Here is a 144,179-nt window from a genome sequence, read left to right as displayed (position 1 = left end):
ATTGGTTGATGCTTTGGGACACGATAACTGCAGTTCTAATTAAGTGAGAGTGAGGACACTTTGTGTATAGTTTTATCACATCAATACCTTGATAATGAACACTCACGATAACTTTAGTTCTAATTTAGTGAGAGTGAGGACACTTGGTGTATAGTTTTATCACATTAATACCCTGACTAAGTTCGATAATGAGCACTCTCTGCTCAAGTTAAGCAATTTGATTGGCCGAGACTTTGGAACACAGTAACTCTCCTTCTAATTGAGATAGAATGTTCAAAGTTGGTGTAGGCGTTCATTAGGTGAATGCCTTGATCTAGTTCGATGATAAACATTGCCTTCTTACGGTAAGCAGAGATAAGCAATCTGGTTGGTTGATGCTTTGGGGCACGATAACTTTGGTTATAACTAAGTGAGAGTGATGAAACCCCGAGTATAGATTCATTATATCATTACCTTGACTAAGTTCGATGATGAGAATTATTAGGCTTATGAGATATAAGCAATTTGATTGGTTAAGACTTTGGAATATAACAACCCTGCTTTTAATTGAGGTAGAATGGTTAAACTTGATGTAGGTGTTCATTAGGTGAATGTCTTGACTGAGTTCAATGATTAACATTTTAAGCTAAAGTTAAGCAGAGCTAAGCAATTTCATTGCTCGATGCTTTAGGACAAGATAACTTTGATTCTATTTGCTAGAAAGTGATGAAACTTAGTGTATAGTTGATAATCAGTTTGATTGCTTGATACTTTTGAAAAAAATAAACTAAAATGTGTCATCTATTTATTTTGGGATTTCGGTGGGGGACACCAGCCTCACTGTTGCCTTGTTTTGATGTGTTGCTGACATGTACTGTCTAAGATTTGCTAGATTTGTCAATCGGAAATCTATTGTTTGCATCATTATATCAATATTGACGTATGGGATCCAACCTATTACATGCCCCGCACCACACAAGCCATGTCAATATTTAGATTTATTGATGCCATGAATGGGGGCTCTTGAGACATTTCTCTCTCTCTTCTCGCTTAGGGGTATAACGTCATTATTTGACGGTATCTTTAAAATAAACTACACAAACGCAATTGTATTATGTGTATAATAAATCATAAATGTCTGTGTGCTTTTGTTTTTCAGTTGATTGTGAAAATACACCATTTGTCTATGGCGCGGTTTCAAATATTACAAGTGCTAACTATAATGATTTCTCATATTATAAATGCGTGGACGGGTTTACGCATATTGGCGGTAGCGACTACAGCACTTGTAGGCTTTTTTGGTGGACCGAAATTGCTTTTAAATGTTACGGTAAAACAAATCACTATAAGATATTATCTTTTTAATCCAGTAGATCCGTCGTCCACCTGTATGTGTGTCTACCTCCGAATTAAGACTTCAACTAAACCGAAGACGTTCAAGGATTCAAATCCAACTTCTATGTATTCTATAAATGTCACAAGGGAGATAATTCTACTCCTTTGGGCTAACACAGATAATTATTACATCTGATTTCATGAATGTGTTTCGTCTATTTATAGCAGTTATCTCTTTTTGTGCACACTCTCTAATTGGCAATATTTGTTGAATCACAGAAGAGCGTTTTAATTCATATTTTCTGCCAGGTGTTTTGGATTAAGAGGTAAACAAACGTGAAATAGGGGAATCACTTACGAAAATCACAACACAGCCTATATTTATATATTTGACATCGCGTAGAATATATATCGAGATGATCAACCCCTTTAAATATTTTTAGCGGATGATTGTAACATTTTGGATACTGTCATGTCATGAGCTTAACATTGAAGTCAAAGAAGGGAGAATTACCATATGAACTAAAGAATGCACCCGTACATATGTTAATTCCCTTTAAATATTTTTATCAGATGATTGTAACATTTTGGACCCTGTCATGTCATGGGCTTAACATTAAAGTCAGAGAAGAGAGAATTACCATTTGGACTAAAGCATGCACCAATACGCATGTTAGTGGATTCAAAATCAGTGTTTCATATTCATTTAGATGTAAATAAAAGTTATTACTTTTTAAATTTTATTTAGATTGATATAACGCTATAGTAAATATTGTTTCTCATTTAGATGGATATAAGGCTAATGTTACAAGTGATTTCGCAATCCTGACAGATAATGGTATTGATACATGCCAGCTAATGCCTGTGTCCTTTATTTCTATACAAATTAATGAGCCGTTGGAACTGCAATCAGTTACTATATTAGGTATGTATATGTTGGAAGTAACAAGATTTATAAGATTTATAATCCAGAAGAAGCATTTAGCAATTAACTTATATTATAATATCATATGTCTTTTGCTTGAAAACGACATGTAAAATCTTGATGAAACGCTGCGGTGTAATGGCATATTCAGTGTATCCATACCAAATATTCTATTATACATTGTTTGATAATGCCAGTGGGGTGTATCGCATGTAAATCTCGTGAGGCAAGATTACACGTTCCAGTTTTCTCATCTGGGAGGGTCACTGTGTGGTGGGATTATAACTGCACTTATTATAAGCTTTTGATCGATAGGCCATGGAAATTAGCGAAATTCGAATCCCGATTTATTATCAATTTAGCCTTTAATTGTTGTTTTTTTATTATTTATTTTCTCTATTCGAAACTTAATTGACTTGTTCCTTGAATGCCAGAATAAAGACCATACACGATCAAAAGTGCTGTTTTATCACAAAAAACAAACATTTTAATCCAATTATTATTCAAATCAGTCATTGCTAACTTACATAAATTATCGTCATTTTAAAGATACGTTAGTTAAGAGTTTAATAAAGAGTTGGCCATTCGTCTTGTTATAATAATTCAATTATAGATGATAAAAAAGAGAAAATATTCAAGATTTCATCGCACCGTCTACGAGAATTGCCTATATATCATTTAATTGACAGACGATAACTCCACCCACATATTCTCGATTATCAAGTAATATTATCAATAGTTTCGGTGCCCTCGTATGGCAGGCCTTTCATCGGCAGTATCCGGTAGTGACGTCAATGACTAACGGTAAACGTTAGCTTGGTCGGCCAATTTTAAATGAACGACTGTTTAAATCCAAGCTGTATCCTAGCCACCCGAGGGTCTACAGAGTTGATTTTGGGCTTGTCATGTTAATAAAAGTCTAATTAATAATTTCTATAACATCTGAAGCCCAAATAAAGACATGCAATAGGCAGATTTAGCTCTTGTTCGTACATGCCAGCCTTTTATGCATTAGAGATTTGCTTAATGGTATAATGACGGTACTAGTCCTTACAATAAAAGAGTGCAGTACGGTGTCTTTATTGTATATTATAAACAACGTTTCTTGCAGGTCCAACAGACTGGACGGATATAGAGGTCTTTATAGGAAGATCGTCTCTCAGTATGCACCAATCAAACAAATCGTGTCAGTATGATCTTAGTCATAACAAGAATATCAATAAAAATCGTAACAAACCCTGGACATTTTATTGTCCTCAACAACCGGTAGCTGATTCCATGGTGGTTCTTATTCAACCAGATCTAACCAACACGGTCAATATATGTGATGTTATTGTCTGGGGAAGACCGGTATCCTCTGAGTATGAAGGTATATGCAATATTTACTAAATATTTTGGTAATTTGACAGAATCCATTTCATATGGATTATCATTCTCTTAACCTTAGAATGGCTCCTAAGTTGTAAGTGCTTATCTTACATGTTCGTGCCATGTCAAACATATATGTAAAAACGCGCCCATGAGAGAGCCGTCTAGGATTCGATAAAAGGGATACGTACGGTGGAGGGGTTGGATCTGGGGTTACAAGTTTCGAAACAAATCAGCGCTATATGATCAAACAAAACAGTCTAACTTATGCTTGATAATTATTATTCCGCAAATAAATGCTTCAGTTTTCTGGTTTCTAAAATATCGGAGGTTTTTCTTTCTTGAGTACAGTCGGTTTGCTGCCGATCACCTTTGGCAGCATTAATGTGGTGCGGAACTGGACATTGATCCCATGCGGAAAGACCCTAGTTATTTTCCTAATCCACACATTAGCCCGTTTATTTGTCCAATACACGTTGTTTTGTCTGCTAGCGAATGGTTGTAGTATAACCGTTATAGTCATTGAAATGTTTTGCAATTGGTTTGATTGTAGGGGGGTTGGATGGCCGAATGGTTAGCACGTGCGCGCTGTATCATAAGGCCTGTCATTAAGTCAGCTGGCGTGGTTTCTAATCTCCGGTTGTACGTGACAAGGAGTAGGGTTGCCTGTCCAACCCCGTGAGTTTTCTCCAGTTCCTCCGGTTTCCCCCCACTGCTAAAGACCCCTACGCGCAGGCGAATTATTGAAATAAAAAATTAAACCATATGTTAGTCGTGAAATGACCTAATTTGTGTCGAGTGGACGTTAAACCCCATTGCTCTCTCGCTCTCTCTCGCTCTCTCTCACTCTCTGGTTTGATTGTTGTAAGGTATTCTGTGTTTGCCCAACATGTTTGTTGCATGTTTACACGAAATTATATACGGCGTATATTGGAAGTAGCGCACTTACAAATTCTTGCCCGGTTACTATATTTGACAACGAATATGTTTGTAGAAGGTATTTTAATGTCCAACAACGTGAGCAGCTATACAGCAATGTTTCCACTAATAATAGGGACTGAGCTGGGGTCATTTCTTTCGCTTTAATTACCGGGAGAGGTCTCAAATAGCCACGCTGTCTATGCTACCAAAGACCATGGTTGTATGCTTTCTCAAAATCACTTGTTTAAGTGCATATTCTTCGAAATAGTGGAACGCTATAATATTTCAGTTAAAGTATGTTTGGGACAAAAATAGGAATTGACGGGTATCTGTTTCGTTACAAATATTAATTTACTTAGATTACGACTTTATTTTATGTTTTCAAAATTATTTCTCTTAAAAACATTTGTATCCTTAAATTCTATACTTTTTTTCATTTACAGTCGTTGGTAATTTTATTGAAGGGGTATAGTTTAATATTTCGAAATACTCCCAAAATTGTTCCAGAAAATATGGCCATAAAATTATTATGATTAATATGTCATCCAGGTTTTCGTGGACATGTAGAAGTTCGCGCTACCATTCTGTTAGAAACAGATTTGAATAGCTGGGATCAAATGTTTTCCTCGTGTCTCTCCCGATGTTTTGAGAAATATCAATTAGTTAAAATTTTAAAAAGTTGCTTCGTTTCAGAAAATTTTCCAAAAGTTGAGTAATCTGGATCTGGACAACACGGGATTTCATCCGAAAAAATTTCGGATCTGGACAACACGTGATTTCATCCGAAAAAAATTTCCTTGCTTCATTATCTTTTCTAGTATACATACTCTGTAAATCAATTGATATTTAGCGATTTTGTTCACTACGAAATCATTAGTATCGGTTTAGACGCGGAGTGTTTTCACGAAAAGGGGGCGCAAACATTCTTCCTTTCCTCTGTTCTCTCTTCAGTATGGCATTTTGTGTTCGAATTCACGTTTCCGTCCAGGTATTAGTAAATATCCATGACCTTGAAAGAATAGGAGGTAAAAGAATATAAAGTAGGGAAATCACCTACTACATGACGTAGCAGCCCATAGCTTCCTTTCAACAGCCCTAGGAAAAAATCGAGACGGTCAATCAACTCTCTTTTAATATGTGTATCATAATATTGTGACATATTATGGTGGGTTATTGAGATGATCGGAATGCTTTAAAATGTATTATTATATTGACCAAGACATGTCATGGATATAACATTGAATTCAATATGGGAAATAATTACTAGTCCACTTATAGGTATTTAAATGCCCATGTTCCAGTATTTGAATGTCTATCACCATGGGCCTTTCTGTCTGAAGTGGAGAGCGGGAGTACAGATTACAATACTAACTAAAGTCATTGTCAAACACTAACCAGCCAGACTCGATTTGGGCGAGTCTGCTGAATAGAAATCTCTACATCTTTTCCCTTCTAGAACCAAGCTGCTGTCTAACGAATTCTCACAAATATGATAGTTTTGTAGCTTTTGAATTTGGATCTTTAATTATCTAATTGGTGAATTATGATGTAAATAATTACAGAGATTGGTCAAATAAGCCAAATGATGCAATCGTAAATTTCCGTCACATGTTTTTCGACACAATCTATCCTTAGAACCCCTTTCCTGTTATTATCACGCTATTTCACAAACAATTAATTTGCGTTTTAAATAAACTCATAGCATAGTTACTATACTGACAATAAAGAATAATTTGTAAAGATAAAAAATGTTGCTTAAGCCATCTTATTTCTCTATTCCTTGTCTATAAATTTAAAAACAATGTCGCAACGACAATAGTGCTACAATTGTCTATAACTGTATCTGAATGTCTGTATTTCAGTATTTGAATGTCTACAGACATCTAATGGCCATGATTACAAGGGTACTGTTAATACAACTCTTAATGGTAAAATTTGTCAACCCTGGGTACATGCTTTGAACGGTCTTCACCATATCAACGAATTCCCTGATTTCAATATGGCGGATACGAATAATTATTGCAGGAATCCAAATGGTTTAGGAATTGTCCCGTGGTGTTATACATCGCTTGATTACGATCAGTGGGAATATTGTCCATTATTATCATGTGGTAAGTTGTTATAAATTATCTGGTGTTATAAATCTACTTCCGAGCTAAAAATGGTTGAATGAATAAATGAAATGTGATTTAGCGTCCTGCTTTTCTTCACCAATCTTGCTAATGAAGACGGGCATATGCCATACTGTCAGGGATTCCTTTTCCGTCATATCCCAACGACTAGACGCTTCTCCTTGACAGGCCCCTGTACATATTTCAAGAGACTTTACCCGGAACTAAAAAATGGAAAGGGAATTACGGAATACCTACATATTTATGTGTGTGAACGCCTAAACTCAATACCGAGTCGGGAGTAGTAGCTTATCCGTCAACAAATCCAAAGCCCGTTTTCCATGTGCGCGTGTTCTCCGGTTACACGGATCCGTCCCATTACATTTGAATTAGACCAACCGGAAACACTGCTAATACGCGTACATGGATTGTCGATAGACGCGGTAATAGATATACTGGCTTCCCTTTGTACTTTTTGATCTATCCCGATATTAACTACCATTTTGATATTTCCCGATGTCGATTGTTTGCGAGAAGTTCAATTGTACTATTCGTTTGGCATAGTTAATTGTACAATGGATTTTATTCAACCGAAGGTAATTTCAATAACCATAATAACCAATAACCATAATAACCAATAACCATAATACCCATAGGGTATCGCTGCCAATATTAAATGCTCATGCTAAAATGTCTTTTCGACTGATCATATGTAAAAAGTACAATGGACAAAGTCCCAATACCGGTAATGATAAGGTCAAGATACCTCTAAGACCAATTTTAAATGTACATGTACATGTGAAACGTCAAAAATAATGTGTAAAATGACAAATGTTTTATTGAAAAAATGCTGGTTTTTTGACTGTCAACATTTTACATTTCTCTTAATACTCTTATTACAATTTACATTGCGCTCTGCGAGATTTCATTTGCTATTCACTATTTATGTATTTATGTCCTAACGCAGAGCATTTTCTTTGATATCACGTGCCTTATTAACATAAACAGAAACTACGCCGAGATCAACCTGGCACCCTAAAAGCCAGTACACTATAAGAACTTTACTTAACCTTGACAAACATCAAATTTGGATGGTACTAAACTATACTCTTCAAAAAAAGTAGGGGATATTGAAATGCAAATACCTATGCAGGTTGTGATATTACTTTTGACGGTGTATATCTTTGTGAGTGAAATGGGGCCGCCCATATGAACTGTTTATGTTCATGTGTAGGCAATTGGCCTGTTATTAACATACTCTGGTTACTTCTGATAAAAACAGCAGTGCATTTCTGCAGTTTTGTTTTGTTTCTGCATATCCCCCACTTTTTTTGAAGAGTATATATTACCATGATTACAATGAGGCGCGTGTGTGTGTGGGGGGTGGGGGGTGCAATATTAAAATACGGGTCTTTATACGAAATTCCAGATATGTTACAGTGGCAGCGATACCCTTCCATAATAGTCCAGTAGTTTGTTTCGAAGACTCACACATTAGTTATATTTTATGTTTGTAAAGGAATGTAATATTACAGATATGATGTGCAAGACAGAAAGAGATGGAAGTAACTATAATGGTCTAAAGAGTTTAACGAAAGATGGCAGTACCTGTATTGACTGGAACTCAGCTAATCAACCATTCCCACCAATCATGACCGAAAATAATTATATGAACTTTTGTAGAAATCCGGGTAGATCTCAGAGTGAACCGTGGTGTTTTATTAATAACAACCCAACAGATAATTATAAACACTGCTCCATTCCTACTTGTCGTAAGTAAACATTTTCTTGATGTACGCACAGAACACTTTTTAATTATCCTGTGATCTAATTCCAGCATTGCCCACTAATACTCGGAATGTTCACAGTTGTTATTGGTGATACAAAGAAAAGTGTGAAGTTTCGAATTTGAAAAAGGTTATATTCATAAACATAAACAGTGTCAAAGGTGTACAGATAAATGTGAAAGATACTGTCTTTAAAAAAATTAAAATTATATGGATCATTTTAGTTCTATAAAAAGTGTTCTATCTAATATATTGAAGTGGTAAAACAAATGGGTGACAACGAGAACTGGGCTAAGTAGGTATTTTGCAAGATCCAACTTTCTTAGACAAACTCACTGACAGTTCCTGCCACCATCAATTTCTGGAAGTAGGTTACTGGCGTCAATTCATCTCGTGCACAGATTAGTCAAATTAAATAAACAAAATTGATGAAAACAAGTGCTCAAATGAAACACTTACCCCAAAATGGCAATTGCCCCGCCCTAATAGCCGAGGTATCTAAACGTTTGATATAAATTAAACGGCACCATCATGTTTATTTTAGACATTATGGGGGCTTCTTAGAAGGCATACTCACAGCCTCATTGGCTTAGAGGCCAGGAATTAGACATCACATAGCGGTCCTAGAGGGACGTTTAGCCGCCTCGGCTTCGAGGCCGGGATACCGACATCATTCGGGGTTCTTAGAAGAAGGCATACCCACAACCTTCTCGGCTTAGAGTCTGGAATGGAGACAGCATGCAGTGTTCCTGGATGGACATACCTTTAGTCGCCTCAGCTTAGAGACCGAGGGAGATCACCATGTAGACTTGGAAAGAAGACTGTAAAGCAACAAAACATAAGCTAAGAGATAGGGAACTTATATTTACCTTATATATAATGTCATAGCTGTGTAGTTTCCTGTATAACCTTTGTATTATGGATGTTAGGAAGATATATAAACATAGTTATACTAACAAAGTGTTCCAAAGTTAATTGATCGCTGAAGTTTTATACACAACGTGAAAGTCATACACAGGATAGCTTCACAGTCCGTTTCCTGGAGATCCGTGGCCAGGATAGTGTCACAGTGGTGCAAAGGTAACATGAAAAGTGGGAGAGTCTTGCTAGCGTACAGAAACTTGACATTTCGAATTTGAAAAAGGGATATATTCATAAATAAAAAAATGAAAAACATCTTATATATAAACTAGTATCAAAGATACACAGATAAATGTAAACAAATACCGTCTTTATACAAATAACAATTCTTTTATCTTTGGCCTAAAAGCATATTTATTTAAACTAATTTATCGATGAAAAGTTTGATTCAAATTCTCAAAACATGTTAATGGCAAGGAACTTACCGCATGGCGTAAAATATATTGATTGTCAATTGACTTGATTGTCGCGACACTTAGACAAAATGTGGGGTGGTCCATTTTAAGCTTGTATTTGTCGTCAATCTCTGTCCATTTTCGAAATATATCGAAGTCGACATGATTTCTCTGTCCAGTTATTTTCCTATTTTCCGTCCTTGATAGGCTGGAAAATAATTATGGTGTACGTTTAAGTCTACCACTTTTCCTACAACCGCTAGCCATTCTAACAACGCTATCAATCGCTCAGTGCGGGCGCTACATGTACGTCCTTAGAGCAGACGAGCCGATAGCCTACCAGTTTGTGGTAAGCGTAACTTTTTGTCCTTTGCACTGTACTTGTTTGTTTTCCAGGGAATCTAGTATCTTTTCTACTGGGTGTCTCTACCTTATATACCCAAATTACCATATTTTTATTGGAAAAAAATACCCGATAAATCCTTTCATGGAAATACATCTTTAATTGTCGATGAAGTGTTAATTTGATTGTGTTCTTTATTAACAGCTACCAATCTTAGTCTCGATGATTTACATCTGAATATAAATGGTATTTCAAACCCCGATTATCAGTTTGAAGACTGTTGGCAATTCATTAATGAAACTACTACGATGGAACTGCCTGAACTGAACATTGGACGAGATATTTATGACCTTTGTACTAACAACATGACCATTGTTAATCTGTGGTGCTATAATCTAGATGGTGGCAACCAATGGCTAACCGTTACTGTTGTATGTGGTAAATATGGCTTATCATTTGTGCGTTCATTTTGCACGTAATTTTATTGGGGTTTTATATGATGCAGCGCTATGACGCTGAAATATTTTGGCTCGTTCCTTACAGCATAAATTTCCTGTACTTTGGCTGCAACGAAATATGGCCTGGACAAAACAACGTGAATTTTCTGTACGGTGTCAAGGTTATGTGAAGATTTGAATACGAACTACGATTTCTTGAAGGACAATGATCTCCACATTGGGATGGAAGTGTGCAGAATGCTGCTGAATTGACAAAATAATTCGTCTTACGTCATTGTTTGAACTTCTTCACGAATAGCATGTTACCTTAGACCTAACTGACGATATTTTCACCAATAATCCTTGCTGTGAAATCGTAAACATTTAGGGCTGGCACGATCGAAAATTCTTTGAAGTCAAATGCATGTTTCTTAGCCAATTTTAAAATTCATTAAATCCAGGTTTTAAATTGACCTAGTACGAAATCGACAATATCTTCATTAAAAGCTTACTGTTGCATATTTCTCTTTTTAGATGATTCTCTTGGATTTACCACTGATGAGACTACACCTACCTTAATATCGGTAACAAATGGAGGAGAAAATGAGTCGTCGGCTACGGTAACAACCTCTGGATCTATTACATCCACTACTACCGAGTCTATTATATCAACCGAAACACCTGGTCCTTCATCCCCAAGCGCGTCAACAACATCTGAAGTATATACAACAGACGTTCAATCAAATAAGAAATCGGATATATACACAACTCAAAACATAAACGGGTGGACTACCATTGGTTACACAAAGATCAGGTCATCTAACTCGTCATCCACGGAGGGACATCATCATTGTAACTGTCGATGTATCAACAACAATCTTCTTAATACAACATCTACTGACATAAAGGAACTTGCGGACAAAATAAACGCAGCTCTTCTTGTGGATATTAAAACTCTATCAGCGGATAAACAAAAGTACACGAGTCGAATTGACGACAGACCTTCAGCTACATATGTAGGAACTGGTGCTGTTGGTTTGTTTATGACACCATTGCTGTTAATAATTATGTTAGATTTGCTGAACTTAATTACGTTTTTAAAATCAAAATATCATAGAGATCAATTTTAATCGTGACTATTCTGACTCTTTTCCTTTGATGATACTATTGTATCAAGCCGACTGATAATAACGTAATTTATCAAAAGGCGGGCCTGGTCACCAAGACTACTATGTTACAAATAGATAATCCATACCATACGTAAACACTTGCATTCAACGTTTGTAAATACACCTTTTGTGATATTTAATTATGACATAATTATGACATAATAAAAGAAAAACGTAAAAATGACATACCGTTAAAGACATATTAACATACCATGAAGCCCTGTGTTTAAGACATAATAACAAACATGTAAGATATAACTCTAAACGGTGAAAATCTATGTTAAATGAAAGGCAATGTTCTCCAGTCAACATGATACGTATATGACTTGCACGGTCCAACTAATTACAGACAAGGACTGACAAGATCGCCCGAAGTATTGCAAAACGTTACCATCAAGGAAGGATAAGTTGTAGATGTGCATAATCTATACATGATATCCAAAATGGAAATTATTTCACAAAACATTGACCAAATTAAGATATTGTAAACAGTAACCGACAAGTACAGATATACTCTTCAAAAAAAGTAGGGGGTATTGAAATGCAAATACCTATGCAGGTTGTGATATGATAAATAGTCATGGACACTTGACATGCTTTGAGATTATGTTCACAGATGAAGAACTTATCGCCCCTACAGAACCACTGAGCTACACATGCGACACGCAATAGCGCCACATATGTGTTAGGGGTTCATTGTCAAATTTAACACTTCAAGGAAGAGTGGATGAAAACTGCCGCGTGCTCTTTTATCTATCCATGTTTGCTTTCCTATCGGTTCTTGCATAAGCTTTACTGTTTAGCGTATCTTTGATTTAGTGTGTTAAGTTGAATTTGATCGGGAGATGTGTTCGTCGACGTCAACGTCAACCGACAACACTGCAAGAATTGGCGGTGGCACTGCAAGAGGAATGGGTCAGATTGCCCCAAATCGTGATTGGACGGTTGATTAGGAGCGTGCCACGACGAATTGTTGAATGTTTGATGATTGGTGGAGCAATTACTCATTATTAAGACAAAAATCAAAAACGTCCATTTTCACTTTTGACGGTGTATATCTTTGCAAGTGAAATGGGGCCGTCAGATAAGCCGCCCATATGAACTGTTTATATTCAAGTGTAGGCAATTGGCCTGTTATTAAAATACACTGCTTACCTCTAATAAAAACAGCACTGTATTTCCGCAGCTTTGTATTGTTTCTGAATATCCTCTACTTCGTTTGAAGAGTATATAGATTTGCATATTCAACACATCATATCCAAAATTTAAATGAGTTCATAAGAAAATGATTTCTTTCGGACGAAGCGCTGTTCCATCTGCAGCGACGTTGTTTAATACAGAGAACTATAAATACGCTTGACTTCGCAGTTACCTCAGTGTTGTAGTAAATTATAAGAATTTCAAAACCCATGCCTGTCCGAGTGTTTCTGTTAGATTTATGCTTGGAATATGATTGGTCGATACAAACCGAACTAGCAGTGATATAATAACACTTTTGATATGAAGCTGGTTATATTACAAAGTTCTTTAAAACGAAACGAAATAGTAATCTTAAATTACTTAGATAATAATTCAGACCTTTTCAATGAATGTAAGTTAACATTATAAACACGTAACAGACAATTAGGGACAGGTGTGTGACGAATTGGGGGGAGGAACGAGATCCGAACTAGGTCCGAACTAGGGTATGAATAGAAACTGGGGTATATTCTCGTATACAGTACTATAACTACCGTAACAGTGAATGTTGTTTGATATGGGGCAGAGCTCAAATGTAGTTCGTTACTGTAATAAAAAATGGTAAAATGCTTCACCCCCAGTTTATATATTTATATCAGATAGTAAAAATTGACCCTTAATTTAAACAATATTTTATTATTTAATGAGTCAACGATATATTTAGCTACTATTTTTGGATACAATCGCAAGCATTGCTGCTTGTGTAAAACAGCTTCTATAGACGAGACGATATTTTCAAGAAGGCAAGATCCATTGAAAAAAAAACACGCAAATCACACACGAATAGGTAATTAAAGTTGTAATTCATATGGCAATGTCGATGCCATGGTCATATGTATTTTCTCTTTACTGTAGTTCTGCAAGATTGTCGGTAGATATTTCTGTATATCATATTTATACTATTTTGACATCAATAGTGATTTATACATTGACGTTTCTCACAATAACTACTATTCCATAACAGCCAATTATAATTACTATACGCATTACTATGAGGGTAGGTTTAATACACCCCATTCCTCTTTACACGATGAAAGGTAGATCCTGTTATCTCGAGTTCCGCAATACTAATTTACTGTTAATGCAATAAAATAAACATGTACACAGTATACAACGGAAACTAGTTTCATTAGTCGATGATTACCCAATATTTATTGTGATTTTTGTTCTAAATGTTGTAGGCCTACACAGTACCTTCATAATTCCCCATAAATTATTCTTTAATGTATTTATACACAAAAACCAATTCTATATAGTGGGCATGACACACTTTCGTGGCTATATGGTGGAATACTATATACAAATAACGTAGGGATCGGGAGAGTACACGAGTTCGCACATAGAAATAAGTACGTCTGTATAGGCTACTAACTCGTGTTTAACGACATCAAAAATATGGTGAAGATACATAATGTGGCAGGTTTAGTAGTGGTCTGTTGACGAGACGGTAAACTTTATACCATACATCCCTTTCAAGCTTTGAAATGATACGCAAGCATACGCGATCTTTAATATTCCATTAATTTTTAGGATTTATTTATACATGTATATTATCTACTTGTTATATTAACCAGATGTCACACAAATTCAGAAGAATTATTAAAATCCAGCAATTCGAACATATATTATGAGCATATAAAGTCCACATTATTATCTGACCCCAGTGATTCCCTCATTAGCTTTAATGTTAATTCTCGTATCTTTTACCCATTCTACCATTTTCAACGTGACTACACACTGTGTCCTCTTTTACTCTGCAAGATATCATTTGTGTGTGAGGGGTGCTCCCACTTGTTCAAAGCCTTTGGTGTCGACCTCGGAGGCTCAAGATTTCAAACCTCAGATGGATAATTCAAGTTTATATTGCTATTTGTGTGCTAGAGCAAACCATGTCAGTCTATTTCTTGATAATGCTATATATGTATATAATATTGTCTTGGCGAATGGGCGATATAAAGTGGCATCAGGTGTTCTAGGAATAAGTATGATTTAATTGTTTTCTGAATATAACACAATATCAGCAACTAAATGGCAAATATAGATCAATCCTAAATTGGTATTAGGATTTAAAAAGACAGACATCAACAAGGTAAATCCTAATAACAGAGGGATTTTACCGTCCGCTTCCATTGACGGAGTATCGCGGAGTCGACAAATGAGACAAACCGTGAGTAAACGGCAGAATCCAGCATACGAGAGGATAAAAAATGGTAGAAAGAGAGTAAATCGCAGCCCAGATTTAATAAAGTAAAGATGCAGTGTACTAGCACCTAATATAAGATGATCTGGAGCCTGTTTCACGAAATTTTAACTAAGATAAAATCCAAATTTTAGTAATTTGATTGGATAATATTAGATTGATTTTAGTGCTTAGCCAATCAAAACTGAAGTATCTACTAAAATTGGATTTTATCTTTAGTTAAAATTTCGAGAAACAGGGCCCAGGACGGCGTAGAGTGTGGCAGACATTAGCTAACTGATCGACGTCGCCTTCCGCGCTCCAAATTGGTTTGTATCCTATTGCAATATTTATTTTAGCCAAGCCCATGGTATTAATTGCAGACTGAAATGCTAACGATTGAAGTTATTGTTCTACAAAATAAATGGTTATGATGAGCTGAATAATAAAGTCTATTACATACAGACTACATGTTTTATATACATTTTTATGAAAGAAATGAAATGGGGTTTAACGTCCTACTGTTCTGCTCCTAAACTGGGCTAATGAAGACGGGTTTTTATGAAAGACAACTGGTTATGCGTTGGTACATATTGCCTACGATATGATATAGACCATGGCCATACAGCGGCATCTGAGGAGTCTTATTTTATGCATTGTTAACATTTACGCATGGCTATTGTATATAAAAGTCACATTTTCTATTTTATGGCAGACAAAATCCGTTAAGTCTTATAGTACAGGTACATAAAGCCCCACATAGTGACCTAGATCAAACCAAACAACATCTAAGAATTTTATGTATCATATATATTCTCACTGGAGAATGGTTATTTATATATGTTGGCCTTGTATGTATATTCACGTCATTGTGATTTTCTAGATAGGTGAGGTTCGATCAATGTATTCAGCTATTTAATGTATCAACTCGGGATCTATTTTCCCGAACTCGGTCAGTAACAATGTCTAAGCATAAGCTTAGTATTATTCAATGAAGGTCGACAAAATGTACTTTTACTATTTATTCAACTATAACATTATTGTACTTAAGAAAACGCGTTATCAAAACTATACGTTGGCCATTTTACATTATTATTGTGGAAATGCTATCATCAAGTTTTCATGTTCAGAGCTGTTGAATTTTGAAAAGTTCGAATTTCAACCTTACTTTACAGACTTTATAAAAACATATTTATAATCTAGGTACATTCTGAATAGGAGTTGAGGAACAGACTAGGTTTGTATCACTCTGAACATGTACATATTACAAAAGAACTTAAAATAGGACAAATGCGGAATAATTGACACTAGTACTGACTCCCGAGGGGTATCACCATGCTTAAACTGTCTAGTTCATTTAAAACTAAAACTTTATCAACCACGAAGATAGTCCTTAAAGCTGAACTCCGATAACAAAACTACAGAAATAATCAAATAAAATAAATTAACACCCTAAATAATCGCCATACTTGTTTTCAAGTTGTAGAACAATCATGACGATTGTACGGCATACAAAAACAGAGGCAGGCCACGCCCACATCCAGTTCATGCCTTGTCAACCACACTGTCCACATCCGGGAAAACCCATGAGGATTGACTGGAGACCCTAGTCCTTGTCACGTAGAACCGGGGAATCGAAACCACGCCAGTTGACTCAATGACAGACCTTATGATACAGCGCGCACGCGCTAACCATTCGGCCATCCTACCCGCCTTATAAACTATGACTGTTACAGTTAACACGATACAGGTGTGTAATGACCGGTTTTATATAAATAGTGATTACGTTGGAAATTTGCCATTTTTAATCCAAGACCATGGACGATGCGTCAAATCTAATAACGCATGGTTTTAACCATATTTCACACGGATGTATCCATTTATAGTCATTACGACGCGGTCAAGATTTATTAAGATCGTGTGATACACGAATACATAAGCTGCTAGTGGTGTTTGTACCCAGTTTCCTAATAATCACAAATAATTATTAATATACCATTTGAAAATTCGATTCAGTTCAAACTATTCATTTTGTAGAATTCCAAATTCTAGAATTAAAAACATCAACCTGATTTTAAAATTGTCAATTCTTTACTAATGTAATCCAATTGATAATATAATTGTAAAATTGATAATTTAATTGTAGATCAGCTGATCATGTAATTGTAGACAAATTGACAATTTAATTGTAAATCGAACATTGGTAATATAATTGTAGACAAATTGACAATTTAATTGTAAATCGATAATTGATAATTTGATTATAAATCGATCATTGATAATATAATTGTAAATCAAATGATAATTTGATTGTAAATCAATTGATAATTTGATTGTAAATCAAGTGATAATTTGATTTTATATCAAATGATTATTTGATAGTAAATCAGTTGATAATTTGATTGTTGGTGATATAATTTAGTAATTAAAGTGTTGTAAACTAATATAATTGTAAACTGATTATGGTATAGGTAATTCATAAATAATTGTATGTACAGGTGTTTGGTTTTTACAATTAAGTGACATACATAGCCTCATAGGCATGAATTTTGGTTCTTTTTGAAGCTGATCATGATGTCTTCTGCTGCTTAGATTTCCTCCACCCACCAATCCTTGAATTGCACAAGACACTGTAAGAAAACTTTGTGACTGTTTCTATTGTATTTTATTGAATAAATCACTGAGTTAACTGAATAGTAAGTATAAAGGTCGAGAACAGGATAGACAGGCGCGTCTACATAAATACAAGAGACTTTCACGCCAGTCAATTCTGAGTAGATGCTACGAGCAAACGTATTGCAAGTAAGTAATTGCTACATACATGTATTTCATTTTATATAGATTTAGTAAAGAATATTCTGCGCTTTCTACTACCATGTAATAAGGGAGCCGCGGTGGCACGCTAACCAGGGGGTCTTGGGTTTGCTCCCGGTGTTGGCCGAGAAAGGCTATCGTGATTTTCTGGCGTGGTTCACACTTGTCAGTGGTGTCGGACAGAGGGACTGACAAGGGACAAGTATAGTCGTTCGTATGTGACGAACAGTCGAGGTCCCGTGTGCACATTGACGAGGCGTTTAAGAACCCTTGACAGTTGGACTTCGAAATGGCGTATGCTTTGATTCATTAGCACAGTCGGTGCAGAGAAGTGGGATCTAACCCCCATTTTATTTCATATCATTTCTTTTTTTAAACAGTCAGATGTGTTTTGTGCGCGGCAGAGTATGCCTACCCATCTTAATAATATAACATTGTACGCTTAAGGGAATTCTTCAAATTCCCCATCAGTAACTTGGGGCGAAAAGGGATGGGGAGAAAACTAGGGGTTTTTTTAACCTTTGTTAAGGGATAATGTGCGTTTTGTTGTGTGTTTTTCCCGTATACATGTAATGTACACTCGATATCACGATATCAAGGGCATCTCTTAGAATCTTAAGATAGACGAAAATGGATTTAAAGTAGCTAAGTCTCTAACTCAAAATCATCCAAAATCTTCGACATTGAAAACACGAATTATTTGTCAATCTAAATCAAAATTGATGTTGTGATCTTACCGGAAAAGATGGGCTTCTGTATTCAATATTTAAGACAAAATAAACATTTTACCATTGGTACACGATTCGAAGAACGAGGCTAGATATATTCCACAAGGCATGTCAAACGGTGACGTCATATTCTTATCTGGAGAGGATGCGCAATAAATACCATCCGTGTAGACTGGAATAACCAGACGCATGAGATTGTCATTCGGATGAGACTTCGAGCGTATTTCGCTGAACAAAACAGATAAGAAATTACAGTAAAAACAGAAACGATTGAATGTAAATAAGTAATTGCTACATACATGTATTTCATTTTATATAGATTTAGTAAAGAATATTCTGCGCTTTCTACTACCATGTAATAAGGGAGCCGCGGTGGCACGCTAACCAGGGGGTCTTGGGTTTGCTCCCGGTGTTGGCCGAGAAAGGCTATCGTGATTTTCTGGCGTGGTTCACACTTGTCAGTGGTGTCGGACAGAGGGACTGACAAGGGACAAGTATAGTCGTTCGTATGTGACGAACAGTCGAGGTCCCGTGTGCACATTGACGAGGCGTTTAAGAACCCTTGACAGTTGGACTTCGAAATGGCGTATGCTTTGATTCATTAGCACAGTCGGTGCAGAGAAGTGGGATCTAACCCCCATTTTATTTCATATCATTTCTTTTTTTAAACAGTCAGATGTGTTTTGTGCTCGGCAGAGTATGCCTACCCATCTTAATAATATAACATTGTACGCTTAAGGGAATTCTTCAAATTCCCCATCAGTAACTTGGGGCGAAAAGGGATGGGGAGAAAACTAGGGTTTTTTTACCTTTGTTAAGGGATAATGTGCGTTTTGTTGTGTGTTTTTCCCGTATACATGTAATGTACACTCGATATCACGATATCAAGGGCATCTCTTAGAATCTTAAGATAGACGAAAATGGATTTAAAGTAGCTAAGTCTCTAACTCAAAATCATCCAAAATCTTCGACATTGAAAACACGAATTATTTGTCAATCTAAATCAAAATTGATGTTGTGATCTTACCGGAAAAGATGGGCTTCTGTATTCAATATTTAAGACAAAATAAACATTTTACCATTGGTACACGATTCGAAGAACGAGGCTAGATATATTCCACAAGGCATGTCAAACGGTGACGTCATATTCTTATCTGGAGAGGATGCGCAATAAATACCATCCGTGTAGACTGGAATAACCAGACGCATGAGATTGTCATTCGGATGAGACTTCTGGCGTATTTCGCTGAACAAAACAGATTAGAAATTACAGTAAAAACAGAAACGATTGAATGTAAATCAGTTGATATACGTTCATATTAGATCATTATATGCGTTGCGACATATTTGTGCGAATTTCTAGGTCCAGAATGTTAGCGATTTAGCCCCTTTAAAAGCACATATTAAATTAGTTTGAATGTACATAAAGTGGTTTATATTTAAAAAAAAAAAATTGTAATTTCGTATCAATTATTTTCAGTGAAATACGTGAACAGTCCAAATTGAACGAAAATCGTTTACGACTGCTTAATCCATCCTACACGTTCATTTTATTATTATTTTGTCATTTGTGAATCAGCCATTCGTCACCAAATACTTCCGCGTTGTCTTGTAGGATACGTTTTATTTTTTTTCATTACAAATGGTTTAGGATGTCATAAAATACACGACTCGTGTTTTTAACTTGCAATATTATGGATAATATTAAGTTAGGGTTCTAGTTCCTTTAAAATAAAACAGCAGTCGACGGTTTAAGTGGGAATTGAAGCAAAACTGTATCAACACGTGGACTTCCGCTTTAAATCTTTTCGTCCCATCACCGTTCAACTCGCAATATTATATCGACATGGTTGAACTCTTTGGTCTAGGCCATTTTGTGACTAATATTGGAAACGAAGATGAAATGAGGATCGTAAGAGAAGAGGGATTTTCATATTTCTCAACAACAATTTTAAAGATATAATTGATTATTTGTTTCAGAAATGAGAAATGGATTCAACTACAAAGTGGGATTTATGTTATTTTTACTGGCATGTCCGCTTTATGGCTTAAAAAGTAATGAAATCATTAAAAATGCCGTAAGTGTATCTCTGTTATTTCAATTCGTGTACATAATTATGGAGTGACGGGTGGGATATCTTCTCTTGATCAATGCATGATCTGTCTGGTGATCTAACGCATGGGTTTTCTCTGGATCTACCGGTTTCCTTCCACTGCTAAAGACCTCGGAGTGCAAGAAAATTGTACCAAATGTTAGTCCTCAAAATGAACTTGTTTGTGCCGCGCTGACTTTAAACCATAGTCTCCCCTCTTCATAAATTGTTAAATAAAGTACGACTTTGCTGCTTATGTGGGCATTTGGCTCTACAGAATGGCGCACCATGCAAACCAAAGCCAATTACAGGTTTTTATCTCATATAGATGTATCAACTTCAAAAAGAAATGGTGGGCAATTGTGAACTGAAAGCTACTGATGTAGATTGGTGTCAGTTACCTAACGGACTAAACTCAACTCATCTTGAGGGCGATATGGTCTCATTTCCTTCAAGTACCAAATGTGCTCTGAGAAATAATAAAACCTCAGCCACGTGTCAGATTTGTCATAGAAACAGATGGTATGATACAACATGCGGAAAAGGTAAGCTGCTTTAGTTTTACGTTTATAAAGGCGGTACAGGTGATCAATTTCAATCCCAGGGATATAAAGATTAGCATTGTTTAGTCTTACCGTTGTAACAGTGGTAAGGGTTAGTTATTTTAGTCTCATGGTTATACCCAAGAGAACGGTTAGCAGTTTTAGTTCCACGGATATAACAGCGGTTTATGTAAAATATTTTAGTTCCACGGATATAACAGTGGTATATGTAAAATATTTTACTTCCACGGTAATAACAGCAGTAAATGTAAGTTATTTTACTTCCACGGGAATGACAAAAGTAAAAGTAAGTTATTTAGTTCCACTAAACAACGGTAAAGATTTTAAGCAATTTTATTTCGACAGTTGTAACACCGGTAAAGTTAGTTTAGTTCCACAGTTATAACATCGGTAAAGGTGAGCTATTTTAGTAACACGGTTATTACTGTGATATTTAGCTATTTCAGTTCGTATTTCTTTTCTGTTTATATTCCTTACTTTATATGTCACCTGATTCAATTTTATTAACGCATTACAAGTGGTATCAATGAAAACACAACTGTTCTATGTAGAGAAAAGGTGTACAAAGTCAGGCCGGCAGTACGAAACAATGAGATTGCAAAGTCAGCATCACATATCGGAGATTCAGATGACGCTGTTCTGATTGCCGTATCAATCTCCATGTATATTTTATTCCAGATTTCAACAGTCATCGAGAAAAGAGGAATGATGATCAGACGTATATAGGTGGGGCAGGACTGATTGGCGCTGGTATTGGTTTCGCTATAGGTGGACCCGCTGGTGGAGCCGTTGGTGTGGTAATTGGTACAGCTGTGGGTTTTATTTGCAAATTATTTTGCAAAAAAAAGGCACCTAAACGTAAGTAAGAAATCGCTATTAGAAAACTGTACTAACATGCGCGTTTCGCAGTCCACAGTATACTACAAACATGATAAAGCTCTCCTAATATTTGGGTCGATGTTACAGAGGCTAATTCCACGCCTGGTATCGTCAACAATAAAACACTACAATAACATAAAACACAATACAATAACGAAAATAATTCAATTTCCGTAATAAGATAAAATAAAAACGTGCTATTTCATGTGTAATTGGAATAGTGATTTGGAAAAACATATATTTATTGGCCGTATTATTGCCGACAATAACCAGGTTTAAAATACTTGGTACAAAGGCATGTAAACATTTTCTTCTTTTGAATTCAACTAACATCAGGGACCAAGTAAAGATCGAAATTTATCGTCGGATGGACAATATGTTGGTCTCGGAGATCTTGAATAAAGAAAGATATCGTTCATATACGTCTTTAAATTTGTAAAATATAACGTGAACGTAAGATTGTTTGTTGTCAGTGAGAGTAATTTTCATCGTGTATGCATGGCGTGAACGTGTGTATTACACGTGTGGAATCATGGACCGCATATACATGGACAGACAACGAGTTCCTTTGGTTGGATTCTCTGTCGCTCGCGCGAGACACGACGAGATCTCAATGTCAACGGTAAACCAAGCGACGCGATTTTTGACATTGCGGGATGAGCTCCTCCTTATAATTTACGGTATTCTAAAAGTTAAACGGCAATTTTTCAACCCGATAAGTATTTCTATCCGGTAGTGACGAATTTTTCTAGTTTAGAACTATGAAATTTCCAAATTCAGCAGTTGAAAATTATGAGTGTTTTAGTAGGCTTGTTTTTAGCAAAAACTCGACAAGTGTTTTTTTTGGATTCACATGGGCGCGTCCAAATTCCGAAGTAAACAAAGACGATGTTTTAATCCATTTACACCCCAATCATCAGTAGTCTATCTATGTATGGGTTGAAAAAAAAAGTAGCAAGATTAATAAAAAATATTATGAATTGATTTCTGTTTCTTTGCTTTTAAACTTAATACTGATAAATGCGCGAGGGGGGGGGGGGTAATTTTATTTTAGTCACGATTGTCAGTTTTACTTTTTGCCGCGGCACAAACTTCTAAAGGCTTCGTGGGCTTTGCCTGTCCATCGATACACGGTCCATAATTGGACCTTTAATGATATCACATAACATTTCAGCATATATTCCACCCGCAATACGTTGTCCAGTGCTGCCTTCATATGAATTCTTTGCTAATAAGAAGAAGTTAACAGCTGTTGTACGATGGCCCGAACCTACCGGCAACGATGGTTATGGCAATGCGCTAAGGTAATTTCAATATTATTCTATACTGGGGACATATATAACACAAATTTAATGTTACACAACTTGGACGATAAAGCATTTTATATTTTTATACGCCACATTTTCATCATGGTCGTATCATACTGTCGGTCCAGTCTGTCCATTATGAAATTTAATATATGGCCTAGGTGTATAGCGCAAAGATCTCGGCTTCTTTCGATATTGGCACATATCAGACTGTAACATATCGGTCTCAATTTGAAATATTGTTTATACCTCACGGATCTTGGTTAGTGTCGATAGTAGCAACTTCCTACATTGTTGCCCTTGAGTGTAGGTCAAATCGCGTTTTTATCTTGTGAAGACTCTAGAGATCGTAATTTGTATTTGAATTTACAAATCGTTGAGTTCGAATTCTGTGAAAATCGGACGGAATCTTCCGTCAAAATGATCGCTCCCCGTTATGCAAATAGTGGAAAAGCATATAATACAGGCGATACGTTTCAAGTCAGTAGCTTGAAGCGTATATATGGTATTAGTGTCAGTGGCCTGTGGCACGAAGTAACAGTATATTGTCGCATACATAATATATTATGTCAACGCTTGGGCGATATAATATATTATGTCAACGCTTGGAACTAGGATGGAGGTGACTAGGCATGAACTTGCAACGATAGATTTAATTGGCGCTTTGATAACCAATGAATGCTTTGGAGACATATTTTGGCGGTATTTTCCATCATGGAATCGGTAAGTTTCGATTGTTTTTTTCTTTTCTGTTTTTTCTCTCTTTTCTGTGTCCTAACCCTAACCCTAACCCTAACCCTAATCCGAAAGAAAAGTGCCCTTTTTTGAAATTCTGACATCACAGGTGCCCTTTTTCTGATAAGGATGCCCTCTTTTATTTACAGGGACACTTTCTATTGTTAAGGGGGTGGACCGGTCCCCATGGTCCAACCCCTGGATCCGCTCTGATGACGCGTACATTCCACTGAGTCTACAGGTCTAATATGCTAACACGCTTGGAGCGTCAACACAATATATTATGTCGCCCAAGCGTTGACATAATATATTATGTATGCGACAATATACTGTTACTTCGTGCCACAAGCCACTGACACTAATACCATATATACGCTTCAAGCTACTGACTTGAAACGTGCAGGGTGCATAATACGTATACCAAAATCGCGGACTCTCTATATTTAAATGAACCTTGATACATGTGTTAAGGATCAAAATATCTTGGTGTTCCGGAATTATATGTCCCCTGCCTCTAACGCAAAATGTGAAATATGTATAGAGTTTGTAGACCCCTCAGATGCCACAAAATTTGTCCGATCTAGAAGAAACACGTTAAGTATCAAGAGATGTTAGATGAGTTTGTTTACGGTGTGCATAAAACCTTCTTATCCGGAGATCCCCCCCCCCCCCCAGATCAGCTATATTTCCCACCAGTTATCCGTTCATCTATTGCAATGTGTGGTCGTATCTTGCATGACAACTGCTCAATTTGATATTCCGATGATCTTATATAATCCGTGTAAACTCAAAAAGCTCAATAAATTGTAAGACGATTGGGCGCAATTTCGGAAAATCTATAGGCTTTGGCCTGATTGATTTCCTTAATTCATGGTCGTGGGGGGGGAGGTGATCCCAAGCTTGTTCGTGGCAAGGAGAGTATAGTCGCCGGTCCATCCTCGGACTATCGAATCAACAGACATTACGACTATTGAACCTTCGGGCCAATGAACCATCGGACATGAAAAACTTTGGACATTACATTTAGAGGAATTGGGTGTTTTGGATGAGCATTTATTTCTATATTCAGTCCACTACAGATTTCTGGTAAGAAATCTGGTAGCATATTTGAAAGAGGATATCATACCATAGTATACAAAGTAACTGATGCAGCTGGTGGTTCGGCCTCCTGTTTCTGGACCGTTAAAGTAACGGGTAAGGTTGTATATATATATATATGGTAAATTATTGTTATTCATAATTCAAAATACCTGAAGATTAGTTCCTTTGGGTTTCAGATAATTCTTTTCGAAAGAAGAAATTCGTTATCATGAACTGCCATGTAACCTTGAAATTTGGGTGAAGATTCAGATTTGCATATTTCCAGAAACCCTTGATGATGAGATCGACTGAAAGTCTGCAAGATATACAAATGTCCATTCGTTCCTTCTTGCCTTTGCGTTAGCAATTTGCGAAGGTAAAGCCAAGAAGCCCAGACAAATGGTGCTAATCTTGCTCAGTCGGAGCTTCACTTTGCTATGAGGTTCGGCAAGAATGCAGGACAAACGTCGGTACTAGGCGAAGTCGCGACGGGGCTTCACCTTCGGACTTAGTTAACGCTAAGCCAAGAAGGAGCGAAAGGGTATTTATCGGCTTTCATGTTCCATAATACCTTTCCGTCTACATTTGTAGTTAATCTGAAATATCACACTTTCAGTTAAAGTTGGTTTCAGTTTGCCCTAAATGACAAAATGTACCGCATCCCAATGGAATACATCTTTGGCATAACTATATTAAAATATCCCATTTATGTGGGAAAAATTTAAAAAAAAAAATGATTATTTTATGTACATTTTATTTATTTGGGAGCGTTCACTAGGCGATGCACACAGCAGATTTTTGCACGTATGCACAAAACGTGAAAGTGCTATAAATTTTTCGTATTTGTCATATTATATAAAACAGTGACGCTCAAAGATCAGTACTGTATTTCTGGAAATATCCCTATTATTTACATTTTTATTTTTAGTTCGAACGTGTGTTGATCCCAGATACCTACCGCCTGCGAATAGTAGGGTATCGTGTACTGCCCCTGAAATTATTTGGGGCTCACAGTGCAGTATTAGGTGCGACAGGGGTTATGACCTAACTGCTGGATTTAGTGTGGTGACATGCGATAGTAATGGTAAATATCTCAGACCTCTTGGATATTGTAAAGGTGAGTCGGCAATAAGACTGTATTCAAGCATCCCGAGCCACACATACAAAAGTAATAACAAAATACATGCTCTGGTACTCTGGTTTCCTCCTACTAAGTCCCCTATGCGCAAGTGAATTATTCCAATAAAATTGAAGCAAATGCTAATTCCTAAATGACTTATTTTTGTGTTAAGTGGCGTTATCCCCCCACCCCCTCTCTCTATCTATATATATATATCATAATGGCCCCCACCCCTAACCCGGAAAACTAAATACAAGACTGACGATTGCACTACTCTATTTGGACATTGAAATATCTAATGATTGTTTATTGTACCTTTGTATTTGTTTCAGCAAAAACTTGCCCAAGGCTTACAACCATTAAAAATGGAAAACCATACGCGTGTACCCAACAAAGAAATTATAGAAGTGTGTGCACAACGTCATGTATAGATGGGTATAAGATACAACAATTGTATACAAGATGCACGGCAGCGGGTACTTGGCAACTTCCTCTTCCTTATTGTGAAGGTAATTTATCAATTGATGTTCAAATTTGTTAATGATTATTTTGGGTATCTTTAATTAAAAATCTACTTACGATTTTTTTATATTGTCATACTTTCGGAACTATATTTAAGAGAAAAATTGGTCTCAAGTGTTAGCCCAGCATCTTAATTGTCAAAATCTAGATACATTTTAGATCACAATCGCAATCATAAATTGATAGATTGACTCCGATTGTATGCGAATTGGGCACTTTTGTTAAACAGCATTTAATGTATATTTCACCAGAGAGTATTGATGATGTTCATGTCTGCATTGGCGATGTTTGATCATGTTACGCTTCCGGGTACTATTTCCGATTACTGCTGATCAATTTGATCTGCATTGTTAATACTCCCTTGAAGTTATGCTATTAGTCACCATTCTCTATTGGGGGGTTGGATGGCTGAATGGTTAGCGTGCGCGCGCTGTATCATAAAGTCTGTCATTGAGTCGACTGGCGTGGTTTCGAATCCCCGGTTGTACGTGGCAAGGAGTAGGGTCGCCTGTCCAACCTCGTGGGTTTTCTCCGGGGCCTCCGGTTTCCTCCCACTGCTAAAGACCCCTACGCGCAAGCGAATTATGTAAATAAAATTTAAAAAAAACATATGTTATTCCCGAAATGACCTAGTTTGTGTCGAGTGGACGTTAAACCTCATTTCTCTCTCTCTCTCTCTCTCTCTCTATCTCTCTCTCTCTCTCACCATTCTCTATTATATTTTCAGATATAGAAGATCCAGAGTTTACGGACTGTCCCTTGAGATCCAAGGTCATCTATAATAACCCTGGACAGTTAACCGCAACCCTTTCATATGAGGAACCGAAAGCAACAGATAATTCAGGCCAGGTAACTGTAAGAAAGCAAGCTGGACCGGCAATGGGTGAAGATGTTCATCGTGGTATTTATACTATACAATATAAGGCAGAAGACGCTGCTGGAAATACAGCTTATTGTTCATTATACATAAGAGCAGAAGGTCAGTATCACGGAGCAATTAACTATTCTGATAAAGAGGGTGTTCTCGCTTGTGGAATCGCCATATGTTTCATTTGATTTAAATGTTCAACTCTTCATAAGCATCTTCAAATTGGATTATATTTATCAACTTGGTGATAAAGCTGTCAATTCATTTTTGAGCTAACTTGGGTTATTATCGTTCAATTTAAGATGCTGCACATTTTACTTCGGTTTTCAAACAATTTTTGTAGGTTCCCTTTCTGCTTATCTGTTTGCTTGATTGTTTGATTGTTTGCTAATCCTTCATCTTCAGCTAGTCAACTAATAGATAATTCGTCCGCAATCACTAATATATGAAATATTTGTGTTTTAAGTACTAGAATGTGGGTCTCCTGGCTACAATGATAACAACTTGAAAATAACATGTGACAGCAGCCCGGGTCGCTATCCACATGGAACTAGATGTACCAATAGCTGTCCATCAGATGGACATAACTTACAGGGTGCCGAAAACATAATCTGCATTAAGGATAACTCTGTTCCACCTAGGACATCTTGGCAGCTTCAAGTTGGCCCTAAAGAACCATCCTGTCTTTGTAAGTAGTTTATTTTGTGATAGATTCTTATTTATTTAATGAGGTCGGTCGTGTTTAGCGTCTTGCCATCGCAATACCATGCGAAGGAATAGGCAAGACGCCGCCCGCCAAATTCCATCCGCAAATGAAGCATTACGTGCCCTACCTAAAATAATATATTCTTGGATATAAACAACCCGAAACAATTCCTTTTCAATCTTCACAATGTGATTTCCCGAATATTTCCACTGATATATCAACGTATATTTATTTCATATAATACATTGTGATTTAATATAAATGATAATGCAATACTTTTCTTTTTTCATTTAACTTTAGTTGTGAAATGTAATAATATTAAAGCACCTCTAGAAGGTGCCTTGGTGTGCGATACCCTCAGCAATGGCAGATTTTGTAGTATCCTATGTAATGAGAACTTTGACATCCCACGTACTGAAAGTTTTTCAAAAGTATACACTTGTGGTGAAAACGGAAAATGGGTACCACCATACACGAATCCAGAATGTTCAGGTGTGTATCCTATTTGTAAATATAAACATAATGTAACTAATGTTAAATTATCATGATTATTTTGGAATTTAAGTAGTATTATAATTTATAAGGTTTATATATTAAAAACATTATATACATTTCAGTTCCACGTTATACTATTTTAAGCAGTCTAGTGTAAGTTTGTAGCACCATGGTCTTTCTGTCAGACGTGGAGAGCGGGGTATTCCAAAGCCGGTCGCCACATCCTACGTATGACCCATGCATCTTTTCTTACTACATATCTTAGTAGCCTTGTGATCGTCTAGTATTTTAACTTGTCATCTTTGCTTCCCCTTCACGTTGTGTATTTACTTCTTCTTGTCTATCTCAGTTAGTTAAGATGTTTGTCTTACCAAAAATAACAACGGAACAGTTCGTTTTTACATTTTATATATCATAGCCGGATACATAGATACAAGCATAGTAAAGATTACAATACTAAAGTCATTCTCCAACACTAGCCAGCCAGACTCGCTGGGCGAGTCTGCTGATAGAAATTGTTACATCTTTCCCCTTCCAGAATCTGTCTGCTGTCTGACGATTGCTCACAAATATGATAGTTTTGTAGCTTTGGGTTTTGGACCTTCAATTATCTTATTGGTCAATTATGATGTAAATAAGTATATAGATTGGTTAAACAAGCCAAATGATACAATCGTAATTTTCCTATCACCTGTAACACATGATATTCTTATTCCCACAGACCCAGCTAATGTTTACCAAATTATAACTCTTTTTATGTAACAATATGCCACTCATTCGCTAACTTGATTTAAGTACATATATGTGAATCTAATAATTTTCCAAAGATATTAATTAATACAATATAATGCCATCATTTTTCTCTATTCCTTGTCTATAAATTTGAAAACAATGTCGCAACGACAATATTTCTACAAGTTGTATTTTTTTATATCATGATTATATTTAGATTGTACATACATACTAGTATTGCAAATTATGGAAGCTGATACATTTATGTATTCAAACTAAAAGTATTGGAGTTGCTTGAAACGAAGATATTATTAATTTTGCTTTCATTACCATCAGCTATCCGACATCCAACACAATTCAGAGTTCCAGTAGAATTAACGTTTAGTGGCGTATGTTCATCAAGCGTCGACATCCGCCCAAAGTTTATCAACGTATTGTTAGCTGATCCGACGTTCTCTAATAGATGTGTCACTGCTGGGTGTTCTATAGGTAACGTGGAAATTTGGTGCAATGGAAGAAAGATAGAGGTAGGTTTCGTTTTTATTATTTTTATTAGTTTTAAATTTCAAAACATGATCATCCAATCCAGCTGAATCAGTGTCCGTATTGGATTCGGTCTCAGGATATTTGATCGCGGATACAAGAATCAGGTTTTTTGAAAGCACGCACTAAATGATAATCGATTTCAAGATAGGTTGGTATTTGATGCGTACTTATTTCTTAAATATACCGGTTATGCACTATATGAGCCCAAACCGTACGTCGCGTGTTCCACCATAGTTGGAATGGTGGAGGTTATATCTTACATTAATTGAACTGAAATGGGGTTCAACGTCCTATATTTCTGCATTTAGCTCGGACAGTGGCACTACGGCCTATTCGTATTTCGAATTCCCACTATCAACGGTTCTTTAACGTGCACGCCGATAATTACACGGAACTTGGGTTTTTATCCCATCCGAACACCTACACGTTACCCCTATAATAGTTTAAAAATTGATAATGAAAGGAAATATATTGAAAATGTCAGTCAAATGACTTCCTTCTGAGCGAAGGTTTGAACTTCTGAAAAATAGCGTAGTCCCGATTGTCATTGCTACCGCTGTAACAATTATCAATCTTTAAGATAAATTATTAAATGACGATCGTGTTTCAATCTTTTTAACATCACAACCATCCGATTGATTAAAGCCTTGATCATGGGCTGACCATGTGAATAAATGCCTAATTGATAATATATATGATATTTGAAGTCAAAAGAAATATTTGTTAAGACCAATTTAGCTCTTGCATAATGCGCCTTTAATAAATTTATATAATGTAAACAAATAATAATTTGAACCTATATTCGTTTGAAAGATTACACAGTTTCTGGAAGTTGAAAACGCCAGAAATATATTAATCATTGAATAGTATCGAGTTTTGGATTAATGACTTAATAGAATAGCAAAATAATCGGATAACACAAACAAATTAGAACGTATATGCCAGAAATTCCCTTTCAAATAATTATTTTAAAAGTTAATGTCAATGAAATAATTACAGAATGAGAGAGTTAAGCGAGATACTGGAGAACTTATAGTGAAATTTGAAATCACCATACCATTTACATTAAACGGAGAATCGAGGACAAATACTACTCTTTCTCACGCCGCTATACTTGAGGGCTTATCGGATTTGCTAGAAGTTTATATAGAAGCTGGTGGTCTTAACAACATCGTATCCGGTTTGACGTATGTAGCTGACTCCTTGCAAATTGGATTGGATGATTTTGTGTGTCCAGATGGACAGAAGGCGGATTATGCAACTGCTGCATGTCGTAAGTAATAGTCTTAGCTCTTCAGTAGTGAAGAACACTGAGAAAGACATTTATCACATTAACACAATCTACAGTAGATGTCGCTTGTGTGATAACTTTCATTATCTACATAAAATAAAATCTATACTGAAGAATTATATTTATTTATTTGTGCGTGTAAGGAAGTGTTGCGTGATAAATAAAATCTTCTACTCGTCTTTTTATGTAAAATTCCCTATATCGATTTGAGCGTCCAAAAGGGTGGTGTATAGTTGAATCCCATACGTCGCTTGCGTGTACCAGCTTCTAGAACCCGGGGTTAGTGTAGAATACCACCGAGGTTATGCATGCGACTGATGCCATCTATAATCTTGCTCAGATCTTCTGATGAGATTTTTTTTTATTCCGATTGAACCCAACACAGAGATAATCGACCCTTGATGTTTACCTTGTTTGTTCTTTCTTAGAAGTTAAATAATAAATTGAATGTATTTTAGTGTGGATTAGGCCGTGTACAATTTTCCGAAAAATGCAAATGACATTCAATGGTATTTTTCGAAAACAGTTTCATTTTGTTTGTATTTAAGGCGGGTGTCCTCGAGGAATGATGTATAATGCAAAGACTGATGACTGTTCTAACTGCCCAATAGGATCTTATCAAGATGAAACGGCTTCTTTGTCGTGTAAATTATGCACAGATGGCACATCAACTGTAGAGGAAGGAACTCGAAATTCTAGTTTATGCTTAGGTAAGAGAGTGTACATATATTCAAAAAGAAACTTCTTGACAAAATTAACATATAATTTAAACTTATATGGAAGAACGTGATGTGTGGCATATGAGCACGACTAATATAGAATTTATCATCAATGGAAGACCTGGTGTCTGGTTCAACCTCTTGGGAATATGACCACGACAAATAAAACTCCCTTTCTTTGAATAAACGGATAGTAATCATAGTTCTTCTTTTAATTTAAATGGCCTACATTTCACAATTAAATTAAAGTTTAAGGTCCGCCACGTCTGCTCGTTATGTGTTGAAAGTAAAGTAGCAATAATGTTCTTAATTCCTAATTTCAGATTATATAGAAAATAAAACATACTATATTGTAGCATGTGACTTAATTTGAGACAAATACAGACCTAAATGCCCTTTCTTATAATTCTAATGGATTTCATGTAGATCTGGTGGGTTTGCGATGAAGGTCACGTATTTGGACAAACTTAAAGAAAACTGTATTATGTAAGATTAAGAAAGAATGGTCGTTTTTGCTATAATAATTTAAAAATACTTAATCAGAAATGAATATATTCAAACTGTCAGTCAAATTACTTTATTCTGAGCGAAGTTTTGAGTGCTTGAAGTTTTGTCAAAATAATTGTATTAAATATTTGCAAAGGTGTTCTAATCGTGAGTTGATTATGGACTAGACATAATAAATGTGAAGCCAGAAAAAAGCCTGATATCGGGTAATTTTAGCTCTTTAACTTTTTAGGCAAATGCTCTATTGGTACGAGCTCGCCAACTGGTCTGGAACCATGTGGATCCTGTCCACAAGGCACATATCAGGATAGAGTTGGAAATACTAAATGTAACAAATGCCCCAACGAGATGACCAGTGGAACTGGATCAACAGCCATGACAGATTGTAAAGGTGAGATCATTTTAATGCTTCAATACGTGTAGCACTAGAATATGTAATCGGCTTTTATTAATTTTTAGGGTTTCACATTGTTAAGTTCATAACTCATCAGATACGCAAATGACATGAATATTATTTTGAAAACAAACAATTTCACGGAATACAAAATGTTTATCTATAATACATCTGGGATGACATCGAAATATAATACACCTGGGATGAGAACGAAATTCGGAGTGATAGTACCACTCCTATCTAAGCCACAAGGCTATGGTGCTGTTTGTTAAATAAAGCCGTGACTCATGGTGTGTTTATAGGCAATGCTAGTTATATTTACTAATCATATATCAGATTTAAAAGACCCTGATTACCCCGTAGGAATTACTATTGACATTACATAGTAGCTACAAGAAATGACATTATTCACACCAGAACTGAGGCCGGAATGTAAATATGTTATAGTATTTCTAAGGTGTTTTTTCTTTGCAGCCTTTGATGTTGTCTTGACTGGACCAGTACAATTGCAAAGTAATACATCCTCGAATGCAGAGGATTTTCAGATCACTGTTTGGTTCAAGTTTATAACACGATCGATCGCATCTGCATTTAAAATAAATTTGAAACGTAATGGCAACAATATCCTCACGCTTGGTTTTGGACAAGAGGCGTACGTCTCTGTGTCGAGGTTTGTGAACAATTATTTTATTTCCTTTCAACCCTGTTATATTCCTTTTCAAAATTGCAATTCCTACCACCTTGTTTTTTCATACAAGATATTCCACTTTTCATGAATGGTATTTTGTTATGATTCGCTTACAGATACAATATGTACGAATCAGATAACGAACTGACCGTCCTTGCTATGATAGTTTAAAACTAATTATGAAAAATGAATATATTGAAAATGTCAGTCCAATTTCTTTATTTATAGCAAAGTTATTATTGGTAGATGTTTTGTCAAGAAATAACTTAAATAGTCTCGATTGTCAAATATCATTGTTACCATAATTAACGACGTCTCAATTTTTCAATTTAACGTTTAAAGAGGGCAGATATTGTCCAGTCCACTGACTATCTCAACCATCCGATCATCATCACTGAAGTCGGTACGCTAAAAAAACAAAGTTTCGATTATCCATTTTGACATTAAATCATCCATCACAAAATGTATTCAAATCCAGTAAATATCACAGGCAAGCAATGGCATCTAGAGTTGATTATGGCCCGGATAAGTTAATTAATGTCTAATTAATAATTTAGATAACATCCCAGGCCTAAATAAAGACCTGCAATAGGCCGATTTGGCTCTGGGATAATGTATGTTTAACACATATCCGATAATTCTACCGAAACAAATCTGTGAACATCATGTAACTAATCGAACAATACCATTATATCAACACTTTGTGATTAAAATCAAAGAGGATTCGTGTCCTTAACCCTTGTCGGTGCACGTGGGGTCTCCGTGGACCCCATGCACATGTTTTATAGTGTTGTGTAATAACTACTGGGCACTGCTTTCTGAAATTTAGTGACTTTGTCTCCTATACATTTTTACACGTAGTGAAGAACTCGGTATTCATCTGCTTCCCACATGCCGAGTTCTGTTACATGCAAATCAGGCCCAACACTTGAAGATAACAAGGGGTCCAATCGGACCCCTAACTTAAACAACTCAACGTAGGGATTTTGCTAATGTGTTTGCTGCCTGATACCATATTGCGTATGCCAGAGTATTCTCTCTTTTAGCAGGTGCATGTTACAAATACCAAAAATTAAATGATGAATTCAAGATATTTAATGGTTTTGTATCAAGCGTGGATTGCCATTTTAACCTCTTTATCACATAGTACACAAAGTAGCAATTTTGTGAGAATTATTAAATCTTTTCCAAATATCACTAAAATGTTTTTGTAAAATAATTTAGTTGTTTTTCAGTTGTCAAATATGAAGGCAAATAAAAACTAAACCGCTGCCTTTTAATTCAAATATATCTGTACGTAAAAACTTTGAATTATAACTGGGGTCCATATGGACCCCTGATACCTGCAATGTGATTCTCATAACGTGAACCCACAAGGGTTAACCGTGACTTGATGGTGGGTGTATTTTAGTGATCAATTCCTAATGTGTTAGTTTTATTATTGTTATTTAAAGCGCCTTTGAATTAGGCGGGATGAATATAAGCGAACAGTGGAACCATTGTATTTTAACCTGGAACCAGTCCACACGAAACATTGGCGTTTACATTGGTGGTAAACTTGTAAAGAGCAAAACTGTATCTTCTGTGACTTCCAGTCTTTTAGTAACAAATACTACCATGGAGATAGATGTGACAGCCGGGCATGGTGGGTATTTTAAACTATAATAATTTGACATCCTTGGTACCGGTATATTATCTTTCAGATGGATTGGCATAGTTTTACTTAAAGGGACAAGGGTTCAAATAAATTTCGGTGCATATCCATGCCATCGGTTTTGAGCCAAACCTTTTATTGTTGATATTAGACCCTACTTAGAGTGGTCGAAGCTCAACAAATTTTACAGCACATAGACAATAATTCGGGCTTATTTTAGCATTATATGATAAGACTTACCATAAAAACTTCATTCATCAATAATCGAAGTTTGGCCACGTTTGATTTTTGAAGATATAACCATTTTGACATGTTTTAAAAATTGGTTGAAAATATATTCGGAGCACATTATCAAGGCGGTTAACTCTTTGTGAAAAAAAGAGTTATAAATCTTGGTCACACAAAAAGTTAGACCTACGTCCCTGGAACGAAAATTTCTTCATCACAGTCGGGAAACTTCGTGTATTTTCTTGCCGCAAAGTAATGGAATACACTCTATGAAACGATTGAATTCTCAGCTTCTGTGCGCATGCGCAAACGCTTCGTTTTTTTACGATATGCCGACGCCTTCAAAAATCTTAATATTAACTACTTATAATGCTACAGTGGCAATTAAAATACACGTTTAGCTGGATATCAATATCTCGACGAACATGAATTGTTTAAAGATCAGCCTAATATTAAAATGAATAGTGGTTTCATTTCTGTATATCCACAGACATCATTTTATACAGAGAGAGAGAGGGGGGGGGGGCGTTAGGGAGTCTATAAATCTAATAATTTAACACTTCAGTGTTAGTCTCATAGATAAATAAATATATATGATATTTGTTATGAAAAATGAGCAGTTAATAGTTTATTTATCAAACCCAAAGCTCGACATTCTATAAGGAATAGAGGAAATTTAATATCTAATGAAATACTTTGGGCCAATCGATTTTCTGCTTCAAAATCATCAAGAAAGGTTTTAATATGGTTAGCCATATATTTTACAATTGCGGCATTGTGGAAAATGATATTAAAACGGTTGCCACAAAATGGCGTTAGCGCTAATTTTGAAATCCCTAATGAATTTAAAGGGAAGGGAAAGGGAAATAACAACCCGACTTTTCGTCTCCACCCTGAGTAAAGGTCTTACAAATGATTTGAACCAATCGAAAACACTCTGATTAGATTAGCGAAAATGATGTAGCGGTTTTAAACGTTTGGGCCAAGAACGTTTTAAAATACAGTTCTTAATTTTTTTTCAATTCCAGAGCGCTTTTATCCGCCACAAAATAATTAAATAAGATACTCTTGAAATAATTTACACCAAGTTACCAAAATGTGTCTGGAAAATAAAGACTACGAATAAAAATTTTGTTTCGGTTATTTTCCGGTCTCAAATATTTATTTCCTAAACTCACGAGAGCGGCGCGTAAACAAAGGTTGTAACCACTAAATAAAAGTAAATCTCAAAGTGAGGTAACAGGTTTATCTTGTCGTGCTCATGAGTTTGAAAGTTAGAAAAGAAACGAAGCTATTACAGCTAGCTCTGTACCAAAATCGCCAAAATCAAAAAATAAATCAACGAGTGCAATCAAAATTTTTGTTCACGTTCGCTGTAAAATAACCACGAAAGTCGAAGCGCGTAATGGGTGTATTTTTCACTCGGCTTTATGTACCAATATGTGTTTGTTTAAAAGCTATTTGTGACGTATATTTGCTGCGATCTCCGACTCCACGTGCGTGATAATAACTTATGCTCACTCCAGAGAATCTCCTCGATGATGCAGTCAGATAAACGTGTCAGGTTTTTTTTACGGACAAATTATTGAGCCGTTAACCACTCTACCGTAGTCGTGTACTATAGTCTAACACAGACCACTATTAAACTCTCCATTCAGTCTAATGTTAATTCTGCTCTCTTATTCCAAAATATTTCGTCAGATTCAACGCTTTCCTTCACAGTCTGGGTAACAACTAACCATGTCTTTGCTTTACGGTTTATTTGAGGTGGACAAGTGAGAATTTGAGATACACACAAGTGAAATAGCATACTGTAAGCATGTAACTATCCGCCGTAAAACAACCTCCCCGTTCTGTTATTCCTAAACATCTAATCTATGAATATTTAGCAAAACCTGCCAGCAAATATCAGTTGGATTCCATACTAAAAAGTCAAAATAAAAATGGTGAAGATCAAAATGCACTCTTCGTAACGAGAGGAAGACACGGGATGCCCACATTTGTTCGTTCTACTTAAACATCTTTTGTTAATGAGTCCTCTGGCGTTTATATAGATAGTATGGACGTTCCACGATACATATAAAGTTATCTTAGGAAAAACTAGTTTAACATCAACCTATTCCAAATTAATTCCAGAAATCATTATAAGAAGAATACAGCTCAGCTCTTCTGGACTAGTGGATGGTGAATCGATCCGTGATCTGTCCAAGTCATGTGATTTAACGATCCCTACACAACCGCTTATATCAATGTCTGACCTGAAATCCGACAACCAGAATTTTAGTAACCTGAGAATTGTTGTGCCTAGTTCTTGTGATGGTAAGTAATCAAACATCTGCGTAGATAAAGGTCGTTTAATTCACACATCGATGTATTTTAGCTACTGAGAAATGTTAGAAAAAGCATCACTTTGTTTAGCTTTTGGGGAATTCTAGTTGATCCAAATTTTAATGTATTGTAACCATATGTATTGAGAAATCTTACTTAATCTAAGCTTTGGGGTATATTAGTTGTTATTAGTGAATGAGGGATGCTATTTGATCTAAACTTTGATGCAATATATCTGATGAGGAATATGTATTTTAACTATTGACGAATTTTAGTAATTATCATATCTTACATATTGTTATGTATTGTAGCTGTTAATGAATGTTTATCATCACCTTGTGGACAACATGTATGTATCAATGACATTGATGGATTTAAGTGTCATTGTACTAAGGGATATACAGGTGAAATGTGCTCTATTGCACCTGATTATTGTATATCTAATGGTTGTATGAATGGGGCTACATGTATCAATGACTTACAGTATGGCATATTCACCTGTAACTGTTCTCAGAATTTCACAGGAAGACTTTGTGATGTCGCCATTGGTAAGTGTAAAATTTACTCCAAATATCACACAGATAACACAAATTAAGTAGTTTATGACCAACATCAAATGCCATTTTTGTCTATAGCATATTAAGAACACGTACTTTAAAATTCTTAGAATTAAATTCTGTTTTTAGAATACATACATATAGACATATACAGGTACAAACAATGAGATTGTGTTTAGAAATGTGTGTCCATTCAGCTATGTCAGTTGATATCCTCCGAAAATGAATCGCAGGGTTTCAGTAGATAGCCATAAACGTTTCCTAGCGCTATAATATATCTGGCGCTATAACATGTAATCCCATTTATTGTCTATCCTTGCCATATATTCATTTACTTTACCTTCTGTATTTATTTGGGAAACGTGCATGATTTTTAAACACTTGTCTTAACAAAATGTATATAATAAGTAGTTATTGGACCGATATTATCGCAACCTTTTGTTCACTTGATAATCACTATAGTTTAGTATTATTATGATTTTAATATTTCTCAGGTCGACTAAATGATCACTTAATAGGGTATTATTTTATAAAGTTGGAATTCCACTATATAATCAATATAGGGTATTATAATTTTGATAGTTTCCATTTCGGAAATCCACTTAATATTTACGATATTTTATAGACTCTTTGTCTTTGATTAGTGTTGTGATTTATTAATCTTCCTTCCACAGTTCATGGAAATTGGGGGGAGTGGGGAGACTGGAGTCAGTGTAGTACTACATGTGGAGGAGGACAACAGTCCAGGACAAGGATTTGTGATAACCCAATTCCTTCAGGTGGGGGTGATTTCTGTAAGGGAATTGTTTCCAACACCAGAACATGTAATAACAACGAATGTCCAAGTAAGTATGCTGTATGTATGTTTATAACAATATACACCGGTGAATATCATCTCACAACAGCTCGCCATATTATAACCTTAAGGTCTCGTGTTCCATAGCGGATTTGGCTGAGGAAGTTCATCCAGATTTTCCCTCGTGGTTCCCCTTGTGATTGGTACAAGGAACATCGTCTAGTCATTCGGACGGGTCGAAAAACCGAGGTCCCTTGACCCGTGTACACATTGGCGTGCATGTAAAATACACATTCCCGTCTTTAATAATCCAGTCGGTGCCGAAAAGTAGGACGTCAAACCCCCCATTTCATTTCTGTTAGCGGTACTATATTTTCAGATAAGATTAAGTTTGGGGGTGGAATTGATAGATCATCTAACTACTCGTACAGGAAGTAATTGGTAAGAGCAAAATATGTGTATCACAATATATTGTATGATTATACATTTATGTTTTAGAATGTTTGTCTAGTGATTTGATAAGAGCATATGGTACCAATATTGACTGTAACGGGGATGTAACTAAGTTGGTTTGTAAAGGAACCTGTGACCCCGGAACTGCTTTCATTGGCGATCAGCCAACTTATAATTGCACATATGGTGTTTGGACTCCAGGAACACAAGCAGAACCTTGTATAGGTAAGTATTAACATATAGGTGAAGGTTCTGATACTCTGCATAAGCTATGTTCCCACATTCTAGAAGACCGGATACTAAATGTGGCTGGACTCATACATGATATATATGCGGTCATTATCGTATGGCGGGGGCCATAACATAGTTATCAGCTCATTTTCACCTACAATCAGGTATACACGTTTTTAAAGTTTGAGACAATCTAGTTACACCACTGATGTGTTTGAAAAGAATCTAAAAGATTCGATTCACAAACATACAAATCCGGAATTGATTTCCCGGTAGATTGAGTCCAAGGTATTCGCAGATTCATCTACAATGATTCGGATTTAATCATTTTTAGGAAACAAGAGGAATGAATTATAAACCTAGACTCAATTTAGATTAGGATTCGGAATGATCGAACACGTCTTTAAACTTAAAATACCTGGTCCCGGTTGACATATAAATTAAATAACATTTCTCTTTAAATACCACAATTAGCCCATAACTGTCGAGTCAGTTTATCACAGTCGAATTAACTTTAATTTGTAGATGTGCTTTCGCCCGATGACTTGCAGGTCAATGCAACATTAGAATTTCCTTTTGTACCTTGTGATAAGAGGGGTGATTTCAAGAATATGGTATCAAATAAGATTAGCCAAGACACATGTTCCGGGAATGGTCTCTGTAACTCAGAAATCAAGGTTTCCGAATGTGATAGAACGAATAGACGACGACGTGAAGCGACTACGACAGTGGAAGTAATATTGACGAAAACCTTACCAGGTGGTGACCTGAATCTTCCAGCGTATCAGATCAACGGCACAGGTAAGTTTAAACGAGTGGAATTTTTTTATATGTAAAAACTGAAAAAATATGATTTTTTAGTTTTTATACGTATTATGTCGTAACCTTGTCCGCCGGTCAATCAACAATTGGCTTTTGAACGCGAACAGTTTTCGTCTATCCATTTTTATTACGGAGTTATGCCTCTTTTCCGAAAACCTTTTGAACTATATAGTAACTGTTATGCCCCCCACCGACGTTTGCCGAAATGCTTGTGAACGCGATATACTACAGATTTTAACTGATTTTTTCTTCAAATTCGGAATGGTTTGAAAATTTGGGTCATGAGAGGGCGAACCCTTCATTAGTCTGCCACTTTTCATTACACAAGTATCTCCTCATTTGTCAAAAACATTGTGAACGCGATAAAGGTTATAGTTTTTAATGGATCTTTTTGATGTTTGTCATAAACATTTAGGTCATCGATCCCTATCGATATTCATAATTCACAGCCTCCTGTTCTTGCGTTATCCACAGCCCACCCCCGCCCCTTTTCCGAAACCAGTTTTCAAGTCATGCGAAGATTAACCCTAGAGGTTAGATTTCTTCAAGGAACCGAGATCCTTATCAAATTTGTTCAGCATCCACGTTTTCCTTTCGGGTAAGCTGCAGTTGAGACAAAGCTGCTGTGTGACCATATTTTGCATGGCTCTTGTAAAAACCTGGTACTACTTTTAATTTATACGAAACTGCATATTTTGTAATATTTCTGAACGTATCTGAATTTATTTCAGTAAGTCCTCAGCTACAAGCTATAGTTGAAGCAGTACAAGTGTTGGAAATATCAGGCCAGACTTTACAAAATGAGACGGATAATTATAATTTCGAGGTAAATGGTGAAAACTACAAAGCGTCAAGTGTGAACATCGTAGGAAGTACAATTTGTCAAGATGGTGCCATCGGTGCCAGTGGTATATGTGGTAAGTAGACAAAACACCATACCTTTGTTTTGACATCAAAACAATATTCGGTTTACAATCTTTTTTTTTTATAGAACAACAGTTCCAAAGGAATTTCTTTTCATTCAGATCCAGAGCACAATATGGACCTTATGCAAATAGACCCAATAGGCATTTTGCAAGAAGAAACCCTGTGGTAAACACAGACATATCGTTGAATCAATGTCTCTAATGCATGCATAATTTCAAAGCAAAGCACGGGCTCGGTGTTCAGCGTTAAGACGCATGGACTTTACACACGAAACACCCCAAGGAGAAACATTGGCTTTACACACAACAACTCCAAGTTAAGGCATGGGCGTTGTGCATGAAGAACCCCAATGCGGAGCATGGCATTTATGCGTGAAGATCTTCAGGATGCAGTATAAGCCATCAGCAGAAGGAGCCTTGTGCTCGAAGAACTCCATTACAAGATGAACCATTCGGTGTATCCAAAGCTGTATATCAAGAAACTAAGAGTTAAACGCTATTGTACAAATAAAATGTCTCTACATATAATTTTGTAGGATATCAATCTGATTAAAATACATATCTATATTTCGTTTTGTTTTTTTATACTTTGGATGGCCTAATGAAGATCTGACTAGTTGTACTGGAAAGTCGTGTCAGGGGTCGTACCAGCGGTTTTTGATCCTATGATGTCAGGCATTGATTAATCAATCAGCGTTGACGTTCCTAGTGGTTTATCCACAGTTCCATGCATGGCACACCTTAACAGACCGTTTCATTGACTAATGCCAGTAATATAATAACTTTTCCAGATCCTAGTCTAGTGAAGACAATTAAAACAAAATTTTGAACTATAAAAAACGAAACGAAATAGGACCTGTGTTTTAATCAGATTGGTATGCTATTGACAATAAATATCTATCATTCTTACAGTACTTTGTCCTGAAGGAACGTATCAAAATGTTGAGATATGTACATTATGTGAACGTGGTTATTACCAGGATGAACGAGGGCAAACCAACTGTAAATCATGTCCTAATGGTTGGTCTACACAATATACTGGATCCATGAACCTTACAAAATGTTCTAGTAAGTTAAAATACATATTAGTCTTCCGTCCCTTCGCCCTTTATGCTTTGATTGATGACAAACAGGCAATACTTCCTCTGGACATAATAATCGTTGGAAGAAAAATATCAATCGTGATTTGCCACATTCATTAAGCAAAATATATTAAAATGTATACAATATGGATCGATATCACTTCCTAGTTTAGGAATCCACATAGCTAACACAAACCTGTGTTAGTGCTTACGGCTATATAATATAAGTAATGTTTAATTTTATTCTGGTAAAATATGGTAGCGGATTCTAAGAGTGTCGTCTTTGTCTTAGACGTTCGGAAATTAAAATGTAAGTTTATACCAAATGACAACAATACCGCAGTATTAACATCAACATCTCTAAATGAAACTTATGTATGTTTCTAATTTATTTATTATTTAATAGTCCCATCTGTGATGACACCTGTTGAGCCAGAAGAAAAGAATACAAATTTAGTTGCAATTATTGCTAGTGTAATCGGATGTATTGTGTTATTGGCTATACTTATACTAGTATTTATCTACATCAAAAAGAGGTAATTAGTTAAAGCGATAATTTCATATTTTTAAGTTATATTTTTAAAATGTATTAAAATAAGTCCTTAAAATAGATGAGGGGGATAGAAAAACAAGGGAGGTAATTGTGTTATTATTTCCGGGGTGAATGATTTTTAAGTGTGTGTGTGAGAGAGAGAGAGAGAGAGAGAGAGAGAGAGAGAGGGAGAGAGATAGAGAGAGAGATAGAGAGAGAAATGGGGTTTAACGTCCACTCGACACAAACTAGGTCATTTCGGGACTAACACATGGTACAATTTTATTTCAATAATTCGCTTGCGCGTAGGGGTCTTTAGCAGTGGGAGGAAACCGGAGGACCCGGAGAAAACCCACGAGGTTGGAAGGCGATCCTACTCCTTGTCACGTACAACCGGGGAATCGAAACCCCGCCAGTTGACTTAATGACAGATCGTATGATAAAGCGCGCGTCCTAACCATTCGGCCATCCACCCCCCCCCCCCCCCACCACCACTTAAGTGTGAGAATGATACTTATGATCGTATAATAGTGAGTTGATAACCTATTGAGCAAAAGACATAGAAATAATTATGTTTTGACTTTCTTAGAAAATATGAAATTCTCGCTTTAAAGAATTTAGAAACGCAGGATCACAAATCCTTTTTATTTGTAAATTTATTAAAACTAGATCTGGTAGTGTCTAACAGAATGTCTCTGGGTGTAACTCACGCACCCCTTTGCCTTTTTCAAAGTAATATTATTATTTCTTTTATAGGCGGGCTCAAAATGACAAAGCCATTGATTCTCGTCCGACCTCTTCTAATGATAAGGTAGATTTTGAAATGGAATCAAGTTCAACATTACCAAGTAAAGATCACTTCAAGCAGTAACCACCAACAAGTCATGTTATTGGTTTAAATTAAAAATGAATAAACCGATTATTTCATATAAAATTACTCATTCTAAATCATGGTGGATTCTGGAGTCTCCAAATATTTTGAAAAATGTATAGCCAGACAATTAATTGAACATACTGACGCACACACAACCTTCACGATAGTCTTCGGAGTGTATATCGTAAGTGTCACGGTGTTGGGATGGTCTTTATCAAAGTGCAAGATGATATTTTAAGGTCAATATACAATAGAAAATGAGTTCTTTTGGTTCTTTTAGATTTTTCTACAGCCTTTGACACCATAGATTCTGCTGTCCTGTCTGACTTCAGACAGACTTTGGTGTCAAAGACTCTACACTCCAGCTATCTCACTGATAGAAAACAGAGGGTTGTTATCGGCAATTTGACGTCAGGCTACAATGATAATTTATATGAAGTACCACAAGAGTCGGTCATTGGGCCCATTTTTTAATTTACAGTAATCCTTTGAATATCAATGAGCATGCTTTGAGCAAATATAATACTGAGCAGTGTATCAATGAGTGTCTACGTTTACATGGTTATAAAATTGAATTTAGTTTGCTTGGATCTGATCATAACCTAAATACCATAACCGAATCCACTTCGATTAGTATTGATGGCAATACAATTACTGCTATTAACCCTGTTTGCAATATCGACGCTTATTGTGATAGTAAAATGACCATGTCTAATCTCATGAACAATATTTGTAAAGCCTGCTACTTTCATATCCGTTATATTTCTTTCCTCTAATCTAACTAAAACTCTTGTTCATGCTGTTATACTTTAAGCCTACGATGATTAAATCCCACATTCCCTTTCAGTCATTGACTTGTATGTTGTAGAGTCTGATCGATTTCTTACCAAGCCCATCCTGCTGCAAACCTACTATAAACAATAACACGTGAACCACTCGAGAAGCGCCTTTTTTACGATCCTCAAGTTTTTGGTTTGGGTATAGGTTCAACGCGGCGAGAATATTCATTCACTTTAATACACACACTCCACTTGACACCCCCCTTCACTGTTCGGATAAGCTAGTATTTATCTCGACGACCAGTGTCTGAAATACTGCTAGACTGCATTTCCGGGTGTTTATTTCTCACAATATCATGGCGAAAATATTCATTCACCCACTCCGTTCGTTTGACACTTTCCTCTCTGATCGGATAAAATAGTGATTTGTCGTCAGGCGGTATCAGGTTAGGTCTTATTGATTATGGGTGATTTTAATCTACATTTTGATGACCCAGAAAAGCCTGAGATCAAACGATTTACAAGACTCACGACCTGCTCCAACATGTGCATTCCACAACTCATAAAAACGATCACATCCTAGATAGTGTATTAACAAAAAGTGACATAAAATTGATAAGTAATTTAACAGTTCTCGACCGGCAAATGTCCGATCATTTCTTCATTAACTTTTCTATTGATGCTCTACCTCCGCCACCACTAAAACAAGAAATAAAATGCCGTAAATTAAAACAGATAGATCACAGTTCGTTTGATTTAGATCTTAAAAATTCCCGTCTCATTAGCGATTCACCTGACGACCTTGATCTTCTTTGTGAACTCTATAATGATACACTATCCGAACTTTTAGATAAACATGCCCAGAGCACTACTAAGACTGTCTCTTGTAAACAGAATTCTCCCTGGTGTAACGGGGATGTACACCAAGCCAAAAATAAGAGACGCATTGCTGAACGACAGTGGAGGCACTCTAAATTAAAAATACATCGACAATTTTTTAACCATGCTAAATCCCATACCACATCACTTATTCGTAAAGCTAAATCAGAATATTGTATTTCAAAAATAGCAGAAAACTCAAATTCACCCAAATTTTTGTTTGATTTTGTTTTTTCTCTTATGGGAAAAGAACGAACAAACACCCTGCCAACATGTGCGTTGGGCCCTGTGCCCACCAAAATTCTGCTATTACATTTAGAAACACTAGTACCTGTTATTAAACGGATTATAAATCTAAGCTTGGAATCTGGCACATTTCCTAGAATCTGGAAGGAAGCAGTTGTGAAGCCCCTTATCAAAAAGGCCAATTTTGATGCCAACCAATTCTGCAATTATCGACCCGTTTCAAATCTTTCCTTTTTGTCAAAAGTGTTGGAAAAGGCAGTAAAAGCCCGTCTGTCATCACACATCTCATTACTGGATAGATTCCAGTCCGCTTATAGGCCTGGTCATAGCACCGAAACTGCACTTTTATGTGTCTGTAACGAACTTCAGATATCTGCCAACAATGGTGAGGTCAGTCTACTCATCCTACTCGATTTATCGGCTGCGTTCGATACAATCGATCATTGCCAACTAATACAGTCTATATCACATGACTTTGGCATTATAGGTATTGCACCATCATGGTTTACATCTTATCTGACTGATCGTGTGCAATATGTTCATGTTAATTGTGTTTCCTCTGATAAATCAGTTCTACAAGGATCGGTTCTTGGCCCCGTGCTGTTCACTCTGTACACCAGAGAATTAGGTAAAATCTCTCTGATAACGATCTCCCTCACCACTTTTACGCTGATGATAAGCAGCTCCTTCATCAATTTGAACCCAGTAACTCCGCCATAGCCGTAACTTATATTGAAAACTGTGCAGACATTGTCAAAAAATGGATGACTACTCATCTGCTAAAATTCAACGCCTCAAAAACGGAAGCCATGCTAGTTGGAACTAATAGTAAAATTGCGAATGTTCATCATTCATCCATCCGTATTGGAGAATCACAGATCGATTTCTCAAACAAAGTGAAAAATCTCGGGGTCCACCTGGATTCAAATTTATCAATGGAACAACATATCACCAACATTAATCGCATTTGTCACTTTCACCTCCGTAACATAGGATCCATAAGAAATCTGATCTCAAGAGATGCTGCTCACCAACAGTCTGTTGGGTAATTTGCCCAAAGAACAAATCAATAGACTGCAACGGACCATGAATACGGCAGCCAGAATTGTGACGAAAACGAGAAAGTGTGCACATATAAAGCCAGTACTTAGGGAACTTCTCTGGCTCCCAGTGGAGGCCCGTGTGAAATTTAAAATCTCTCACTCACATATCAGTTTTTTCACCAAACCGCACCAAGTTTTCTATCGGAACTTGTTTCAAAATATCGTCCTAGTCGAACACTACGATCGGCTAACCAAAACTTAGTTTGTGTCCCAAAAGTCAAATTAAGATTATTTGGACAGCAATCTCTCCAGTATAACTCAGCAACATTTTGGAATAAACTACCATCAGAAGTTAAAGATGCACAAACTTTATTGCAATTCAAGAGTTTATTAAAAACACACCTGTTTAAAAAATACTATGAGACATAAAACTGTTATGGCACATAAACCAACATGTCATCAGAATTTTTTTTGTAGCGCTATGAGCATATACTTAATGGATGGAGTTTAGCGCGTTACAAGTGCACTATTATTATTATTATTATTATTATTATTATTATGTCTATTTATCTCGACGATCAGTGCCTGAAACACTGCCAGACTCCTACGCAAGTCAATTATTGAAATAAAACTGAACCAAATATTAGCCCGGAAATGACCTAGTTTGTGTCGAGCGGATGTTAAACTTTAACATTAGCGGACATGTTGGTGTAGATGCCACATGCCACATAACAAAACATCTGGCACACAATTCCCAATATTAGACCAACTTTCATGCAGTAGTTCAAACATAATTTATCTAATTTCATGTAGACAAAGTGACAAACAATTAGTAGGGGAGACCCAACATGACCCAACGGTCACCGGTCAGACATAGTCACCAACAAAGACAAACTGGTCTCAATTCACTTCAACCAACCAAATCATGACATTTCTGATCTCATTGTCACACCAGTACGCCAAAGACTAAAAGCGACTTTGAAACAACAGAAGAAATTAAAACGTTTATGCTAACAAGAGAAAAATTCTGGAATGACAAATTGAAAACAACAGCCCCCACCCCCACCCCCTAGGTTTGAATATTCATACGGCTAGCGCAATAGCACTTTTGTAGTTCCATTTAGTGCAACAGCAGCAAGTACCCTCAAAATCATCAGAAAACACTATATTGATTTCCAAGAAAATCACCCGAAAGTCTTCCCACAGAAAATTATAATTGCATATTCTAAAAAAAAAATCTGAACGACATCCTAGTGGACAGTAAATTAGACTAAATAACACCAGTTCCCACCATAACCCAGAGCAAATAATATATCAAACCCTAGCCTTAGCCCTTAGTAAATAAAATCAACTGGTTATAAGAATCCCGGGATAGTGAAAAAAACTAATTTTTAGAAAAGCCAATCCTAGGTATAATGTAGCTCTCATCACGAACCAAATTTTGAGCATCCTAGGTCACTGCTTATGTGGAAACTTAACCTCTCCCCCAAATTCTTAAACATAACCTATTATCTCGCCAACAATCATGTGACCTAACCTTATTTATATCTCAGCGACCTTGACGAAAATTTGGTTGACCTTAACAAAAAGATCTAGCCGTACCAGCCTGAATCGGCAGAACTTAGAGCGATATTTGTAAAATTTCTAATCCCGAATAGCTAAACTAAACAAACACCCAACTAAAAATTTCCCTAAGATAATTGTTTTTCCTTCATTCGTCCATTTGCAATTTAACCGCTGGTTAAATCACATATCGTGTTAATAGTGTTATGGTAATTGTCAAAATTGTACATACTGTATTTATTCATTTATCTATATAACCGAACATCAAATTGAATACATATTTCCTTATCGTCTCTAAACATTCCATTCCTTTTATTTCGTTAATTTGTGTATCTTTTAATTGACTGTAATGATGTGTTTAAGATAAATGAAGAATGTATTAGTCAATGGTATATAAAATTTAAACTATAATTGAAATTGCTAAATCATAAATAATAAATTACTAGTTAAACTGCTTAATGATCTTGTTAGACCTAACTGTAATGCAAACAAAAACTGAAGAATAACGAACAGGAAAATAAAGGACGATTTAATTAATTTTAATGCGATTGTGTACATACTGTCTGTACACAAGGATAGCATTATATTAAAACTGTCAATGGTCTAATGCCATTTAGATAATTACGTGGGTCTAATTCATAATTGGCTATATGAAATGAAATGAAATGGGGTTTATGTCCTACTGTTCTGCTCCGAACTGGGCTAATGAAGAGGAGAAATGAAATGAAAGGAGGTCCGGTTTAACGTCCTGCTTTTCTGCACCGAATATGAGGAACTTTTTGCACGAACAGCGGCGCTATACGGCCTCCGCCTCTTATATCGAATTCCAACTTGCAAGGGTTCCCGTACGTGCATGCCAATGTATACACGGGACCTCGGGTTTCCATACCACCTGAACGAGTAGACAGCGGTCTTTGTCAGACCATCGGGCCTGCTACACTGACCAGGGGAAATCACGCCGGAAAATGCCGAGTGACTTTCTCGGCCTACATCATGACCAAACCCGAGATCGCCAGACTAGCAAGCCAGCGTCATACTCACTGAGAAACCGTGTCTGCCATGTCGCTTTACAGTATGTGGCCCTTGGACTAAACGTGGTTATCTCGAGAGTTCAATGACACCTTTCTGAAAGTAAACAATGTCGGGCTCTGTGCTGTAAAGAGGAATCCTCACTTATAACGTCACACACTGATCAGCAGTGAATATTCGCTAGGTCGCTACAATCACTGATAGGGGTAACATCGGCGCGTCTTGATGAGCCCCCAATATTAACTATTTTCTAGAACATTATTTTGAATATTAGAACATTAAATAAAGGTGTTTGAAGTATATGTAGATAAAACATATTTCCTATTTATTGTAAATGGATATGTGTAAAATGAGTAAAAGACACCATTCTACCCGGGTCAGTAACGTCATTGAGTCAATGATTGACGCTTCGTGATGTGACGTCACACAGACTTATTTCTACTATTTTTCTATACACATGGAAATACAAACAATCGTGAGCGGAAATGTTGCGGCATGGAAAGTGGGGCTAACAGATAACATATGATCTTGCATGATGAGTCATACATGATCAAATGTTTTCTCATGAAATATGCTTTATCTTTAGCAGTTATAATGTACAGATGATCAAAGTGGGCATTAGTAAAATGTTCCTTGAATTGACATGTTTAAATAATTAATTTTCACGTTTATGTATATTCTCGTCGGCTCGTCGCCCCTGTCCGTCCGGACGCCCGTCTTTCCACAATTTGGTTGTTGACACTCTACAGGTCACAATTTTCCTTGGGTTTTGAAGAAACTTAAAATATACGTCTATCTCCCAAATACCTCGGTTCCTGTCGATATTGGCATATATAGATCGTAACTTTCTGAATTATGGCCCTTGATTGTACGAAAACCACGTTTTTAGCTTGTGGACTCTCTAGGTGTCAAAATTTTCATCTGATTTTGATGAAACTCGAAATGCATGTTTATAATGATTTTAAAATGTTCTTTGTGTCTTAATTACTGAATATGCGGGGTCTATATCTTCACGGTAAGATCAGGACATCAATATTGATTAGAAGTACCAATAATTCGTGTCGAAGACTGTGGATAATATTACGGCCTTAAAGATACGCGTTAGGACCTAGCTGATGATTATATACATAGGCCCTACTATTGCTTAATTTATGATTTAGATCAATTTTAAATTTAAACGGAACGCTTTATTTAAAAGGACTATATTTCAGACCTTCGGACGATACATAGCAAAGTGTCGTCTTACAAAAAAGTATTCTCTATTCAAATGGATTAATCAAATCGAACGTTATAGACATTTCCATTTCGTACTTTGTTATAGCCGGTGCCTGGACCCAATTGATTTCAATCCACGGACATAGTGAACAAATGGCATCTATCCTACGACGTGTACTGCTTTAATCGTCTAGATTAGAAGCTAAAGTACACTTTTGTTTGTTTTGTTTAAATATTAATTGAAGAGAAATGTATATTGGCCTTCTGACGCACTAAGTTTTATGTTGTATGATCTAATGTCTTTCTCGTGCGCGTTGGATCGTAAGGTCTGTCATTGAGTCAAATGGTGTGGTTTCCATTCCCTGCTTGTACGTGACAAAAAATAGGATCGCCTGTCCAACCTTGCTGGTTTTCCCCGGATTTCCGGTTTCCTGCCACTGCTTAAGTACCCTTTGTCTGCAATTCATCAATTGTTCGTGTATTACTGTGGGAACTTTGAAAACTGATCGATACACGGGACTTGGCTTTCAAAATATTATAGATTAGTTTATTTACTTTGTCAGAGATATATAGAATCCGATTACTGGTTGCTGTTATGGATAAATAGAAAACAGTGAGTTTGTAACAAGAATATTTTTTTCAGACGTTGCTTGTAAGAATTGTACATCACTGTAGATTGTGATAATATGAATTGTGAGAAGTTGTAAATTAATTTGGATTTTGAGAATAGTGTATTAATGTCCAAACTGAATGGAGCTGGGCATACTGATAGTTCTTGGTAAGATAATTTTAAATAAAATAAACAAAATGGTCAATTATTGCATCAGATGTTAAAGATTAACAAATGATGGCTGATACAAATACCATTGTACAATGGAATTAGACTCCCAGTTGTGTTTTTTTGTGTTTTGGTTTGTTTTTCTTTGGCATTGTGTTGTTTTTTTGTGGGTTTTTTGTTGGGTTTTTTGAGGGGGGGGGGGGCAGTGTTTTTATTAACTGATATTTCCAGAATTTAAGGTCATTTAAAATTATGGGAGCCTTTAATATTTGTTGAGATTTTGAGTATGTTGGGTTTTATTAAACACATGCCTTTTCACCGATATTATTTAAAATTTTATCTGTAGTTACAACTCTGTATAGATATTTTGTTGGCAAGTTGAAGTAAAAAAAGTGCTGAACTGTGTTAAATAATTAAATCAAATGGCATTTTGTGGCACATTACCACCAACCGCAATATAAAAAAATAGACATGGCACCAGATAGTTTCACAATTGCACATTTCATTTGAAATTCCTTGTTGATTTCTATGACTTGCACAGTATTAGCTATTACGGAAGGAGAATACATAGAAAGAAAATAGCAATTTTGCAGATTTAACTCTACATAATGTATCTTTAACTCAAGTCCACAATTATTTTATCGTGCGCTGTAGTTAATACTGTGATTGATTCAGGTGGGTGCGTGTGTTGTGTTTCCATCCAACGCGTGTACGCCACAAGGAGTGTGATTGTCGGTCTGGAGAAAACCCACAGGATTGAGCAGATACCACACACCTTGTCTTAGAATAACTCGGCATCGAGAACAAACCACTGGCCTCAATGATAGATCTTTTAACACACGCGTCGGACCAATGCCTCCCCCACTCCACCTGAAATCCAAACACAAACTGTTGGTGGCGAAATGACCTCGTCCATACTCCGTTGGCGTTAATCTCAACACATCTCCCACTGTCCCTTGTGATTTTTAGGATGTATTGCTGCTAATGTAGTTGGTGATTGTCCTGAACCAGCCCCCGTAGTCAACGCCTACAGAACTCTACATGGTAATAATACGAAAGACAGTGTGGCTGAATACCGATGCTATCATTCATTTGACCACCTCAGTGGAAATCTAAAGAGAATTTGTCAAAGTGATGGAGCGTATGATGGTGAACCCCCTACATGTATTCGTGAGTTCATATTATACTAATCAACTACACATAATTATTCAAACAATGATAGCGAGGGATAGTCGATATAAATGTCGTAAAGCGATAAATTACAGTTTGCGCAGTGTAACACCCTATTCATTAATCAATCGTGCATATTGTATTTCCCAATGTTAAACCTCCATCACACCAAACAAATTCAAACAAGTTCTCAAAAACGTCCTACCCCGTACTAGAAAATCGTAAAACGGGCTGTAGTTGGGGTTGAATGTGTAAATAATGTCTTTAATACGATCCTAGTTTGTTCATAAACAATCCTCAATACTTCCATTTCGTCTGTACCCCGTCCATCAGTCAGTTCATACCAAGTTCAGATCGGATAAATTTGCCATTTTCAAGCAGTCCAAGCCTGTCCATAGTCTGTTTAAACCCGTTATCTCTGTAGTTTGAATATAGTCTCTATACAATATTTATTTAAATATGATGTCACCATCTCACGGAATATATTTTAAGCTTGGTATTTTAATGTTGATAATAGTTGTGTGAATTATATCTTTTGGTTTCCAGTTCCCCAAGAGTATTCCTTTTTTTTTAAGTAAACGCGTCTTCGATTTTCATGAAACGTGACATTTCACTTATCGACTAATTCTTTTGCAAATCCATTATATTCTTTGAATAATATTACAGAGCTGATATTTCCAAGAAAATAGAAAGTGGCCTTAGTGTAAACGTAAAGAATTCACCAGAGCCACCATTAAAGCGTTCGTTTACATACACGCCAACACTGTCCCTTGTCAGAGCCAGACCCTCCGGCCTACACCACTGACAAAGGGGGGGTGGAACGCCGGAATTGAACCGTGACTCACAGATTAGAGCGCCAGCGTCCGACTCAGTGAGCCACTATGTTTTTATGCATGTATCCTTTTCGTAAGTTGTAGCCTAAGGCTTGAGCACTTACGTTAACATTCTAGTAAAGTTTATATCAGTTTACCATGTTAATTTGTTACACTATATACCATTTAAAACAAACAGAAACGCAATGCGAATCAATGCTTCTTAAGTCCCTCGATTTATATTCTAACCTAATATATTATACTGCAATGAATTTTGAGTGTCTACAAATAATCAAGAACGAGAAACGCGAAGTTAATCGGTACTTCCCCCCATTTACACCCTAGGTTAATAAATCATATTGCAGTGAATTGTGGAGTACCTAGAAACATAACTGGGACAACGAAGGTATATAGCAGAACCAATTGGAAGTCTACAGTAATATATAAATGCTTGGAGAATTATACTCAAGAAGATCATCTAAGTTACTATGAAGGGTCTTGTACAGCGCACCGAGAAACGTGGAGTAAAAAGTCATATCGCTGTGGTGGTAAGCAATCATACCTCGTACATTTTCTGCTATAAGGATTGTGTTTTTGCACCCTTGTTCATGCTCTGCGATATAAGTCAGTCTCAGCTGTAACAAGATGTAGAGCTGATTCAAAAGATTTGTAATGCCCTATGTATCTAGTTTAGGATCAATCAGCCCGGGCTAGAGTTATTTTGTCACAAGATGGAATACAACATAAAGCACTGAAACATGCACTTCCTTTCTCGGCAAAGTGTGTTAACCAATGAAGTATCCTAACTTATTGGCTGAATCCTTTACTTGGGTTAATTGCATGTATGATTTTAGTTTCAAGTTTCTCTACGTCATTTTTACTTGCAACATTGTCGCATTTAAACAGCTAACATTTTACCATAACCCCTGAGGTTGGTTCATTTAAAGAGTTGCCAAGCCGAGATCAGAATTTCATTGTGTTTTGTCTTCTTTCTAGTGCCATACATTGAATTACAAAATTTTAACATTTGTTATCTATACAAGTTAAAGTCACCAGAACGAAACATTATCCTTTCATTGTTCTTTAGCCCAGAAGCCTGATTTCTGACCGACAGAAAAATAAAACATAGAGATTCTACTCCCTCCTTTATGGTCAGTTTTGACTAGAGCCGAACTAGCCATTGTCAAAATACATTTAATAAAAAATGGGCCGATCTAGTCAGTGAATAATGATGCCTGGTTCAGTTTTTAAGACCCCGCTGCTGGTTCAGAGGTCAAATATGAAATGAGTTTTATTTACAGCTCCTGGTAATTTACTAGACTACGGTGGTACGCCATACCAGTCAAGTGGTAATGTGAGTACGATAGAGAATCTCATAGATGGAGATGATGCTACATGTACCACTACTGATGCTGCACTAACTTCATCATGGACAGTCATCATAAATAGCGAGATATTATATGATTTTCATCGCATTAAAATACGCCTCGGTAACTCCACGGGTAAGTCACCATGACCTTTCAATACAATAAAAAAAAAACAGACTAAAGAGTAGAAATTTTGTATGTCTCAAATACAAAAGTTTGCAAAATTACGCTTCTGTGTAGTAAGAGACTTTATCGGGTGTTAAAGAATGGACCAGGATTTAAGCTGTTAGAATTAAATTAATATTCATATGCTTTATTTAGTATAATATGTACTAAAAAATCATATAGACTTATCACCAAAGTAGATGTGCAACATAGTTTTGAAGTTTGAATTAACTATTTTATGATATTTATTTTAATCTATTAAATCAATATATTTTATATATTTTTATTTCAAATCTAGCAACTCCGATTAGGGTATCCATAACTGGAATTAGAACTTTGTCTTGGACTAATTCTAAACCTTGTGATACTCTAACGACGGGTATTAACACTAACGACTGGCTAGAGTTTTCTTGCTATGGATGGTCAAATGGTCATGGTATTATCATTAGTGCTACATTTGACACTCCTACTCCTCTGGTTTTATGTGAAGTACAAGTTTATGGACGAGTTCGACACAGTGAGTTTTTGTTCACTGAGATAAATAAAAAGCCTATAAAACTTTAAGAATAACCACACAATCATAAATTGATGAATCGTGCCTGTTGCAAATGTGGGGTTTTCTAGATTCAAATGTTATATGCAACCGGGTCTATATTTTAAGACACTAGACGTTTTGAAAGAGGCAAGTTTTTATTATAAATTTTAGATTATACATAATATCATTGTGATATTTTAAATATTTAAATGCATAGTTATAACTATGTTTTAAGTCTCAACCCTGTGGTATTTGTTTTATATGTATATTATGCATTGAGTGATTGTGATATAATTTAGTCTGTCTTATTTTTCACCATATATAGCTGGGTTGAAGCTGGCTTGCCATAAAACTCCATTTCATTCTGTCATTCAAATAATATATGAATTATTCCTTGGACATACCCAATAAACTCTCTGGGTCATCGGGTGGCATGGATATTGAATGGATTATAATCCTCGTACCATTTAATGCTAAAACGATATAATGGATAATCGGGACTTTATTTATTATCGTAGCAATAGTAGTTGACAATCAAAACTATCTCCTCAAAACATTAAACACTCATAACTTCGCACAGAATTATTGGACGGAAATGTTCAAAATTTTTGATCTGTTTCTAACAAGAACAGCCAGCTCGTGGACTACATCGTATATAAAAAGCACAGGATCAAAAACTCATAATGAACTATATAGTAGATCACTGATCGATCTCTCCAAGGTATTCACATGTACAATCCATGGCTCGATGTCTTTTCGCGTTTTTAACCCTGGGTGAAAATTCTAATCCATCGCCGAAACACCAATGGGGTTGATTAGGGGTCACACTGTCGGTCGAAAAGTCGCAATTTGCGATAAAAATATGAAAGTGGCGATTCTAATTTGATTTTGGCGATATTTTAGGCGATAATGTTTTGCGGTACTAGCGGAAAAAAATCGAAAGCCGGTGTGAGCCCTGGGGTTGATAAAAGATATATTTACACCAACACGCTTCTATAATGGGGATTTTTTGTTTAAGCTACTATCTTTACTTTAGTATAAACTAATCATGAATTTTCCAGTGTGCACCCAGCCCCCCCCCACCTTGTCAGTGATGCAGGACGCGGGGGAGGAGGTGGGCGAGGAACGCTTCTATAATGGAGATTTTTTGTTTAAGTTGCTATCATAGCAAGTCTCATTACCCGGTTGGGGCAGACGGGTGGGCGCTAAACACCATTTTATTTACTCATTAAAATGTATAATACAGCATATCTACCGAGTGCCTTTTTTCAGTTGATTGTGAAAATACACCATTTGTCTATGGCGCGGTTTCAAATATTACAAGTGCTAACTATAATGATTTATCATATTATAAATGTGTGGAGGGGTTTACGCATATTGGTGGTAGCGACTACAGCACGTGTTGGAGTTTTTGGTGGGAGCAGGATATCAATTTGAAATGTTTCGGTAAGACAGCTTTTTCAGACATTATCTTTATAACCCATCGATCCATCCGCCCACATTCTTTGTGTGTCTACCTCGGCCTTATGAACCCATTGAAAACGTCAAATGAATTTCAATCAAACTTGGCACAAAGAATAAAGAACATGATATATTGCACCATTGGGCCTTTGTTTGTAATTTAATCTACCTTAATTGATAGAAAGTAAGATGACATGAATACAATTTAACGAAGTGGGATAATTCTAGTCTTTGGGACTTAGCTCAGAGGAATCAGATCACCAAATGATATTTTCAGAGGAATATGCATGGTTTAAGAGTGGAGTGTATAGCACAGTTTAGAGGTTGGCTAAGGTGATATGTAAGGCGAATGTTTACCCGTTTATACTATGCCACTTTAAGTTTGTCTATGTCATAGATTTAACATTGAAGTCAATTAGAAGAGAACTGCCATACGGATGCATGCTATTGATTCAAGGATGCATCACCACTATGTTAGTGGATCGAAAATGAATGTTTTATATTGAGATAGATAGAAGATTATTACTTTTTATTTAGATTGATATAACGTTATTGTTTCTTTTTTAGATGGATATAAGGCCAACGTTTCGTGTGATTTCGCAATCCTGGTAGATAATGATATTGACACATGCCAGCTAACGTCTTGGATTTCTATCCAAGTTAACGAGCCGTTGGAACTGCATTCACTTACTGTATTAGGTATGTATATGTTTGAAGTAACAAGATTTATTAACGATTTAATACCTCTGGAAGCATCGCACGTACAGCGCACGTATAGCCCACGTGAAAGATTACCAGTTCCGGAACAACTAATGTCTATATTTTCGCCAAAATGGCCTACTGACCTTTACATTAGCAGATAGATAATTTGTTGAGTTATTAAGCAATTTGAGTGTACTCTTTTCTTCTTTTATTTCTTCTGGACCTTTACGTCCGCTTCCATCGAGAGTGACGTCGCAGACAGATGTCTAATTTCTATTTTTGTAGCCATTGATACGATTTGTTAATAAAACACTGGTACGAAATGTGTAGCACCTTTTTTATACCTATTTCGCGAGCGGGCAGTTATGTTGTGTCAACTAGGCTACACAAGCACCCTTTAGACCGACGAAGATACAAGATTGAAACCTTAAGATCTCGAATCTATTTATATCCAAAAGTAGCAATACAACGCAAAGTGATTACCTACATATTCCATGTGTTATATGTTTGATGTGCCTTGTACGTGGACTTTGTCTTCTAGGTTTCTACATGGTTATGCTAATTATGGTGTCAATGTTTGAATTACAAGGTATCCCCAATAACAGTTTAAAGAATGTTTACCTAATTTTGAAGATCAATGGTTTAGGCGTTCGAATTTTGTAATATATGTGAACAAACTGTGTTGCCCTGCTCTAATTGTAACCAAAAACATTTTTACTGGTTATTGTGTTTGTTATAAATAAAGTTTCTTGCAGGTCCAACAGACTGGACAGATATAGAGGTCTCGATAGGAAGATCGTCTCAAAGTGTGCACCAATCAAACAAATCGTGTCAGTATGATCTTAGTCATAACAAGAATATCAATAAAAATCGTAACAAACCCTGGACATTTTATTGTCCTCAACAACCGGTAGCTGATTCCATGGTGGTTCTTATTCAGTCAGATTCAACCAACACGGTCAATATATGTGATGTGATTGTCTGGGGAAGACCAACATCTCAAAATTATGAAGGTATACGTAAAACGTTTGGTTAAATACCATAATCCATCTTATATTACTGGAATGGCACCTACGTCTAAGTGTTTTGAATGTAAACAGATTGTAAAGTCTCTTCAACCTGTTGACAGTTATTTGGGATCGGAAAAGCTTCTGCCAGGTCATAATCCTCCTTCTTAACACCCCGGAAGTAGTATGATTTCTACGGGACGATAAACTGAATGCCTATCGATTACTATCGTTTGGGTTAATATGGAGTATCATTGTGTTAACCTGCGATTATGAGTAACAATGTTTGTAGTGTTGTTTGGTAACCACATCATTGTAGTGTCATACAGTACCGTTAACAGCATCAAAAAAGTAAACTTTAGAGTCACTATGGTCTTCCATTACGTGTTATATTCTCATTGTCGATTACACAGATTTTCATAATGTAATAAATCCATCAAGGTATCTCAAATTGTCCAAAACTGATTTGGTTAAATGAAATTGTATTTCGGGTCGTCAATAAATCCATATTTTAATCTCTATATTCCAATATTTGGACTAATAATTGTCTTCTTTGTTTGTATATAGTTCGTATATTCGTGACAATTCTTTTTCTCTTTCCTGGTCAATTTTGTATGGCAGTTCCTCGCATTTTTTGGAGTGAATATTTATGATTTGGAAGGATTAGGAGGCTAAACGGTGATGACGTCATAGATTGTATATAGATTCGGTATAGTCCAAGAAACGTCATGTGATTAACATCGAATTCATCGGTGTAGAAAATTACTAATCTTAGTAAATATTTATGTCTATATTACAGTATTTGAGTGTCAGTATTTCAGTATATGAATGTCTATATTTCAGTATTTGAAATACTGTATTTCAGTATTTGAAATACTCTATTTCAGTATTTGAATGTCCATATTTCAGTAGCTAAATGTCTATATTACAGTATTTATATGTCTATATTACAGTATTTGGATGTCTATATGCCAGTATTTGAATGTCTGTATTTCAGTATTTGAATGTCTACAGACATCTAATGGCCATGATTACAAGGGTAATATTAATACAACTCTTAGTGGTAAAATTTGTCAACCCTGGGTACATGCTTTAAACGGTCTTCACCATATCAACGAATTCCCTGATTTCAATATGGCGGATACGAATAATTATTGCAGGAATCCAAATGGCCTAAGAACTGTCCCGTGGTGTTATACATCGCCTGATTACAATCAGTGGGAATATTGTCCATTATTATCATGTGGTAAGAAGTTATGAGTTATCAATCCTAACTGCTGTATTTAAACCAAGTACCATACACGCCGAGCTAAGGCGGCCATGGTTGATACGAAGGGTGCAAGGCACTAATGATAATATTCTTGGACGTGCCTTTAATTTAAATAATTCTATATAATAAAGTAATTAAGGGGATATGGAATGTTTATACTACATTTCCCCCCTTTCAAATTCAAAATACTTATGTTTTGTCTAAAACGCTTAAGATAGATGACTTGACGAGGCATGGGATATTTGTGACAAAGCGCTCCATAACTTCTATTAAATTTAGACTATATGCTATACATATAAAATACTGACATTTATTTAGATGCACTGAACCCATTGAACCCCACATGCTATTTATAGGATACAATATTGGCTTCTAGCCTCTTCATACACACGTATTTGTTGTGTTATGATTACAGAACTAACAAATCGCACATATTATTCCTAGTCCCGAAATGACCTAGATTGTGTCGAGTACACGATGCTTTTTTTTGTGTTTGAAAAAGACTTCAATAGCTCGGTATTGCAACCTGTGGCATAATAAATTCGGCTTTTTTCTGATGATATATTCTTACAGATACGATGTGTAAGACACAAAGTGACGGCAACAACTATAATGGTATAAAAAGTTTAACGATAGATGGCAGTACATGTATCGACTGGAAATCAGCTAATCAACCATTTCCACCCATAATGACCAAACATAATTATATGAACTATTGTAGAAATCCAGGTAGAACTCAGACTGAGCCGTGGTGTTTTATTAATAACAACCCAAGAGATAATTTTAAACGCTGCTCCATTCCTGATTGTCGTAAGTAAAACTGTTCTTGTTGTGTGCACAGAACACTCTAATAGAATATTCTCAATTCAGTGGTGTTTGGTAGGCATTTCGAATTTGACGAAGACTAGGCGAAGATGCAGTTGTCCGGGCAGAAGGCGTATCGCACATGAAATAACAAAAGAAATATGCTATATGTTAGTATAAAATGACCGCAGTTTTTTTGTATCAATTAGTAGTAGAATCGAATACAAATCCAAATTGCCCCACAAATACAAAAATAACATCCCGTAAAAATGAAACTATAGGCCACGTTTTGGTTTGTTTTCCGAACAAGTATCTTAAAATAAATCTATAACAAAAGTCAGAATATGTATGGATATAAATCCATTTTGTTTTGGCAATATACATTCAAATGCTTAGTTTGTTTCCTCAAAAAGAGAAGTCAACATGGAAACCGTCAACTACCCTCTAAGTGAGCAGGAATTGCACTATTTTTTTAATAATTGGCATTAGATACTAATTTTGCTCAATTCGTTCGATCCATTGAGAACATGCGAGTATTCATTCAGTTAAATATCATAATAATACAAGTATATGGAACGGTTACCGAGTAATGCATTGTTTAAGTTCAGCCAGGTTTGTTGGGTTTTTTTTTTGGGGGGGGGGAAGATTCTTTCACTTTGTTTTATTTCTTTTAATCGACGATGTACCTTAATATGAACTTTTACCTAACAGCTACCACTATCAGTATTGATAATTTACATCTGAATGTAAATGGTATTTCAAACCCTGGTTATCAGTTTGAAGACTGTTGGCAATTCGTTGATGAAGATACTACGATGGAACGCCCGGCACTGAATATTGGACGAGATATTTACGACCTTTGTACTAACAACATAACAATTGGTAATCTGTGGTGCTATAATCTAGATGGTGGCAACCAATGGCTAATCGTTAATGTTGTATGTGGTAAGTATTTGTTTTAATTATGACTGATAACTGTTGCATTCATTTTAACACTTAATTTCACAGGGGTTACCCTTTCTAACGATGTGTCATTACAATGTGGCACGTTCTTAATTAGTTAGTCCGGTAGTTCCAGTCCAAAGTTTAGCGACGACATCGAAATATAGTCTGGACAAAATAACGTGTCCTTGTCATAGATTATGCGGATAATGTTTGTTCGTCCTGTGAAAAACATACCCCCCACTTGGTGAACTAAGACATCATTATCATTTCGTGTAAAGTCACTGTGTACTGTCTTTCCGAACTGTCAGTTACCATGTACACAATTGACCAATTGTCTTTGTTGTGAAATCGTAAATAAAGACTTTTCTGAAGCCAATTGTATTTTTCTTAGCACCTATTAAACCAATTTATTGTTCATTTCAAATTTCAAATTCATTAAAATTGGGTATAACTAGATTAAAATGACATTACAAAAATAAAAATGTCATGTCTATTAGAGGCTCATTATGGCGACGTGTTTTTTTTTTTTTAGATAATTCTCTTGGATTAACCACTGATGTGACCAAACCCCCCGGAACTATTACATCAATTGGTGGAGATCATTCTACGGCCGCCGTAACAACCTCCGGATCTATTACATCAACTGATAAAGATCAGTCTACGGCCGCAGTAACAACCCCCGGGACTATTATATCAACTGGTGAAGGACAGCCTTCGGTCTTTCTAACAACCTCCGGATTCATTAGGTCAACTGTTGAAGGTCTGTTTACGGCCACCGAAACTACATCAATTGAAACACATGATTCTTCATCAAAGTCATCCCAAGTTAAGTCGGGAAAATACACAACTCAAAACATAAATGGGGGGTCTACTACTGATTACACAATGACCCGGTCATCTGATCTGTCATCCATACCGGAACATCATCTTTGTAGCTGTCGATGCATCGACAAAAGACTCCTTAATACGACATCTAATGCGATCAAAGAACTCGTAAACAAAATAAACGCAGCTCTTCTTTTGGATATTAAAACTCTATCAGCGGATAAACAAAAGTACATAAGTCGAATTGACAACAGACCTTCAGCTACATATGTAGGAAGTGGCGCAGTTGTTTTGTTTATGACGCCAGTTCTGTTGTTAATTATGTTAGATTTCATGAACTTTATAACGTTTCTAAAATCAAAATATCATGGAGATCAGTTCCAGTCATGAACATTCTGGACTCATTAAATATGTTAATTAAAGATAACAGACCAGGTAACCAAGACGTTTGCTAGTCTATATAAAGGGGGGTTTGGGGGTCAAGACTACTGTTTTAAAAACTACGTATATCAATTGTTAAATGTCACCAAAAGATGTTAATTAGCGGTTATAATTGTATGCAAAAAGACATAATAACATACCTTAAAGGGCATAATAACACACCGTTACATCTATATATATATTTGTGACTGTCGTTTGTCTGTCTGTCTGTCTGTTCGGGGTTGGCGGCTACACTAGGTCTGCCCCGAGTCTGAAATTTGTGGTATAGGGATAGCTCGGACCGGGGAGTAACATAGGCCAGGTGGCGTTAGTCTACCACTTCCGGTTTCGGAGTTATGACCCCCGAGCGAAGTCTGTTCGGGGTTGGCGGCTACACTAGCTCTGCCCCGAGTCTGAAATTTGGGGTATAGGGGTAGCTCCGACCGGGGAGTAACTTAGGCCAGGTGGCGTTAGTCTACCACTTCCGGTTTCGGAGTTATGACCCCCGAGCGAAGCCGGTCAGTTCGGGGTTTGCGGCTTCATTAGGTCTGCCCCGAGTCTGAAAGTTGGGGTATAGGGGTAGCTCGGACCGAGGAGTAACATAGGCCAGGTGGCGTTAGTCTACCACTTCCGGTTTCGGAGTTATGACCCCCGAGCGAAGCCGGGTATCCTGCTAGTACTTAATATAACGTACTGTGAAGCTCTTGGGTTAACGAAAGGGCAATACATCAATTATTTTGAGGCTCATCTTTGTGCGGTTAATTAGTGGTTATAATTGTACGCGAAAAGACTGGTAATTTTTGTTTCGAGAACATATTTCAAAATCACTTCTCAACTGGATATTTTTCAAAGTGAAAGAAAAATAAAATCTCAATTGAAAACGAAGCATTTAACTCTTCGCTGTTGTAGCGTACCCAAAGGCTTGTCATTAATTTAATGCGCAAACCCTGCCGCTAAGATAAGAACACGGGATATCCTATCCTGTTTAGTAGACGATGAGACAGTTTGAAGTTGAATCGTTTTTCGTGGACCACCTCGTCATTGGCGAAGTTGAATAATGAGAAACGAATAACGAGGTAGCTTGTCCCTCGTTATTCGCCAATAACGAGGCAAGCCACCCCGTTATTCGTTATTAGTTATTCGCCACTTGAATAACAATCTGATTTATTTACCGTCTATACGTCATTTAATCAGTTTATTAATGCTAGGGGATACTTTGCAATCCATTTGTCTATTTTTATCTAGTGATCGTTTTAAATTAAATCCTGAAATTTCTTCGTTAAAGATACCTGAACAACTTCATAATTAATATGTGAATCCCGAATAACGAGGTGAAAAACGAACAGCTCATGATTCGCTGCATGAATAACAATGTAGACTGTTTTTCTACTGAGGGATACTTGGCATCCATAATTCTAGTCATGACTAGCTGCTTATTTGTATTCCGAATAACAAGTTGAAAAACGAATAAGGAGGTAGCTTATTCGTTATTCACCGCTTGAATAACAATCTGGTTTATTTACCGACTATAAGTCATTTATTCAGTTTTCTACTGCTAGGGTATACTTTTCAATCCATTATTCTATTGTTATCTAGTGATCGTTTTGTTATTCCTGAAATATCCTCATTAAAGATACATGAACATTTTCATATATGAATCTCGAATAACGAGGTGAAAAGCGAATAACAAAAAGCTCGTTATTCGCTGTATGAATGACAATGTGGGCTGTTTTTCGTCTAGAAGTCGTTTTGCTGAGTTTTATACGACTGGGGGATACTTGGCATCTATCATTCTAGTCATGGCTAGTAGCATATTTGAATCCCGAATAACAAGTTGAATAACGAAAAACGAATAACGAGGTAGCCTGTCCCTCGTTATTCGCAAATAACTAGGCAGGCCACCTAGTTATTCGTACCTAGTTATTCGTTATTCACCGCTTGAATAAAAATCTGGTTTATTTACCGACTATACGTCATTTAATCAGTTTTCTACAGCTAGGGGATACTTTGCATCCATCATTCTAGTCATGGCTAGCTGCATATTTGAATCCCGAATAAAAAGTTGAATAAGGGATAACGAGGTGGCGCATCCATCGTTATTCTTTATTGGTGAATAACGAACAACGATTCTAATTCACGAACATTTAATTGTTGATGCAAATGAAACGAAATCTTAAGTCTTATATAAATATTTTTCTTATGATGCAATTTTAAAACATTTAATTTAGTCGTCTTATGGAAAGCATGCAAAAAAAAAAGACACAAATCAATATTTTGAAATTTTACTATATTGTATTTTATGTGATACTTGAGTTGAACACACGCTATACATAATATTACTCATGTTATAGTGTATCTATGTATGTATTTTATTATATGATTTAAGTTAAAGTAGTAATTGACCGATGTCCGAATTGATATCTCCTACATTGATTAACAGGCGTTAACTCCACCTACATATCTCGATTATCAAGTAAAGTTTTCAATGGCATACGGAAACGCTTTACAGCGGCCTCGCTAAATACACTCTATCATTTAGCCTCGATCTAACAGACGTATTTTCATCAGGTTACCCCTTATCTGATTTAATCAATTAGTGAAATCCTATTTAAATCCGAGCTACAGAGTTGATTTTGGTCTTGTTTAAATAAAGATCTCATTTATCATTTCTATAACATCTGAAACCTAAATTAAGACTTGCAATAATCAGATTTAGCTCTTGCATAATGCATGTTTAACAAATGCCCTAGAGTTCTTGTACGGGCACGCCAATATGTACACGGACATCGGCTGTTCCCATTCAAACGACTATACGCTGTCCCTTGCCAGGCCCTACGTCCTACGCCACTGACAAGGAGGAACCACCCCGGAAAACCCCGGTGAACCGGCAGGTTAGCCAGCTAACGCATTACTCACTGAGCCATCATGGTTCCCTGGGTAATTAAAGTTACGAATTATTCTTGGCTTAAAGATACATTATGGGAGATTTTTATAGAGAGTTGGCCATTCTTGCTATAACAGTTCAAAAGTAGATGATGAAAGAAGAATATATTGAAAAATTCAGTCAAATTACTTTATTCTGAACATAGTTATCATCGTTGTAATATTTGCCTAGAAATGGTAGCGAATTGTGTGTTCACCTTCGCTGATCGTTTGATTAACAGGCGTTAACTCCACCTACATATCTCGATTATCAAGTAAAGTTTTCAATGGCATACAGAAACGCTTTACAGCGGCCTCGCTAAATACACTCTATCATTTAGCCTCGATCTAACAGACGTATTTTCATCAGGTTAACCCTTATCTGATTTAATCAATTAGTGAAATCCTATTTAAATCCGAGCTACAGAGTTGATTTTGGTCTTGTTATTTAAATAAAGATCTAATTTATCATTTTTATAACATCTGAAGCCTAAATTAAGACTTGCAATAATCAGATTTAGCTCTTGCATAATGCATGTTTAACAAAAGGAAAAAATGAAATGGGGTTTATCATCCCACCTTTCTGCGCCGACTGGGCTAATGAAGAAAGGCATACGCAGTGTGCGGACTTTTTGCTCAGATAGCGGAGCAACGGCGTGAGGGTAATTGTACCTGCACGCCAATGGGTACACAGGATCTCGGTTTCTCGTCCCATCCGATCGACTATACCTTGTCAGGCTCTCCCCGTTCTACACATCGGAAAATCCTGATCAAGTTTTTTGGCCAACACCGGGATACAACATATAACCCTGCTGGTCACCGCGGTTAAAAAAAGTTATATCCATTTATTGTAATCTTTAATCAATTGTGTTCGGTAAAATACGTGAGCAGTTCAAATTGAAAAATAGTTTACACCTGCTTAGTTTCGTCTATACGTTAATTAAATATTATTTTGTCGTTTGTGATTCAGACATTACTTATTACTTCTGCGATTTGTCTCGTATGATATAGTTTCCTTCATTGATTACAAATTGCGCCCGAAAACATGAAATACACTACACGACTCGTGTACTGATTATAAAGTGTTCATTGCGACAAAACTATTGTATATTAGGATCGCATATTTTCACTTAAATATAACATGAATATTGATTGAAATATACCAAGTATTATTGAAAAATATTGAGTCATAGCTCCTTCAAATAGTTTCAAATAGTTAACAAAGATTCTCACTTCTACAAAATTATCAATAGCACAACCCAATAACAACATGAATTTGCAGTTTTAGATGAGCTATAGTTATGACAGACACCAGCTTGATATACAAAAACAAAACAACCAAGGCAGGCAAGCCCCCCCCCCCCCCACACACACACACACACACCACCCTGCACAGCACACGAGACCAAAGTAAGTAAAAAGAAATAATCGTATACTAGTCTTAAAATAACATAGGGCTAAACTACATTTGATTTCGTTCATATGCACTATGAAAAACCAAAATGTAACAACAACTTAAATGTTTTTTTTTTATATATATTTATTTATTTGTGTGTTACAAAAAAAGCAGCAGCTAAAGAAGTAAACAAAGATATTGTTACATAATTTACCGCGTTCAAAGGGGTTTCGGTAAAGGGACATAACTCTCGTACGAATGGTCGAGGGACGTGAAAATCAATAGGATCCGCTATCTCATTACCACAATGCCTCACACCAAATTTGAAAAAAATCCAATAATAGCCTCTATCGCGTCCACAAGCAATTGTTGGCGGACATACGGACAGTGTGATAACGTAATACGATGAACTTTGCCAGAGTTACTTAGAGGCTTGGCAGGCTAAAACCCAGAGCCTCAAGATCTAGGGGTGTGTGTGTGGGGGGGGGGGGGGCTCCGTCCAAGGTATATCATATATTTGACGGAGCCATAAGCCTTTCTTACACGCACTGTAGTCTTAAAGATACTTTCCCAGGAAAAGTATTTATCGGGTGGTTATTTCCAATAAAAGTATGTAAAATTTGGTATATATGGAAAGTATAGACACCCAATCTTACAAGAAAAATACTGGATTACCCGAAAAAAGCCCATGGGGCAAGCACTGGGCAAAATTTTCAACGTATCACTAACTGGCAACCCGACTATTATCTGCTAGTTTATTGGGTGCCAGCTTAAGTCAGGGAGCGGTTGTTATTTCTTGATCAAATGGTTAGGCGGTTTTGGGAACATTGAGGGGTGTCAACATACAAAAGACTCTGCAAAAAACGGCGGAAAAAGAAGTTGACAGAAAGAATTAAGAATTTACTTAGGCCTCAATATTTATGGTAAATGTACAGTAAGTAATGATAAAACATTCTGAAAAAAGTTGACAGACATTAGAGGCTTTTTGGCAAGTGGAATTGTTCTCATCCGTATCGTGTTACATTGCGTTAATTTAGTTTTAGAGTTTTGGCAGATTTTCGCGCCGTCTACGTATGGGTAGCAGAGCTGAGCGTAGTTCTATTACAGCATGATGGCAGTTATCTACCAAGATCAACATTAGTACTAGTCAAGTACCTAGCCTACAAATTCCTGAAAGGAGTGAAGTCGTTCGACAGTCGCTGAGTTATTTTTAAAAAATTTAAAAGTTAGTGTCGAATCTTATTAAGAATATACCCCTTTTACAGATTTGCAAGGTCCTACCTCCCTAAATTTAGCACGTAGATCAACAAGCGTGCAGACAGGAAAAATATGAAAATTCCGCGAAAAGCTCATCAAAAGTAATGATAAATTCCAGTCTTTGCCATGGTTTAAATCACATCAAATATACACATTCGTGTTCTAGGATACACATAGATTCATAAAAACACCAAGGCACAACATTTCAGCGTCTAAAAGTAGCAAAATATACGATAAAAAGACGACGATGTTATACGGACCTTTTCCGTATGAAAGCTGTTCGATACGTGCTGCCGTATCCGTGTGTCGTATCACGTATGAGAAATACACACGCATTGATGACGTCACGCGCAAAATCGTTACGGATACGCGATACGGACCAGGAATTTACGCTTGCCAAAAGTCTCTATTGCGTCTAAAAACAACTTACTTATAGCTATAGGTATCCCCGTCGAATACAAAGTTTTGAGAGGGAATTGAAGCAAATTCTGGATAGATTGGTTACTTTGAATATGTTTTTATTCCAAATATATCATCAAATCACACAGTTTGTACGCGGGGATGTATCTTTAAAAATCCGTCATCATCCTCGGCTTTGCTCGAGTGCTTTAAACACTTTCATCTCCCTCTAGTCGTGGGGATTGGGGGTCGAAAGGTGTCCCTTTAAAGGAAAAGCCTGGGGTATCTCTTCATCTAAATCCAGCGCTGCTGATGAGTAAACACGTGTCCATTCAGGACGTTAATAGGTGACTTTCATTACAGAAAATAAACATAATAACAATACAAAACAAAAAAAAACAAGAAACACTACAGAATTAATCTTAATTGGGGAGTGCGAATAGAACGCTTTTTTTCTTCGGTCCAAATCTTTTGTTGGACCGTGTTTTTGAAACCATGTTTGATACAAATAATCTGAATCGTCTGATGGGATATATGTTAGGTTGAAATCCAAATGCCGATGCTGCACCATACATATGAAAAATACTTGAATGTAAAAAAAGAAGTCCGGTTTCAGAAAGGCCATGTCTCGCAAACCCTATCCCCCAAATTCTAGATTTCTTCGCAATGCAACTTAAAGTTAGAATACAACTAAAGCATGGTTTCCTATTCGTACTCCTCTTAAAAATATTCTTGCAGAACAAAACGATAGGGCTATAAAAACAAAACAATACATATGAATAATACACAAGTGCAATAAAGCATTGTCTGGTGTTGGAGTAAGCATACCCTGCTTTGATCGTAACACCGGCAAGTAATAGAGAGACAGGGAGGGTTAGTTAAAGACTCGCTTGACACTAACATAGGGTATATTCCTATTTGAAATTAAACTAGTTCAATATCGATTACAATATAAATATTGATTTTCAATTAAAATGTAAATTTGAACTTAAAATGTAAAGTCTCGATGCGTCAATTAGCGCTATAAATACTGTTGTGGAAGTGTTATCTTTTATAGGAATATCAGTTCAAAACCATTAAATTCGTTCAGTATTTACAAAATTATGATAAATTGAAAATTCGTTTGTCTATTCTTCTCGAGCGTAACAAGACGTCGAGGTGTGATATTGGTAGAGGGGATCTAAGCCGGGCATTATCAAGCGTTGGTATTTTGATTTTTTTTTTTTTTTTAAATTATATGTTAAATAATCCAGTACATTTTTAGCGTGTATCAAGCAGTGAAAATTTTTATATTTTGGCGAAAATAAAAATGACGCATCGGGACTTTAATCTGTCAAATTCGTCTAATAATATCTAACATCGATTTTAATAAACAACGTCAATCTTTCACTTAAAATGACGTTTTCAACTGACAATATCGATATTAACAACGCGAAGAGGGTGCAATTGCTAAAAACACGTCTCTCCAGTATGGTTTCTCATATGAACATTTAATACACGGCGCGATGCAAATGGTTTTGTACAAATATCGCATTTAAATGGTTTTTCTCCGGAATGAGTTCTAGAATGAACAACTAGGGTACTGCGTGATGTAAATGACTTTTTACAAACATCACACGTATACGGTTTCTCTCCAGTATGAGTTCTCTTGTGTAATTTTAGACTCTGGTATGAACACAACGCTTTATAACATATGTCACATTTATGTGGCTTTTCTCCAGTATGAATTCGGATATGTTCATGTAGGGTATGTTTAGCAGTCAACCTTTTGAAACATATGTCGCACTGATATCGCTTAATACCTATGTGGCGCTTAATATGCAGCTTTAAACCTCTTTTACCACTAAACACCTTATTACATTGGTCGCATTTCAAAGAATTCCTTCCATGATTATTTCTTTGATGCTGTTTAAATTCGGAATAAGATTTTAACAATGTGTTACACGTTTTACACTGGTAAGATTTCGTTTGATGCGTTTTGTTATGAACGTAAAGAGTTCGGCTTGATTTTAAGGATTTGTTACAAACAGTGCAGTTAAATCTGTTTACCTCGGTATGAATTCTAATGTGCTGTTGTAGATTATTTATAGTAGTGAACTCTTTGTGACATTTTTCACATTTATATGGCTTCTCTCCCGTATGAATTCGAATATGATTTTGGAGGATGGTCTTAATACTAAACCTCTTATAACAAATGTCACATTTATATGGTTTTTCTACAGTATGAGTTTTCATGTGATTCTGTAAGCTGTAATTTGTTGTCAACATTTTATGACATATTTCACATTTATATGGCTTTTCTCCAGTATGAATTCTTATATGACTCTGAAGGATGGTCTTGGTACTAAAATATCTGCAACATATTTCACATTTAAATGGCTTCTCCCCACTATGAATTCTGGTATGGTTTTGGCGAATGCTCTTAGAAGTAAAACTTTTGTGACATATGTCACATTTATATGGTTTTTGTCCAGTATGGCTACGGATGTGACTCTGTAAGCTGTGTTTAGTAGTTACCTTCTTATGACAAATGTCACATTTGTATGCTTTCTCTCCAGTGTGAGTTTTGATATGATTTTTGAGCATGGTGACTCTACTAAACATTTTATGGCATGTTTCACATTTAAATGGCCTGTCCCCAGAGTGAATTCTGGTATGATTATGAAGTATAGCGTTTGTACTAAACACTTTTTGACATATGGTACATTCAAACGGTTTTTCTCCAGTATGAATCCTAATGTGATCCTGTAAACTGCAATTAGTTGCCAACGCTTTATGACAAATGTCACATTTATATGGTTTCACTCCGGTATGAGTTCTGATATGATTTTGTAAACTGTAATTGGTTGTCAACATTTTATGACATATGTCACATTTATATGGTTTCTCCCCCGTATGGATTCGAATATGATTCTGTAAACTGTGATTGGTCGTCAACATTTTTTGACAAATGTCACATTTATATCGTTTCTCTTTAGTATGCTGGTATTTTATATGAGCACGGAGGCTGGTATTACTTCTAAACTGTTTGTGGCATATGTCACATTTAAAGGGTTTTTCACTAGAATGTATTCTCGTGTGCCTTTTAAGGGCATGCTTATTAATAAAAGATTTCTGACACATATGGCAAATAAAGGGCCTCTCTCCAGTATGAATTTTCAAGTGAGTATGCAGACTATTTCCTGATGCCAACGCTTTGCTGCATATGTCACATTTAAAGGGTTCTCCTTCAATATGACTAAATTTGTGCTTGCACAAAGCACTATTAGAAATAAATGATTCACTACAAATATCACATTTACAAGGTTTCTCTCCAGTATGAATTCTTAAATGTATTTTTAAACTGCTTTTAGTTTGTAATGTTTTTCGACATACGTGACACTGAAAAGTCTGATCTCCAGTATGAATTCTTTTATGCTGTACTAAACTATACTTAGTACTCAACACCTTGTTGCATATTTCACATTTGCGGTGTTCTTCGTTTGTATGAATTTGGGCGTGTTTTTGAAGATTGCCATTAGATACAAACGTTTTAAGGCATTTAAAACATTTATAGGGTATCTCTCTTGTATGTTTTGTGTGGGTTGGTGACTTTTCGTCTGTGTGAATATTCATATGCCCCCTCAAACTGTGCTTAGAACTCAATGTTTTACAGCAGAATTTACACTGGAACTCGGCTATATCGGTATGAGTTTTTGTATGTTGGTATAGAAGATAACTGCTTGATCTAAATGATTGACCACAAACATCACATCGATAAGGTTTTTGCCCAGTATGAATTCTGATACGATTCTGAATAGTTTTAAATATTTTACCACGAATGTCACATTTCAGAGATTTCGCTTCCGTTTGCTTTTCTCCGTGAATCCGTAGTTGGTGTCTGTCCAGGCCATATTTGGAGCTTAATCCCTTTCCACATACGTCACAGATAAAACGCATAGCTTGTATATGCGCATTAATATGCCTATGTAAGTTACGGGAACTTCTAAACGATTTACTCCAGTATGGGTTCGCATATGTTCCTGTAATGCGCGCTTGCTGCTTAATCGTTTATTACAAAAAGAAACATTTATGAGCATTATCTGAAGAAATAATAAAGTGTATGTAATTCACGTTTGGTTTGGTTTGATCACAATTATCTTGTTTGATATGAAAATTATGAACCTCCAATTGGTCATCTTTCCGTTTTTCAGCCATGATTTCTGTCAAAATAAAAATAGATACAAATACATTAATACAATATTTTGTAGCGCCAATTCAGTTGTTTAAAGTAGCAGTCGTGTTATTATTCCTGTCAGTGGTGCTGGGCGGAAGTCTGGCAAGGAACAGTGGCTAGCCGTTCGGATGGTACCGAAACCTAGGTCCAAGGTACACATTGTCGAGCACATAAGATTGGGGGTCCGGAGTTCAAGATAAAAATGGGTCGTAGTGAAGCTGTACGGGCAAATTTCCCTCACAGTATACTGCATGATGCATGCACGTCTTTACTAGCCCTGTCGGTTCAAAAATGCAGGACGTTCAAGCACCTTTTATTCATTTCGTTATCAATCCTGTCCAGTCTTTGCTAGTGTAAAATAATAAAGATTATTATCCAAGAAATATGTCTATTGAAGGTCTTTTTCGGGCTCATATTAAATAAATTATTATTTAGACATTTCTTAACATGACAAGCCCTTAATCATCGCGCTGGGCCATCGGGTGGCCGAGATATTTAAATATACCATTAGCGTCATATAATCGTCACTCATATTATACCAATTATGTTGAAGAGCGCCAGTATCACATGACATTCAAACTGCGACCTCTTCGAAGTTACCGTCCTTGGAATCGGCGGAAATTCTTATTGGTGTGTGGCAATCTGTTTCACAGAAGTAATGCCATAGCATTCCTTTAACCCTGTAGAAGACGACTGAACTTTAAGTTCACGTGCAGAATAAGTTTAAGTGTGACGTCACATCATACGGTGTCGATAACACGTGCAGTGTTTACATCGGATGTAGTAACAAAAACTGGTCCGGGTGGAATTTGTGCCTTTTACACTAAATAGGAAATAGTTTTTATCCAGATATACTTCCAACACCTTTATATCGCTTTCAAAAGGTTTCCAGAACGAAAAATCGTAGAAAGCTGAGATGATTGAGTTCATCCTCCCATGACCTCAATGCTTACAACAATATTTGAAAAAAAAAATCGTAATAAAATGTAGCCTTTATCCCTTTCACAAGGTCGTTGGAACAGGGTGGCTTAACTACTGTGAAACGAAAGGTCGCATAACGTCAAAATTCTAACTTCTAATGCATATTCTAATATGCCTACTTCCATACATGTAATTCTTACATATGTTTAAATTGGCTATTTACACATTAAATGCAAAAATACTCATTTGTATGACTTATTTCTTTATTATTTAAGTTGTTATTTGTGTTTTGTTCTCTGTTTATTATTATTATTTTAAAATTAACTGGCATATGTTTGATATAAATGCAGGTTTAAGAGGGCCATAGAAAACGCATTACTTTTTTTTCCCCAAATATTTTATTACTAGGTGGTTTTGTATGTATAATATTATGCAATACTATGAACTATTGTTTCACACAATGCTCCCAAACACAAAAAATATCGGCCCGTGTGCAAAAAAAAATTGCACGAGATGCACATGAAAAACCCAATATTCACGTGCAGCATTGTGTGTGAGCCCTTTAAAAGCATGTTTTCAACTTAATGTGCAGTACATGAACTGTGAAACGTCAATCTGTCGTAATTTGTTGTTGGGCGTGTGAAGGAATCGAGCTAGAGATGCCGAGACTTACTGAAAATGAACGGAACGAAGCCATGGGAATGACCAGGGCTGGCATGTCTACACGTGCTATTGCCAGACACTTCAATTGTCATCAGTCCACTACTGTAAGGTTGGTGGAACGTGTTCGAGTTACTGGATCAACACGTGACCGTCAACTTCCTGGTCCACAACGCGTTACAACCCAGGCTCAAGACCGCTACATCCGGGTCGCTCATCTGCGTGACAGATTCCGCCAAGCAACTCGAACAGGTGCAGCAGTCGTCGGAAGACAAGGACCAGTAAGTGCCAACACCGTAAGACGTCGTCTAAGAGAAGTAGGACTCCGTGCACGACGACCTTATGTTGGAGCTATCCTCAGAGATCATCACCGTCAGCGGCGTTTGATATGGACTCAAGGACACCAGACATGGAGAAGAGTAGACTGGCACAGTATGCTCTTCAGTGATGAGAGTCGCTTTCATCTTTATCACGCTGATGGCCGCCAACGTGTGTGGAGACGCCTTGGGGGACGTCTTGCAGACTGCTGTGTCTTCGAAACGGATCGATGGGGGAGGGGAAGTGTAATGGTGTGGGGAGGCTTCACATTTCATCACCGGACCGTCCTACACATTTGCAGGGGTCGCGTTAATGCTGTAGCCTACCGTGATGATGGCCCGTGGAGGCCACACGCGCTACTGACATCTGTGTCGTACTTTTGGTTTTGACCCCTCTGACTTTGTACCCTTGATTACAGATTAAACATCCATAAGTATACAAATGTGTTGTTATTGATGTGTTCCCATTTGAATATTGTTCACAATAAGAAGCAAAATAAATAAGATATGTTTACAGGATCATTTTGTTATACGAAAAACTAAGTGATGCGTTTTCAATGGCGCTCAGTCGCAATGATATTAGCTCGAGATCATTAAATGACTTAAAATACAGACTCTCCGCACGTGCTTTTACAGTGAAATACGTCACGCGAGTCCAATATTTCGCTAGTATAAATAATGTACGATTGGCAAGTTGCCCGCACGATTATTTGAAATAATAGTACGTCAACATCAAAGGGTGGCGTCACATCTGTATTTGAATGCTAGCGACGAAATTTCGTATCACTTAATGCAACTTAAATAATATATGGTTGAAAAAAAAAGGCTACAATGAAGTTCGTCAGGTAGGTATAATGAAATGAAATGGGGATTAACGTCCAACTGTTCTGCTCCGAATGGGCTAATGAAGACCGGCATACGCCCTACATGTGCTATAAGGGAACTTTTGGCTGGGCAGCAGCGCTATGGCATACTCTTATACCGAATTCCAAATGCCAAGGGATCTTTTATGTGCACGCCAATGTGTACAGAACGACTAGACTTACTGTCCTTGCCAGGTCCTCAGACCTGTACCACTGACAAGGGAAAACCACGTCGGAAAAATCCCGACGATCTTTCTTGGCCAATACAGGGATCGAACACGCAACCTCCAGGCTAGCGAACGAGCGTCCTACCCACTTAGCCGTTGTTGCTCCAAGGTAGATATAATGAAGGCATCTGAAACAAAAAATTCATCGCGATCCATATGAACAGAAATGAAATGAAATGGGGTTTAACGTCCTACTGTTCTGCTCCTATGCTGGGCTAATGAAGACGGGCATACGCCATACAGTGTGCTATGAGGGAAATTTTGCCCGGGCAGCGGCACTATCGCCTACTCTTATATCGAATTCCAACTGCCAAGAGATATTTTACGTGCATTCCAATGTATACACGGGACCTCGGTTTTCCATTTCATCCGAAGGAATAGACAGCTGTCCTTGTCAGGCCCTCCGACCTGCATCACTGACAAGGGGGAACCACGCCGGAAAATCTGGATGAACTTTCTCGGCCAATGCAGGGATCGAACACCCGACATCCAGGCTAGCGAGCCAGCGTCTTACCCACTTAGCCACCACATGAACAGATAAACCCCGTCTCCTATAAAAGTCGTTTTATCCTGCACCACTGACAAGGGAAAACCACGTCGGAAAAATCCCGATGAACTTTCTCGGCCAATGCAGGGATCGAACACGCGTCCTACCCACTTAGCCACTGTTGCACCACGGTAGGTATAATGAAGGCATCAGAAACAAAAAATCCATCGCGATCCACATGAACAGATTAACCTGGTCTCCTTTAAAGGTCTTTTTATCCCCACAATGTTTCTAAATTTCTTTGAACCATTTCATTATAAAGTGACATTCTTGTTAGAGCAGAAATAGAATACAAATCAACAGTATATAAATATTAATTGGCTGAGCTATAACAAAAATAAAATCCTCCAAATCCTGCACTTGTCATCAAATAAATCAACAAATGTTGTAAAGGCTATTTAACATAGTATTTGCAAACTATATCACGTTCGATGTTTTCAATTTTAGCTTTCCGTCCAACTATTCAACCAGACGAAATAATTAAGAAATACAACAAATAGAGATTCATACTAGTAACAGTATATAAATATTAATTGGCTGAGCTATAACAAAAATAAAATCCTCCAAATCCTGCACTTGTCATCAAATAAATCAACAAATGTTGTAAAGGCTATTTAACATAGTATTTGCAAACTATATCACGTTCGATGTTTTCAATTTTAGCTTTCCGTCCAACTATTCAACCAGACGAAATAATTAAGAAATACAACAAATAGAGATTCATACTAGTAACAAATAGGTTAGTTGTTGAAAAGTTGTCTAGCATCACGTTTCATAACGACTATTTAAAAAATATGAAGTAACACGATAAATAAGTCCAGGCTGTTATGTACATTTTTCCACTTGAGAGTCAGAGAGAGAGAGAGAGAGAGAGAGATTAACGTCAACTCGACACAAACCAGGTCATTTTGGGACTTACATATGGTTCAATTTTATTTCAATAATTCGCTCGCGCGTAGGGGCCTTTAGCAGTGGGAGGACCCGGAGAAAACCCACGAGGTTGGACAGGCGACCCTACTCCTTGTCACGTACAACTGGGGAATCGAAACCACGACAGTTAACTCAATGACAGACGTTATGATACAGCGCGCAAGTGCTAATCATTCGGCCATCCAACCCCACTCCACTTGAGAGTATACCGAGTCAAGCAATGTACTGAGTGAAACACTATATCGGAATTATACTTACGGTACCGTAAATACTGCAAAAGATACAGACCAATTTAGATAATGTTAATACTAATTTACTTCCAAAGATTGTAACAGAAGAGGGGGTTTAGCTGTTAGCGAACTCAAAACACAAACTGAAGACTGTCCACACACTGATAATAAATATATCACGTGCAATAGATGGCGCAGAAACGCACGTGCTTTGGTAGTATAAATGAAGGGAGTCCAGGTTTCTTTGTGGATTTGGAGAGAACGAGTTCGCAGACTAAGTGCAGCTTGGGTCTAATAATTGCTGGTTTGACAGCTTGGACTATGGTTTCAAAGGGAAACAGCCAGTCTAGTGGCACCAGCCTCTATGTTTTAGCTAAGATATGTATAGGACACAGGCAATCATTAATTACTATGCTAGTTACCCCTTTCTCGGGTTTTTTTCTTTTTGTTTGTGTATAATCGAAGAAAAGAGCTTGAATATACATTTTCTGTCAGGTTTTGCTGTGAATATTCATGATAATGAGGCCGAAGGATAAGAGAACTAAGAAAGTGTCCATGAGAAAACCACTTACTTACTTTGTTCCCGTATATGAAATATTTGCCTGGTTGATCCATCCGGGGTCATAGAAATGCCGAGATTTGTTTTCCTATCTTGAAAATATCAAAAAAATATGTATTTACCACAAACTTCAGTACTTAATATCTCATTTTCTACATATCTAACAAAATATTCATAATTATAGGACCCTCTCTTCGATCAGAATGACTGAACAAGCTCCCACCTTGTACTTACAAATAACTAATACAACACACCACATTTGTAGCCCCATAACACTTCTTTTGCGGGAATGACCGATGGTATATGAAGGGTGTTATACCCACTCTCCATTGCAAAAATAAAATTGACTAGCAGTCAAACGGATTAGCCACTGTACACGCTGCAAAAGGGTTAATGCGGTCCAATTTTTTTTTTAAAGATACCTGAAATAAACCACCACTATCCAGCAGATTTAATTGGGTTTTAGTTTAGTATTGTTTAATGGGGAGGGCTTAGACCGTTAACCATTTCGTGACCGATGGGTCAATTTTTGACTGAACATCATAAAATAGCATTAATGGGGAAGTGAAATGGAGTTTAACGTCCTACTACTCTGCTCCGACCTGGGCTAATGAAGACGGGCATACACTATACAGTGTCCTGTGAGGAAAATTTTTTTCCCGGACAGCGGCACTACGGCCTACTCTTACATTGAATTCCAACTAGGGATTTTTTACGTGCACGCCAATTTATGCATCGGAACCTCGGTTTTTCGTCCTATCCGAACGAATAACAGTTATAACTCTTATTGTTTAGAATAGTATCACTTGAACGGTAGTTATAATGGCTATATTATGATACTTGGGTATGCAGTTTTAATCAAGCATTTTCGGGTGACAATGTACAATATAATACAATATGCTTAGGTTTGGAAATATATGACATTACTACGGAGGTGGATATTGTATTCACTTTACTTAATGATATATCAAGAAGGTTTGTGTGAGTCTTAACCATAAATATATTCATGTCTTTACTTTGAATCCGGTGTTCTAGACATATTTTCTTTATGTCGCTCGTCAAAAAGTTTTGTAATATGGATATATCCACTATTTGCTAAAGTTTCGTAAAATACAGAATATGCATTTGGTCCGGAACGGTAAAGTATGTCTAAGAAAATCTTCATCTGCTCTCTTCGAATTCCTCCCTTTGAGACTCGCTCTGTATCATCCCGGCTAAAGATGTTTTTACTAAACATAGATGGTACGATGTTTTCGGGATCTATCTCGTTGATCATGTAATCATGAAATGGTTGTAATATTGCCATGTGCTCATCTGGAATACTTTCATTACTCCGCTTTTCCATGACTGAAATAGAAGAAGTACATTTTTTGTAGAACCTTAAGCCACTAATTAGGTGCCCTATGACCTGAGATAACGGTCCAAACTGCCTGTTCATTTAGTTATAGACAAGGTATGTATAGTATGTATAAATATACCCTTATTCCTGAAGTAACGATCTGAGAAGTCTCTCTAATCAAACGAAATACTGCGAGCGGTATGAAATATACTTATATTAAATATATTTTCATGGCACTCGGACAGTAAATATTCAAAACTTTCTCAAAGGGTGCTCATTACATACCACTAATTATTTACGATTATCCACACGGTCCCTTCCAAAAATACCTGATCGACCCTATTGTTTTAGCCAAAATCGCCGACCCTCAATTTCCAAGGTCTTATCAATGCGTTTTTTGCGTGGCTTTCTGCATACAATTTCCATTGCTGAAATCCCGGTAATTTCAACAGCCCAAAGTAGAATTTTCATCTGGAACCTTAAGCAGAATGTGTAAATATTATACACTTAACCTAAAGTATCCATAAAATTGGCATAAAAACGTTCTGAGTACACATGGGCCATTCAGGTGACCTAATTCTACCAGCGGTACGGCGGTAACTATTGTGTTGTGGTACGTTTGGAAACATTATCAATTAGTCCTGAAGTGACTGTACATAACATTTCGAACGGTTGCGTGTTGAAAATGTAGTCTATTAAAACATTAGTTTATTAGCTCAGGTAGTTCTACCCCTTCTTACTCCCCACAGCAACCCCACGACACGAAAACAAGTAATTATAGGTCAAGTAATTATTGACACGGGTAATATGCGTCGCTGGTCAGATATGGAAAGTGAAATTGGCCAAAAAGCCCCCCACGTCCAACTTCTGACGCATACTCTCTTCTCTACTACACATTTTATTAGCCTTATGGTCGTCTAGTATTGTCTCTGGTTATATCTATACATGTAATTCTTTCTTAGGGCTTCTTTTACCTTATGAATTTAAAGCTTACTATCTCGTTAAGACGTTTGTCTACCATGAAGAACAATGAGTGTTTGTTTCTACATTTTTATGTCAAGCACTGGATACATAGGTTAAACGTTTCTTTCGCTCTACCCCCTAACTCACAGATCGAGTTTACTGACGAAACACGCTACATCGTACAAATCAATGGGGTCTACTCAGATTGTGTCTCTTGAATCTAGCGATCGCCCAGAGCTCTGATGATTTTCTACCCTTGGGTTCGGCTTTCAATTATCGAATTGGGCAAGTATGATGTAATTGATTATAAGGACTGGTTACTTAACCACGTGGTGCAATAGTGCATAAGTGATCTGGTGATATTTTGTTTTCACACAGAACCAGCTATGTTTACCAAATTGTAAATCTTTTTATGTGTCAACCCATCACTTATTCATTTGAGTGCGTGAGATGTATCTTGTCTACGAATGTAACCAATAACCAGCCAAGAGCATACTATTAATATGACAAAATTGTTCTGGTCAACGCACAGAACAAAGTATGCATCTTTAGTGTTCTCAATAGCATTAATATTATTTTAGATTGAATATATGGACAACTGTAGATCGTATAGTAGAATTGTGTACATAATACGTAATCATGTAACTCTGTCGTAAGAAAAAGTAGGGTTTTGAGTATAACATACTTTCCAAGCCTCGTTTCTAGATAATAAATATATTGCTTATAAACACCATATGAAAACAATACTTGGTTACAGTTTTGGACATTCTCCCCATTTAAAAATAACCTAATTTTATTTCCTATTGTTCAACATTTTCCCGATTAGTCTCAGCCACTCTCTGTCTATACCAGTATGCTCATGATGCTGAATGCAGCGCAAAATTATTCAGAGTAGAACCGTATTTAATATACTGCGATCCTTACGCGTCTAAGTTTTCCGATTTTTCTTTCCTAAAAATCATTTCTTTTTGGGGAGTTTAGATTACTCGGCTCACCAAGAACATTATTCTTGGCGATCAGAATATACAATTTTACTCGGCTAACTCTTGTTATTGACAATTACTACAGATGATATTTTACAAGCAAAACACACATTCTTATTACAAATTGTTGAGATGAATTTCGTCTCATATTTATTTGCAAAATTGAATTTTATTTATCCAATATAACAAAACGGCAGTGGGCGTATTACATAGCGAGCAGCATAGATCTATGAATTTTAATTTAACATAAAATTATCTGTGATTACTGAATGGTATTGACCGGTATTCCTATTAAGAGATTCATCTTTAATAACAATCTTGTAGGGGTGCCTATGCTGCTAAATCACGCAATTGCGCATTTGATTATCTCCAATCTAACTTTGTAGCGAAGTTGTATATCGATAGGTTTCGTCCCTGGCGGACCAACAAAGAACGATGACAGTCGGCAAGTTTCATGCTCAATGCTCCCAATTCTTCACAGTGGAGAGCCCACAACTTTGTTACAAATTTTGCGGCCATAACCTGCTGGGAAGTTACGGTCCGATAGGGTACCACGCATCCCAGATCGTTTGATCCTATTGTAATAAAAACGTTAACGTTAACGAGCTATGTAGGTGATTTTCGTATAATCGAGGTTAATAATCCAGAAAATTACTGTACGATAGGTCCCAAAATAAAACCCACGCGAGGGCTTTGTGATATTATCAAAATAGGAAACAAAACGTAACCTTTACAGTGCCCATTGTAAACATACCTATATTTCGTTTACCGTTTATTGGAAAGTCAATCCATAATATAAGATAAACCAATGTCAAGGTTATGTGTTCTTAGTCATGGTTCGTTACTACCAGCGCATGTTGTTAGCGCTACTCAATCCTATGTCGTAAAGTTATGGCGTAAATAAACCATAGCACACTCTAAAGATCTAGTTTTCATAGAACCTAACCGGACAATAAATATACATGGTGTCAGAAGTGATCACTTATTTACTGGTGTAAGTAGATTTGTGTGAAGACAAAATAATTCTATGAGAGACTATAGGCATACGGTACGGTTACGAAAACTAAAATGGCGGCAAGTTTGGCTCAGGCTGCATTTTTAGACAAAGGTCCATCAATCAGTTTGTTGAAGGGTGAGGGATTGTATTCCAGATATAAGATTTGGAGACAACAATGCTCCACTTTTGTTTACTGGTCCCATGAATAAACTTGAAGAGGATATCAAGTGTAAATATTTGTTGTTTTGGTCCGGTGAGTTCGGGTTAGAACTTTTTAACAGTTGGAATCTTTCAGAAGCAGATCAAAAACATCTTAAACTACTGGTTCGAAGAGTTTGTTAAACCCCAGTCTAATGAGTTGATGGCTTCTGGGAACTTCATGTAATTAAACAAGGTGACTTATCTTTAGAAGAATTTATAGCCAAGTTACGTTTGTTGTTAAAAGAAGCAAATTACCCACCTGAGTATTATGATCGTTTTCTACGAGATTATCTTGTTTTCGGAGTTAGAGAGTGTTTTAAAATTGGTAATAATATTAACTTTGAGAGAGTTAAAAGTATGGCCAAGGCTGCAGAATCTGCAAACCAACAAATGTCAATAATTGAGAACAAATTGAACGAAAAAGAAACGTCAGTTTTACCAATAAATAAGTTTAAAAAGAAGTCTATGTTTAGTTCTAAACATAAATCAAATAAACAATTTTCTTATCAACAACAGAGACAAACACAAACTAAATATCATAATATGAAACAAACAGAAAATTGTGGTAGATGTGGTAATAAAGTCCATTCTAAACAAGGACACTTTGCTGATTATTGTTGGAGTACTAAAAAATAAGCAGATTAATCAGATCAATTATACAGAAGTTAATGGTGGTGGTAATGAAGTATCTAATCAAGATTACAGTTCAGTTTTTCTAGGCCCAATCGAAGTGTTACCAGTTAACGAAGAGCCACAAAATAGTGTTAATATTCTATCATGTAAGGAAAAGGTACTTCTTGAAGTTAAGTTAAATATTTATCAAAAGTTGACTCTGGTGCCGAAACTAATATACTACCTTATAGTATATTTAGTAAATTGTTCATAGAAGACTTCAAATTACAGTGTTCTAAGCATAAACTCTTAGCTTTCGGTGGAACAGAAATTAACAGTAAAGGCGTTTGTGAAGTCTTAGTTGAATCTCCAAATTGAAGTCTCAAGTGAGCATGTTTTGAAGTTGTTGATATCAAGAGTCTAGTCATTATTGGTAATGTCTTAGCCCAGGATTTAGATCTTATAAAGCTTAATTGGGAAGTTACAGCATCAAATTTGCCCTCCAAAACTTCAAGTTCTGAAAAATGTACAGTTAAATTATTTGATGTAAATGGTATCAAGCATCCACTTCCTGTTACAAAAGAGTATCTTTTGAAAGAATACCAAGATGTTTTACTGGTATTGGTAGTTTTCCTGGAGAGCCCTATCATTTAAATATTGATAATAATATACCTCCTGTACAACATGCCCCGAGACAAGTTCCTGTACATATGCAACAAATGTATCAAGAAGAATTGAATTGTTTAGAGGAACTTGGTATTGTTTGTAAAGTTAATGATGAATACACTGAATGGATTAACTCAACAGTGATTACCCCTAAACCAAATAGTCATAACATAAGAATGTGTTTAGACCCTCGTGATTTAAATGTTGCTTTGTTACGTAATCCATATTATGTTAGAAAGTTAGACGATGTTATACCTCGACTTTCTGGTGCTAAATATTTTAGCATCTTAGATGCAAGTAATGGTTTCTGTCAAGTTAAATTAGACGAGTCAAGTAGTAGACGTTGTACATTTAATACCCCATGGGGAAAATACCGTTGGACTAGACTACCTTTCGGTTTAAGTGTGAGTGGTGACATTTTTCAAGAGAAAATGGATTTTGTTTTTGGTAAATTACCAGGTTTAACTGGTATCGCGGATGATACTTTTGTTTACGGTTCAAATGAACTAAATCACGACAGAAATATTATTAATGTTTTAGATACAGCTCTTGAAAACAATATCAAGTTCAATCCAAGTAAATTTCAATTTAAAGTTCAAGAAGCGTTATTTTTTGGACACAAATGGACTCCAAGTGGTCTTAAAGTGGACGAAAAGAAAGTTAATTCCAGTTTAGATATGAAACCACCAAATAACCTAACTGAGTTGCAGTCGTTTCTAGGTTTAATCAACTATTTACACAGGTTTTCTCCTGTATTAGCCCAAGTTTCAGAACCGTTAAGAAACTTACTTTAAAATAATGTTCCCTTTCGGTGGCAACAAGAACATCCAAATCGTTTGATGAACTAAAACAAATCATAACGAGTGTTTCTGTTTTAACGTTTTACAACCCTGATAAATCTAATGTTATTCAAGCGGATGCTAGCCTAAAGGGATTAGGTTGCGTTTTATTACAAGATGGTCAACCTGTTTGCTATGGAAGCCGATCTTTAACAGACGCAGAATCGCGCTACAGTAACATAGAGAGAGAACTTCTTGCTGTTTAATGGTCATTAAAAAAAGTTCCATTATTATGTTTATGGTAAAAAGGTTCAAATCGACACAGATCATAAGCCTCTAGAAAGTATATGGAAAAAATCCATTTCAAGTGCTTCTCCTAGACTACAACGAATGCTGTTACAAATGGCTAGGTACGAGGTTACAGTTTGTTACATTAAGGGAGGGCAAAGACAATGTCATTGCAGATGCTTTATCTCGCGTTAGCGCGATGTCGGAACCTAATGATAGTGATGATGTTCAAACTATTAACATTGATAGTTACCAAAGATGTACCAGCAAGTCCTGCTAAACTCGAAGAAATTAGACAGCGTATAAGTGAAGACCCTGTCCTATGTTTACTCAAAGAAACTATATTTAAAGGGTGGCCAAAATTCTTATCGGTATGTCCTTCTGAACTTAAACAATTCTGGACATACCGTGAGGACTTGTCTGTTGAGAATGGTGTAATTTTTAAAGGTCGTCGTATATTAGTTCCTCATAAGTTGCGTAATCAAATGTTAGATATTATACATCAAGGGCATTTAGGTTCTGAAGAATGTTTATTTTGGCCCGGTATTTCAAATGATATAAAAGATCTTACAAGTAATTGTTCTACTTGTTTACAGTTTAGTAAACAACAACCTAAGGAATCTTTACTGCCTCATAGTGTTCCTAGTTACCCCCGGCAAAAGCTAGTCACCGATTTATTTGAGTATATTATAATAGAATTCACTATTTGTTAGTTGCAGATTATTTTAGTAAGTTTCCTATTGTTCGTAAATTAGATCGTACTACTTCATTATTTGTAATTAATCATCTTAAGTCTATATTTGGTGAATATGGCATTCCCCAAACCATTATGTCTGACAATGGACCCCAATATAATAGTTCTGAATTTAGTAAATTTTGTCTTGAGTGGGGGATAGAGCACATAACAAGTTCTCCTTTATATGCACAGAGCAATGGTTTTATAGAAAGAATGGTGCATACTGTAAAGAATCTTCTTAAGAAATCCATAATATAAGATAAACCAATGTCAAGGTTATGTGTTCTTAGTCATGGTTCGTTACTACAAGCGCACGTTGTTAGCGCTACTCAATCCTATGTTGAAGGTTATGCCGTAAATGAACCATAGCACACTCTAAAGATCTAGTTTTTATAGAAGCCAACCAGACAATATATATTCACCCATAACCAAATGAGAACGGGCGTCCGGACATAGACGGGCATGAGTGACGTCATGTTATGTCCTCGTGAAATTATGGGCGTAATAAACTACAAGTTTTATGACTCAGCTAATTACATTATGCAGCGGCAATATTTGCCGTAACTGTTCCATTTCTTTAGGTTTCTAATAATGGCTGCACACAATAAGTATCAAGTAATTTATTTCGAACGGGATATATTTATGTTGCCCAACTGATAGTTTACTCATAACGAGTCGTTCAAACTATAGCAGTCCACATTACATGTTTCAACAGGAAGTATAACAACCATGTAACCGATTTATTTATATACATTGATATTTAGTTTTTAAATTAGAAATATTATATATTTATCCTTTACCTGTAACCAGCGATAATATTAAAGAGATGTTGAAATTAGACGAACGGATCTTCTTAGTGCTGTTTGTTCCATTCGTGATTTACTTTTATAGTATTCAAATTATAACTACCCGGGTATGAGTATTCAATACGGAAATTATTACGTATAGATCGGCACACATCAGCTTACTATTGCTAACTCGGTAACATGAGCTAACTATTGCTAACTCGGTAACATAGTTGGGTAAGTTCGTCTACAATATTTTTATAGAGCAAAGCAGTGCGCAGCGCGGGGGGGGGGGGGCGAAGATGGGGGAATACCCGAGAAGCTCTGATATTATATCATACATGTATTTCTGCTGCTTACATGCATAAGATTACTGTAGAGTGGGGCCAAAACGACGAAAATGCTTGGTACGCTTGTACACTGTCAAATTGGGTACAAGAACTATGGTGTTAAGAAGTGTAAACTCTACACCACAGTTAGTGTTTTAAAATGTAAGGCTTTCGCAAGGGTAACCATTCTAAAGAACTACATCCAACGTCTGTAACCAATATTCATGACTACTAAACCCCTTCAAGGGTGTAATTGTGGGGTGTTTTGGATTAGCTACACCAATACGAATATTATACTGCAATTGCACCAAAGGGTGTAACTATTATTTAGGAATAAATCCTAAAACAGTGTTAATTTTACACCGTTTGTTGCATTGGAAAAGTCTAATCAATATTCATGACCGTAGTATACACGAGAATGGGTGCAATTGTAGTCGTTAATCGGTGGTTTGGATGAGCTACACACACGCGTTTTATTGCATTTACAGGTGTAATTATTATTAGGGAAACATTCCTCCTAATAAATGTATGTTGCGTTGAAAGGTGTTTTTGTACTCTAATTTGGATGTTTTTTGTTTTTTGGGGTTTTTTTGGTTAGTTTTTTTTTATTTTATTTTTTGGGTTTTTTTTTTTTTGTTGTAAAATATGGCGTTAACACTTGTGTGTATACAGGGGGTATTTCGGGACCTCACGACCACATCCTTAATGTTTGTGAGGAACTGGTTCATAATTGTCTAGCGAAAAATTTGTACATTGTCAGCTCTTTAATGTCGAGTATAATGCTGCAAAGAGAACGGAAGTGAGGCAGTCGCAACATTCATCATTTGACAAGAAACTACGAGTATTACATTATCGGACACAAGGAGTCTTGTGGAGCCCAACCCCTTTCCTTTCAATATTTTGCTGATTACAAGATTAGTGTCTAATCTGTTCTGCGCTCGGTGCTAGCTTTGTATTTGTAATCTTTCTTACTGATGATATTGTGTTTGTCATTCTAGTAATCTAGATCTGAAAACAAATCTTGGTACTCTACCAACCTCATCAAAAGACGTTTTTACTCACTTGGAAATGACAATTAAGTTATTTGTAGATTTGTATGGTTTCAAAATTACCTTATAATTCATATCGTCACTATTAATACCTCAAATATTTTTTTTTTACTCTTGATTGATTATTATTCCGTCTTTATATGAAGCTGTATAGTTTGATCGTATTTGAATAAAAATAATTTATGTCTGGGATCATGGATTACCTCTTGTTGTCGACAATGTTTGTAGTGCTAGGTGTCCGCACAGGGGTTAATTGTATTATATAACTTATTTTAGAGTGGTTACTCATAACAAATAACCAATGTAAGTCTTACAAAATATTATCATGAATTTATAATCTCATTTCCTTTTTCATAACACCTGAAGTTAAATTATTTTAGCGTGTTTACACTTAAGGACACTATATCTTTATTAATTATTCTTAATTCAGATGATGTGTATAAATGAATTATTCAACTAAGTTGTACCGATATGTATTATTAATTTAAAGAATTATATTCATTGTAAATTAATACATATTGTAGAATTGCCCAATAGCAGTTAAATTTCGATCAGTTTGGTGGATATTTGTCAATTTAATGTCGTTGCAAAATAATGCGAAGTAGCCGACAGCCCATGTATTATTATGTAATCGTGGCCAGATTAAACGCCCTATACGTATTATCATAGAGGCCTATAGCTAACTTCAAGTCCGAACTATGAAGTCGTTTGTTTAAAATAAATAACAGTAGGACGTTAAACCCCATTTCATTTAAAATAAATATACAACCAAACACTTTTCTACAACCTGTAACAACAAAAAAAAATATTAAAAAATGCACCCGTTTCGGTGTAATAATAAATATGGAAGTGTAATTTATAAAACATCCTTGAGGTGCAATGACTCAAGGGTGTCAAACTCCTTTCGATTCAGGGGCCACGTAAACTAAACTTTTACATCAAGTGGGCCGGAGATATACATAATATCAAGATAAAGAACATTTTATTGGTTTATTTTACTAAAATCGTTACATATTATACACAGCATTCTCTTGTATTACATACTGGGGGTCACGGTGGCTAAGTGGGTAAGACGCTGACTTGCTAGCTTGGAGGTCGGATGTCCGATCCCTCCATTGGCCGAGAAAATTCAAACAGATATTCCGGCGTGGGTACCCCTTGTCAGTGATGCAGGACGGATCGAGGGCCTGACAAGGACACAGTCTAGTCGTTCGGCTGGGACGAAAACCCGAGGTCCCGTATACACATTGGCGTGCACGTAATTATAGATCCCTTGACAGTTGGAGTAGTCCGTAGTGCCGCTGTCCGGGCAAAATTTCCCTCATTGCACACTGTATGGTGTATGCCCGTCTTCATTAGCACACTTCGGAGCAGAACAGTAGAACGTTAAACATCATTTCATTTCATTTCATTTTATATTACATACAACTTAGATATCTATGACATACAGTACAGACGTCAGAGTTTTACCGAGACCCGAAAACAATAATAAATGATTTCCACGTCTAGTTTCGAAGAATTATCGACGTGTCTGCAGTTTGCCGAAATTTGTTCCACAGGCTGCACATTTAAACCCTTGGCGGGCCGCATGTTTGAAACCCCTGTCTAGACCCACGCTGCACAAATCGGGCGAAAAACAAATGAAATTGGGTTATCTGCACCTACTGGACTAATCATATCATGCTATAATGATATTTTTTATCTCTATGGTTACGTTTTCAAGGGGGGGGGGATTTTATCCATATAATGATCGTTTCCTTGCACGCTATACACAGGTGGACCTTGGCATTTCGTACTACTCAAACAACTATAAAGCACACTTTCCTTGCAATATTCTGTAAATAATCTGCTCTTGTGGTTGAGGCCCCGTGTACACGTTGGCATTTGGAATTCGAAATAAGGGCTCGGCCAAAAAATTCACAATAAAAAAGCAAGCCTGGAATGAAAAAAGAACAAGGTGTAATCATGTACCTACAGTGAGGTTTGAAAGAACCCATGACAGTTTGAATCAACAAGGTGAATGTGGGTAGAGCTGTTCATGTAGTGGCATTTTTTTTCGTTATTAGTCTCAAATTATGGCCAATAGTGGTAGGCCTACTGTCAATGACTGATCGAGCTGCCTTCTACATTCCTTTCTTCAATTTGGGAAAACACTATTTATAGACAAAAATTTCCTTCCCAGAAATTAAATTCGAGCTAACTTTTAAATACACTCTAATGTTGATTTTCAGAATATTATCTTCTACACATAGCAGTAAAAGAGACGCAGTATTAGTCTATTAGTCAGGTACATTCCATGTGAAGTGGATTGGGATTCGTTACTTTTGTTCATTCGCACATCTTTAGGATTCTCGCATGGTGGACCGAATGTATTAATACACGCAATACCGCTTCCGGTTAACATGCGCAGTCGAATTAATAGAGGCTTCCTTTTCTGTGTTGACGAATAACTATCAGTTAGTGGATTATTATTGAATAATTAATTTAATCTTTCTTACTACTGAAGTTTAGTTCGATTATAAGATCCATGGCTCGATAATGAGTATTAAAGAGGTAAAAGGGTTCTACGGATTAATCATTTATATTTATACGTCAGTCTTTTGCTACATTTTGAATTAAATCTTGGCTTGTTTGATTTTTGTCAAGAAAAGATACTGTGTGACTATGATGAGTATGATAGTATTGATAGTGATAGCACAACCCCAGCTTGCGTTTCAAGAACAGCAGTCCTTCATGGTTATAAAATTGTGCGGGAGCCATAAAAAGCTCCTGATACCTTGAATATATGCAGTTTAAAAGTAAACAAAAACTGAAAGTAGTTTATTAATCTCAATATCTAGGAGAGCGATGACTCCTTCGAAGGAAAGCTGACATGCGTCGAGAGGAGCAGGAGCGAAAGCTCCCCTTAAACGTGAAGGACTGGAACAGGCTACTTTTCTGAAAGTATCTGGTTATGAATTCGAAGCTATACCGGAGTTAGATAACAAACCTGATCTCTCAACCCTCAGCGTTTCAAGATAAGGGTTGGTGCTATTAACTTCAACGTAGCACATGCGGGGTCGATTCGCACCCGGCATTTGTAAACAAAATTGACAATATTTTTAATCAAAACAACGATTGATTATTTTTATTTATAATATATCTGCCACACCCAACTACAATTAAGCATAATCCTACCTGAAACGGGTACAAATCGTCGTATTTAAAATCGAGGCGTTCAGCCGTTACTAAGAAGATTGCCATCTTTTTAAATGGGATACGTATGATGCTGTCATCATGAAGGCGAGGCTAAATATAAGGCTTTTATAACAGCCAATCAAAAAGGCAATCTAAAGCACTGTAACTATGAATGGATTTCGATGGCGGTGAATGTCAGACAAAAACAACGTTTCATTAATTTAAACGCGAATATTTGGAGTTAGGCGATAGTTGTGCCACTACATTGGCCTTTGTAAGTTTAATTAGTCATAATAACATAAACTTATATTATTTTAAAGATGTTACATGCATTAATAAAGAAATTGAGTTTGCCACTTGGAACTAAAGGCATCCAATCGTAGCTAAAAACAAAAACATCAGTATATCTCAACGTTATTAGCTACATTCTACCGTACATGTAGTTTGAATGGTTCACATCCTCAAGTATCTTGCTAATAAAAATCGGCATTCATGTTTGACTAGTTCAGCTCTGAACATCATTACACTCGCCCTGTACGTTCAGGAACCGTCCCATTGAATCCTTGTCAAAAAAAATTTACTTCCCAGTAAATTTTACTGAGCAACTTTTTACTGCTAAATGGTCGCATGTCAGACCTTGCTTACCTAGCAAGAACCAGTATGAGCGACACAACACGCTGTTAAAAAATACATCCCCGTCTTCTAGACGACTTGGTCGATGCCATTGAATTCTAAATATAGGGTAACGCACAAATTTATGAACTCGGCCATATAAGATGAAATGAAATTTAGGTAAATCTGGGGGAAAAAAATTGGGATTTTTGAAAAGAATTGATTGTAAATTTTTGTAAATGTAATTGGGCTAGGCAAAGCAATAAATGACTGAAGATTCTCAACTTTTCAAAGCAAGGTCTTATTTTCTCACTAAGATGTTCCTTTACATTGTTCAGGCGTTCACAGGGACCGTTTAACAGTAAAAAGTTGCCCAGTAAAATTTAATAAAATTACGGCATCGCTCACAGCATTCCAATTCGAATCTATTTAAAGTGTGTGACGTGTGCTTTATTTTAGATGTGTATTTTTATTAAGGGAGTTGGATGGCCGAATGTTTAGCATGTGTGCGCTGTATCATAAGGTCTGTCATTGAGTCAACTGGCTTGGTTTTGATTCCTTGGTTCTGCGTGACAAGGAATAGGGTCGCCTGTCCAACCACTAGGATTTTCTCCGCGTCCTCCGGTTTCCTCCCACTGCTAAAGACCCCTACACGCAAGCTAATTTATAGCGAATTATTGAAATAAAACTGAACCATACTGCGTTATAATGTGGTCAACTGCCAATTTCTTCGTTATTAGAATGTTTTAATTATGGCCTAGGAGATTTATAAAAATAAGCCGAAAATCTAACTGATATTTGGAGTTGTTTAGTTTCAGTCCTCTCTCTGTCTCTTGTGTTCAAAAACTAAGGACGGCACATGCATACAAGCGTTAAATTAATCGTTATGTTGACGTATGTTAAAAAACCCGATGAATTCTGAATTAATTATATTTTCCAGGGCAAAATTTCAAACTTAATGTAACAAAGAAACATAACTCGTTTTGTCATTAAGAGTTAACTCCCTTGAGAATAGGTGCCGTTCATTTTTTCAGCAATTTAAAAGCAAATGTGTTTATATTAGGTACCAGCAGCCACCCAGTTATCTGAGTGGAAAATCTCAAAATTGTCCAAAAGTAGCATCTTTTCAACATCTTGTAGCTTTTTTATTTATTTATCTATAGTGTTAAAAATTATACTGGAAATATAGTGAAATCTCCGACTTTCCAATGGTGTTATTATTGACTTCCAAACGATACTTTATGAAACAGAGTAATTAGTATAACACTGATTAATCTTGTTAATTAGTGCCGCGGGTCGGCATCATGCCGACTTTCTGTCCCAACCTCATCTCGGTAGGTGAATTCAAAACTCGTGCGTTCGCTTGCCAATAACGAAATACATTTTCTATAAATAGTAACAAAAGCAGCAAAAAATGACCTTTCTTATGATGCCAAATACGTGTTAATTTTCATTTTTTCATTCACTTTAATTATTAGTTAAAAATTTGTTCCAATTTCAAGGCTAATTTTAGTGTCTTGGTACAATATATAGATATGGCAAACCTCATACCAAATTAATCCTCATTCAATTTTCTTTCTAAAAATAATACGAAACTGTGGCTATCTTTGCTGGCAACAGTCCGCAAAGCGCGCAAAATATAGTGGTACAAGACAATAAACGTAAATGCAGCAGTTAACTGTACACGCACCATGACGAAAATTCCTGAGCCCATAGAGTGTTTATCAGCGTCGATATTCAGCAAAATAGGTAATTTTGTTAATAGTTTTTATATGTAGAATGTTACTGAGATATTAATCTTTATACGTATTATTTTTTTTTCTACCGATGGTAGGGTGACCCACCATAAATAAATATCTCCAAATATCTCGACAATTACGCCACAATATTTATATATATGCCAAGCCTCAAATCAGTTTCACACAATTATAGTCACTAAATAAACGATCATGTTGTACTTAATAAGCTATGACCATTAATCATCTATAAATAATAGACTGAAAACTGGTTCCAAGTTGCGTCCATAACATCCAGACACTTTTGAGTAAAAGATAGGTTACGTGCCCTTGTTTTGAAATTAGTCTCGCTTAACCAGTCTATCGACCATTCTACGTCTGATTGACAGGTCGGGATAATCAAGACTACTTTTTTACGAAACATAACAGAAAGCTAGAACAAGAAATTGAATTTAGAAATAAGCACTTTAGACAACTCAACAATTGTTTTAAGAAACTTGTAAAAGTAAAATGAAACTACTGCTAGTATCATGTTCCTGCTAAAGAAAGTGATTAAGAGATAGTATTTGTACTAAACCAAAAAATGCCGCTCTTAACGGTACAGTTAATGATAAAGCAATTTAAAAAATAAAACAAACGTAATTACTAAAGCTGCTGTAATAACCAAGAAGCTAAATTTTACTGCTATTCAAAATCGTCAACAATAGATTTTTTACGGCTGTAATAGTTGATATATTTGTAGAGAATTGCACTTGCCATGGCTATTTATCGACTCAAAGCGAGTGCGGGGTAGTCAGAAATCAGTTCGAGACACGCAACTGAAGCGTGCACATTTAGCCGTGTCGAGACCAACTTTCTGTAAAGTGCACGGGTCATCCTACCGATGGGTTAAATTAGATTGATTATTTTTTGTTTATTCTTTTGGTATGCAGGTCAAACTGTTTGAACGGCATTCCGATGCTAGCACACTCAGTTGTCGTGAAAATGCAAATTAACTAAAAGTATTTTAATGAAAATGAATCTCGATATTGAATTATTACATATTAATCAATCATGTAATTTATTATAAGGAATGTTCATTGAGTATTTATATGATATTTTTACGTTTTAATCCACTATTCTGCTATGCACTGGTTAATTGGGCATAATAAAATCATGAGTCATGACGTAACGTTATTTAAACATATTTGGTCCATATTGGTTGTTAATTGGACTATTGACAAGTCATAATTTAGAACAAGAATTTGCTTTCTTTACAACAGTGAGTCGTGCGATTAGCTCTAATCAAACGAAACACTTCGAGGAGTATGGGTGTTGTATAGTGGGAAATGTACTTCAAATATTACTGATATCTCGCTGTTCAAGTTGCCTCCCTTTATATCACCCAAATCAAGTAAATAACCAAATAGGCTACTACCCAATATTATCAAATAAGAACCTAATAGCAGTGGCGGATTAAGCTCCACCAAGGCCTGAGGCGGCAGTTGCTGGAGGGCCTATTAGCCTCACTGATAATCCGCTACTGCCTAATAGTAATATTGTCATATAGCAGCAAATCAGTATGATTACCACAACAAATATTTTATAATTTGCAGATAATTGAAGTATGCCATGTCATGTCATTGCAGTTATCTCCCTTTGTATAAACATGTTTTTGAATGGGCTACTTGTTGGACTTTGCAATTGGGTGACCAAGAAGTCGAAGTTGAAATTGGAAAGACAAGTGTTCTGTGTATATTTTAATTATTATACATGTATATCATAAAATCAAAATTTGTTAACTAGTGTACCACTATTATAATACCAGATGGCCAAGAGTAAATAACTATTTAAACCCCTCCATGGGTCAAGCTACATGTACATGTATGGCAATAACAAAAAGTTACAGATGCCCTTGTTATAGTTTATTATACAATATTACACATACAATCAATAGGCCTACCATGTAACATGCCATAAAATAAAAAAAAGTTTTAAAATAAGTTGATAAAATTAACAAAGATTTTAAGGAGCTAATTTGCTAACATTTTGGACCTAGAAATTGACACAAATGGGTCGCAACACTGACATACATGTAATGTAATATGAATGTATATAAACGGATTTGCATTCAGTCGTTTTTGTTTTTCCTCTTAATTTCAAATCAGTTACGTTCAGCAAAATACACCAGAATGGAATGGCAATCTCTAGTGCCTGGTTATTCAGTCTACACCGTCACCGATGGTATTTATTGCACACGCAGCTGAATTATAGCATCAAACATTAACATCAAAAGTTATCTTCCAATCGGTATAAAATTTATATGCGTCATTTAGATAAGTAAAAAGATGAATCCTATAGAGTTATAGCCCTTGTCTCACTTTATTGTCACTCGCCTTTCGAAGAAAGCAAGGGGCTATTAAAATGAGTTCGTCAATCTGTCCGTCTGTCCGTCACACTTTTTCGGACACAATAACTCTCCTTCTAATTGAGGTAGAATGTTTAAACTTTGTCTAGGTATTTATTAGGTCAATGCCTTGATGGAGTTCGAAGATGAACATTTTCTGCTAAGGGTAAGCAGAGATAAGCAATTTGATTGGTTAATGCTTTGGGACACCATAACTTTAGTTCTGATTAAGTGAGAATGATGAAACTTGATGTATAGTTTCATTACATCAATACCTTGACTAAGTTCGATAATGAGCATTGCTGCTCAGGTTAAGCAAAGCGATAAGCAATTTGATTGGCCGAGACTTTGGAACACAATAACTCTTATTCTAATTGAGTTAGAATCTTCACACATGGTGAAGGTGTCTATTAGTAGTGAATGTCTTGATGGGGGTTGAAGATGAGAATTTTCTACTTAGGGTAACTAAAGATAAGCAATTTGATTGGTTGATGCTTTGGGACACGATAACTTTAGTTCTAATTAAGTGAGAGTGAGGACACTTGGTATAGATTTTTTTTACATCAATACCCTTGACTAAGTTCAATAATGAACATTTTTTGCTGAGGGTTTAAGCAGAGCGATAAGCAATTTGATTGGTCGAGACTTTGGAACACAATAACTCTCCTTCTAATTGAGGTAAAATGTTTAAACTTGGTTTAGACATTCATTAAGTGAATGCCTTGATGGAGTTCGATGATGAACATTGTCTGCTTACAGTAAGCAGAGATAAGCAATCTGATTGGTTGATGCTTTGAAGCACGATAACTTTGGTTATAATGAAGTCAGAGCGATGAAACGCCGAATATAGATTCATTATATCATTACCTTGACTAAGTTCTATGGTGAGAATTTTCTGCTTAGGCTAAGGAGCAATGAGCAATTTGATTTGTCAAGACTTTGGAACATAATAACTCTGCTTTTAATTGAGGTAGAATGTTTAAACTTGATGTACATGTAGATGTTCATTAAGTGAATGTCTTGACTGAGTTCAATGATTAACATTTCGAGCTAAAGCTAAGCAGAGCTAATCAGTTTCATTGATCGATGCTTTGGGACAAGATAATCTTGATTCTATCTGATACAGAGTGATGAAACTTAGTGTATAGTTTGATTGCTCGATACTTTTGAAAAAAAGTAAATGTGCGATTAATTAATATGTCATCTATTTATTTTGGGATTTAGGCGGGGGACATCGGCCTCACTGTTGGCTTGTTTTGTATCAGACTTTCCAATCCAAAGTTGTTCCCCTTTTCCTGAACATCTTTTCAACACAAAGTCTATTTACCAGATATATACTATTCAAAAAAAGTAGGGGATATTTGATTTTGGGGGCATAATACTAAAATATGCAAATGACTACGAAAAAAGTCACTATAGAACCTAACAGAAGAAACATTTCCAGTTACATGTGACGCCCAAACGCACCAATAGCTACCGCATGGAATGCAGGTGATGCTTGGGATCATCATGGGGGTCCAACCCAAGATTTGCACGACTCTGACTTTGAATGTTACAGTCATTGTGGCATTGAATTCCAGGGTGGAAACATCAGTTTAATTGTTTTAGTGACCAGAAAACAAATTTTGATATGCGTCGGCTTACCCAAAATGAAAGGTTACGTGCCCTTGGCATGCTACAGATCGGCACAACACAGGCGGTTGTGGCGCGGACGATGAATGTTTCTCAGTCTGTCATAAGCAGGCTATGGTCCAGATACCGTGATACACAATCTGTACAGGACAGACCACGCTCAGGTCGACCAAGGGCGACAACTCAAGCCCAGGATCGATTTATCCGTACCTTGGCCTTGAGAAATCGTGTCATCACAGCAAATCAGATCAGCGCTCGTCTTCAAACAGACACTGGTGTGAGAGTGAGTGGCCAGACGATTCGGAATCGACTGCATAGGGGTCACCTTCGCGCCCGACGTCCTCGCGTGATCCCTTGTTTGAGAGATCATCACATTCAGGCAAGACGGCGTTGGTGTAGGGATCGTCAACACTGGGATAATCGACGCTGGAGCAATGTGATGTTTTCAGATGAGTCAAGGTTCACTGTTGATTTTTTGGACAGACGTAGGAGGGTGTGGCGTCGTCGAAACGAGCGCTTCCAAGACGTTAACGTCATCAGACATGATCGATTTGGGGGTGGTTCTGTTATGGTGTGGGGAGGCATCACTGCTGCTGGAAGAACGGCTTTACATGTTGTTGCAGGGCGTGTTACAGGCCAGTACTAACGGGACAACATCTTGGCAGTCCATGTTGTGCCGTTCGCACGACGTCATGGCCGCCGTTTCATCTTCCAGGATGACAACGCAAGATGTCACAGGGCCAGGATCGTTACAGGTTACCTCCAACAACAGAACATCACCACATTACCTTGGCCAGCACTGAGTCTCGACCTCTCCCCCATCGAGCATGTCTGGGACATGCTTGGACAGAGGTTACGTCAACGTCAACAACGTCCTGCCAATGTCCAAGAACTTGCTGCTGCGTTGCAACAGGAATGGGACAATCTGGACCAAAATGACCTTAGACGTCTCATTAGGAGTATGCCACGTCGGATCAATGCTTGTTTGGCAAACAGAGGAGGATTTACCCGTTACTGACTTGGTTGTGATGCTGTGGTAACTTTGCTGTTTGACCCCGGGTATCATTTTACCCTTATAATGGTCAGTCTGTGCCTTACTTAGTCTAACGATCATTTGGAATAAATCGATGAATGTGAACTTCATTTCATTTTGTCATTTGTTTCTTCGTCAGTTTCATTAGGTGACTTTAATAACACTTAAAAATCAAATATCCCCTACTTTTTTTGAATAGTATATTTCAAGTTTAGTTTGACTTATCAGTAGTCAGCAATCTGTGACATTCCTTTCCGAAATTAACCTCCTTTCTCCAATGTGGTTGAAATTTATATTCTCATGTACATGTAAATTAGTGAAACAGAGAAGTCTATTTAGTTTTTTACTTTGTTGAACCTTGTGAATTGGCTGCTGTGGCATATGTTTCATTGTCTGGCAACATATCTTTATTCTTTTTAGGTACTGGTAGATGTACGTGTGTATAAGTTAATTGAAAATTATCATTATAGTGAATAAAATTAAAAGTGGCATCACAATAAATGTGATTTATATTTGTTGGGATGAGTTGTCTCATGTCGCGACCCATGATTTAAAGTTGGAATGAGTTGTCTTTTATCTTGGGATGAGCTGTCTTTTAACTTGGGATGAGATGTAAATTGACTTTGTTTTAAAAGACAGCACTGATGTTATAAACTGTCGTCTCCATGATGGTTACCTACTGAATGATGTCATAATAATATAATGTCAAAGTCCAAGCAACAATAAGGATGGGGGATCACGTGGCTAAGTGGGTAAGACGCTAGCTCGCTAGTCTGGAGGTCGGGTGTTCGATCCCTGCATTGGCCAAGAAAGTTCATCCAGATTTTCCGGCGTGGTTCTCCCTTGTCAGTGACGCGGGACGGAGGGGCTGACAAGGAAAGCTGTCTAGTCGTTCGGATGGTACGAAAAACCGAGGTCCCGTGTACACATTGGCGTGCACGTAAAAGATCCCTTGGCAGTTGGAATTCGATATAAGAGTAGGCCGTAGTGTCTCAAATACTGATGTTGAAATTGTAATTAATCTTTTCTTTTTCTTTCAATAGGTTAAAATGCAGGAGGAAGATCAAGTCTTGCATGTATGTGTACAGCAGGAAGAGACAAAATGTTATCTCTGTCCATTTTGTAGCCAGTCTTTTCAAGAACGCTATTTGTTGGATGTCCATACAACCTCAAAGCATGATTACGATCACGAGAATCATACCTGTAGTTTTTGTGCCAAGTCATTTGGAAGTGCTCGAAGTTATGAGAGACATGTGAAAGTATGCAATCTTCTTCAAAATGCAACAAAAACGATATTTAAATGTGACGTCTGCACCATGGAATTTGCTCAAAATAGCGAGTTGCAGAAGCACGTCCTTGTTGATCATTCAGGAGTAGATCAAAATATGTGTGGAACTTGTGGCAAATCTTTCATTGATGAGGAAAGTCTAATGACTCATCTTCAAACACACAGAGATTCAGCTCCTACTGAAGAACACAGTGAACCAACTTCCTTTAGTTGCCAAAGGTGCAAAGAAACATTCAAAAAAGCAGAGGAGTTAAGGGAACATGTCAAAACACATGGATCTGAAAAGCTTGTTTCTTTTCATTGTCCGACTTGTAACAAATCCTTCTTGAATACAAACACTTTTCAGTTGCACATTCAGTCTCATGAGAAACCTCAAGTTGGGTTTAATTGTGACATTTGCAAAAAAGTGTTTAAAACGGACAATAAATTGCAAAAACATAAAGTGTTACACAAGGAGGGAAACAGTTCTCTTTCCTGTCAATTCTGCTCAGAGAACTTCACAAGTTTAAAAGAGTTCTCAAAGCATAGAAAAACTCACACCATGTGTCCCGTTTGTGGAAAGGCATTTTCAAAATATGAAAATCTGTTGAGCCATATTAGAATTCACACTGGGGAAAAACCCTACTTGTGTCAAGTCTGTGGGAGATCATTCAATCACTCGGCAAATCAAAAACGGCACATTCTGACACACACTGATTATAAACCTTACAAATGTGAGAAATGTGAGGAAGCGTTTTCTCTAAAAAGCGACCTTAATAACCACATAAAACTCCATACAGGAGAGAAACCATTTCAGTGTAAAATTTGTCAGAAAGCCTTCAGTCAAAAGGGTGATCTTCAACTGCATTCTGAGGTACATAACACTCAGTCTTACTCTTTTGTATGGAAGACATGTTAGTTTTTGTTAAGACAAGTTCAATCTCGTTGATTTCCATAATGAACATGTTGATTTTTTTATATTGGTCCAGTTCTGGTGTCCTACAAAGAAGTGGCATTCTAGCTAGAATTTGTTTTAATTTATTTTTTAAAAAACTTTTTGTGAAAATACAATAAATGAATTGTATTTATTGGTAATTGTTGGTCTGCACTTGTATATGAAGAACTCTTTTCAATATTGATTGAGATTATATGTAGCACAATTCTGAATTCCCCTTTTTAGAAACAGGGAGTCTGGGTGGTCTAGTGGTTTGAAATTATAAGGTCCGTCATTGAGTCAAGTGGTGTGGTTTTGAATCTCCGCTAGGCTAGTACGTGACAAGGAGTAGGGTTGCCAGTCCAACCTTGTGGGTTATCTTCCACTTCTAAAGACTTCATAGCTAAGCGAATTATTGAAATAAAATTGAACTGTATGTTAGTCCCGAAATGACCTAGTTTGTGTCGAGTGGATGTTAAACCCCATTTCTCTCTTTTTTAGAATCATTCATGATTTATTAAAATCTGTCACAGAATGACCAAACATCTATTTGATATAACAAATGAAATATTGATTTGAATTGAAGACATTGATAAGTTTAAACATCTTCGTTTTCCTTATGGTTTTATCACAGAAAACTGCCCTATTTCATCAAAAATTGAAATATACAGGTCACAATTCTATGGAATACAATTACTGCTTTTAACTGAGCGACGTTTCGACTAGGCTTCTCTAGTCATTATCAAGCTATGATAAAAAATGAAAATATGACAGGACAATATATACATGTACACCACAATGCTAAGTTAATGATGACAAACCAGGGATGTAACTTAATTACGTGTACCTAATGGTAATCTGATTTAATTGTACGCTAATAAGTAATAATACCAATTAACCTAAAAAATTGACTAATTGATTAATGGATAAGTTGTTGTGGAGTATACACAGTGATTAGTGGGTTTTAATAATACAAACGTTGCAAGAAAATGAAAATTGATGAAATGTTATCAACGACCCCTTTCACTGAAATAAATACAAATGGTAAAAGAATAGATTGTTGTGGAGTATTTACAACGATTTGATGAGGTTTTGATAATGACAACATCCCACGAAGATGAGATTTGATTTGTGTTATAACCAAAATAATTGATATGTGGATGTTGATGCGAGTGATTACACTGATATACGAAAAACCCTTAGAACAATGACTGCACAATGATCAATAGTCCCCTGAAGGTTGACAATTTAAAATATTGAGTGGTACTTCACTGGATGTTATGGTGATGTAGAAAAGCAGGGTTAGAAATATTGAGTGCATTAAATTACAATAACCGCAGGCCTGAAAAGCAGAAATGCCTGAAAAGCAAAAATAGTTGGGAATTATTAGTTGTCATTTTTGCATATTATGATGGTTATTACAAACTTAAAGTTATTACTGGAATATTGATAAGTATTAAATATGATAAAAAAGAAAAAAGTAGAATTATGCTTAGCCTTGATTATGTGATAAGAATATCATACGCCCTGGGGAGGAACAATCCTTGATCTCTGTTCATCGTTGGTTTGTGTCGTCGTATATGAATGGCTTCATGTAATCGGCGCGCTCTCTTGTTGCTTATATTCTTGCATAGTGGTTTTACGTTGGACCATTGGACTCTGTGGCGAGGGTTGGAGTTCAAATGTTCAGCTACAGCTGAGTTGTTGGTTGCTGCTTTCGACTTGTGGTCATCTATCCTTTTATTTAATGGTCGCTTTGTCTCCCCGATGTATGCAATCCCACAATTGCATACTATTTGATAAACACATCTCTTTGGTTGTGGTGGTTGTGTAGGATTTTGTTTACCATTGGCTCTTAATATATCTTTAGTGCTGTAGCTTTTTGTGAAAGTTACATCTATTTCTGGTTGTTGCATTAGTAGCCGTTTGATTTGGTAGGAGACTTTGCCGTTGAAAGGAAGGAAGATTCTGACTGGGGCAGTCGGGGTTTTTGGTTTAGCTGCACTCGCCGACAGGGTCTTGTTGATGGCGTTTGTCACAAACTTCCCTGGATAGCCGTTGAAATTTGTGAAGACAAAGCGACCATTAAATAAAAGGATAGATGACCACAAGTCGAAAGCAGCAACCAACAACTCAGCTGTAGCTGAACATTTGAACTCCAACCCTCGCCACAGAGTCCAATGGTCCAACGTAAAACCACTATGCAAGAATATAAGCAACAAGAGAGCGCGCCGATTACATGAAGCCATTCATATACGACGACACAAACCAACGATGAACAGAGATCAAGGATTGTTCCTCCCCAGGGCGTATGATATTCTTATCACATAATCAAGGCTAAGCATAATTCTACTTTTTTCTTTTTTATCATATTTAATACTTATCAATATTCCAGTAATAACTTTAAGTTTGTAATAACCATCATAATATGCAAAAATGACAACTAATAATTCCCAACTATTTTTGCTTTTCAGGCATTTCTGCTTTTCAGGCCTGCGGTTATTGTAATTTAATGCACTCAATATTTCTAACCCTGCTTTTCTACATCACCATAACATCCAGTGAAGTACCACTCAATATTTTAAATTGTCAACCTTAAGGGGACTATTGATCATTGTGCAGTCATTGTTCTAAGGGTTTTTCGTATATCAGTGTAATCACTCGCATCAACATCCACATATCAATTATTTTGGTTATAACACAAATCAAATCTCATCTTCGTGGGATGTTGTCATTATCAAAACCTCATCAAATCGTTGTAAATACTCCACAACAATCTATTCTTTTACCATTTGTATTTATTTCAGTGAAAGGGGTCGTTGATAACATTTCATCAATTTTCATTTTCTTGCAACGTTTGTATTATTAAAACCCACTAATCACTGTGTATACTCCACAACAACTTATCCATTAATCAATTAGTCAATTTTTTAGGTTAATTGGTATTATTACTTATTAGCGTACAATTAAATCAGATTACCATTAGGTACACGTAATTAAGTTACATCCCTGGTTTGTCATCATTAACTTAGCATTGTGGTGTACATGTATATATTGTCCTGTCATATTTTCATTTTTTATCATAGCTTGATAATGACTAGAGAAGCCTAGTCGAAACGTCGCTCAGTAAAAAGCAGTAATTGTATTCCATAGAATTGTGACCTGTATACTCTAGTTCAATTACTAAATGCCATTGAAACAGTTCAAAAATTGAAAATGAATTAAGATGTTTACGAAAAGGGTTGCAGGCATGGCACCAACAAGTAGAGGGATTCAAGGAGCCTGGCACAACTTTATTTTTATATGCCCACATTTTCACTTGGACATATTATGCCGTCGCCCCTGTCCGTCCGTCCGTGTTTGTGGACACTCTACAGGTCACAGTTTTTATCTGATTTTGACGAAACTTGAAATGTAGGTCTATCTCCTAAAGATCTCGGTTAATTATCGCCCCTGATTGTACGAAAAATCACGTTTTCGCTTGTTGACTCTCTAGAGGTCATAATTTTCGTCTGATTTAGTTAAAACTTGATATGCATGATTATAGCCCAAAGAACTTGATTCCTTTCGATATTCGCGCAGTTCGGATCATAACTTCCTGATCGTATAGCCCTGATTGTACGAAAAATCGCAATTTTAGCTTGTGGTCCCTCTAGAAGTCACAATTATTATCCAATTTAAAAACCACTTGAATATACATGTATCACCGTAATGTCGATTGAGTTCGAATTTTGTGAAAATCAAACAAAAACTGCCGAACAAAATGGTCGCCATACGTACGCAAATAAGTTTTAAAAACATGGTATATCAAGGTTGTAGACCCTCTAGAGGTCACAACTGTGATCCGATTCTATAACCCAAAAATCTTAGTCCCTTTCAATATTCGCGCATATCGGATCGTAAGATTCTGAATTAAGGCCCTTGATTGTACGCAAAAATCGCGTTTTTAGCTTGTGGTTCCTCTAGAGGTCACAATTTAAAAAAAAAAAATGTTTGAATATATCACCAGTACATCCTTATGATGATTAAAAATCGGATTTAAACTACTAAACATAATGGCGACTCTTCGTATGCAAATAAATAGTGTAAAAATATGGTATATCAAGGTTGTGGACTCAATTTTGATCCGATTTTGATGAAACTTGATGTTTGTAACACAAAGATCTTTGCGCCTTTCGATATTCGCGCATAGGCCACAGATCACTAAAGATTTCCCCATTGACTTTAATGTTAATTCTCGTCTCTTAGACCGCCTCTAACTTTTCCCCAAATTTCCGTTGGGTAGAATGCTTTCTGCCACAGATGGAGCAACATGTGGCAAACTCTTGCCTAAAAGCATGTATGAGATTCACCATGAAAAACTTAAGATACACAATGTGGTTGTTTATTGTTGTCACCCCGTCCGTCCGTCTGTCGGTCCGTCTTCATTAGCCCAGTATAGGAGCAGAACAGTAGGACGTTAAACCCCATTTCATTTCCGTCTGTCGGTCAGGTGGACACTCTAAAGGCTAAAGTTAATATCCGGTCGACTTTAAAAATATATACACGTACACTGTTTAAGGTCATGAGATGAAGAAACCTAGTGATTTCCGATAATTATTTCCAGAGTTATGGCCCTTGATCACTTAGAAAAAATTGTGGATACTGTTTAGAGACCATAGTTATCATCTGGTTGACTTTAAATTTATACACAGTGTTTAAGGTCATGAGACATTGATTTTCAACAATTTCAGATAATTACTGCCAGGGTTCTGGGCCTTGATCACTTTGAAAAACCTTGTGGGTGGTTTTTAGAGAGCATAGTTATCTGATTGATTTTATATATATACACTGTATATATAATCGTTTCAATTGACTTTAAGTTGATACACAGAGAAAAGGTCTTGAAACAAACAAGTATGTTGATTTTCTATGATTTTTTGCAGCTTGAACAGCTAAATCCATGATATTACATGTAAGTGTTTTGTATACTAAATGTTAGCATGGGCCAAACAAATTCAAATGATTTTCTGAAAATGACTTAATGAGTTGTTACTCTTAATCAGATTTTAGTGTATTATAAATATTTCATTACCGACAAAAGTAAAAAAAACTCTTGTTGACTTCCTGGACAATTTAGTTGCTGTGGGCGTATGTTTCCTTGCTTGGCAGCTTATCTTTATCAAATTTATAAAAAGGTTTGAATATACATGTATCCCCATTAAACCCTAATGATGGTTGAGTTCAAATTTTAGAAAAACCGGAACAAAACAGCCGGACATAATGGCCACCCCTCGTACACAAATATTGTAATAAAAATAAAGTTGTGAACCCTCTAGAGGCCACAGTTTTGATCTGATTTTGATGAAACTTGAAATATATGTTTATAACCCAAAGATCTTTTACCCTTTCAATATTCACTGTCCAACCTTGTGGGGTTTCTCCGGGTCTCCTGGTTACCTCCCACTGCTAAAGTCCCCTATGCGCAAGCGAATTGTTGAAATAAAATTTCTTAATACATCCATCCACAATGCCGGCGGAAGCAATTCTTGATTTGGGGAGGGGGGGGGGGCGCTTTCTGAGCGATTTCTGGCTAGTAGCAATGAAGTGACATTTTATTTCTTTTCTAACTCCATTACCTACGATACTGAACTTGACAAATATATGCATAATAATACCAAGATTCTGAACTCTAGAGGTTACTTTTTTATCCGATTTTGATGAAACTTACAAAAGATCTCTGTTCCTTTCGATATTGACATGACCGTCACTTCATCGATTGTGGCCCCTGATTTTGCGAACAAACACATTTTAGTTTGTGGACCTTGAAGGAGTAACACTTTTCATTTAATTTAATTTTCATTTAATTTAATTTTTAAAGCCGTTCAATTATATCAGGACACAAAAGAACTCTGTTCCTTTCGATATTGACATGACCGTCACTTCATCGATTGTGGCCCCTGATTTTGCGAACAAACACATTTTAGTTTGTGGACCTTGTAGGAGTAACACTTTTCATTTAATTTAATTTTCATTTAATTTAATTTTTAAAGCCGTTCAATTATATCAGGACACAATTTTTGTCTGATCTGTCTCTCAAAGGTCTCGGTTCCTTTCCGAAACAGGTATGTATCAACTCTAATTGTACGAAAATTTTGTGAGTCAACTGGCGTGGTTTCGAATCCCCGGTTGTACGTGACAAGGAGTAGGGTCGCCTGTCCAACCTCGTGTTTTTTCTCTGGGTCCTCCAGTTTCCTCCCACTGCTAAAGACCCCTACGCACAAGCGAATTATGGAAATAAAATGGAACCATATGTTGGTCCCGAAATGACCTAGTTTGTGTCGAGTGGACGTTAAACCCCATTTCTCTCTCTCTCTCACGAAAATTTTGATGAAACTTCAAATGTATGTTTGGTTCTTTTCCATATTCGTGCATATTGGATTGTAACTTCCTGGATTATAGCCCCTGATTGCACCAAAAATCCCGTTTTTAGCATGTGTTTCCTTTAGAGGTTACAATTTTTTATTGGATTGAAAAGGCGTTCCAATATATCACCGTTACACCATAATTACGGTTGAGTTCGTATTTCCTGAAAATTGGACCGAATTGCCCGAACTCCCCTAAAAGCATGTAATACTCAGGTTAGATCTAAATTTTAAGGCCACCTGCAGATTTCGCCAAGTTCAGGAGATGTAAGCTAGGGCTTGCGCCAAACCTAACTCAAGATCTAGCCCTTACCCTAACCCACAATCCTCGGCAACAATCACATGCCCTAACCCTGTTTACATCTCGTGGCCTTGACGAAATCTGCCTTTGGCGTAGATCTGACCGTAATACCCAGGTTGTAGACCATCCAGCGGTTGGAATTTCTTATCCAATTTTGATGAAACTTAGAATATATATTTATATCCGAAAGATCAGGGTTCTTTTCGATATTGGATCGTAACTTTCTGGCTTATGATCTGTGTTTTGGGTCAATCTATGTCAATTATGAAATTTTCGAGATGATTGAACCCGGTAGATGATTACCTATAAATCTGAAGCTTGGTGAAATTATAGTTTGTACTAATGTCTCTAACATATGTTAAAACCATTCTTGTCCTATGCAATCTCAATATTTTTTCAATTTTTTTCAAAATCTGTGTTTTGAGTCATTCCATGTTAAATATCACCCAGTGAGTTAAACCGTACCCCCTTCGATTTTGCTGAAATTTGGTTTATATGTTTATTAGGGCTGAGAAAGCTTATATTCCTAATTTTAGCTTGATCCGACTAACATTTCCTGAGATACGGTCCACCCAATTTGGGTGATTTCGGCCAAAATGGGAGTGGCTACCATTCCTCAAATGACTATAACCCAGTAACCGATAAGTCAAAATTGCTGGAATAAGTATTTCTGGAATGAGAATTCCACAAGGATTCTAAATCTACACTTATATTTGACATCCATGTGTGTTTTAAAGAGTGAAGACCTTTGGACTTTGACCTTGTTAGACAATTTGACCATGAGATGAACTTTCCTGAAAAATTTAGCTCAACATGTTTTCTACACAATGTCAAACATTTGAGGGACAATATCTTTTACAAACATGCAAAATCAACTTATATATTCACACTTGAGGCTGAAAATCAGTGCCTTTGCAAAGCATAGTATGTTCATGGATAAGCTCTGATGATACATAGTAACCTGCAGCAGACTTTCCTAAAGATAGATAACTATGAATCAAACAGCAAGACATCCTCTTTCCAATTCCAGAAATACTTATCCCAGCAATTTTAACCTATCGGTTACTGGGTTATGGTCTTTTGAGTAATAGCGGCCACGCCCATTTTGACCGAAATCCCCAAATTGGGTGGACCGTATCTCAGGAACCGTTAGTCGGATCAAGCTAAAACCTAGAATATCAGATTTTTCAGCTCTAATTAGCATATAAACCATAATTTCAGCAAAATCACACATTTTGAAAAAAATCGAATAAATATCAAGATGGCATGGGACAAGAATGGCTTTAAGATATATTAAATACATTAGTACAAACTATAATTACACGAACTTCCAAAATTTTAGGTACTCATCTACCGGGTTCTTTCAGCTCGAACCTACGAATCAATTTTCGAAATTTTTTGTCTAAAACTATATTCGAAGCCAATTTTCTGGGAATCTGGTGAAGACTGGTGCGTTCTCATATGTTTCTTGTGTAGTACTACCGGCAATCTCTGGATAGGCCAAAGTCTGGGTCTATATCTATTACTTTGTAGTTCCTGGAGCACTACAAAATCCAGAAAATATACAATACCAAATTGTTTTTGGTTTCCATGGCCAAGTTCTGAAAATTGACCCACTTGACATTGAATGACCCCTATGCCCAAACTGCGTGTGTTCATTTTACAGCGATGCCTTCGCCATCGAGTTTTTGCTACAATCAAGGAGAAAAGTAATTTGGTGGATAAATACAAACTAACATCGTTTAGTAAACGATATCTCCTTTAAACCCGGGGTATCATACCGAATATCCCAACGCATGAGTCATTTGAAAGGTGTTTAAATACGCTTTAAAAAGACACATTGTCTTTGCTTAAACTAAATCTATCCGTAACCTAAAAGCAACTTAAAGGGACAAGAGAAAACATATATTCCAACGTGACAAGAAGTCCTAGCTTTACCCGAATATGGGTGATGGGTGTGTGTGTATGTGGGGTGGGGGGGGGGTGATGATCCATCGTCTCCGTAAATAAAGTTTCAGGATGAACTGCTAGTTTGGGTAATGGAAATTCAAACGTCTGATCGGTGACGCCAATAAATATTTAATTGTTGTATAATAATAAAACTACCTCCTTAAACGGGACTCGCTTTTTTGCTAGATCTGTTAAAATAAAAGAATTAGTTGAAATATAAAATATATAGTTTACGCACTCATAATTACTGTTAAATCGAACACATTTAGTAAAGAGTTGCTTTCAGATTTCAAGATGCAAAATAAACAATCATGAATTGAATTTAAGCTGTCTTAGTGTGAATTCACTGAAATATTAAGATTTTGTCCAAAACTAAATGGTGTCGATGCAATACTTTGGTTAATATATATCAGGATATATTCGGGTAAACTTTACTAAACTGCACGCTATTATGACAAAGAAAAGGGATAGCGATAGACAGCAGCTTATTCGAAAGGAATGCTGACTAGTTTCCATCTGTTATGCATTCAAGAAATATGATCTCTTACAGTGTTCACATACATAAAAAACTGTTCAAAACTATTGAGTCTATCACGTTCACAAGCCAGTTCTTGACGGATAGTCCGATGAAAGGGTGACAATTGTAGCCCCTATCGCGTTCGCGAGGTTTTCTCGAAAAAAGGGTCACTCGCGGAACGATGAATATATATAGGGTTCATCCTCTCATATCCCCAATAATACCAATACAAAACATCATTACAGGCGTAACCTCTGTCGCGTTTACGATGTTTTTGTTTAATGGAGCATACCCCTGGAAACAAAGGTTGCGGAACTCGGAATATAAATAGGGTCGTCCCCTGACGACCTCATTGCTGTTCGCAAAATTTGAAAATAAGCAGTTAAAAACTGTAGCCAAAATCACTCTCACCAGCGGATAGATGGGCTGGGGATTGGGGATGCGAGATAATAGGCCCAGGCCCCAAGTTCACAAAGCATTCTCAGACTTAAGTTAAGAATTTACTCAACTTTCAATCTCTGTTTATGAGAAATATCTTTGATCCAGAAACACAAAACTTTGCACATAGTTTCTTATTGATGTATTTGATACATTAAAACAACAATAGTTTTAAAAAGGACTATATTTTAGTTCAAATAAAGCGAACAGTTTTGAGTAAATTCTTAAATTAAGTCTGAGAATGTTTTGTGAACACGGGGCCAGGTTGAATGTGACAGTCGATTCTTGATGTTTATGTTTCAGTACGAAATGATATCCTTTAAGCTCCATTTTACAAATTTTCGTCATCGATTAGAGCAATTGTAAATGGTTAAGTGTGCAGCTGATTCAGGATATTTACTTTTAATTGTATTAATAATCTGTTGCCCCTATTAAATCACATATCAAAAATCGGTGGACGGCATTTGGATGCATATGTCGTTACGCGCGAATACAGAAAACTTTCTAATGTTCAACTTCTGTTTGCCGGATCATGCCAGGCTGTCAGTCAGTTGCAGGGCTCACACTGTCGGTCGCAAAAGTCGCAAATTGCGATAAAAAAATGAAAGTGGCGATAAAAATTTGATTTTGGCGATAATGTTGTAGCCAATGCAACGCAGCCACAGCACATATCTTTTAGCTCATGGGATACCCACGAGGTCATTTTGAGATTAAGTCCGTCCGTTTACTTCGACTTGGCAAATAATCATATGATTAACAACTTATTTTCAAGGGCAGGCATATCTAAAATTTTAAATAGCTTTTTCCCAATACAAAGGTGGTATTACAGTGAACCAGACGACACAGGTTATTGTGACCGTAACATGCTCTAATAAATTTACCGGGTATGTTAAATTCACGGAGAATGCTTGTATAACTGGAATACTATAATATTGATCCACTCGAAGTTGTGTATACTGTGACATAGTAACCAGTAACCTAATAAAATAGTAAACAATTATGCCATGTTATGTTATTCAGGAACAAGATGACATAGGTTATTGTAACTTTAAAACACGTGGGCTTTCTAGTTGAACCATTATAGCAAGAACAGCTAGCTCTGTATCTAAATCTTGAATATATAATGCAACTCGAGCCTACAGTGTATGACGTTGGCTAAAATAACGCAATTTGATTGGCTATTGCATCAGTTGATCGGATGAGAATAAAATTGACCCTATCCATCCGATCATTTGTCTGACGAGTTGGTCGGATGCATCCGACGGTTGTATGGATTGGTTGTATGGTGTAAACGCCGCTTAAACCACAAACTAGTTTTATATCAAATTTGTTATGTTGCTAGGGTGGTGCTTTGGGGTTGGCCCTTGGAATGGAAAAGGAGCGCCATAACAGGGCAAATGTTTCATACATTTTGGACCTGTGGCGTAGAAAAGAAAGTTAAGATATTTTCGTACATTTATTAACATAACGAGCCCACAATCAACTCTCTAGGCCATTTGAGTTACATATACAGCTCACATTTGGTTGTCTTGAATAACTTTTTGTGTAGATTACGAATCTGCAATCAGATTACAGGTGAGTGGTAAGGGTTCGTATGCTACGTGGTCATAAAAACCGAAAAACAATTGGTGTAATTGTATATTTTCTGGATTTGGTAGTACCCTAGGAACTACAAAGTAATAGATATAGACCCAAAAACTTCGCCTATCCAGAGATTGCCAGTAGTACTACATAAGAAACATATGAAAACGCACCAGTCTTCATCAGATTCCCAGACAATTGGCCTTGAATATGGTTTTAGACACCAATTTTCGAAAATTGCCTCGTATTTTCGAGCTGATAGAACCCGGTAGATCAGGACCTAAAAATCTGAAATTTGGTGTAATTATAGTTTGTACTCATGTCTCTAACATATGTTAAAGCCATTATTGTCCCATGCCGTCTAGATATTTTTTCTGTTTTTTTCTCCAAAATCTGTGTTTTGGGTCAATCTATGTCAATTATAATATTTTCGAGCCTATTGAATTCGGTAGATGAGTACCTATAAGTCTGAAGCTTGGTGGAATATTATAGTGTGTACTAATGTCTCTAACATATGTTAAAACCATTCTTTTAACCATTCTTATATCGCTTTGGACAGTAAAATTGGGACATTTGAAGAAGAAATGGTGTCTATTGCGCCAATGTTTCTATAATAATATAATATGGTATGGAATATTTCTTCGTAATGTTTATTAAGTTAATGTTTGGGGGTCCTTGTTAGTCTTGAATTTACGTCGTTCTTGATGAATTGATATGCAAAACAGTGGGGGTTTATGGAAGCGTAAAGCCGTCCGTTTACTTCGACTTTGCAAATAATCATATTCTTAACAACTTAAATTCAGGGTCAGGTATATTTAAAATTTTAAATAGCTTCTTTTTTTTCAAAACGAAGGTGGTGTTATAATGAACCAGACGACATAGGTTACTGTAAACTTAATCTGCTCTCATCAATTTACTGGATATGTTTAATTCACGGAGAATGCTTGTGTAACGGGAATATTATATTTAATTTAACAGCTATTATCACTTTTGTTACAGTTTATGTAAATGATCCACTCGAAGTTGTTTATACTGTAACATAGTAACCAGTAAACAATTATGTTATGGTATGTTATTCAGGAACACGATGACATAGGTTATTGTAACTTTAAAACACATGGGCTTTCAAGTTGAACTATTATAGCAAGAACAGCTAGCTCTGTATCTAAATCTTATATAATGAAGGGGCCCAGGTCAGATATATCGTCATAATGTTGTCTAATTCAAAGCCGTATAAAGTTGCGACAACTGTGAAGCCAGAAATTTCATATGACGTCATGAAAATATAACGTCAAGTGTACAAAGATGCCATCTTGGGTCCCAAGTATTTGTACCTACTCACTATCTATTCCATGCCCTATTATATTGTTGGGTCGAAGTTGGATGCCCCCGACAGGGATGTAGATATATAGATATGTCATAGGATTCCGCGAAAAAGAGATAAAACATACATTTTTTAAACGAAAATTATAGCTGAACAATCTATTAAATAAAAGATACACCAGATAAAAAGGCCTTTTTTTTAACTTTCATACGCTTTTATGCATCAGATTTTTTTGCCTTCTAGCCGGCAAAATAAATGCCTAAAATTCCATATATGTTTTTGGTCTGGAACCATCCTGGACTGTGTGTCGGTTTTCGGTCATCGATCATTAAATGTTTCATCAATTTTTAACACTTAGCCACCGTGATCCCCAGGCAGACATTGAAGGGGTCCAATGAAGGAGACGCAGTTGGTTTAGAGTTTGTCCGACTCCTGTGGGTATTTCCAATGAAATAATCATGTTGTTCTGTTGCTCAACTAGTATCAAATATATATATCGTGTCTGAGATTTGTTACAAATCGTCTCGAGCATGTTCCACATATCTCAACATTTATCAGTTTTTATACGCCCACATTTTCATGTGGACGTATATTGTCATCGCCCCTGTCCGTCCACAATTGTTTGTGAACACTCTACAGGTCACAATTTTTATCCGATTTCAATGAAACTTAAAATATAGGTTTATCAACCTAAGATCTCGGTTCCATTCGATATTGGCATGTATCGGACTGTAACTTCATGGATTATGGCCCCTGATTGTACGACAAATCACGTTTTTAGCTTGTGAACACCGTAGAGGACACAATTTTTATCCGATTTAGTTTAAACTTGAAATGTACGTTTATAACCCACAGATCTCGGTTCCTTTCGATATATCGGACCATAACTTCCTGAATTATGGCCCCTGATTGTACGAAAAATCGCGTTTTTAGCTTGTGGACCCCATAGAAGTCACAATTTTTATCCGATTTACAAAACCGTTTGGATATATCACCGTTACACACTAAGGATGGTTGAGTTCGAATTTCGTAAAATTCGGGCCGAAACTGACGGACAAAATGGCCGCCCCTCGTTCGCAAATATTGTCAAAATATTGTGTATCAGGGTTGTGGATCCTATGGAGGTCACAATGTTCATCTGATTTTGATGAAATTTGAAATGCATGTTTATAACCCTGGTTCAGTTTCAAGATAAAACATCTAAATAACAATATATTACTTTAATTTTAATTCATAACAAATGATTAGATTTCATTCTTAAGATTTTTAGCACTGCTACATGTAGCTGTGACAGTTTCTGAAAGTGATGTAGACTTTTGGTTAGGTCTTCTGTCTGAAGCCAATTCTTGCAGTGGCTTCCGAAGCCCAACTCATTTTAATTCTTATTTCTTCGTTAGAAAACAATTTCGTCCGCTTTTTATCGTGTGCTACTATTTTTGTTCTATCGGACGCACACAGTATTTTACGAATAATCTCAATTAACTAGACACACGCGATATAAACAATAATATTTTACGAGATTTCTCATTTTACAATATGTTTACATGTATTTATTTTTTTTATGTTTTATTTACAATATGTGGGGTATACACTGGATTTTTATTTTATTTTTTAAATCAAATACTGATATAATTACTCGAAATTGACATGTCTCGCAACATGAGTAAGTGGTACTACTTGATTCCCTATTTCCGGTTTAATAGTCCCAATTCATAGAGTTTTGTCCCTGTATTATATAGTAAATGAATTGTGTCTGGGTTGTTCGAGAAGAAAATGTCACCTGGAGAATTCAGTTTTGTTGATAAAATTTTATTTGATATTGATATTTTATCTAATCTTCAAAACGTGGATAAATCATCGTGCCAATATCTAAAATGACAGGCATATTAATGATTCGCAATTACTGCGAATCAAAAATGTTAAATTTGAATTTTTGATTAGCAACGGACAAAATACAGTATATGTATCGCCAATTGCGTTGCGATACTGGTTGTCGGCAGCCCTGTTTGGGGCACGATAACGTTGGTTATTTAAACATGCATTATGCAAGAGTAAAATCTGCTTATTACAAGTCTTTTTTGTAATAATTATCAATTATCAATTAAACATTAATTAACTTATCCAGGCCATAATAAACTCTCGATGTGAAGGCTAGCCTTCGATGTTGGCTGGATTAGATTCCTATATGCCGCTAACGGCTATTGATAATTAATCAATAAAAATGGATAATCGAGACTATGCTGTTTATATTAATGATTTTAGTAATGATGACCGAGACTATGCAAAAATTTCAGCCGCTTCTTTCTCGGCTCATAGTGGATCAATTTGACTGAAATTTTCAGCAAATTACCTTTACACTATCTAGTTTTTAACTATTATAGGGAGAACTGCCATCTCTTTATCTTATCTCCCATAATGTATCTTTACGTGAGAGTGATTAAAGTCTTGAGTAAAGATTCATTATATCATTACCTTGTCTAAGTTCGATGATGAGAATTTTCTGCTTAGGCTAAGGAGCGATAAACAATTTAATTGGTCAAGACTTTGGAACATAACAACTCTGCTTTTAATTAAGGTAGAATGTTTAAACTTAGTGTACATGTAGATGTTCATTAACATTTTGGGCTAAAGCTAACCAGAGCTAAGCAATTTCATTGGTCGATATTTTAGGACAAGATAACTTTGATTCTATCTGTTAGAGAGTGATGAAACTTAGTGTATAGTTGATAATCAGTTGATATCATGGAAATGTGAACGTACATGTATATTGCCGTTGCCCCTGTCTGTCGGTCCGTCGTCCACACTTTCTTGTGAACGCTCTTAACGGCAAAAGTTATGATCCGAATGTTTTAAAATTGATATATGTTGTTGACATTAGTGAGATGAAGAAGCCTACATGTATTTATTTTAAATAATTTCTGTTTATTACGTCTAGAGTTATGGCCCTTGTTATGGCCAAAAGTTATCATCCGATCACATATGCGTTGAAGTTCGGATAGGCAATTGGTATCCTTGGTGTATGCCAAAAACGGAAAATTAAAAATTTTCATTGAGCCCTTTTCTAGGTACGGGCCCTACTGCTAAAGACCCCTACGTGCAAGATCATTATTGAAATAAAATTAAACCATATGTTAGTCCCGAGGTCACAATTTTTATCCATTTGGTTTAAACTTGAAATATATGTTTATAACCCAAAGATCTCAGTTCCTTTCGATATTCGCGCATATCGAACCATAACTTCCTGAATTATGGCCCCTGATTGTACGAAAAATCACGTTTTTAGCTTGTGGACCCTATAGAGGTCATAATTTTTATCCGATTTAAAAAAACGTTTTAGTATATCACCGTTACACCTATGGCTCAAAACTGACAGACAAAATGGTCGCCCCTTGTTCTGAAATAGCGTAAAAATATTGTATATCAAGGTTGTGGACCCTTTAGCTAGATGTCACAATTTTCTTCTGATTTTGATGAAACTTGAAATGTAAGTTTATAACCCAAAGATCGCGGTTCCTTTCGATATTCGTGCATATCAAATCTTAACTTCCTGAATTTTGGCCCCTGATTGTACGAAAAATCGCGTTTTTAGCTTGTGGACCCTATAGCGGTCATAATTCTTATCCGATTTAAAAAAAATATTTGAATATATCACCATTACACCCTAAGAATGGTTGAGTTAAAATTTCTTAAAAATCGAACCAAAACTGACAGACGAAATGGCCACGCCTCGTAGTCAAATAGCGTAAAAATATGGTAAATCAATGTTGTGGACCCTCTAGATGTCACAACTTTCTTTTGATTTTGATAAAACTTGAAATGTAAGTTTATAACCCAAAGATCTTGGTTCCTTTCGATATTCGCGCATATCTGATAGTAACTTCCTGAATTATGGCCCCTGATTGTACGAAGAATCGCGTTTTTAGCTTGAAGTCCCTCCAGAGGTCACAATTTTTATCTGATTTTTAAAAAAATGTGTGAATAATCGCAGATACCCGAACTTAACTTCCTGGATTATGGCCCCTGATTGTTTGAAAAATGGCATTTTTAGCTTGCAGATTCTCTAGAGGTCACAATTTTTTTTTCCGATTTTAAAAACCGTTTAAATATTCCACCATTCTACAATTAGATTGGCCCCTGATTGTACAAAAAATCCATTTGTTTTTAGCTTGTTCTCTATCCATCTCTTGCAAAATGTGGACGTATTCTGCCTGGCAGCCGCTGTTTTTTGTTTGTGCATGCTCAACCCGTTTTCTTTCTGTGTGTTGTCACTTACGAACCACTAGACAGCTGACCTTGTCAGGCCCTCCGTCCTGCACCACTGACAAAGGGAAAACTCGCCGGAATATCACTGACGAACTTTCTCGGTCAACACCGGGATCAAACCCATGAACTTCAGGAAAGCGAGCCAGCATCTTACCCACTTAGTAACCCGTATTAGGCACGGAGTTGACGGCAATCTGAACAACATACCCACACTACCTGCAGCTAGCTACCATTTAGCTTTCAAACGTTAGTTAGTCACGGGTTGACGGGCCTGTAGAGATACAAACTCAATGACAAGAATGGCATTTTAAGGCACAAACAACATGAAGTAATGAGAGATTTTAGAGGAAAAAGACTATTTTTGATATTGTCATGGCAATCTGATTAAAATCAAATGCGTCCGTACCCCTGTGTATCCCTTGAATTTAATTTATCCAAACAAAGCATTGTCACGTACCTGGCAACATGTTAACGTATAGATGATCGTTGCTAGAACATGCACTTACTTTTCTCCTTGCTAGTTTTAAAAACTCACCTAGAATTAACAAATAAATAATTTTAAAAAGTTAATTTATCTTAAAGATAAATTTCAAATTTTGGTAGATACTTCAATTTTGATTGGCTAAGCACTCACATCAATCTAATATTATCCAATCGAATCACTAAAATTTGGATTTTTTATACGCCCACATTGAAATGTGGACGTATATTGCCGTCGCCCCCTTCCGCCCGTCTTTCCGTCCGTCCGTCGTCCACAATTTCTTCTGAACGCTCTAACGCCAAAAGTTATTATCCGAGTGTTTTAAAATTGATATATGTTGTTCACATTGGTGAGATGAAGAATGGCCCTTATATCACTTTGTTGGACCTTGTGAACCCCTCAAACGACAAAATTTATAATCTGATCTGTATGGAACTGTCTTGTAAGAGCAGTATCTGCCTATAGCAGGTCTTTATTTTTGCTTCAAATGTTATATAAATTTTTATTTAGACATTTAATCACATGCGAAACCTATAATCAACTCTCTATAGACATCGGATGGGAACACGATCGCCATTTAATAATCTAATTTAAAAATCGTGACTAAGTCTTGATTAACAAGTATCGTGGCAAAGATAATAAACAACCAATGCCACATCTTGTGAAAACTTTAAACAGTGATAACTTCGCTCAAATAAAGTAATTTGAATGAAACTTTCAATATATTCACTTTGCATTATCTGTTTTTGCACTATTATAGCAACGCATAATGCATTTATAATTAGACATTTATTCACATGGCAAGCCTATAATCAACTAGATGGTTGTGATTTTGAATGGATTGAAACACAATCGCCATTTAATTATTGAATTTAAAAAGTGAAAAAATAGAGACATTTCATTATCGTAACAATGAAAATCCAGACTACGCTAATGCCGCTCATAATGATGTAATTTGACTGAAATTTGCAATATATTCCTTTTTTATTATCTATTCCTAAACTATTATAGCGATAAATGTCAGCTCTTTTTAAACATACATTATGCAAGAGCTAAATCTGATTATTGCAAGTCTTTATTTAGGCTTCAGATGTCATAGAAATTATAAATTAGATCTTTATTTACACAACAAGCACAAAATCAACTCTGTAGACCCACGGATGGCTTGGATTCGGCTTGGATTTAAACAGGATTTCATTGATTGATTAAATTTTTAAATGGCGTCGTAAGCGGAGATTAACCGTTACGTTGACGTCATACTCCCGGAATTTTTGATCGAGGCTAAATGATAGAGTGTACGAAGCGAGGCCGCTGTTGAGCGCGACCGCATGTCAGTCAATTTGATTGAAAGTTCGAGGTATACGGCCTTGATATTATGTTTAGTTGTGGTTAAAACGAGAGCTTGGATGTCGGTATTATACGCTCTTTTGTCACTTGCGTTTACAGAAAAATTATGGAAATTGATAAACATCGCAGCCAACATCACCCCAGTTGAAGTGCAACCCCATCGGATCACTGTTTCCTATTTGTCTGCTTCGGGAGTTACGTAGCTCTACCAGTTACAGTACAAGAGTACACGCAGGCTAACAAGAAGTCGGCTATAATTATGCCTCATTGATTTGGTCCATTTCTTTTAAACTTTATCTTCTTATATATATTAAAAGTCTTATTTTTAATTTGTAGGAAAAATAAATGTGATACGAATTGAATTGCAACCCCGTCTCAAACCGAATAGGCTAACGGTACAACAGAAATTGAAAACGTTACTTGATAATCGAGATTATGTAGGTGGAGTTAACGCCTGTTAATCAAACGATCAGCCATTCTCGGAGACAGTGAAGAGACAGTTGAATCCTATTTCTAGTCAAAAATTACAATGGTGATAACTTTGTTCAGAATAAAGTAATTTGACTGTAATTTTCAATATACATGTATTCTTCTTTCATCATCTATTTTTGAACTGTTATAGCAAGAATGGCCAACTCTCTATAAAAATCTCCCATAATGTATCTTTAAGTAAATCTTACATATTGTATCTTTAAACAGGGTTGGAGTTTAGTTGTGTCGCCAATAATTTGGAATGTGTTAACTCACTTTTTGATCCATAAGTACAAAAATTAGCTTCGGAAGTATATAATATGCCATGTTTTAATATCTTGCTTGTGACAAATCAAAAAAATAAACACTTTTTCAATGAACCCCAGTTAATGGCGCCATCTGGTAGCAAATTGTATAAGCTTTCTGTGGAATAATTAATTTCAGGTAAAAACGATCGGAGTCACATCGAACCAAGGCCCTTCTGAAATGGCCTCCTGGACAAATACGTCCATGGCACCCTTTATTTGACCTTAATTTGGCTGAAAAGTGGAAGTCAGTTGTTGTACTGGTAATTATGATTGATACTAAACATCATTTTGATGTTGTAATTTAACCCATTCGTTGTTCTGTTCACGACAAGCATTCTCGTCCAAAAGTCTGTTTTGCCTTTTATGCGAAAAGACAAAAACGTGACTAGGATCGTTCTTCCCCTGCACTCTTCATTTGTTTGTTTTTTTCTAAATGGTAACCCCAACCATTGATCTGTAATGCAGACGGCTGTAAATACACGCGTCGTGACGACAGCAAAAGAGTGGAATATAATCTTCCTATTATTAGTGGGGTGTGCTTACGAATTTGGAATTTATTTGGGTCTAAAAAGCGATTCACTGTTTTCTGAAACAAAAGCAATATGAGGGTAAGCAGGATTTTAAAAAGATAATGCTTAACTCTATTTGTCAAAACTTGGGGATAAAATGCTCTTAAATTGTGTTTAATTTTAGAAAGCAAATATTATTTTGTTTATTCACAAAAATAGTTTTCTAGTGTAAACAATTGGTATCCAAGGTGTACAAATTTGCAATAATTGAGTCATTTAAAAGTATATTTTACGTCAGCAACAAAATGCACATGATTACACATACATTATGCAAGAACTAAATCTGCCTTTTTGCAGGTCTTTATATAAACCATTAATTAAACATTTATTAACATGACCAGACCATAACCAACTATCAATGCCATCGGATATCTCCGATATGAAGTCGATTAGAACGGTTCAGCCATTTTTTTTAGTTAATTTTAAAATGGGGAAACGATGTTTAGCTTCGAACAACCAGTATGGTGGTTGCAATTAATGCACACATCCTGTCAAACCTTCAAAGGTTGGACAGGCGACCCTATTCCTTGTCACGTTCAACCGGGGAATCGAAACCACGCCAGTTGACTCAACGACAGACCTTATCATACAGCGCGCACGTGCTACCCCCCCCCCACACACACACACACACATACAGCTTGTATACTTCAGTATTGCAGATAAACAGATTTATTTGGCACAAACATATACAAAATGCACTCTTGATAATCGAGACCCAGACCCTCAATCAGTTTGGGGACGGTCAGAAGGCCGGTTTAGCGCGACTAATTTCTATACCATAGAACGCAAGTGCAATGACCTTGAAAAATCCGATGAAAAAAAATTGCAGTCTGTATCATTTATGTATCAAAAATATTATACCGGGTGACACAAAAAAAGCGTTCATCACCTAAACTTGAATAACGAAGAGGGGTCGTCAGGGACCTCCAGTGGTTCCAGCAGGATGGTGCCACCCCCCACACCTCAAACGAATCATTGGCATGGCTACAGCAGCGTTTTCCTGACCGACTGATCAGCCGCAGGTGTGACCCGGAGTGGTCGCCGCATTCACCGGACTTGAACGCCCCAGATTTTTATCTGTGGGGATACCTTAAGGACAGGGTGTATGGCAACAACCCCCAGACTATCCCTGATCTGAAGGCAGCAATCACAGCAGCAATAAAAGCGATACCAAGGGAAGAATGTGGGAGGGTCATCGAGAACTTTGCCCGCCGGATCTAAATGTGCTTGCAGCACCGGGGAGATCATTTAGAGCACATTTTTTGAGCGCCAGTTAAACAAAGAGTTTTTGTGGTACAGACTTGAAACTTTGGAGATGTCTGCTACATAGACTTAACCTAATGTAGCTGAATTTTTGTGTTAATCTAAATAAAATGTATTCGATTTTTTATTGATGAACGTTTTTTTGTGTCACCCTGTATAAGGGGTAAGTGTCTTTATGTATTGGAATCTAACAGCTAAGTAATATCAGGTTGTTATTTTATCATATTGGGTAGTATTTGATAAGTATTTGGTAGTATTGGGTTATTATTTGCTTGCTTGGGGTGATATAGGGAGGCAAATAGAACAGAAAGACATCTGCATTGCATTTGTAGTACATTTCCCGCGATACAACTCTCTATTAAAAAAAAAAGCAAATTATATGTCCATTTGGCATCATTATGTTGTAGTATTTGGTAGTGTATTGTGATATTGAAGTGGTATTGGGCGTATCGCCCCGCCGCTTTTTATTTGAACACTTCAGATATGTTTACGTTTAGAACTTAAGTTTGTTGATTATTAGTAAATATAAAGTATAATTCATATCTGTGAGGATCGGTTAGCCTAGTGCCCCTAAATACACCACGGTTTGTTCTATTTCTGAAGTTGTACTACATTGATGTCGGCGTTCAGATCACGTGAAGTAATTAGTCAATTAAATTATCTATACCGATTTATCATCGAAGGCCGAGAAATGAAACCCAATGTAGACTAAGTTTGATATACTTTCCATGTGGTATATATTGGGATTGGCTATGAATAGCACGGCATTTGGCCGAACACATCGTGGGTAAAAAAAAGTTGGTCATGCGTAGGTCCCACTGGGGAAAAATCATCGGCGATGTAGAAATATTTTTTGCTAAAAAAGACAGAGTAGTCCCATGAGAAAAGGCACATATCAGGCATCGGGGGAGAGAGAGAAATGGGGTTTAACGTCAACTCGACACAAACTAGGTCATTTTCGGACTAAGTTTCGGCTAATATTCGGGGATGCAACCCCGAGATCGGTAATGTGTCACCGAAAGGTCATCGAATTGTCATCGAACATTCGCCTGTCTTGATACTTCGGCTCGCGACGCTCCCGAAACTTTCCGAGGCTCATCCATTTCCATCGGGGCAAAATATCCCAGTGGGGTCTAAGCATTAGATTACAATGCAATGGCATTAATCAGAAAAAAACAAAACAAATTTGCAATCTACGTTTAATTGGATAGCCGGGCCGTGCTTTAAGAACAGCAAAATGTATGAAAAATAAATCAAATCATTTTAAGAAGTTTATCAATTCCCCCAATTATATCATGCAAATCATTTAACAAAGTGATGGCTTCGGCAATAGTGTTTTCAACTTGTTCTGCAAGTTTAATAAATTTCTGAGCTACATGGCTTTTAGTTATAGTTGTGAACGACGCAAAGAAATCCTCAAGGCTTTTAGGTATTATATTGAAATCACTGGCATTGCTCAGTAACGTGTTTGCTGTTCTTTTCGTGTCCTGGATTAGTCTCGCAAGTTTATGAGTTCTGGAAATAATTATCTTCAACCTTTCGTTTACAGACCATGTCGTTATACCTTCTAATTCACTACAAAATTTGACCTCCCATTCACCTAAACTGTTTCGTTGTTTGTGATCATTTTCAAATAATTTATTCATCTGTGTTGCTGTAACTGCTTCGATAATGCCGTGAAAGAGTGATGACCCAGTCCACGTGGCTGCTCCCGCAGCAGCTGCTAATAACGACGCACCGCCTGTAAAAGGTAATCCTGCAATACCAGCAGCCATTAGAAATAACCCTGCCCCTTTCCCATACCAAAATTTATTGGCTGTTTTATTTAGACTATTACTCTCGCTATTTAGCCTACCCACAACTTCTTTTCGATTGTCAATGACTTCATTCAACTTAGAACTATAATCACCAGTTGTCCTTTGCAGTCTGAAAAAAAAGAATCACTCAGGAATGATTAGGTTTAAAATAAAAATCAATATAAAGACGACGGTTTCTGAGTTATTTTAATAACGGTTTGCAAAACGGTCTAACTGTTATATCTATCTTTGCATTTCCACTTGTTGTTGTGCCTAGCTTTTATTAGTTTTATTTTTTTTATTATCTTAGCGTACGCGCAGGGGTCTTTCCTGTGGGAGAAATTGAGAAGGCATCCCTATCTCCAAGCCACAAACGCTCACACCAGGGATCGAAACCACAGCCGCAAGCCAGAAGTGACCGGCCAGCTAGAGGTCGAAGCGTGGCACTCTAGGCCACCCAACCCCCGACGAAATCGCGTTTGTTCTGCCCATTAACAACTTCATGGGACAATGGAAGACATGTATTCCAAAGGAACACGAAGTCTTAGCTTTACCCGAATATCGGTGTGGGGAGGTAGCTTTCGTGATCCATCATTACCATAATTGTTTCAGGATAAACTGCCAGTTAGGGGATGGAAATTCAAATGCCTGATGGGTGACGACAATAAACATTTAAACATACATTATGCAAGAGCTAAATCTGCCTATTAAAAATGGAGGAGCGAGACTTAGCTGCGAACAACCATTATGGTGGTTGAAATTATTGCACACGTCTTGTCAAACCTTCAAAAGCTAATATCTTCGCTCGCAATAGAGTAATTTGAATGAAATATTCAAATTATTCATTTTACATTATCTATTTTCGAACTATCATAGCAGGAATGCCTATCTCTTTATCTAAATCTTACATAATGTATCTTTAATAAGTGTATAATAATAAAACTACCTTTTTAATTGGGTCTCGCTTCTTGCTAGATCTGTTAATATAAAAGAATTGTTCTTCAATTAATCGAAACGTAAAATAGTTTACGCCTTACAAATTGACTGTCGAATTGAACACATTTAGTAAAGAGTTACTTTCAGAGTTCTGTCTTACTGTGAATTGACTGAAATATTAATATTGTCAAAACTATATGGTTTCGGTGTAATACTAAGAAAATTGGGCTGTTGGCTATAAGTGTTTCGATATCAGTATTTTAATAAAATTTACCTTCTCTTATTGTTGCCTTCCACAAGCTTAACGTCATTCTCAAGTCGTTTTTGCACTCTTGTGAAATACCGTAGAGGTTGACTTTCAGGTGAGTGCATGCATCTTCGTTACATGTTTGAATCGATGTACAGACAACTTTCTGTCCATCTGGGAACACAACTGAACAATCCTGCGGGCGTAGGGACGGAATTTTCAGCTGAATAATAAAAACACCACCATCGTTATTGCTCGAAAGTTCCACTATCACTGCTCTATGAAACCAACACGTGCCTTCCCTCTCGACACTGGCCACGATGGCTTTTTGTTGAATCTTGTTTGGTAGTATACAGGGAATGGTTTGGATGCACATGTTATAAGTTGGGCATTTGACAACAAAATTGTACTTCCCCACTGTTACTACAGTTTCCACACCTTCATGAATAAAAGTGTAGATAACCTGGTCAGCCTCGTGGGTCATAGAAAATGGCGTATAAACAAACACATCATCATCTTCAATAGCAGCAAAGGCTATGCCGGTATCAAGGCAATTTTCAGGAAAATAAGGTATTACAACTTTAACTGGTACTATTTTCAGTTGCGCATCTATGTGCTTCCCTGCAATATCAATTTTACATATTCCACCTTTTGGGCAATTGTATTCTGTAGCAGAAATCCTTCCAGTTAGATATCTTGTCGATGCCATATTCTGGGGGAAAAAAACAAAAATGAACGAATTTGCATCATATAATATAACATTAAGAATGACTTGTTTTTGTTCACGAAAATATTGCGAAAGCAATAAGAACAAGCTAACAGTGAGGCTGATGTCCCCAGCCGAAATCCAGAAATATTAGATGGCACACACATTAATAAAGTGCACGTTTATCAACTGATTATCAACTATACACTAAGTTTCATCACTCTCTATCAGAATCAAAAGTCAAACAAATTGCTTAGCTTTAGTGGGAAATGTTAATCACCTAATGAACATTAAAGGACAATATTGGTGCCAGTCATTATCACGTATGTGATAGAACTGGTTAAACACGTTCCAAATATTATTTTATCACAGAGATCATTGCTGCGATAGATGAATAATCTATGTTTCAACAATAGGAAGTTCTCAATGTAATGAAACTATACACCAAGTTTGATCACTCTCACTTAATCAGAACTAAAGTTATTGAGTTCCATAATATCAACCAATCAAATTGCTAAACTATGCTTACCCTAAGCAGAAAATGATCATCTTTGAAATCCATCAAGGCATCGACCTAATAAAAACCTACACCAAGTTTGAGCATTCTAGCTCATTTAGAAGGAGGGTTATTGTGTCCCAAAAAGTGTGAAGGTCAGACAGACGGACAGACAGATAGGCGGACGAACCCATTTTAATAGCCCCCTGCTTTCTTCGAAAGGCGGGTGACAATAAGCTTTCCTGGTGAATTTTAGGAGCATATTCCTAATATTTACATCACCCCGTGAATCACCGTGAATACACAAAACACTTACGAATGACTGAATGACACCTTATGATCATTGCGAATTTGTGGCGAATATCATACCTGGAGATGTCGGGTTCGCTCCCAGTGTTGGCCAAAAATGTTCCACGGTATTCTCCGACGTAGTTTCCCGATGTATTTGCAAGGATTATTAAGAAATTTCGCAAGCAATGATAAATATTTGTACAGCCTTATGTTTTTTCTCCGGGCCAATTTTGTCATTTTCGCCGAATTTTTCGCGAATTTCAATTTTTCATATTCGTCAGGATATTCCCCACTGTATGCAAAAAACAGGCGAGAGAATGAGTCGACAAATTTCTTAGTGCATAATTACTTACATATTATACAATTCATAAGTATTTTTTAATCAGCGGCTCATATTCGTGGGAGATATACCTATGTATCAAGTTTCATCAAAATCGGATAAAAACTGGGACCAGTAGACTGTCCGGACGGCAGGAGCGATATACGTCCACATGAAAATGTGGGCGGATATTAATGTCACTGTAAACTATCCGAACGACTAGCCAATGTCCTTAGCAGTCCCCGTCCTGTATCAATGACAATGGAGGGTGAACCACGCCGGAAGCTATCGGTTATATCATAGAAATATATTTCAATGGGTTACACAACATCGTCAGCCAGCACTGGCAAAACTAATAAGCTTGGAAATATTTCTTATATTATTAGTTCCGTCCCTGTTATTTGCAGAGGTTGCCGTTATTGTATTGAAAGGGCAGTGTCTAGTCTTTCGGATCGGACGAAAACATTTGGCAGCTGGAATTTGTAATAAGAGTAGGCCGTGGCGTCGGTGTCCGGGTTCATTTTCGCTCATAGCACACTGCATAGCGTATTTTTAGCGTATCACTCGCTTGACGCATCTTAAATAGTATATGGTTGAAAAAAATACTACCGCGAAGTTAGTCAGGTAGGCATAATGAAGGCATAAGAAATAGAAACTTCATCGCGATCCACATGAACAGATTATCCAGGTCTCCTTTAATTAATTGTAGCCCGGGATGTGTGGACCGACGGACGGAAATGGAGATCGCACAGTATACATCTATACTACGTAGGACGAGCGTGTAAAACTGCAGTTTCTTACCTTTATATTGTGCTGACTGGCCCCTCTTATGGTTAGTTTTCCAATACCGGATAGTTGACGGGGAAAGCATAAATATCACGATTAGCCCTGGGAATTCTTAGAAACAGCTGTGCTTAAACGAATGGTAATGTTACCTGGCGATATCCTGGTAACATATTAAATATTATGGTTAGACCTGGGAATTCTTAGAAACAGCTGTGAATCAACACCACAATGTTACCTGGGATATCCCATTACGTTATAGTCTCAATGAACCAGACACAATTTAAGTTTACAACAAATCAATAGAGTATTAATATTTGTGACATTGTCGAAGTCCTCTGGAACTTTATAAAATAAAAGAATACCTTTGACGATATCTTTTCAATTGAACATTTTAGAAAACAAATTACTTAAAATTTTATTTTGTCCACCATTACTTGGTCAAAATCTGAAATGTAAGTCAAACTAGCTTTCTGGTCCTGTAAAAATTTGATTATCGGGAACCTGGTTGCACAAGCCTACTAAACCCTCCTACTTGCTGTATTAAATATAGTACAGTTGACAATGTCGTTCTGTTAAATTTGTTGGTGAGATACGTCCAAGTTCAAGTGAAGAGACATATTTCTAAATAAAACTAACGGTAAGCACGAAGATCATAATATATGATTTGTAGATTATATGCTTTCTTTTTTATTATTAACTGGATAGTATTAAACAGAGCGTGGTTCCCCCTTGTCATTTAATTTATTAATGTATTTATTTATTTATTGTCAGGAACAAAACAAAACTGATGGATTGGAATCGACTAGAATTACAGTTAGGCATTCCTTTCCGAAGCAATGCGGTAAAGGACGTGATACAACAGTTGTGGAACAGAGTGGTCGCTGTTGAATGTCGTGGTGTAAAGGGCACTGGAATATTATTTCGAGCCAATAATAAGACTTACGTACAGACATGCTATCATGTAGTTGAAGACTCGGATGATATAGCCATTACAGTGTCGCATGAACGTAATTGCGAACAATCTATAGTAGTAGTTAGCAGTTTTCTGATTGGAAAATGTCGGTCCCAGGATAAAGCCATATACCGCATTGACATCCAACCATCATTTTTTCGAGATATGCCCGACTTGGGAGCAATAGTAGTTGATGTTAGATTACCTGGACCGCAATCATCTTTGTTGTGTATAAAGGGTTTGGTGGAATATTATAACGACGACAGGGGATACATGGTTCACTTTTATTGGAAAGCGTTTAATGGACAACCACCGAGCTCTTGTACTGTTACTTTTAGCGACAATTCCGTTGCAAATTGTGGATCCATTGAGACATGCTGTAACCCCGGTTGTTACCGTTCTCAAATTCTATGTAGTAAAATTCCATATACTACTCTAACCCTGTTTCATCGAACTTTGCCATGGAGGTCGGAGCAATATTCACCAGTAGTAATGATATCACACCCGAATGGTAACTATAAAGAGCACACGGTTGGAAGATATATGGGCATGGAAATGGGAAATAAAATCATGCCACATGCGGATTCTGGAACGCACATGGTTCTGCATGATGCCGAAACATCTCCCGGTTCAAGTGGTGGATGTGCTATAATTATAGGAAAGGAATCCTATAATCCTATTGGATATAATTCATACATTGGTATGCATATAGGACAACGTGATCGTAATGGTTATCGTTTTTGTTCCTTGGGACTGATCAACTGAACTTAATTGCTTTGTTCGTGTCAAATATATTTAATTGATCTCTTTACAAACAAATAGTTTTAAACTAAACCTAGATGTTACTTTAAGTTTATTCCAGATTTAAATTCAGGCAATGTTCATAGCGAATGACCAAATATTTATTTATATATATATATATATATATATATATATATATATATATATATATATATATATTAGCACAAATTATGTAGTTTCATTTTGCCAACACGTTTCATTTAAAAAGCAAATATTCCATGTTGGCAATCTGTTCCCTTCTATCCCCAAACTTCGAGTTGCAAATATGATTTTTTTTCCCATTTATAAGGTTCTAGCTTGACTATGTTATGGGTTATGCATTTTGGTGACTCGGTGACTTATATTGTGGAACTCTTGTAATAAAAAAAACATCACAGACTAATAAAACAAAATGCAAATTGTGTGGAGCACCATACAGAGAGATGAAGGGTCTAAGAAGATATTTTGGAATAGTTTTTAAATATCTCGTGTAACACTTTGGGTAAAATTACCACCGACATTTTTTTTTAATATCTTGTGGAGTGGAATGCTTATGGTTAACAGTTTGACACAAAAGAACGCAAATCTTATGATAAATGATTACGAAGAATAGTTACGTCTGATGTTATGGCGCTTGATTTAGAGGAAACTCTTTTGGAAGCTTTAGTGCAAAAGGACCGCCGCATTTGATTAATTTGAAATGGATACGCGGTGTTCATGATTTTCACCACATTATTTATGTTCATCATACGATTTCTGGTAGCTAGTTTACTGTCCGATTATTGTCCTTGATCACTTTTAAAATCACGTCAACTCAAGTTATCAACCGATTGACTTTAAAGATGGGTTCCCAGAAAAGTATTTATCGGGTGGTTATTTCCAATACAAGTATGCCAATTTGGGTATATATGGAAAGTAGAGATATCCAATCTTACTAGAAAAATACTGGATTCCCCGAAAGACACTCATGGAGCGTATATAGGACAAAAATGTAAGGGTTCCCTTAATCAACAGCCCGACGATTAGGAATTTCTGCCCGCATGATGTCAAAGGTCACACGCGAACATTGAGCGCTTGATGTACAAGTTGATAAACTTTATGAAGAGTTAGACGTACAACACTTTCTGAGATAAAAATGACGGAAAAAGACGCGAGTAGCGGATAATCCTAGAATTTAATAAGGATTCGATCTTTGTAATAAATAGTAAGCGATTAAAGACAACATCGTCTTATGTATGCAATGAATTCTCCTCTGACTTCCAAGAGAGGTAAGTCACGTAACGTAAACATGACCTGGTTTGATCGAATTTTTATAGTAGGGCATTCCTTCGCAAGTACAATGTTTGAGAAGGATTTGAAGCAAAATTATGACAAATTAATTAGCTTGGATATGTTTTTAGTCCATATATACCATTAAATCACCCAGTTTGTATGCGGGAATGTATCTTTATATTGAAACATGGTCTACTCAGTGATAGCATGGCCCTGGCGCAAGGAACAGTGTCTAATCTTTCGGACGAGACGCGAAAAACGAGGTACCGTATACACGTTGATGTGCACGTATAATAACCATTGAGAATTTATGGATTTTAGTGTGGGCTTATCATGTCGCCATCCTGTCCGTCGGTACGTCCGTTAACAATTGGCTTCCGAACGCGATAGACGCTACAATTTTTGATGGATTCTTTTCAAATTTGGTGTTAAGACTCCTATCGATCAACAACGTTCTGCGACCTTACTTACTTGAGTTATTCCCCTTTTTACGAAAACTTTGTGAAAGTTTTCGACTTTTTTCAAATTTGTTGTGAAGCATTGTGGTCATGAGAGGAGGAACCCGTTCGTTCCGTTCCAGATGTATTCCCCTTTGCAGGAAACCTGGTGAAAGCGATAGAGACTGTAGTTCTTAACAAATCATTTTGGTGGCAAGCATTGGGGTCATGATATGATGAACCCCATCGAATTATATTCAGCATTCTGCAACTTTCAGTCACGTGGTTACCCCCCCCCCCCATTCGCCCATTCTGAAAGCCTTTGTAACACGATAGAGGCTACTGTTTTAAACCGATTTGTTCAAATTTGATGGGCAGCACTGGGTTCACGGAAGAATGAAGCCTAGCACTATTCAGCGTTCAACGATTTCTTTCAACATTGATGTGAAGCATGTACCCTATAGATATTAGACATCCTGGGTTTCTTTCGGATAAGTTGCGGCTGAGATACTACTGCTTTATTGTCGCATTCCACGTTGTGCGTGGGGGGGGGTCGAATGGTTAGCGCGTGCGCGCTGTATCATAAAACCTTTCATTGAGTCAACTGGCGTGGTTTCGATTCTCCGGTTGTACGTGACAAGAGGTAGGGTCGCCAATCCAACCTCGTGGGTTTTCTCCGGGTCCTCTGGTTTCCTCCCTCTGTTAAAGACTACTATAACGCACAAGCGAATTGTAAAATTGAACCATGTTTTGTTTCGAAATGAACTAGTTTGTGTCGAGTGGACGTTAAACCTCATTTCCCTGTATCTCTCGCTTTACGTGGCCATCTTTTATAGTAGAATTCCCATATAGAATCTATATCGAGAATTTGAGTATGAAAATATGAGCGAAATAAATATAAATGGAGTATTCGATTAATAAAGATCTGTTACAACAAATACAAGAGTTTCTTGATTACAGTTTTATATAAAGCTCCGATACATACGATACAAGCATACATTAAAATAGATTACAATTAAGTCGTTCTCTCAATCCCAATCCACCCAGACTCGCTCTGCTGATAGACATTGCTACATCTTCTCCCTCTGGAATCAAACGGCTGTCTGGCGAATGTTCAGAGATATAATAGTCTTGTAGCTTTGGGTTTGGACCTTCAATTATCTAATTGGTCAAATATGACGTAATTAATTATAACGATTGGTTAATGAGTTTAATAACGTCGAAATCCAACCTTATTAAGGATAGTGGAAACTTATACCAGAGTTTCACATTTTTGTTATTAACCTAGAATTAAATGTTTACCAACTTTAACTCTTGTTATGTATCAAATTATCAATCAATTATTTGAGTGTATGAGATCTGACTTCCCTAAAATACATATATGTGAAGCATAATAATGTTTAAAGATATAATATAATGCTATTATTAATTTAAAGAGCAAAGATTCTGTCAATAGTCTTATACACAAGCCAGTTGTTGACGGGTAGTCAGGTGGGCAGTGAGGCAATTACGGCCACTATCGCGTTCACAGGGTTATCTCCGGAATGGACTCCCGCGGAACGATCAATATCTCCAGGTTCATCCTCTCATGACCCCATTGCTAAACACTAAATTTGAAACAAAAACAACATTTAACAAGCGTTTACAATGTTTTCGGATAATGGGGCATACCTCTCGAACTAAATACGCCCACGTTGAATGCGACAGTCGATTCTTGACGTGGATATTTGAGTTCAAAATGATATCCTTTCAGCCCCATTTTACAACTTTTCGTCTTCAGGGCAATTGTAAAACGTTGATAGTTAAGTGTACAAGTCATCCGGGATCTTTACTTTGAATTGTATATTAGTGATTTATTTGACCTACTAAATAACATAATAAAACAAGTGGACATCATTTAAATACATATGTCGTTACGCGCGAATACAGAAAACTTTCTTATGTTCAGCTTCTGTATGTCGGGTCACGCCAGGTTATCAGTCAGTTATAGTCAATGCAACACAGCTTCAGCACACATCTTTTATCTCATGGGATAAAAATGTACTGCCAATGTTCTTGACACTCATGGGGTCATTTTCAGATTAACGTGTATAGGGCCTGTTGTTTTACTTCAAAAATTCGCTTCAGCATAGCGAAGGGAATCAAGCGTGTTTAAGAAAAGTTATATCGCTTTGGACAGTATAATTGGGACATTTGTATAAGAAATAGTGTCTTTTGCGCCAACAGTATAATAATATAATATGGGATGGAATATTTCTTCGTAATGTTTATTAGGTTAATGTTTGGGGGCCCTTGTTAGTCTTGAATTTGCGTCGTTCTTGATGAATTGATATGTAAACAGTCTCTCGGGATTTATAGAAGTCCATATATACGTTTGCAAATAATCATATACTTTACCACTTAAATTCAGAGCCAGGTATGAGGTATGTCTAACATTTTAAATAGCTTTTTTTCAAAACGAAGCTGGTGTTATAATGAAACAGACGACATGGGTTATTGTGACCCTAACATGCTCTAACAAATTGAAGATTGACTGATTATGTTTAATTCACGGGAATATTAAATTATATTCAACAGCTATTATGACGAGGTTTATAGGTTAGGTAAATGATCTACTCAATGTTGTGTACTGTTAACGGTGACATAGCAACCTTCAAAATAGTGAACAATTATGTTATTCAGGAACAAGATGGGATAAGATTGGGTTACGAGACGTAAACAGTGCTAGCGCTAATCCCAACCTTAACCCTGGACCTAGCCCCAATACTTACCCCAACCCTGCAATCTCGCCAACAATCACCTGCCCAAACCTTATTTACATCTCAACGTCCTTGACAAAAATTGAGCTGACTTTAACAAATAAATTTAGCCAGTTTATTGTGACCATAAAACACAAAACAAACAAAAAACAACAGCTAACCCCGGGTAATCATATTTTGTGGGCAGACGTGACAAAGTGAAAAAAATTAACATAAATATATCTAGGAAAAATAAATTGAGCTGACTTTAACAAATAAATTTAGCCAGTTTATTGTGACCATAAAACACAAAACAAACAAAAAACAACAGCTAACCCCGGGTAATCATATTTTGTGGGCAGACGTGACAAAATGAAAAAAATTAACATAAATATATCTAGGGAAAATAAACCTTTTTGCCTTTTAATCGGCAAAATAACGAGCCCGAAATTCCTTGACATCAAAATTTGGGTCTGAAGTCACTTTGAATTGTGCGACAGTTTTCGGGCATCGAATAAATAATATTATAAATTTTTTTGTATTCCAAATTTCTTTAAATTGACTGATGTATAAAATATTTTAAATCCATGTAATGATAGTATGTAGCGCTACCCTATAGACTAGTCACTAAGCACAACATGTTTTTGGGCATCATCATTAGTTTCAACAATAACACTGCATCAGTCTGATTGATTGACTGACTGGTTAATTGGATGTCACATGGGCTATATTGGACCATTTTCAGGTTGCTGTAATCACGAACGCCAAAAAACAGAAAAATGCGTATAAGGCTGTCTTACTTTCATAATTTTCTGGGGAAGATATCGCCCCCAAGCCCCCACGAACTGAGCGAAATCTTTTTCGGACATCTCATCTCTGCTCCCTCTCCCGCAACGTCAGGAATTCAGGTCGGCCAAGAGTGGGATTGCAGTTCCAAAGCCACATAAATAAGGCTATATTGGACTACTTTTAACTTCCACTCGACAGTTGTTTGGGACTAACATTAGGCTAGTCAGACGAACCTTTTCCTCGTTGTCACATACAAGTTTGGAATCGAAAGCACCTCAACTTGACTCAATAACAGACCGTATGATCTAATTCACACGCCTTACACCATGCAGGAACTTACCCCCCACCACCACCATGGGAGGTATAGGTAATAATATTACCGAATACTTCGTTTAATTTGATTTAATCTAACTATAATCAATTCCTAAATAAATCGAAATACAGATACAAAGCAATTTAAATTGAACATCAGGTTCACATAATGAATTGGAATTAATTGCATACATGACATACCTTTAACTACATGTTGTAATCTAAAATCTTTTGGGACTTCCATATTGGGTCACAATTTTTATCCAATTTTAAAACCCGTTTAAATATATCACCGTTACACAATAATGATCATTAAGTTCGAATTTTGTAAAAATCGGATCGAAACTGTCCGACAAAATGGCCGCTCCTTGTACACAAACAGTGTAAAAGTGTGTAATACCAAGGTTGTGGACCCTCTAGAGGTCATTATATTTATCTGATTTTGATGAAACTTAAAGGAGCTAAATCGCTAACATTTGGGACCTAGAAATTGACAAAAGTGGGTCGCAACGCATATAATACTGTAATATGAATGTATATAAACTGATTTACATTCAATGGTTCCCGTTTTTACTCCAATTTCAAATCAGTTATGTTCGGCGAAATAAGCCAGCAGTCTCAAGCGAGTGCAAATTTCTAGCGTCTGGTTATTCCAGTCTACATACGCCGTTTGATTTGGTGCAATGTGTCTAGCCTCGTCCCTCGAGTCTCTTGATACAACTGGGGCTGAAGCGCATTATGGTACACGATTCGTGTACCAATGGTAAAATGTTTATTTAGTCTTAAATATTGGCTATCAAAAGCCCATCTTTTCCCGGTAAGATCACAACATGAATGTTGATTTGATTTGACAAATAAATCGTGTTTTCAATGTTGAAGATTTTGGATGATATTGAGTTAGAGACTTAGCTACTTTAAAATATGTTTATATCCCGATTATCTAGGTTCCTGTAGATATTAACGCATATCGGACCACAATTCCTGGATTATGGCCTCTGAAAGTGTTGCTATTCCATAAGTGTGTTATTTGATTATGTTCCAATTACTAAATGTCATTCAAAGAATATGGCAACCGCTTGTTGGTTTGTTTGGGTTTTTTTTTACTTCTATGAACAAATGGACATATTTCAAACACATCTGCTCTGGTATATTAGTTGGGTGTTACCTGTGTAACACTTAGTGATAACAGAGATCAGTTCATACATACAGGGTTTATTTACATCGGAACATAATATAAAACATCAATACGGTACATAAATATAGTATATGACTATATTTCAACCATTCCGCCCTTCTGCATCGGCAGCGGATGAACTCGGATTAGCCCGTTCGTCGGTCTCTGCTCGTCTCTCGTCTGCGTCTCTTCTCTGTCGGTAAACTGGTGGTTATATACCTTTCAGCTGGGTCTATAATCACGAGATCATTACTATATATGGCATTTAAAAGTTAACTTAATTTCGCTGACCGATATAAATATATACATGTGGAATTGACAGTCTTTAATTAACTTGTGCGTGTTAAGAACAATGTGTATAGTTAAAAAGCCGATATCGTATATTAATCGTATATTATATCAAAACCAGCTGGGGTCAATAGGTTCATGGATTTAAACAATTTCTTTAGACGGTTAAACGTTGAACTCCAAAACCCAGTAGTGATGAGCCTCATAGAACAACTTTGGAACAGAGTGGTTGCCATCCATTGCGAGGATGATGGAGGTAGTGGAATATTATTTCGAGTGGACGACAAGATTTATATGCGCTTAGAAACACTTCACGTGTAATGAAGCGCTATTATAAATCGAACAATAATAATAATAATAATAATATTCAGACGTGTTACCATGTCGTTACAAAATCGGACCGTATATTCATCAAGTTTTTATATAATAATGATGACGAGCCGTTTACGCTGCTAACAAACAGTGTTTTAATCGGAAAATGCAAGTCTCAAGATAAAGCTATTTCCATGGCAACCTTCATTTTTTAGAGAAATGCCCGACTTGGCTCCATTAGTAGCTAAGGTCAGATTCCCCGAACCGGACTTGTCCTTGTTGATTTTAAAAGGTTTGGTGTAATATTATAACGGCGATAAGGGATATACCATCCACTTCTATAGAAGACAATTCAATGGACAACCACCGAGTTCGCGTACTCTTACTTTTTACGACCGTTCCGTTCAAACTGGTAGATCTATTGAAGCATGTAGTGAATCAGGGTGTTACCGTGTTCGACTCCGTGATGATCAGATACCACTAGGAACAAAAGATCTCTTCATGCGACAATATAAATGGAGGCCCATTCAAGATCCCACAGTAGTGATGATATCACATCCCGATGATCAACCAAAAACGATCACACATGGACAATATTTGGGTATAAAAAAGGGAAATCAAATCGATCCCGATACTGACGAGGGGACTCATGTGATTATTCATAATGCAGAATCCTCAGATGGTTCAAGTGGTGGTTGTGCTCTTCTCATAGGAAAAGAATCCCATGATTCAATTGGTTACAATTCATATCTTTGTATGCATCGATTACAATGTCTCGAGGATGGTTCACGCGTAGCTTCCTTGGGACTGATCAATTGAACTTAGTTGCTTTATTGTGTTAATTAAACTTGATATTTTGGGGCTTTGTGTTTCAAATAACTTAATCAGTATATTTTTCGTTTTAGTCTGGTGGCTTAAGGGGAAGTATCGCCACTCGAGAGGCGGTTGTGTCTACAAATGGCGGAAAATATAAATTTGGACAACTGTTTTGCTGGGTGAGGATGCCTAAAATTAATGGGATATGTGATATGTTGATATAATTAATGATCGTCTTATAGATTAATAAAACAAATTTATAGTAATGTAAACCTCTAAATGTGTGTATATAATGCTCTTGGGCATAGGGGGGGGGGGGGTGGTGGTGGTGGGGGGGGGGGCTAAAATTGGGGGTAAATATGTAGACAACAATGATGATCATACGTAAAACATTGATTTCTTGCACTGTATATCTAAATAAATGTGTAAGTGTAAGTGTATGGGCATATTTTTCTTACTTTGCCGGTAGGGTGAAATGGCGAAACTTGACGTGAAATTTTATTGGGAGGTTGTGTGTGGGGTGGGGGGGGGGGCAAAAACCATGTTGTTCGCAATTAGTTTTGATGCTCACCTTATAGATTAGTAAAGCATCTCTAACATAGGATTATTTCTAGCACTTTACATATTTTAAATAAAGGATCATCTTATCGATTAGTAAATCATAAAATTGATAGCACTGTTAATAAATGTATATGATGCCCTACCACAATTGTTTTGGTTTGTGAGTGTTGGGGCGGTGTTTGGGTGTGGTTTAAACAGATTTTATTGCAAATAATCTACAAAGGGATTAGGACAATTTATAGAAATTATGAACCTTCTCCTAAAGAATAGAATAATATATTATATAATATGTGATGGCAAAACAAACATTTAACCTTCACTAGATACAGCTATATACACGAAGAAGAGGAAGTTAGTTCATTGCCATTTTACTAAATTAGGCATCTAATAAAAAGAAATGAAATGGGGTTTAACGTCCTACTGTTCTGCTCCTATGCTGGGCTAATGAAGACGGGCATACGCCATACAGTGTGCTATGGGAGAAATTTTGCCCGGGCAGCGGCACTATCGCCTACTCTTATATCGAATTCCAACTGCCAAGGGATCTTTTACTTGCATTCCAATGTATACACGGGACCTCGGTTTTCGTATCATCCGAAGGACTAGACAGCTGTCCTTGTCAGGCCCTCCGTCCTGCATCACTGACAAGGGGGAACCACGCCGGAAAATCTGGATGAACTTTCTCGGCCAATGCAGGGATCGAACACCCGACCTCCAGGCTAGCGAGCCAGCGTCTTACCCACTTAGCCACCGTGATCCCTAAACATCTAATATAAACTATAATGATAAATATGTGTATATCTAAACAATATGATATAAATATGAATATAGGATTGTGAGGTTGTTTATTAATCAATAAAGAATAAAAACCAAGTTTATTATTTACAATTCAAACGTTAAGTGCTGGAAATATATTGAAATATAACGTTGAACTGCAAGAAATATTTTCTAGTTTAAAATGCTGGATAAAACAGGGCTCCCATTTAGCAAGATATTTAATAATTTGCCAAAAGGAAGATTATTAAGATAATTAATATCGGACAGTAGTACATCTCTTTGAGCGTATATAAATGCGACATTTAAAAAATTAATGGTATATATTTTCCACTGACATTTTACAAGAACATAGAAGAGTGTCAATAATGTTTGATTGAAATAGGTCATTATTAAGGCTATTTGATGAATGACAGAGTCCGTTATGAAGAATTGTTAGTTTACGTATGCCAGTGTTTCTATAATGTGGTGTCGGAAAATTTAATTGAAATAGATGTTTTTGAAATTGAGATATGAATTGGCATTCTTTTTATCAGTTAATATTTTATTATATTCAGAAACATTTTTAGGAAAAAAACGATTGTTTTTTAAATCTACAAAAAGGAATCGGTATATTATCTTGATTTCTGTATGGTTCAATGGTCGAGAGCGAGACATTAAGTAATATATTGATACTGCACAAGGCGTTAGCCGAGTGTGGTTTCAATATATTACGCAATGCCTTTTATTAGCTCGAGACCATTAAACAACTTAAAATACAGACACTATCCCGCATGTGCTTTTCAATAAAATTCGTCAAGGGGGTCCAATATTTCATCTAGTATAGATGATGTACGATTGGCAAGTTGCCCATACATTATTGGAAACAATGGTACGCCAACATCAAAGGATGACGTCACATCTGTATTTTAATAGATTATATGGTATATTATTGATAGGAGGGACTAGGTATGGGAGACACTGACCAATTATTATTTCCAAAGTAAACAAAAGTCTGCAGATTTTTCTGCGATCTGATAGTTCTGGCCACCCAGTTTCGAAATATAAAGCTGATCTCAGTGTGTAAATTGTGCATCCTGTGACAATTCTTGCTGCTTTAAATTGCAATAATTATAATTTACATGTATAAATATTGAAGTTTTGAAATATTCACCAAAACCTGGCAAAGAATTAAGTTCTTTGCCAAGCCCTTCGTCCGGCACTACCGAAAGGGAGAAACCACGCTGCAATATCCCGGGGAACTTACTTGACCAACACTCGACATCACGACATTTTAACAGGGTAATATCACATTTTTACGCGACATTGTTAATGTTGTGGTATCAGGTAAAAATGTCGTATTGTCGATTTAAAATGTGATGTAGGGTTGTCGCCTTATGACATGATATCAATCAGCCACCATATACCTGCAGGTTTTTTTTTAAACCCATATTTATAGTATTTTTATAAAGGCGGACTAGTGCACCCGCGGACTAGTGAGTGAACCCCTCTCAAAATTCTCTGACGTCACTGACGGAAAAAAATCAAAACGAGGCTGCAGATAAGCATAAATATCAATTCCGGTTGTTTTTTTTGTTTTGGTTTTTTTTTTGGGAGGGGGGGGGGGTATATTTTTCCTTTGTTAAAATATTCAGAATCACTTTTAAAATTTCGCAGGGTCTAATATTAACGTTATTGTTTTCTATATTAAGACAACTTTTTGAGGTAGTATTCTCCGTTAAAGTTAGTAACAGATACATGCGGAGTTACTTTAGTAACGCGTATGCTTTGTGTCTTACAGTCTATACATGTCGTGTCTTACTTTCAGTATGTTACACTTAGAACAAATGACACATCCTACAATCGTAAATCTACCAATCGAGATAATAACAGTAATATAATAAATTGTTAGTAAAGGATAAATTTGGTATATGTCTGCCTGTGTTACAGTCAACACAAGGGAGCTAAGTGAGTAAGACGCTGACTCGCTAGCCTGCAGGTCGCGGGTTCGCTCTCGCTGAAAGTTCATCAGGTTTTTCCGGCGTGGTTTCTCGTTGTCATTTTTTTTTTATGGATTTTGAAAAGAAATAAATGGGTTAACAACAAAACAATTCAATGAATACTTAATCAACGATATTTTGTATACATATTTACACTGTAAGTACATCTATCTAGTCGATCGGATGGGACGAAAAACCGAGGTACCGTGTACACATTGACGTGAACGTTAATGATCCTTCGGCAGTTGGAATTCGATAAAAGAATAGGCTGTAGTGCCGCTGTCCGGGCAAAATTTCCCTCATCGCACATTGTATAGCGTATGTCCGTCTTAATTAGTCCAGTCGGAGCAGATCAGTAGGACGATAAACCCCATTGCATTTCATTTACAGTCAACACCAGACAAATGCCCTGCCTTAGTCAGTAACCGATTCAAATACACGGGATGTCTTACATTCAGTAACGTATACATGCCGCGTTTTACAGTCAGTAACATAGCTGGTGTATTTCAGTAACATACACAGGATGTGTTATCAACAGATACATGCCGTGGCTTACATTCAGTAAGAGGTAAACATTCAGTCGTACAGTAACAGATATTCAGGGCGTCTTAAATGAGTAATAGACACATCCATAACAGATACATAGGGTGTCCTAAATTCATGTTTTGACACGTGATGTATTGTACACGATAAGAGTTACATGTTGCGTCGTACGGTCAGTAATAGATACAGCTGGTGGAGCAGATACACGTTGTGTATTGTACACGATAAGAGTTACACGTTAGAAATGAAATAAATGGGGTTTAACGTCCTCTGTTCTGCTTCTAACCTGGGCTAATGAAGACGGGCATACGAGATACAGTGCGCTATGAGGGAAATTTTGCCCGGGCAGCGGCGCTACGGTTACACGTTAGGGTTTAATTTCTAACTTTTCTGCTTTTTCCAGGCCAATGATGGTGAGCATATGCCATACAGTGAGCAATGAAGGAACTTTTGCCCGGACAACGGCATTAGACCTGCTCTTATTTCGGATTTCAAATGGCAATTACGCCATTGTCTAAACGATACGAACGAATAGACGCTACCCCCCCCCCCCCCCACACACACACACACACACCCACACACACACAAACACACACCTCCCCCGTTCTGCTGAACGACAAAAAGGAGAAACTACAAAAACCGTGACCGAACCCGAATATACGTGTTGACTAGCAAGTTGACTTACACCCACCAGACAAGTGCAACTACCGTTCTTAGGTTGAACCTTTTCACGTGAGATATATTTATGTATAGACAAATTTTCTTTCATAATACATTACTCGTTTCTATTGAGTTTTTTAGCAGACGTAACGTGTGACAAAAACATGTTGGGGCGACTACAGAAGAGAAAAGAAATACTCAATGTTTAATAACACAATGATAATTTAAATTTTAGTGTCAACCCTTTCACAATATTTGAAAGAAATACCCTACACGGAGTGTTAATCTGTTTTCGGTTTATATTCCAATTCAATAAAACATATAATAAGATATGTCTTGGCTTTATTCGTTTGTTACAGTTTATTACGTTGTTCATTTATTTTAAATACACCAATTCAAAAACACACGTAGACCTAAATGTATGTTTCAAATACGTCATGTACAAACATATCTTACACTAGTGTGTGTCGGCGTAAGTTAGTGTTGTGAAAACTCGTGTGTGCGTGGGTACATGTGTGTATGTGGATTGGCGGGAAGGGGGGGGGGGTAATAAATAAATAATGATCATCTTATAGTTCAGTAATACATTAATTTCTAGCACAGTACATTTCTAAATAAATTTATAGGGTGCCACTACAACTTTTTCATTGTGCGAAGGAGAGAGCGGGGCACTGTGGGGGCGTTTTTTTATCATTATTTTGTTCATTACAATTCGCACGCGAAATGAAAGAATACAGGAATTTTGTACTAATTATCAAATGTTTATGGTGTCTTAAATGTTGGGTATTAGGATCCTCTAGTTTCAAGGCAAGATATTACAACACCAATCTTGATTGAAACGGACCAATATTGAATTCTAATTTGTGTTTTTGATTTCAAATAGTATTGAAAATATTTACTCAAGGATTGGTCTATTCGTTCTTACTAGGGGACCCTCCACTACAATATCAAGAAATAAGCTTCTAAGCTTGTATGGGGTTGACCGCGAAAATACATGAAATTACACGCACCAACATCGACAGTTCGGCTCCGGAAACTCAGTAAAAATTTATTTCCAAATAATGTGTCCCTAAAACGTATTATCGGAACACCATTGTGCATTATTGTAATATACCATACGCGTAAACTGTAAACATGTAACTATTCGCAATATATAACCGTATTCAAATTATAATGGTCTGATCCCAAATCATTTTAACTATACTATTCAAAAAAAGTAGGGGATATTTGATTTTGGGGGCATAATACTAAAATATGCAAATGACTACGAAAAAAGTCACTATAAAACCTAACAGAAGAAACATTTCCAGTTACATGTGACGCCCAAACGCACCAATAGCTACCGCATGGAATGCAGGTGATGCTTGGGATCATCATGGGGGTCCAACCCAAGATTTGCACGACTCTGACTTTGAATGTTACAGTCATTGTGGCATTGAATTCCAGGGTGGAAACATCAGTTTAATTGTTTTAGTGACCAGAAAACAAATTTTGATATGCGTCGGCTTACCCAAAATAAAAGGTTACGTGCCCTTGGCATGCTACAGATCGGCACAACACAGGCGGTTGTGGCACGGACGATGAATGTTTCTCAGTCTGTCATAAGCAGGCTATGGTCCAGATACCGTGATACACAATCTGTACAGGACAGACCAC

The 144,179-nt window shown here is 36.6% G+C and overlaps 4 protein-coding genes across 8 annotated transcripts; 3 read left to right on the top strand and 1 right to left on the bottom strand.

Moving 5' to 3' along the window:
- The first annotated feature begins 17,810 nt into the window (after positions 1-17,810).
- On the top strand, positions 17,811-44,439 carry LOC126811760 (neurogenic locus notch homolog protein 1). Of its 2 annotated transcripts, XM_050537653.2 has the most exons (26): positions 17,811-17,911; positions 20,632-20,729; positions 21,073-21,289; positions 21,986-22,165; positions 23,361-23,490; positions 25,298-25,422; positions 26,237-26,425; positions 26,761-26,937; positions 27,678-27,929; positions 28,285-28,506; positions 28,825-29,016; positions 30,088-30,278; positions 31,297-31,570; positions 32,137-32,298; positions 33,047-33,205; positions 33,683-33,878; positions 35,351-35,541; positions 37,915-38,097; positions 38,418-38,654; positions 39,338-39,508; positions 39,958-40,137; positions 40,669-40,944; positions 41,697-41,882; positions 42,804-42,959; positions 43,380-43,509; positions 44,262-44,439. In XM_050537653.2, the coding sequence occupies exons 2-26, from the start codon at positions 20,634-20,636 to the stop codon at positions 44,374-44,376; spliced, it is 4,587 nt and encodes a 1,528-aa protein (XP_050393610.1). In that variant the 5' UTR covers positions 17,811-17,911; positions 20,632-20,633; the 3' UTR covers positions 44,377-44,439. The 2 variants fall into 2 exon arrangements, with proteins under 2 accessions (XP_050393610.1, XP_050393627.1); XM_050537670.2 differs by lacking the exons at positions 17,811-17,911; positions 20,632-20,729; positions 21,073-21,289; ... (11 more) ...; positions 33,047-33,205; positions 33,683-33,878 and having other exon boundaries at positions 33,915-35,541.
- Positions 44,440-67,864: 23,425 nt separating this feature from the next.
- Positions 67,865-128,406, bottom strand: LOC126811780 (zinc finger protein 91). Of its 3 annotated transcripts, none has more exons than XM_050537688.2 (4): positions 128,152-128,406; positions 125,566-126,250; positions 78,308-80,185; positions 67,865-73,570 (listed from the first exon to the last, which is right to left on the bottom strand). In XM_050537688.2, exon 4 carries the CDS (start codon positions 73,305-73,307, stop codon positions 70,818-70,820), a length of 2,490 nt encoding a protein of 829 aa, XP_050393645.1. In that variant the 5' UTR covers positions 73,308-73,570; positions 78,308-80,185; positions 125,566-126,250; positions 128,152-128,406; the 3' UTR covers positions 67,865-70,817. The 3 variants fall into 3 exon arrangements, with proteins under 3 accessions (XP_050393645.1, XP_050393639.1, XP_050393664.1); XM_050537707.2 differs by lacking the exons at positions 67,865-73,570; positions 78,308-80,185 and adding exons at positions 123,742-124,485; positions 125,302-125,332 and having other exon boundaries at positions 128,152-128,393; XM_050537682.2 differs by lacking the exons at positions 125,566-126,250; positions 128,152-128,406 and adding an exon at positions 87,203-87,426.
- On the top strand, positions 90,985-132,888 carry LOC126811867 (uncharacterized). Of its 2 annotated transcripts, none has more exons than XM_056101278.1 (2): positions 90,985-91,118; positions 128,908-132,888. In XM_056101278.1, the coding sequence occupies exon 2, from the start codon at positions 128,924-128,926 to the stop codon at positions 129,851-129,853; it is 930 nt and encodes a 309-aa protein (XP_055957253.1). In that variant the 5' UTR covers positions 90,985-91,118; positions 128,908-128,923; the 3' UTR covers positions 129,854-132,888. The 2 variants fall into 2 exon arrangements, with proteins under 2 accessions (XP_055957253.1, XP_050393826.1); XM_050537869.2 differs by lacking the exon at positions 90,985-91,118 and adding an exon at positions 128,643-128,773.
- Positions 90,992-101,497, top strand: LOC126811859 (zinc finger protein OZF). Its single transcript, XM_050537838.2, has 2 exons — positions 90,992-91,021; positions 100,185-101,497. The coding sequence occupies exon 2, from the start codon at positions 100,191-100,193 to the stop codon at positions 101,325-101,327; it is 1,137 nt and encodes a 378-aa protein (XP_050393795.1). The 5' UTR covers positions 90,992-91,021; positions 100,185-100,190; the 3' UTR covers positions 101,328-101,497.
- Positions 132,889-144,179: the final 11,291 nt, after the last annotated feature.

The sequence above is a fragment of the Patella vulgata genome, chromosome 1 (assembly GCF_932274485.2).
Source record: "Patella vulgata chromosome 1, xgPatVulg1.2, whole genome shotgun sequence".
Classification (NCBI taxonomy): Eukaryota; Metazoa; Mollusca; class Gastropoda; family Patellidae; genus Patella; species Patella vulgata.
This window is presented reverse-complemented; position numbering and strand designations above follow the sequence as displayed.

Bases quoted from the DNA above. Each gene is read 5' to 3' on its own strand.
- LOC126811760 (XM_050537653.2), top strand. From the start codon at position 20,634: ATGAGAAATGGATTCAACTACAAAGTGGGATTTATGTTATTTTTACTG. The intron at 39,509-39,957 runs GTAAGTATGCTG...TTTATGTTTTAG, and splicing joins TAATAACAACGAATGTCCAA to AATGTTTGTCTAGTGATTTG. The intron at 42,960-43,379 runs GTAAGTTAAAAT...ATTATTTAATAG, and splicing joins GAACCTTACAAAATGTTCTA to TCCCATCTGTGATGACACCT.
- LOC126811859 (XM_050537838.2), top strand. From the start codon at position 100,191: ATGCAGGAGGAAGATCAAGTCTTGCATGTATGTGTACAGCAGGAAGAG.
- LOC126811867 (XM_056101278.1), top strand. From the start codon at position 128,924: ATGGATTGGAATCGACTAGAATTACAGTTAGGCATTCCTTTCCGAAGC.
- LOC126811780 (XM_050537688.2), bottom strand. From the start codon at position 73,307: ATGCGTTTTATCTGTGACGTATGTGGAAAGGGATTAAGCTCCAAATAT.